The 113,544-nt window shown below is 39.6% G+C and overlaps 2 protein-coding genes across 2 annotated transcripts in view; both read right to left on the reverse strand.

The window, feature by feature from the left end:
• Positions 1-7,466: 7,466 nt before the first annotated feature.
• Positions 7,467-63,131, reverse strand: septin5a (septin 5a). The gene is made up of 12 exons (XM_062025600.1): positions 62,990-63,131; positions 62,837-62,850; positions 24,828-24,918; positions 24,575-24,661; positions 16,923-17,046; positions 16,594-16,728; positions 14,455-14,572; positions 14,263-14,364; positions 11,821-11,917; positions 11,616-11,751; positions 11,400-11,502; positions 7,467-8,396 (listed from the first exon to the last, which is right to left on the reverse strand). Exons 1-12 carry the CDS (start codon positions 63,033-63,035, stop codon positions 8,337-8,339), a joined length of 1,113 nt encoding a protein of 370 aa, XP_061881584.1. The 5' UTR covers positions 63,036-63,131; the 3' UTR covers positions 7,467-8,336.
• A 4,741-nt stretch (positions 63,132-67,872) lies between these two features.
• zgc:63587 (uncharacterized protein LOC393431 homolog) overlaps positions 67,873-113,544 on the reverse strand; it is a 54,899-nt gene continuing 9,227 nt past the window's right edge. Inside the window, exons 2-12 of the mRNA XM_062025601.1 lie at positions 103,440-103,484; positions 103,253-103,352; positions 103,022-103,108; positions 102,552-102,675; positions 96,929-97,063; positions 96,263-96,380; positions 74,632-74,733; positions 74,405-74,550; positions 74,171-74,254; positions 74,029-74,086; positions 67,873-68,739 (exon numbers count right to left, since the gene is read on the reverse strand). Coding sequence (XP_061881585.1) covers positions 68,674-68,739; positions 74,029-74,086; positions 74,171-74,254; positions 74,405-74,550; positions 74,632-74,733; positions 96,263-96,380; positions 96,929-97,063; positions 102,552-102,675; positions 103,022-103,108; positions 103,253-103,352; positions 103,440-103,466 — 1,047 coding nt within the window. The 5' untranslated portion in view covers positions 103,467-103,484 and the 3' untranslated portion in view covers positions 67,873-68,673. The remainder of the gene's footprint in view (positions 68,740-74,028; positions 74,087-74,170; positions 74,255-74,404; positions 74,551-74,631; positions 74,734-96,262; positions 96,381-96,928; positions 97,064-102,551; positions 102,676-103,021; positions 103,109-103,252; positions 103,353-103,439; positions 103,485-113,544) is intronic.

The following is a 113,544-nucleotide window of genomic DNA, read 5'->3' on the forward strand; positions in this document are numbered from 1 at the left end:
CCTTCCATCCACCTTGTTAAAAAAAGCCACAAAACAGTTCAGGCTTGATAACTCACATTGTGAGCACCAAAGAATGACATTTGCATCTCCTCCTCCCAGAATTCTGAGCGTTCTGATAACCAGTATATCCATCAATCCATCCATTTTCTACTGCTTGTCCCACACCGGGTCGCGGGAGTGACCTTTTCCATGGACAAATTCAAGCAGTTTTTAAGGACTTTCAAGATAATTTTCCAGTTTTTCTAGTCCCCTTCAAAAGGCGAAAACCAGTGTGAATCCCTCCATAGCCTTGTTGTTTGAGGTCCCCTAATGCTATCCCAGCTGCATTTGGGCAGAAGGCGGGGTACACCCTGGACAAGTCGCCACCTCATCGCAGGACCAACACAGATACACAGACAACATTCACACTCACATTCATTCACTAGGGCCAATTTAGTGTTGCCAATCAACCTATCCCCAGGTGCATGTCTTTGGAGGTGGGAGGAAGCCGGAGTACCCGGAGGGAACCCACGCAGTCACAAGCAAACTCCACACAAAAAGACCCCGAGCCCGGGGATCGAACCCAGGACACGCACTAACCTCTGTTACACCGTGCTGCCTAGTCAGTATATATCAGGGGTGGGCAATTAATTTTTACCGGGGGCCGCATGAGCTACCCGAGCACTGCTGGAGGGCCACATCGACAATATTTCAATTAAATTTTGCTCAATATTATTTTTGATATATACCGTAAGATAAATAATAATAATAATAATAATAATAATTAATAATAATAGTAATACTTCAACATAGTGTGTGTAACAGCATTCCATGACTAATATAAATAAATGAACATTAATAATAAATGACAGTAAAATAAGCACACGTATGACTGAGGAGTCATAGCGTAACTTTGTGTGGTGTTTGAGTTGTCCGACTTTTTGTGTGGCCATAAACGCACCAGTGGTTTAGTGCTATGCGTGTTGGTGACAGATGACAAGTTGGTTTTGGCCTGGTTTGTACGGCAGAAAATGACTAGTTTTTCGAGATAGAATTGTTTTACTCATGTTTTTGGTGTGGTTATGTCCGAATATAAACAGTTTTGCTCAATAAAGTGATCGATATAATTCCTGTCCTCGAAGCATCTCGGTAGACGTTACAATAATTGAACGGTGTTCAATTGAACGGTGTTGTAAACGGTGTTGACGAACACCATTAGGGCCGTTTGTTGTCACTGTCACTCAAAGTTGCATTGCAAAACTCCATAGAATAAATATGTTTATTTTGTTTAGAATTCAGATGGGATTTGATTTGGTGCGCGGCATATACTTGCTGCGCGCAGCGGACGCTTGAGCAGTGCGCAATTGCGCAGGCACGCACCTTAGGTGAGGGGACGTTGCTTTGCAGTTCATGTCTTGTTGAAAACACGGCATTCCTCATCAACTTTTCTCTTTTTAGCGTCTCGGGTGTAAACCGTGCATCACCTGTCGCTGCATGTGCACCTTCACTCGCAGGTTACACACGGACACACGCCCTTAAATAATACTTTTCAAAATAAAAGCAGCACAGTTGTATTGCGCGCAGGACATAGATGTTTTTTCAACTTTATTTTGTAATTGCAGCTGTTCACATTCACTCACAATCACGCACACGCATACGTCCACACGGAAGTAATACAAATAACGATTTTCAAAACAAAAGCAGCACCGTTGTATTGCACACTCGACATAGATACTTTTTTAAATTTATTTTGTAATTTATAATTGGCCTCACGCGGGCCGGACAGGGACGCACAAAGGGCCGGATGCGGCCCGCGGGCCGCAGAATACCCAGGTCTGGTATATATTCTTGTTTTTTTAAACATTTGTTTATTGCATTTTTGACATATACAGTCCAGAAATACAAGTAAACACGTCAAATGTTCTTTTTTTTCTCTCCCCCAAACAAGTAACCCCTCCACTTAGTTTTTTTATTCATCCCACAATGGGGAAAATACGTGATAACAATGAGTCTTCTGGCTAACAAAGTAGTGAATGCTTCCAAATTCTTTTTGGATTTGCTACCCCAAATAGTCCTCTTAGAGGATTCGGTTCAATCGTTTCGCCAAGACAAAGTATTAAAAATGTAAGTCCCATAACTGCACAAGGATGGGCAAAGCCAAAACATATGTCTTAAGTTAGCTGGAAACTTGTGACACCGATCACATAATACCGATATTTCGTCATACATCTTAGCCATTTGGACCTTGGTATCATAGGTATGAAATATTGGCTTGCATTGAATAAGGCTGTATTTAGCACAAATAGAAGACGTATAAACTCTACTTAAAATCTCTATCCAGCTCTCCTAAGTCACGCTTCCGAAGTGACTTAATTAAATTCAGAGATTCTGGGCGTAAATGAAAAATTTGATTGTAAATACGTGTAATTGATCTTTTTAAAGTCGGAAGTGGTGTCAAAAAAGCATCTAAAACAGTGTCAGTCGATAAGCTTTGAAAACTGGGAAAAGTTTTACGCACAAAACTGCGGATCTGTAGCTATCCAAAAAAGTGTTGATTAGGGAGTGAATATTTATCGCAAAGTTGCTGTAAAGGCAACTTATAACTTATAAAGTGCAATTTTAAATTTCCCGGGAAACTTCCGGCTGAAAACGTCTCGGTATGATGACGTTTGCGCGTGACGTCACGGGTTGAAGCAGACATTTTGGAATAGCACGGTGGCCAGCTTAAGTCGTCTGTTTTCACCACATAATTCCACAGTATTCTGGACATCTGTGTTGGTGAGTCTTTAGCAATTTGTTCAATTAACAATGGAGACTGCAAAGAAGAAAGCTGTAGGTGGGATCGGTGTATTAGCGGCTGGCTACAGAAACACAACCAGGAGGACTTTGAGTTGGATAGCAGACGCGCTACCGTGGGTACAGCTTTGGCTTCCAAACCTTTGATCGCTTGCCCGTACGTGTGTGCCGCTATGTGCATGTCACGTACGTAACTTTGGGGATATATATGTTTCTTGCCGACTCTGATGGCGGCCGGTAAAGCTACAACGCCGTCCTCCGCCGCGCCGCTGTCCTCACCTGTCTGGGTTGACTTCCTCCGTCTCCGGGCCGCCGACCGCACTGATCATCGTGGCGAAGTCCTTCGTCGCGCCGTCGATCGCTGGAACGCAGGTGAGCACGGGTGTTGATGAGCAGATGAGGGCTGGCGTAGGTGGAGAGCTAATGTTTATAGCATAGGTCTGTCGAGGTCCCGTAGCTAAGTCCAGGGTTTGGTAGTATTGTTGATCTTCTGTCTATCCTTCCAGTCAGGGGCTTATTTCTTCTGTTTCTATCTGCAGTTAAGCACGATGCTATCACGTTAGCTCCGTAGCTAAAGTGCTTCGCCGATGTATTGTCGTGGAGATAAAAGTCACTGTGAATGTCCATTTCGCGTTCTCGACTCTCATTTTCAAGAGGATATAGTATCCGAGGTGGTTTAAAATACAAATCCGTGATCCACAATAGAAAAAGGAGAGAGTGTGGAATCCAATGAGCCCTTGTACCTAAGTTACGGTCAGAGCGAAAAAAGATTAGTGCTGCACTGCACTCTAATCCTTCACTCTCACTTTCGTCTTCCACGAATCTTTCATCCTGGCTCAAATTAATGGGGTAATCGTCGCTTTCTCGGTCCGAATCGCTCTCGCTGCTGGTGTAAACAATGTGCAAATGTGAGGAGCCCTTCAACCCGTGACGTCACGCTACTTCCGGTACAGGCAAGGCTTTTTTATCAGCGACCAAAAGTTGCGAACTTTATCGTCGATGTTCTCTACAAAATCTATAATATATCCTAACAAAATATGGCAATATCGCGAAATGATCAAGTATGACACATAGAATGGATCTGCTATCCCCGTTTAAATAAGAAAATTTCATTTCAGTAGGTCTTTAATGTTGTCGATCCCCAGATTGACCATCTTAAAAAGGCACTATCGACAAGAAAGGGAGGGAAAGCAAGATTAGCAGTGATGGGTGCAAGACTAGAAATAGTCTGCAAGCCAAATAGCGCTTAAACTAAACCCAAATTCTGAATGAGGTTTTTATCATTGGATTTTCAGTAAAAGCGTAAGTCGAAGAGTGGATGGGAGAGTAACCCAGAGCCCTAAGAGATACTGGTTTGGTTGAGTCAGCCTCCATAACCAGCCATAACAGAGGGGCATCGAATGCTTCATATTGCTGCAAATATTTAAGAATTCTAATGTTAGTGGCCCAGTAGCAAAACCTAAATTTTGGTAGTGCTAACCCTCCCGACAATTTGGATCTTTGTAAATATTGTTTATGTAATCTCTGAGTCTTTTCATTCCAAATGAACTCCAAAAGCTGACCATTTAATTCATGAAAGAATGACAGAGAGAAAAAGTGGTATATACTGGAACAAATGGGAAAATCGCAGAAGTACATTCAATTTAACAGAGTTGACACAAGCCACCCTAGATAAATTAAGTAAGGACCAGCGATTAAAATCTCTCTGGATTCTGGAAAACAGTGGAACAAAGTTGGCCTTATAAAGCTCTACAAGCTTAAGCTTGTAGAGCTTTATAAGGCCAACTTGTGTGACCTAGACACCCAAGTTTGTGAAAATTTGCATGGCAATTTTAAAGGGAAAATTGAGCATAGGATATTTCTTAGCAGCAGAATTTATAGGAAATATTTTACTTTTACCCAAGTTCCATTTGTAGCCAGACACATGTTCAAAAGCTTCGACAGTACTTAAAGGCAGTTGGAACTGACATAAAGAAGTCCTAGACATATAGAAGAACGTCATCTGCATAGAGAGAGACCTTTACCTGCACATTGTGTCTATGATATGCCTGCTATAAGCGGGTTGGTACGACACGCTATTGACAGAGGCTCAATGGCAAGAGCAAAAAGCAATGGGCTCAGGGGGCAGCCTTGCTGTGTGGAACGGTGAAGGTGAAAATATTCGGATTGAATATTGTTTGTTCTGACCGAGGCCTCAGGCGATGAATCAAGGAGCTTAATCCATGAAATAAAATTGTTGCCAAACAAAAAAAGCCAAATCTCTCCAAGACATAAAATTGATAATTTCACTCCACTCGGTCAAATGCATTTTCAGCATCCATAAATGTCACTGCCTCTTCAGTGTTAAGAGCAGGCACATCATACAATATATTGAAAAGTGTATGATGTGCCTATTCCGAATGAACCCGGTTTGATCCGCATTAATAATAGAAGGGAGAATAGTACCGTAACGGTAGCTGTTTGGATAATAATTGTAATAAATGGATGATAATTTAATGTAATCATTAAACAGACTAATGAGACGATACAAAGTGCACAACAAAGGGTCCTTGCCTTTTTTCAAGAGGAGAGAAATTGAAGCTTGGTTAAGCATTGGGGGAGGCGGCCAGATTCAAACGATTCATTGTACATATCCAATACTAGGGGACTAGCTTATGCCAAAATCTTTTGGGAGGCTAGCCATCTGGTCCTGGGTTTTTTTTGTTTTGTAGTGATAACGCTGCAACATTAAATTCCGCAGCAGTAATTGGTCTCTCTAACTCTACCGCAGCAGACTGATCAACCAAGGGGATGTCCAGATTGGCAAAACAAATGATCAATACATTTCAAAGACTATGCACAGAGGAAGGAATGATTTCCTTCAAGAAGGATCTGAGGAAACAAATTTGGGACAATGTATAAAATGAAGATGAGGGGCCAAATTACTTGTCCATGTGGGGTCCTGCTGAACAAATGAAAACCAAATTTGTAAAAGATTTTAAGCATAAAAAATGCCAATGAAATGTTTTTTTTTTTTTTCAACCATATTTGGTAATACTCAAATGAAAGTTTCTATATATATATATATATATATATATATATATATATATATATATATATATATATATATATATATATATATATATATATATATATGTGTGTGTGTGTGTGTGTGTGGGAAAAAATCACAAGACTATTTCATCTCTACAGGCCTGTTTCATGAGGGTTTCCTCAATCATCAGGAGATTTTATATATATATATATATATATATATATATATATATATATATATATATATATATATATATATATATATATATATATATATATATATATATATATATATATATACATATATATATATATATATATATATATACATATATATATATATATATATATATACAAAATCTCCTGATGATTGATGATATATGTATATATATATATATATAAAATCTCCTGATGATTGAGGAAACCCTCATGAAACAGGCCTGTAGAGATGAAATAGTCTTGTGATTTTTTCCCACACACACACACACACACACACATACATATATATATATATATATATATATATATATATATATATATATATATATATATATATATATATATATATATATATATATATATATATATATATATATATATACAAACTTGTTACAGTAAATATATATATATATATATATATATATATATATATATATATATATATATATATATATATATATATATTTACTGTAACAAGTTTAATCCTATGGGAAATTCCATTTTAAGACACAAACCACACATGGATGCTGAAGGGCACCTCGACATCAGTTGGACTAGTATGGATTAGATTATATCAGGGGTCCCAAACTCCGGCCTGCCAGCGTCCAAAATCTGGCCCGCGGGAAGTCCCAAATTAAAAAAATTACAAATAATAAAATTCATATTTTTATTTTTTAAATATGTCCTATCTAATCCATTTTCTACCACTTGTTACTCTCGGTGTCTCCTAGCCGCTCAGGCAAATCATATTGTCTGAAAATGCATTTTCCCATCAATAACGTGACATCATTGCGCTCGGAATATATATATATATATATATATATATATATATATATATATATATATATATATATATATATATATATATATATATATATATATATATATATATATATATATATATATATATATATATATATATATATATAACAGTTTAAGAAAAACCTTTCTCAACCAGCTATTGCAAGGAATTTAGGGATTTGACCATCTACAGTCCGTAATATCATCAAAGGGTTCAGAGAATCTGGAGAAATCACTGCAAGTTAATTATTATTTGCAAAAAAAGAATAAAGTTTATGAGTTTGAACATCAAATATCTTGTCTTTGTAGTGCATTCAATTGAATATGGGTTGAAAAGGATTTGCAAATCATTGTATTCCCTTTATATTTACATCTAACACAATTTCCCAACTCATATGGAAACAGGGTTTGTACTTCGCCCGATTACCTTTTTCCAAGAAAATACTGTACGTCTATATATGTCTTCCTATGTCTGCTTATTTTTCATACAGGACAGTGTAATTACAGGATGGTGTTGCACTGCAGAGGAAGAATGGCTGCTGGAGATAAATGACTGAGAACATAGTTTAGCAGCAGCAACTCTTAGATGAATGGAAATAATGAACAAACTCTTCCAATCTTCACAATACCAATGCACAGAATGACGAAAAACACGTTTATTTGTCAAATTGGACAGAAGATGCACTTAATTTCACTCACTCGCATATTGTTCTTCTTCATGGGCAGAATTCAGTAACAATGTTTTTTTTTTTTTTTAAAAACAGAAGCATCAACACCATAAAGCAAAAATAAAAATCCTAAATGGTAGCTGTGAAATAAAGAGTATCAAGCACAGGAGCACGGCAGCATGCTTACAAAAGCAACCTCTCATCATTATTAGTGGTGTATGTTCACAGTTAACATCTTTGACCTCTGACAATAAGTGCATTATTAGCTCAGCTCGGGAAAAAAAGCTGAGTTTCTTGACATTATATAAATAAACAATTCTGATTATCAGATGTGCAAAGACCAAAAAAAAAGTTATGGACCTGTAGACATTAATGACTCCCACACACACACACACACACACACACACACACACACACACACACACACACACACACACACACACACACACACACACACACACACACACACACACACACACACACACACACACACACACACACACACACACACACACACACACACGCACTTTCACAGAATAAAAAAATTCAAATGTCACCAAGAAAACATCTTGCAAATACCCTGACAAAATATTCGTAAAAGTTAGCATTGTTTTTTTCAATATATATAAATTAGATACGCTTATTAGTGATTTAAATTAAGCATTCATCATGTATGTTATGTTGGGGGGACAAAAGCAAAGAAAAAGGCAGACGACCTGGACTTGTACAAAAACACCAAACACAATGAAGATAAATGTGCAGCCACTCATTCAAAAGAAAAAAAAATGCTGTGTGATGTTCAATGTCTCAAGTTGTTGTTCGAGAGAACACCAGGTGGCGCTGCTAGTCTTTCTCGTGCATCTGCTGCTGCATCTTAGTCAGCATCTCCTGCATCCTCTTCAGCTAAACACACAAAAAGTATGAACAGTTTAGGACAGACCTGGGCATTCTGCGGCCCGCGGGCCGCATCCGGCCCTTTGTGCGTCCCTGTCCGGCCCGCGTGAGGCCAATTATAAATTACAAAATACATTTTAAAAAGTATCTATGTCGAGTGTGCAATACAACGGTGCTGCTTTTGTTTTGAAAATCGTTATTTGTATTACTTCCGTGTGGACGTATGCGTGTGCGTGGTTGTGAGTGAATGTGAACAACTGCAATTACAAAATAAAGTTGAAAAAACATCTATGTCCTGCGCGCAATACAACTGTGCTGCTTTTATTTTGAAAAGTATTATTTAAGGGTGTGTGTCCGTGTGTAACCTGCGAGTGAAGGTGCACATGCAGCGACAAGTGATGCACGGTTTACACCCGAGACGCTAAAAAGAGAAAAGTTGATGAGGAATGGCGTGTTTTCAACAAGACATGAACTGCAAAGCAACGTTCCCTCTAAGGTGCGTGCCTGCGCAATTGCGCACTGCTCAAGCGTCCGCTGCGCGCAGCAAGTATATGCCGCGCACCAAATCAAATCCCATCTGAATTCTAAACAAAATAAACATATTTATTTTATGGAATTTTGCAATGCAACTTTGAGTGACAGTGACAACAAACGGCCCTAATGGTGTTCGTCAACACCGTTTACAACACCGTTCAATTGAACACCGTTCAATTATTGAAACGTCTATCGAGATGCTTCGAGGACAGGAATTATATCGATCACTTTATTGAGCAAAACTGTTTATATTCGGACACAACCACACCAAAAACATGAGTAAAACAATTCTATCTCGAAAAACTAGTCATTTTCTGCCGTACAAACTAGGCCAAAACCAACTTGTCATCTGTCACCAACACGCATACCACTAAACCACTGGTGCGTTTATGGCCACACAAAAAGTCGGACAACTCAAACACCACACAAAGTTACGCTATGACTCCTCAGTCATACGTGTGCTTATTTTACTGTCATTTATTATTAATGTTAATTTATTTATATTAGTCATGGAATGCTGTTACACACACTATGTTGAAGTATTACTATTATTATTAATTATTATTATTATTATTATTATTTATCTTACGGTATATATCAAAAATAATATTGAGCAAAATTTAATTGAAATATTGTCGATGTGGCCCTCCAGCAGTGCTCGGGTAGCTCATGCGGCCCCCGGTAAAAATTAATTGCCCACCCCTGGTTTAGGAGATGCAAGAATATCAAAAGCTATTGCAGGTATACATGGTTTTTGTGGTGGATTGTTTTTTTTAATGAATTTGTTGTAGTAAATTTGATTTGTGTTCCTTATAATTAGTGAATCTACAATGTTATAATTCATTACATATTTCAGTACAGTAAGTCTCAGGGACCAAAGTTCTAGTTTGGATCTTCAGTCACAACTTCCATATAGACAGAACCTCAGGGCATTCAATCGATCGCAAAAAATGCCCTGAGATTGCCATGAGATGGATGAATGGGAACATTCATAGACATATAGACAGAACATCTGCGGTCCCCTCCAAGGTTTCTCATTGTATCCCATTGGGTTGAGTTTTTCCTTGCCCTGATGTGGGATCTGATGTCGTTGTGGCTTGTGCAGCCCTTTGAGACACTTGTGATTAAGGGCTATATAAATAAACTTTGATTGATAAACTTTGAATTGAACATTATTTCTATAAGTGACTTTTTACATTGCCAACTTAGGATGCAGTGTTAATTGAATTGAATTGATTTGAACTTAATCATCTACAATATAAACAACGGCAATAATACAAACACATAGAAAATAAGCTGTATATGTTTTCTTTTCAAGTTACTGGTTAGATAGTTGCTGCACTAGATGCAGCTATTTGAAATGTCACATTTCCAATAACATTTTAACATACATTAATAAAGTCTGAAAAAAGTAAACAATTAAATAAATAAAAAAATCCAACATTTTATGTAATGCAATTGACATCAAAGTTTAGAAATAATGTGAAATTCATATATACAGAAGATTTTTTTTATTAGTGACTTTTAATACGGCTAACTTAGAATGCAGTGTTAATTTAACTTAATTGAAATCGTCTTAACATCTTTACTTTTAGTTAACAAAAATAAAAATATGGCAATTATACAATTATAAAAAATATACTATATATATATATATATATATTGGTATAACTGATTTATATCTATCTATCTATATACATATATATATACATATATACGTTATGTCAGGAAAAAACACAGAGCCTATATCATCCCTACAAGCCTGTTTCCCAGGTTTCCCTGCTCGTCAGGGTCAGGGAAAATCCCCCGACGAGCAGGGGAAACCTGCACAACAGGCTTGTAGGGATGATATAGCCTCTGAGTATTTTCCTGCCCTATATTCCGCTCTACTCTGGCATTGAGCACTGTATAACGGATAAACCACAGAAACCGCGACTATATATATATATATATATATATATATATATATATATATATATATATATATATATATATATATATATATATATATATATATATATATATATATACAGTATGTACAGTATATATATATACATATATGTATATATATATACATACATATATATGCACATATATATACATACATATATATAGACATACATATATATGCACATATACTGTATATACATACATATATATATACATACATATATATGCACATATATATACATACATATATATGCAAATATGTATACATATATATATATACAGTATATATACATACATATATATATACATACATATATATGCACACACATATATATATATATATATATATATATATATATATATATATATATATATATATATATATATATATATATATATATATATATAGAGAGAGAGAGAGAGAGGTTGGTTGGAAAGTTACTGGACCAGATGCAAATATTTTAACCATTACATTTCCCATAAAAAATGTACATAAATGTTGTTACCTGATAGTAATCTGTGTCTTACCTCCTCATCTTTCATTTTAATCAATTTTTCAGTGTCCAAATCCGGGGTGGACAAGGGCAGGATGGGGATGGGAGACTCCATGCGGTTGTCCTGAGACAGTTTACTGTGTGAGCAACAGGAGGGAGAGAAGTGAAGCAGGAAAACTGCATGCATCAGCAGTTATATGACACGACTCTCAGATTGTGGAGTTTTAATGTGTCAGCACACACAGAGTACCTGGTCATCTCCTGTATGCACTGTGCTCTGTAGTTTTCATAGTGGACGTCGCAGGTCACGTCTTTGAGGTCGTGCATGTGCGAGCGGATCAGCATGTTCCTCAGCTTGACAAAGTCACAGTGGGACTGGTTCTCCACTGCCGATGCAAACACATTTGTATACATCCTTCAAATTATAACGGCTGCTGTCAGACTTAAAGGTTTACCTTCAACGATGCCCCATGGGTAAAGCCGCCCTCGCACTCGCTGCCCTCGAGCCTCCACCACTGTGTTACTGCCAATCACGGCAAAGGGGGTGCACTCCTGCAGACACACACACACACACACACACACACACACACACACACACACACACACACACACACACACACACACACACACACACACACACACACACACACACACACACACACACACACACACACACACACACACACACACACACACACACACACATACACAGACGTGACTCAAATATTAGCTCATTTGGAATTTGATGCCTGCAACAAGTTTCAAAAAAGCTGGCACAAGTGGCAAAAAAGACTGAGAAAGTTGAGGAATGCTCACTTATTTGGAACATCCCACCGGTGAACAGGCTAATGGGGAACAGGTGGGTGCCATGATTGGGTATAAAAGCAGCTTCAATGAAATTAGTTCAAGAACAACATTTCTCAACGAGCTATTGGAAGGAATTTAGGGATTTCACCATCTACGGTCTGTAATATCATCAAAAGGTTCAGAGAATCTGGAGAAATCACTGCACGTAAGCAGCTAAGCCCGCGACCTTCGATCCCTCAGGCTGTACTGCATCAAAAGCGACATCAGTATGGAAAGGATATCACCACATGGGCTCAGGAACACTTCAGAAAACCACTGTCAGTAACTACAGTTTGTCGCTACATCTGTAAATGCAAGTTAAAACTCTACTATGCAAAGCAAAAGCTATTTATCAACAACACCCAGAAACGCTGCCGGCTTTGCTGGGCCCGAGCTCATCTAAGATGGACTGATGCAAAGTGGAAAAGTGTTCTGTGGTCTGATGAGTCCACATTTCAAATAGTTTTTGGGAACTGTGGACCATGTGTCCTCTGGACCAAAGGGGAAATGAACCATCTGGACTGTTCTATGCGCAAAGTTCAATAGCCAGCATCTGTGATGGTATGGGGGTGTATTAGTGCCCAAGGCATGGGTAACTTACACATCTGTGAAGGCACCTTTAATGCTGAAAGGTACATACAGGTTTTGGAGCAACATATGTTGCCATCCAAGCAACGTTTTTTTCATGGACGCCCCTGCTTATTTCAGCAAGACAATGCCAAGCCACATTCTGCACGTGTTACATCAACGTGGCTTCGTAGTAAAAGAGTGCGGGTACTAGACTGGCCTGCCTGTAGTCCAGACCTGTCTCCCATTGAAAATGTGTGGCACATTATGAAGCGTAAAATACCACAACGGAGACCCCGGACTGTTGAACAACTTAAGCTGTACATCAAGCAAGAATGGGAAATAATTCCATCTGAAAAGCTTCAAAAATTGGTCTCCTCAGTTCCCAAACGGAGTGTTGTTAAAAGGAAAGGCCATGTAACACCACTGTGTTACATGGCCTGTGTTACTGCCATTAAATTCTAAGTTAATGATTATTTGCAAAAAAAAATTTGTTTCTCAGTTCGAACATTAAATATCTTGTCTTTGCAGTCTATTCAATTGAATATAAGTTGAAAAAGATTTGCAAATCATTTTATTCTGTTTTTATTTACGAATTACACAACGTGCCAACTTCACTGGTTTTGGGTTTTGTATTTTTCGTATGGGATCTCAGTAGATGTGCAGGTGTACCGAATGTTGAGGTCAGTGTGTGGTATGCTCTGCACATATGCTTTTAACTCAAAACACTTGTATCTCAAATCAACGTCTCTCATTGAAAGAAACTGAAATAAGTTTAATTGGTGCTTGCCCCCCCAAACAGTGCAATCTGAACATGTAACATGCCTTTAAAAAAACAAAAGCTTTTAGATAAGAACTATTATACAAAAATAACACAATAAAATGTATTGCAGGCAACTACATTTGTTTTGTTAAGTAATGTAATAATTAATGAAGTACAATATTTACTTTGGAGAGTGGACATCTACGGTATTCCCTGTCAAACACACATTCAGCAGCTTCTCCATAATTTTATGTATAAATGTTCACTAACATTTTTGACAGACTCATTCTGCTTCAGTATGGTGCAGACTAGCAGTGTTTCGTCAAGTTGGCGACACGCTCAGTCATGTTTTTGACAATTTATTTTTTTAATTCAATGAATATCGTCCACTTCTTCTCACTGCTGTCCTTCACACTCACTTTCTTCCTTTCCATGCTTGCAAAACAGAGTTATGTCAATCTCTAGCTATAAGCTAATGCTAGTGAGTCAAATTAAATGTTTTAGGCGGTTCTTTCTGGGTTCACTGTGACATTTGCTATGCCGATTAATGATTTAAAAAAAGCCTACTAATTAGTCGAGGCAGCTCTTATCTCCAAACTCCTTGGTGTATGTTTATTTTCATCATTCCATCACTATTATGGTATCAGCTTAGCACACTTGGAACCCTTTCCGGTATACAAACTTACTTTTGCGATAAAATAGTGAGACATTCCGTGCTCACCTTTAGCTCTTTGTCCAGTTGTTTGAACTCTTCATCCTCATCCGAGTCACATTCAGGAAATTGGTAGACTTTGATGCCAAACTTGTCTATTTCCTCTCGTATCTATAGACACACACACACACACACACACATACCATCCAGTGAGAAGCGGCGTTAAAGTCAGACATGCAAGATTTTAGCGTTTCCACTCACTCGGTCCTTTAGCTTCTTGATTTCGTTAGGCGTGAGGCAGTCGGCTTTGGCAATGAGAGGGATGATGTTCACTTTTTCGTGCAGAGCTTTCATGAACTCAACATCGACTGGACGCAGCCTGGGGAAAGATATGTATATTCAGCATAGGCGTGTGTGTGTGTGTGTGTGTGTGTGTGTGTGTGTGTGTGTTTCTACCCTTCTTGAGACATCAACAAGGAAAAGTATCTTCCATATGAGGACCGGTGAACAAGTTAGGACCGAAATCATGGTCCCAACAAGGAAAACCACTGCATCTAATAGAGAGCCAAATACTAGATACCTACTCAGTGGCCTAGTGGTTAGAGTGTCCGCCCTGAGATCGGTAGGTTGTGAGTTCAAACCCCAGCCGAGTCATACCAAAGACTAAAAAAATGGGACCCATTACCTTCCTGCTTGGCACTCAGCTTTAAGGGTTGGAATTGGGGGTTAAATCACCAAAAATGATTCCCGGGCGTGGCCACCGATGCTGCTCACTGCTCCCCTCACCTCCCAGGGGGTGATCAAGGGTGATGGGTCAAATGCAGAGAATAATTTCGCCACACCTAGTGTGTGTGACTATCATTGGTACTTTTTAACTTTAGAGTGTGTGAACATTGCTCCAAAGTCAGGATTTTTTGTTAATATAATGTGCATACAAAATTAAACAATGAGAGGTGCAAAGACAGCAATATATGATAAAACAAGACGGCAGCTAAAGAAGAACTTCCCTCTTCATCCCCGAAAAAACTCGCCAGATGAACAGCTGATTTTACAACTTCCGGTGCTGACGTAAGACAACCCGCGTCCCATATGTGATCATAGGATGAACAAATACACTACGGTACTAAGACTATAGTGGCCATTAACAGTTAGCTTCTATAGCTGGGTTGCCCAAAGTGCGGCACAGGGGCCATCTGTGTTCCGTGACTCTTTTGTCATCGGCCTTAAGCACATTACAAAAAAACAGAAAATAGAGATCTCATTTGCACCCCTGGTGGTGAAATCTATCAAAATGAGGGTGGTCCCAAAGAGGAGGGATTTTTCAAATTGACTGTGTGTCAGTTTTAAAAGTGCTCCCCCTCTGGCCAACATATGTAATAACACGTGTGTGTAAGAGATTGAAATGCGCCTCCTTTGGCCAAAATTTATTTAAAAAAATAAAATAAATATACATATAGAGACATACTGTAATAACTTGAAGTAAATAATGAAGATTAAAAACCAATTACAAACAAAAAATTCCAAAAATAAAATGATTAACTAAAAAGCTTACCTTTTTTTTATATTTGCATAGTATGTATATACTACTAATGTTGTAAATACAAATCTTTATATATCTAGAAAGGGTGGTCCTTAAGTGGTAGGCATTTTTCGGAGGTCTCCAGAAGATGTGTGTGTGTGTGTGTGTGTGTGTGTGTGTGTGTGTGTGTGTGTGTGTGTGTGTGTGTGTGTGTGTGTGTGTGTGTGTGTGTGTGTGTGTGTGTGTGTGTGCTTGTATTTCTACCCTTCTTGAGACATCAACAAGGAAAAGTACCTTCCATATGAGGACCAGTGAACAAGTTAGGACATAAATCATGGTCCCAATACGGAAAACAATTGTATCTAATAGAGAATGTCTCATTTGCACCCCTGGTGGTGAAATCTATCAAAATTAGGGTGGTCCAAAAAAGGAGGGATTTTTCAAATTGACTGTGTGTCGGTTTTAAAAGTGCTCCCGTTCTGGTCAAAATATGAAATAACAAGTGTGTGTAAAAATTTGAAGTGCTCCCCCTCTGGCCAACATATGAAATAACAAGTGTGTGTAAGAAATTTAAATGCGCACCCTTTGGCTAAAAAAAAAAAAAAATATGTATATAGAAACATACTGTAATAACTTGAAGTAAATAATGAAGGTTAAAAAACAATTACAATCAAAACAAAAAAAAAATACTAAAAGCTTACCTATTTTTATATTTGCACAGTTGTATATATTATTAATGTTGTAAATACAAAAATATTTATATATCTAGAAAGGACGGTCCTAAAGAGCTAGGCCTTTTTCGGAGGTCTCAAGAAGGTAAGAAATACAGGAATGTGTGCGTGTGTGTGTGTGTGTGTGTGTGAGTGTGTGTGTGTTATTACCCGTGACCAAATGGCGGGATGAAATACAGGCAGCAGTGGACACGATTGTCCTGGATGTTCTTCCTGTTGAGGCCGCTCTCATCGCGGAAGTACTGCTCAAACTGCTGATCAATGTAGTCTGTAATGGGCCTCCAGCTTTAGGAGGACACACACACACACACACACACACACACACACACACACACACACACACACACACACACACACACACACACACACACACACACACACACACACACACACACACACACACACACACACACACACACACATGATGACATCAGCACATTTAAAGCTCCTCGAGGCACAAACGGACAAAACGGACTTACCACTCGTTGTTGTTGACGGCGTCTCCAAAGCCTGGCGTGTCCACAATGGTCAGCTTGAGCTTGACTCCTTTCTCCTCGATGTCCACCGTGTGTTTAATGATCTCCACCGTCTGGTTGATGCGCTCTGATCACCATGACAACGAGAAGGAAAGAATGTGAGTGATGACACATAAGTGATGGATGAATGATGTAAATACTGTAGGAGGTTGTTTTACTTTTTCAAAAAAAATATAGCATAATAGTTAAAAATAAGTATTCCTTCTTTATTTTAGGGGCGGCTTGGCGTAGTGGGTAGAGCGGCCTTGCCAGAAACCTGAGGGTTGCAGGTTCGCTCCCCGCCTCTTACCATCCAAAAATCGCTGCCGTTGTGTCCTTGGGCAGGACACTTCACCCTTGCCCCCGGTGCCGCTCACACCGGAGAATGAATGATGAATGAATGAGTTGTAAAAATGAATGATGGGTTCTCACTTCTCTGTGAAGCGCTTTGAGTGTCTAGAAAAGCGCTATATAAATCTAATCCATTAATCCATTTATATATATTTTTAATATACAAATATAAAAAATAGTACATAATTTAAAAACTAAATATTATAGTGATATTCTACAACTAATGACAATTGTTTATTTTAAGAATATTCAAAGAAAAAAAGGAATATTCAAAAGATGTTTAGAATATAATTGAATGTCATGAACATTAATTTTCTGGTATTCAAATTATTATTTTTTTGTATATTTTATATACAAATAACAAATGAATATAATACTTATAACACATGAAATAGATAAATACAAAACAATTATACATAAAATACAATACATGCATAGCATGCATTATCTGACATCACATGGACAAAAATAAGACCTTCTGGAGGAAAGTTCTGTGGTCAGATGATAAAAAATTGAGCTGTTTGGCCACAATACCCAGCAATATGTTTGGAGGAGAAAAGATGAGGCCTTTAATCCCAGGAACACCATTCCAACCGTCAAGCATGGTGGTGGTAATATTATGCTCTGGGCCTGTTTTGCTGCCAATGGAACTGGTGCTTTAAATGGGACAATGAAAAAGGAGGTTGACCTCCAAATTCTTCAGGACAACCTAAAATCATCAGCCCGGAGGTTGGGTCTTGGGCGCAGTTGGGTGTTCCAACAGGACAGTGACCCCAAACACACGTCAAAAGTGGTAAAGGAATGGCTAAATCAGGCTAGATATAAGGTTTTAGAATGGCCTTCCTAAAGTCCTGACTTAAATGTGTGGACAATGCTGAAGAAACAAGTCCATGTCAGAAAACCAACAAATTAGCTGAACTGCACCAATTTTGTCAAGAAAAGTGGTCAAAAATTCAACCAGAAGCTTGTGGATGGCTACCAAAACCATCTTATTGTAGTGAACCTTGCAAAGGGACATGTAACCAAATATTAACATTGCTGTATGTATACTTTTGACCCAGCAGATTTGGTCACATTTTCAGTAGACCCATAATAAATTCATAAAAGAACCAAACTTCATGAATGTTTTTTGTGACCAACAAGTATGGGCTCCAATCACTTTATCACAAAAAAATAAGAGTTGTAGAAATGATTGGAAACTCAAGACAGCCGTGACATTATGTTCTTTACAAGTGTATGTAAACTTTTGATTGCGACTGTATGTCATTATATTTAATATAATCGGTCATACTTTATGAACTTGTACATTTACATGAGTTCAACATACAGCATAACCACTTGTGCTTATTATAATTTGAATGCTCTAAAACGGCAAATCAATCAATCAATCAATCAATCAATCAATCAATCAACAACAGCGTTTTGTTCAGGAGAGAACACACAGGAGATAATACAAATAATAACAGAAGAAATTAACAAATTAAAAAGATGGTTTGACAAAAACAGACTATCGTTGAATCTCAGTAAAACTAAAATAATGCTATTTGGTAACAGTAGAAGAGAAAGTCAAATACAAATACAAATAGACGGAATAGAAATTGAAAGAGTAAACGAAACCAAATTTCTAGGTATAATAATTGATGATAAATTGAACTGGAAATCTCACGTAAAAAATATAGAACATAAAGTTGCAAGAAATACGTCAATAATGAATAAAGCAAAACATGTTCTAGACCAAAAATCCCTTCATATTCTCTACTGCTCACTAGTGTTACCATATCTGAGCTACTGTGTAGAAATATGGGGAAAAAATTACAAAAGTACACTTCATTCATTAACGGTGTTACAAAAAAGATCAGTTAGAATAATACATAATGTTGGATATAGAGAACATACAAACCATTTATTTATTGAATCAAAAATACTGAAATTCCACGACATAGTGAATTTGCAAACAGCTAAAATTATGCACAAAGCAAACTATCACCTGCTACCCAAGAATATACAACAATTCTTCTCAAAAAAAGAGGAGAAAGATAATCTTAGAGAAAAACGTAATTTAAAACATTTGTTTGCACGTACAACACTTAAGACCTTCAGTATATCAATATGTGGATTTAAATTATGGAATGGATTAAGCAAAGCAATCAAACAATGTACTAATATGATGCACTTCAAGAAACTCTTCAAACTTAAAGTGTTTACAAAGTACAAAGAAGAAGAACCATGATAAACATTCTCAATTTATTTCATCCATCCATTCATTCATTCTTAAAGTAATCTTACTTATCTCATCATATGAAATATGACTTACTTCACCAATTATTATTATTAAATCCTTACTATTATTTATTTATTTATTTATTTTTATTGTGATTACTTATGGAGTTTATTGTGAAAAAAATTGTGAACAGGAAGTGAACAAAAAGTTTTGCAACTGTTATGTAAAGAAAAGGGGTTGGATTAAATAAGCTCTGCTTCTTCCTACTCCTTTTCGAACATGTTGAAAAGAGAAACAGGAAATTGTGATGTATCATGTTGTAAGCTTGCATGTTCGAAATAAACTCAAACTCAAACTCAATCAAAGTTTACTTATATAGCCCTAAATCACGAGTGTCTCAAAGGGCTGCACAAGCCACAACGACATCCTCGGCTCAAAGGAGAGGTTCAGGCTGATTAGTGTGTGCGGTTTTCAGGAGACAAAAGAAGATACCGTGAATGTGCTGTTTGCAAAATCAATAGAATGTTTCACTACCATAACATTGATATAGTGCCGTTAAAAGGAACTGCAATTTTTTTTCAAAAAGTTTCCCATCATTCACAAGCTTAATGTACATCCTGGATGAAAACCAACTCTTCCCATCCAACCTGATGGAGCTTGAGATGTGCTGCAAAGAGGAATGAGCAAAACTTCCCAAAAATAGGTGTGCCAAGCTTGTGGCATCGTATTCTAAAAGACTTGAGGCTGTAATTGTAAAAAGGTGCATCAACAGAGTATTAAGCAAAGGCTGTGAATACCAATGTACTGTACATGGGATTTTTTAGTTTTTCATTTTTAATAAATTTGCACATTTTTTAAAATAAAAAAACTTTTCACTTTGTCATTATGGAGTTTTATCTGTAGAATTTTGAGGACAAAAATGAATTTGTTCCATTTTGGAATAAGACTAACATAAGCACTGTATTGCCTATGTAGTGTCCCCAAATCCAGTTCAGTTCAGTTTCAGTTTATTTCGAACATGCATACGATACAATGTAATGCATCACATATTTCCAGTTGTTTCATTACAGCACGTCCGAAACGGAGTAGGAAGAAGCTGAGCTTATTTAATCCTACCCCTTTTCATAACATAGCAATTTTGTCCCATTTCCTTGTTCTCTGTAAAAGAACAAATAAATAATGAATAAATAATACACCATAGTAAGTAAACAAATATTAAATACATAAATAAGCTTTATCTCAAAAGAAAAAAAAGGGTTCAAGATGTTCATCATAATTCTTGTTTTGTGTACTTTGTGAACACTTGTAGTTTGAACAGTCTCTTGAAGTGAATCATATTGCTGCTTTCATTGATTTCTTTGCTTAATCCATTCCATGATTTAATTCCACATACTGATATACTAAAGGTTTTAAGTGTTGTATGTGCGTACAAATGTTTTAAATTATATTTTCCTCTAAGGTTATACTTCTCCTCTTTTGTTGAGAATAATTGTTGTACATTGTTGTGTAGCAGGTTATAGTTTGTTTGTACATAATTTTAGCTGTTTGCAAATGCACCAAATCGTTGAATCTCAATATTTGTGATTGAATAAATAAAGGGTTTGTATGTTCTCTATATCCAACATTATGTATTATTCTAATAGATCTTTTTTTATAACACAGTTAGTTAATAAAGTGCACATTTGTAGTTTTTTCCCCATATTTCCACACAATAACTCAGATATGGTAACACTAGTCAACAAATAGCCTACAATAAAAAGATACATGCACTTGCTGTTTCATAATACTTAGTGAATCATTTTTCATTGCCAGTAGTTTTCTTAAATAAACAAATGACAGACTGAATGACAGAGCACAGGACAGTGTGCCGCTGCACTTGGACATTATGTACTTGACTAGGCGGAAGAAAAAGTACACTGTGTACCAGTTAATGATATGGTAAATGGGTTATACTCGTATAGCGCTTTTCTACCTTCAAGGTACTCAAAGCGCTTTGACACTATTTCCACATTCACCCATTCACACACACATTCACACACTGATGGCGGGAGCTGCCATGCAAGGCCCTAACCACGACCCATCAGGAGCAAGTGTGAAGTGTCTTGCTCAAGGACACAACGGTCGTGACAAGGTTAGTAGAAGATGGGGATTGAACCAGGAACCCTCAGGTTGCTAGCAAGGCCACTCTCCCAACCGCGCCACGCCGTACCGATATAAATGATTTCAAATAACTAAAGTATTGATATTTTATTTAAAAAAACTAAATTAGAGCATAAAGATCTGGTATTGATACTTACATTTGGCTTTTTTACCCTACAATTAATAAAATGGCGGTTAAAATACACAAAAAGGGATGGAGACATTTCCCTGACTTGGTCCCATAAGACATTGAATACCTCCCTTTTGAACATTTCAGACATCTCAGACAATTGAAGTTCTTAAATAACGAAAGTTGTATGTAAGACTTTTGAATGACCCAAGTGACACAATGACCCTGCTTGGTTGATATACAGGTCATGTTATTATACAAGTCAATCCAATTTTGGGGCATAGTAATATACGATAGAATAAACTGGAAATCTCATAATAAAAAATACGCAACATAAGGTGGCAAGAAATACTTCAATAATGAATACAGCAAATATGTAATGGACCAAAAATCACTCCATATTCTCTATTGATCCCTAGTGTTACCATATCTGAGTTATTGTGTAGAAATATGGGGAAATAACTACAAAAGTATGCTTCAGTCACTAACCGTGTTACAAAAGGGGTCAGTTAGAATAATACATAATGTTGGATATAGAGAACATTTATTGAATCATGAATATTGAAATTCAATGATTTTGTGCATTTGCAAACAACTACAATTATGTACAAATTAAATTATGGAATAGATTAAGCAAACAAGTCAATGCACCAACATGATCCAGTTTAAGAAACTGTTCAAACTCAAAGTGTTTACAAAGTACAAAGAAGAACAATCCTGATAAGCTTCTTAAACCTTATTTTAAAAATGAGGTAATATTATTCTTGTCATTAGTTGAAGAATAACATTCTTTAACTATGTACTTCTAAGAACCTTATTTATTATTAACTTTTTTATTTAAAAAAAGTTAGTGTTACAAATTTAGTACAAACAAAAGTGTGAGAAATGGCTATGAAACAGGAAGGGTTAGGAGTAAATAAGGTCTGTTTCTTCCTACTCCTTTTCGGACATGCTGTAATGAGGAAATGGAAATATGTGATGTACTCTATTGTAACTGTATGCATGTTCCAAATATACCAATACCATTATTAACACCATAACCATAGTTTGAGTTTGAGTTTGAGTTTATTTCGAACATGCATGCATGCAACATGTTACTTCACAATTTCCAGTTTCTCTATTCACCATGTTCGAAAAGGAGTAGGAAGAAGCAGAGCTTATTTAATCCTACCCCTTTTCCTTTACATAGCAGTTGCTAAAACTTTTGTTCACTTCCTGTTCTCAATTTATTCACAAAATACTCCATAAGTAATACCAATACAAACAAATAAATAATAATTGGTGAAGTAAGTTATATTTCATATGGTGAGATGAGTAAGATTATATAGAAAATGAGTGGATGGATGAGATAAATTCAGAATGTTTATCATGGTTCTTCTTCTTTGTAAACACTTTAGGTTTGAAGAGTTTCTTGAAATGGATCATATTAGTACATTGTTTGATTCCTTTGCTTAATCCATTCCATAGTTTAATTCCACATACTGATATACTGAAGTAATCCTGGTAAGAGTCTGTGTTGTCCCAGTTCTCTACAGGCGTCTGTGTATCGAAGTCAAAAGTCCTCCTGGTTAGAGTCTCTGTTATCCGAGTTCTTCCATCTTGACTGCATCTTTCGGGAATGTAAACAAAGAAGCGCCGGCTGTGTACTGTTGTTGCTGACTACGTTCGAAAAATACGTCCATTTCGCACCGACAACTTTCTTCTTTGCTTGCTCAGCTTCCTTCTCCATAATGCAATGAACATGATTGGAACAGATTCACGAACACAGATGTCCAGAATACTGTGGAATTATGAAATGAAAACAGAGCTTTTTCGTATTGGCTTCAATGTGGAAGGCATACCCGTGTTCGCCGGGCTACGTCACGCGCATACGTCATCCTCAGAGGCGTTTCGAACCGGAAGTTTAGCGGCAAATTTAAAATGTCACTTTATAAGTTAACCCGGCCGTATTGGCATGTGTTATAATGTTAAGATTTCATCATTGATATATAAACTATCAGACTGCGTGGTCGGTAGTAGTGGGTTTCAGTAGGCCTTTAAGTGTTGTACGTGCGTACAAACGTTTTAAATAAAATTTTTCTGTAAGATTATATTTCTCCTCTTTTGTTGAGAATAATTGTTGTATATTCTCGGGTAGCAGGTTATAGTTTGCTTTGTGTATAATTGTAGCTGTTTGCAAATTCAATATATCGTGGAATTTCAGTATTTTTGATTCAATAAATAATTTGTATGTTCTCTATATCCAACATTATGTATTATTCTAACTGATCTTTTTGGTAACACCGTTAATGAATGAAGTGTACTTTTGTAGTTATTTCCCCATATTTCTACGCAATAACTCAGATATGGTAACACTAGTAACACTAGTGTGGGATGTTTTTTTTAAGAGCACTTTACAGGCGGAATAGATGACTCCACATTACCTGCATTGTTTAGCCGCCTCTTGTTAGCAAATTCTCACTATTTAGAACGCATAGAAAAGAGAAACCCATGAATGTTCTTGTCTCACATAAAAATTGTGAATGTTAGGCATATTTCCCCCAAAAAAGCGCTGTTCCCCTTTGAAATGATGAATTATTGGACAGGTTTCTACTTCATGTGCCTCAGAGTATAGTCGACAATACGAGCTGCTGACCACAAGGAGAGTAATTTCCTGCGGCTGTGTGACGAGACCAAGTGCAGTTTAGTCACTTATATAAATAGCGGAGCGCTGAGCACATTCCGTCAACCATTTAGAGCTGAGCAAAAGACATAGCCGATGATTATGAGACTTACCCTCAGCATTCAGCAGCTTCCTGTCCTTGTAGAGGTCTGTGAGGAACAAGCTGTTGACCAATGTGGATTTGCCCATGCCGGACTCGCCTGCACAGTGATAACACACACACAAACACACACACACACACACATTATTCATGCGATAATAAAGCGTAGTTACTGACCACAAAATTAGGTAGATAATAATGACATTTGCAGTACATCACATTATATTGTGCACATGCTTCACTTATGGGAGAGAATTCGAACTGACCCGCCACCATGAGAGTGAAGTCGAAACCTTTCTTCACCGACTTCCTGTGGACTTGGTTAGGCAGAGTGGCGAAGCCCACATACTGCTTCTCCTGGGAAAACAACAGCAAATACAGACATTCTTATGTTGTGCTTAGGTTGGCAATATAATTAAAATGGTACAGTTAGAAGAGGGTGCGTAGGTCAATGTATGTTGGTGAGAATCTGGAGAAAGGCGGCAATACAGGGATGTTATCGCCGTGAGTATGGCATGAACAAGACTGCAACATTGTCCATAATGAAAAAGGGAAGCATTCGTGCAACTATAAAGTTTTATACTCATCCCCTATGAACCTTTATAACAACGCATTTGGGCCAAAAACACTTATTTGGAACATCCCACAGGTGAACAGGCTAATTGGGAACAGGTGGGTGCCATGATTGGGGATAAAAGCCGTGAAATGCTCAGTCATTCACAAACGAGGATGGGGCGAGGGTCACCACTTTGTGAATAAATGCGTGAGCAAATTTTTTAAGAACAACATTTCTCAACCAGCTATTTCAAGGAATTTAGGGATTGCACCATCTACGGTCCGTAATATCATCAAAAGGTTCAGAGAACCTGGAGAAATTACTGCACGTAAGCAGCAAGGCTGAAAGCCAACATTGAATGCCCGTGGCCTTCGATCCCTCAGGCGGTACTGCATCAAAAAGCGACATCAGTGTGTAAAAGATATCACCACATGGGCTCAGGAACACTTCAGAAAACCACTGTCACTAAATACAGTTTGTCGCTACATCTTTAAGTGCAAGTTAAAACTCTACTATGCAAAGCGAAAGCCATTTATCAACAACACCCAGAAACGCCGCCAGCTTCGCTGGGCCCGAGCTCATTTAAGATGGACTGATGCAAAGTGAGGGCAGCATGGTGGAAGAGGGGTTGGTGCGTCTGCCTCACAATACGAAGGTCCTGGGTTCAATCCTGCGCTCGGGATCTTTCTGTGTGGAGTTTGCATGTTCTCGCCGTGACTGTGTGGGTTCCCTCCGGGTACTCCGGCTTCCTCCCACCTCCAAAGACATGCACCTGGGGATAGGTTGATTGGCAACACTAAATTGGCCCTAGTGTGTGAATCTGAGTGTGAATGTTGTCTGTCTATCTGTTTTCGCCTTGCGATGAGATGGCGACTTGTCCAGGGTGTACCCCGCCTTCCGCCTGATTGTAGCGGAGATAGGCTCCAGCACCCCCCGCAACCCTAAAAGGGATAAGTGGTAGAAAATGGATGGATGGATGATGCAAAGTGGAAAAGTGCGGTCCACATTTCAAATTGTTTTTGGAAACTGAGGATGTCGTGTCCTCTGGACCAAAGAGGAAAAGAACCATCCGGATTGTTATAGGCGCAAAGTTCAAAAGCCAGCATCTGTGATGGTATGGGGGTGTATTAGTGCCCAAGGCATGGGTAACTTACACATCTGTGAAGGCACCATTAATGCTGAAAGGTACATACAGGTTTTGGAGCAACATATGTTGCCATCCAAGCAACGTTATCATGGACGCCCCTGCTTATTTCAGCAAGAAAATGCCAAAGCACGTGTTACAACAGCGTGGCTTCATAGTAAAAGAGTGTGGGTACTAGACTGGCCTGCCTGTAGTCCAGACGTGTCTACCATTGAAAATGTAAGCTGCAGTATGAAGCCTAAAATACCACAATGGAGTGTTGAACACCTTAGGCTGTACATCAAGCAAGAATTCAAAAATTGGTCTCCTCAGTTCCCAAACGTTTACTGAGTGTTATTAAAAGGAAAGGCCATGTAACACAGTGGTAAAAAAGCCCCTGTGTCAACTTTTTTGCAATGTATTGCTGCCTATAAATTCTAAGTTACTTTTTAGAGGTGGTATAGTACCGAATATGATTAATTAGTATCGCAGTACTATACTAGTACCAGTATACCGTACAACCCTAATTTCTATTAGTGCTTTTTGAGCATTCCTAAAATAAAAATGAAGAGAGTTATACGAATAGTGTTTGTGGTTTTAAATTGTCAATCTATTCTAAACTAACCTTGTCACACTTTTACTCTTTAAAGTACAACCATTTTTAAAGATTTAAGTCTATCCGTTATCGTTGAAATGACCTCTTGGTCAGGTCCCCCTTGTGAAAGACACCTTGGTTTTCATCTGATTAAATAAAGATTAATGGAAATGAATAATACGACCATTTTGACCCACCAAACAAAAATGTAGCACTTGGTGAAAATCTGGATAAAGGTGCCGATTAGAGCTGCAACGATTAATCGAATAAATCGAATAGAAAAAAACTTTGATTCATATTCTGTTGCTTAGATGAACTGTTTCAGTGTAACTAATATTTATTTTTTTAATTCGAACCGCCTATAGTGCGGGACTTGAAATATGTGGACATAGTTTTCGCACAACCTCTGCAACAGAGGTGCTGTGATCTGTGTGGCGATGAACAGCAGAGTTTAAAAACATCAATGCCACACAAGTGCAATTTCAATTATTATTACTGTATATGCATTAATTGGAAAAAAAATATGAATGTTACGGCAAGCAAAAATATATTTTTTTATTTAAAGAGGACCTATTATGCTAAACTAACTTTTCTTACCCATTGGTACAAGTTTTTGTGTATTTGGAATCTGCATAAGTCCGGAAAATTTAGAATCAAACTATGGGTGCATGGCTTAGATATTTATAACAATCTTGCCTTGGTTCATACTTCCTCCAAACATGCTGTTTTGACATTTTCCCCATTGTGACGTCAGCGGATATCTCCATATGTTAGAATAATTGTATGTAAGTTATCACAAAATGTTGTGTTGCCAAGAGTTCCCGGCAAGAAGACAAACGCTGTCTTTGAACCTACCAAGAAGAAGGCTTGTAAAACTCCACTGTGTAGGATGGGAAGCAAGATAAAGGTGTTCTGTTTCTTTCATGTATTGTAATCAACAGAAAGATATTGTCGTGACCCAAGAACTACAAAGCGGAGAGGAAGCAGGGCCTGACTCCCCTCAAGGCGACCTCTGTTTTACAACCTTTTCTTTTGAACTGTTTTGTAATCAAAGGCAATGGCTGTTTACGACCCACGTCCCTTAGAAACAGCTGTTGCCATGTAATCAGGGAAAGTCCAAATAAAAGAGGTGGCGTACAATCTTTCGCCAGAGCGTAATGACACTGTACAAGGGTACAGATGTACACGTTTCTCCTCACTGAGCCAAATTTAATTCTGTCTCTGTTTAATTCCTTGCTTCTTGTCTCGTTTAATAGATGCCATCAGTGTTTGAACCTGACACCATACATGGTAGAAATTTACGCCAGTCCGCCATTGTAGTCTGCGTCATAGTGAATAAGGTCCTATCTGTTTCTCTATCCTCTTGTTGTGAGGCAGACTGGCTCGTACATGCACTTGCATCCTCCGCCATTTCTAATACAAAGTAGCGTGTAGTTCTAACTTAAATCTGTCAGTAGACTCGAAATGTAAGCGCTAAAAAACTACAACATGGCTGGCGGGGAGAAGACACAGTCAAAGTGGAGGCACGTAAATAAGACCGCCTACAAAATGGCACATCCTGAGGACATGGTCAGAAACAGCTTGAAGATAGTCTGTAAAACATAAGCTATGCAACATTTTGACCAAATAACTCCCATTACATGTTATGCAGACCACAAAAAAGTGTTTTAAATGGAGAACGAAAACTCACAATATGACCACCTTTAACAATTTTTCCTAAAATACGCATTAAGGTTATAAAGTGTGTTTTATCCACTTAGGGCCTGATTTACTAAGATCTACACAACACGTGCTGAACAGCGTGTGCAATCTATAAGATAGCTTGTTAGTGGGCGTGTTTGTGCAAGTGCTTGTGCAAGTGAAAAGTGGTGCAGGCTGTTACGAATGGGTGGTCGCATGTTAATGCGCGGATCGTTTCCCCAAGATGCAGGCGGAACTCTGGAGGCAATGTGCAGGTAGGAAAATGATTAATTTTCCACAAATCAGGCAAAAATGCAGGAAAGCGTGCCGATAGCACGGGTAGCTATGGCAAAGCTACAAAAAGGCTTAGCATCGAAAACAAGCACATGAATGCAAAAATCACCAAACGTAACTGTTGCATGAAGCAAACAAATGGCGAAGCTTAGCTCAGAAACAGGAATCAAAAAGGTATACCAATGAAACTTGTTGCATGGAGTAAACAAAACAGCCAGACCGAGTGTGGCGAAAGGCAGGAATAAATAGCTCTCTGATTAGTGCCCGGGAGCAGGTGAGCATCCCGAACACTAATCAGATGCAGGTGAAAATAATCAGCACCCATGGCAACCAAGAGACACAAACCCAGGGGTGCTGAAACCGAACCAAGGGAGTCTTAAACTAAACAAAACATGATCCGGGCAACGGATAATCACACAGACCGCCTTATTTAAATGAGGATTTTTGCGTGTACTACACACACATCACGACAGAGACATGATCATTTACTGCACATTCATCTTCTACCTTTGGTGTTTTGCTATGTTTTCAAACAAGCAGGAGACATGTACCACTTTTTACGGGCATTTTAGCAGCAGCAGTGCAGTGCATCTATATTGACACTAGGGCTGTGTATCTTTGGGCACCACATGATTCGATATGATTTGATTCTTGGGGGTAACGATTCGATTCGGAATCGATTCTCGATGCAAAATCTACCCTTTTTTTGTATGATTAACTACATAGATAAACAGCTCTGATCAATTTCTATATTACTTAAAAGAAATCTGGTTTTGTCTGTCCTTCGTGCGTCTTTGCAGCACAAGCGCTCCTCTCTCGCAGCCATGTGCGTAACTGTGTCAGTTTGCACGTCTTTTTCAAACGTGCTAAAAAAAAAAAGCGAAATAGTGCACCTAAAACGGTGACGAGTGTTGTGGCGTGGTGACAAACTTTATCCAGATTCTCACCAATATCCATTGTTCCATGTACAAAACTCAAAACCAGTGATGTTAGCACCTTGTGTAAATGGTAAATAAAGACAGAATACAATAATTTGCAAATCCTTTTCAACTTATATTCAATTGAATAGACTGCAAAGACAAGATATTTAACGTTCGAACTAAGAAACGTATTTATTTTTTTTGTGCAAATAATCATTAACTTAGAATTTTGTGGCAGCAAAACGTTGCAAACAAGTTGTCACAGGGGCATTTTTACCACTGTGTTACATGGCCTTTCCTTTTAACAACACTCAGTAAACGTTTGGGAACTGAGGAGACCAATTTTTGAAGCTTTTCAGGTGCAATTATTTCCCATTCTTGCTTGATGTACAGCTTAAGTTGTTCAACAGTCCGGCGTCTCCGTTGTCGTATTTTAGGCTTCGTAATGCACCACACATTTTCAATGGGAGACAGGTCTGCACTACAGGCAGGCCAGTCTAGTACCCGCACTCTTTTACTACGAAGCCACGCTGTTGTAACACTTGGCTTGGCATTGTCTTGCTGAAATAAGCAGGGGCGTCCATGAAAAAAACATTGCTTAGATGGCAACATATGTTGCTCCAAAACCTGTATGTACCTTTCAGCATTAATGGTGCCTTCACAGATGTGTAAGTTACCCATGCCTTGGGCACTAATACACCCCCATACCATCACAGATGCTGGCTTTTCAACTTTGCGTTTAGAACGATCCGGATGGTTCTTTTCCTTTTTGGTCCAGAGGACACGACGTCCACAGTTTCCAAAAACAATTTGAAATATGGACTCGTCAGACCACAGAACACTTTTCCACTTTGCATCAGTCCATCTTAAATGAGCTCGGGCCCAGCGAAGCGTTTCTGGGTGTTGTTGATAAATGGCTTTGTCTTTGCATAGCAGAGTTTTAACTTGCACTTACAGATGTAGCGACCGACTGTAGTTACTGACAGCGTCTTTCTGAAGTGCTCCTGAGCCCATGTGGTGATATCCTTTACACACTGATGTGGCTTTTTGATGCAGTACCGCCTGAGGGATCGAAAGTCACGGGCATTCACTGTTGGTTTTCGGCCTTGCCGCTTACGTGCAGGGATTTCTCCAGATTCTCTGAACCTTTTGATGATATTACAGACCCTAAATGGTGAAATCCCTAAATTCCTTGCAATAGCTCGTCGAGAAATGTTGTTCTTAAACTGTTCGACAATTTGCTCATGCATTTGTTCACAAAGTGGTGACCCTCGCCCCATCCTTGACTGAGCATTTCATGGAAGCTGCTTTTATACCCAATCATGGCACCCACCTGTTCCCAATTAGCCTGTTCACCTGTGGGATGTTCCAAATAAGTGTTTGATGAGCGTTCCTCCACTTTCTCAGTCTTTTTTGCCACTTGTGCCAGCTTTTTTAAAACATGTTGCAGGCATCAAATTCCAAATGAGCTAATATTTGCAAAAAATAACTAAGTTTACCAGTTTGAATGTTAAGTATCTTGTCTTTGCAGTCTATTCAATTGAATATAGGTTGAAAAGGATTTGTAAATCATTGTATTCTGTTTTTATTTACCATTTACACAACGTGCCAACTTCACTGGTTTTGGGTTTTGTATATATGCATTTTCACCTCCCAGTAGTGTGGGCGTTTTGATGATCCGTATATACTGTATTCTGCATATTAATAAAGACATAGGTGCGAAATGGATTGCACTCCTTATTCTGCTTACTTAACAGACGCAATCCACTTTGCACACGTTTAGTGGATCAGCTTTGCGTGTGCTATCAGGTTTGCACGTGTTTTAGTACATGCAAACCTTTAGTAAATCAGGCCTTTAGTCGATCAATCGAACAAACTAATTGATAGATTACTCAATTTCTAAAATAATCAATAGCAGCCGCTCTAATGTGGATACAACAATTTATAATCACCATCTATCATCACTGGGACTGTACATAACATTCAAAAATTAAAAAAAATGCATTGTAATGTCTTGCAGAAGTGGCCTATGAGTAGTGTGTTGAACATTTAGTGAAGATCTGGATAAGGGTGAAGATACCGGAACTTAATTTCATGATTGGAGTTAGCGTTGGTCGATACAGCCCATCTTAGGATCAGTCTGATACCAAGTAAATACAGGGCCAGTTATATCCAATACCTCTTATTTAGACCACAAGGAAGTGTGTTCAAATTAGATGACAATCATCATAAGTCCCCTTAAAGCTGAATATTGCACCTAGAATGTTAGCGCCCACCATTAAGAATGTTAAAATAGAAGCTGATATTATCACTGGGAGTGGAGAATAACCATCACTATCATAACAAAAGGCAGGCTTAAAACGACACTCTTTATATGAAGAGAGCCAACATGAGCAAGCACTAACAAAACAAGCCTTCAGCAGAAACCTAACTCAGCCATTTTTTTTTTCTACACCGGATAGATCATCATGTAAAGAACCACGGGGTCTATGGGTTCTCTCTGGCAAAACATCATCATTATCGTCCGCCCCACAGCAGTGTGTGTGGATATAAATACACAACAGAGGACATTCACATGCACACACAGACACCACATTGACCAGAAATCTAAAAAAAAAAGTCTTTCTCACTCTATAAACGCTCAGCTAGCATCCGTATAGAACTTGTCAATGTGGCGTCTCACAACACATAAAGACCACCAGCAGGCTGCCACCACTGCATGGAACACGCACAATTGCCAAAGAAAATAAATAACACAAATGATTTCAAACCTGGCAAAGGGTCAGCTTCCTGTTTATGAATACATAGATGGATGGAGTTTTAGACTTGTTTTGCAAAAATTGGCCGGCTCGCTCTTTTCTTTCACAGCTGAGTGGGCCACTGGTCCAAAGTAACAGCATGATGAGAGTGAATCGCTAATACAGTAAATTCTGCCTGGCAACAAGCAAGCATTAAGTTGCACGAGGACAAATACTACAGTATTTCTTAGGTTATGTATAGCGGGCTGAAATGTTGGTAACACTTTAGTATGGGGAACACATATTCACCATTAATTAGTTGCTTATTAACATGTAAACTAGTAAAATATTGGCTCTTAATTAGTCATTATTAAGTACTTATTAATGCCTTCTTCTGCATGACCTTATTATACAACCAGTAAGCCATTAAATAAGTCTTCCCTCAATAACCTCATAATTATTGCTTATTAGTAACCCTAACCCTGACCCTAACCCTTATATGTTCCCCTCGTGTCCAAATAATTCTAAATTAAGTCTTTGTTACTTTAATAAGCAACTAATTCATGGTAAATATATTCCCCATACTAAAGTGTTACCGAAATGTTATCTAAATATTAAAATAAACACACCTTTTTTTAATGTGATTTAGTGCTTTGCCTTTTAAGAAAAATTTAAAGGTTCAAAAAGACCTCTTTCACACAAACATGCTGAAATATAATTCGCATTTGACACAGATCCAAGCAAAGCAACTCAGAAATAAGAAATAATTAGACGTGAACAGACAGAATAAATACCTTTTTGATGTTTTCATCGTTTTATACCACACTAACCTAAAAGTAGATACCAGATGGGAGTAAAAGCATATTAATTATGTTTTAATTCACATTTTAATTATAGTAGTCATTAATTATAATTACAGAAGGAAACACCATCAAAGACTTCTGTATTGTCCAATGTCATCCACGGGTTGCAGAATTCTCTGTGTTTTGTACACTAGAAATGTGTTTTTCCATCCTAAAAACATTCATTTATGTTCTAACTAGGGCTGTCAAACGATTAAAATATTAAGTAGTGATTAATCACACTTTGTTCATAGTTAACTCATAATTATTGGGATTAATCGCAGATCACTATAATTATTCGTCATGAATAAGTGTACCCTCGACAGATAATTTTAAAATGTTTACTACCATTGACTGGACAATTAGCTTGCTTTAATTAAATGTTTTTCAAAAATTATGCTTTTTCAAACAGCTCAACACAAAAAGGACATAAGCTCACTTTTAATAAAAAATAAAAAATAAAATACCTGCAGATTTTGTATTTTGTTAGAGTACAGAATTTGTATTCCTGCTGTAGGAGCACTTGCATTCAGCAGGGAGAGAAGCTACACTCCCATATTTAGATATCAGTCTCACATTATTAACATAAAATGTGGATTGTTATCATCATGTTTTGATTGTCAAAGATGCTTGGTAGTGTAATCTGTGATATTTCTACCGGAATAAATGTGTCTGATATTCTGTACATTACACTTTGTACAAGTTTATGGTATGTATATCTTTGCATGACAATGTTTTAACCTTCTCTATTTATTATTAAAATGTAATATTTAGTCTGCTAAACATTCTGTAATTGCGGACTATCAATCTGCACGTTATATAAGAATGTACACTTTATTTCAATCTGCCACAAAATATTTATTTAGGTAGAAATATCAGATTGCATTACAAAAAACATATTTGACAAAGTACGATAGTAATGGAAGATAATTTTTCATTTTGTTATGATAGTAAGACCGGATGCGACGCGTTGCGCTATTATTGTGACGCCGGAAATATGTGATTGGTATGAGATAAGATGTCTTGACGAAAGTCTCCGATTAAAAAGTGACTCTTGACTTTATCGCTCCCGTCTTTTTTACCGATGAGCTTTTATTCCATCTTACTAAAGCAGTTAGTGCAAGAATCTACATTTTATGTTATCAATGTAAACACGGACGTGAAGCTCCTCCTCTCTACAAGATAAAATAGTCTTGTCTTGTCGGGAGAACTATACTTGCCATGGCTTTGGATGGGAGATTTTCATAATGTACCCTTTTCTTTTTGCACTTCTGCTCGCTATTTTTGAGCTTGTGCCTCAACAGTAACAGAATGACATAATGTTTGCCCACGCCTACGGAATGGACCAAGGGTCAAAAAGGAGTCAGGATGATCGTTAATCATGCGTTAAAAAAAATAGCGCCGTTAAGGGAACTTATAGTTAACACGCTACTATCGCGTGAACTTTGTCAGCCATAATTCCAACACATTCACACCCGCACTTTAAGAGCATTTGTGAACTGTTAAGAGCATTTACCAGCAATAATCTTGCTGGTAAATGCGAGACAATAAGAGATTACTGAAATAATAGATAATGAGACATAGGGTTGTACGGTATACCGGTGTTAGTATAGTACCGCGATACTAATGAATCATATTCAGTACTATACAGCCTCTGAAAGACACCGGTCCCCCACCCCCCCGCGCCCCTGTCGTCGTCATGTTGTGTCATTGCTGGTTTACGAGCAGAGGAGCGTGTTCGGCAGCGCACAATCACGGAGTACTTACAAACAGACACAGTGTGTAGACAGAAAAGGGAGAACGGACACATTTTGGCTTAAAAACTAACGATAAAGGTGAAGTTATAACACTGAAACGGCCTCAGGAAGAGATGCTTTAAGACATGGCTAGCTAGCTAGAGACTAAAGTCCAGCCGCAGTCGGCAGTGTTTTAGCTACTTCTAAATCACTAATCCTCGTCTCCATGGCGACTAATAAAGTAAGTTTCTTACAAGTATCATCCCTGCAGGACGAGGAATAGCTAAACATGCTTCACTACACACCGTAGCTCACCAGTGTCAAAATATAAACAAACGCCATTGGTGGATCTACACCTGACATCCACTGTAATGATACCAAGTACAGGAGCGTATCTAGTCGAGTTTATAAACTAAGGAAATACGTCTCTGGACACATGAGGACTTTGAATATGACCAATGTATGATCCTGTAACGACTTGGTATCGGATTGATACCCAAATTTGTGGTATCATCTAAAACTAATGTAAAGTAATAAACAACAGAAGAATAAGTGATTATTACATTTTAACAGAAGTGTAGACAGAACATGTTAAAAAAGAGAAAGTAAGCAGATATTAACAGTAAATGAACAAGTAGATTAATAATCCATTTTCTACCACTTGTCCTTAATCATTTTGACAAACTAATAGAATGGATAATGACAAAATATGTTACTGCATACGTCAGAAGACTAATTAGGAGTCTTTGTTTGTTTACTTACTAATAAAAGACAAGTTGTCTTGTATGTTCACTATTTCATTTAAGGACAAACTTGCAATAAGAAACATATGTTTAATGTACCCTAAGATTTTTTGTTAAAATAAAGCCAATAATGCTAATTTTTGTGGTACCCTTTATTTAGAAAAGTACCGAAAAGTACCAAAATATTGGTATCGGGACAACAGTATAGTATAGTATAATATTTAATATTCAAACAACACATTCAGAACATTCGTTCTCAGGACTGGACTGTGCACCATACTTCCTTTTGCACTATTTTTCTTTTCTTTCCTTCCTATGCTTTGCATATTTGTAGACTGTCGCACTGATACTGGAGTTGCTTTTAATATCATTGTACCTGTGTATAGTGACAATAAAAGGCATTCTATTCTATTCTATTCTATTCTATTCTAACACTAATGTATACTGATGAATGCAGGAGTGGGCAGGAGGACAGCTATCTGATTAAGTTAATAATCCATTTTCTACCACTTGTCCTTAATAATTTTGACAAAATAATAGAATGATAAATGACACAATATGTTACTGCATACGTCAGCAAACTAAATTAGGAGTCTTTGTTTGCTTACTTACTACTAAAAGACAAGTTGTCTTGTATGTTCACTATTTTAATTTAAGGAAAAACTTGCAATGAGAAACATATGTTTAATGTACCGTAAGATTTTTTTGTTAAAATAAAGACAAAAATGCAATTTTTTGTGGTACCCTTTATTTAGAAAAGTACCGAGAAGTATTGAAATATAATTTTGGTACCGGTACCAAAATATTGGTATCGGGACAACACTAATGAGACATGTGATGAAGTCAGTGCCAATGTCTTGTGGCATAAAACAAATGTATCGACATAAATATATGATTTCCCAAGAAAAAAGTTGGCTTATATCCTAGAAATATTGTTACAAATGTTTTTTGTTTTATCTTGAAAATAATTTTTCCAGAAGCGTGTTTTTAAAAGGAGAGGTCGTCAATACAGATATAGTCAAATAGTCACAATTTGCGTTCAACACAACAGATCGGTATTAGTAAGTGACCCTGTGGAACACCCTTACACACAGGTGGTCACGATTTCAAAGGCGGAAAATTACTTGTACAACTTCATCCCCTCTTTTCTGCATTGGTGCTGATTAGACAAAACAGCGACACATAGGCCAGTGTTTTTCAACCTTTTCTGAGCCAAGGCACATTTTTTTCATTGAAAAAATCCCGAGGCACACCACCAATAGAAAACATAAAAAAATTATACTCAGTAGCCGATATTGACAATAAAAAGTCGTTTTCGCAATTGTTGGATATGAATTTAAACCATAACCAACCAGGCATCACTATAGCTCTTGTCACAAGGTAGGTGTACTGTCACCACCTGTCACATCACGCCGTAACTTATTTTGAGTTTTTTGGTGTTTTCCTGTGTGTAGTGTTTTAGTTCTTGTCTTGTGCTCCTATTTTAGTGGCTTTTCCTGTTTTGTTGGTATTTTCCCGTAGCAGTTTCATGTCTTCCTTGAACGCTATTCCCCCGCACCTGCTTTGCAATCAAGACTATTTAAGTTGTGCGGATGCCATCCTTCTTTGCAGGGACATTGTTGATTGTCGTGGCATGTTCGGATGTACTTTGTGGACGCCGTCTGCTCCACACGCTGTAAGGCTTTGCTGTCGTCCAGCATTCTGTTTTTGTTTACTTTGCAGCCAGTTCAGTTTTAGTTTTGTTTTGCATAGCCTTCCCTAAGCTTTAATGCTTAGCACTAGCCTTTTGTTTATTTTTGGTTTAAGCGTTAGATACCTTTTTACCTGCACGCTGCCTCCCACTGTCGCCTGCATATTGTGATCATGACAAACCATGTTCCCGACATCTACAAAGCAATTAGCTACCGGCTGCCACCTACTGACATGGAAGAGTATTACACGGTTACTCTGCCGAGCTCTAGACAGCACAGACACTCAACAATGACACATTATTTGCAGACTATAATTACTGGTTTGCAAAAAATATTTTTAACCCAATTAGGTGAAATTACATAATCTCCCACGGCACACCAGACTGTATTTCACAGCACAGTGGTTGAAAAACACTGACATAAGCAACCTACTGTAAGTTTTCCATGATAATTTTTTTTTATTACCTTCTGTCTAGCCGTTCTCACTCGCGGGCACAGGAGACGTTCAACCAGTTTCTCCTGCAGCATGATGGCATCCATCCTAAAACTACACCAAAGCAGCAAGGCCAACGTGTCGACAACTCTCCCAAACTTCAAGAATATTCCAGCGACAGGGCAAGCGCAACAACAAAAACACAATATCCTCCTGTTTGAGTCCTTTTGCTGTGCCCTAAAGGGCTGCGTCCGTCCTTGTCGAGACAGGTACGCAGGAATCCACATGCGGGGAAAACAGAAAGCGAGGCAAGCGCGGCCAGAGGTGCCAATTTGTGGGAGGAAACAAGGGAGGGATGAAGTGGGGAGAAAGGTCCTAAAAGAACTTCATTCATTTCACATCTGCCTTCCTGCCCCCACCCCGTGTCACCAGCAGCCAGCTGAGAAATCCAAACCTTCCCCCGGCTGAGCTGCTGTGCTGAAAAGTGATAGAACCTGTCTGAGCAGAGAGAGAGCGGCCCTTTTGGACGTCAACAAACATCTCCCCATGCAGCAAGTAGGGACGTGCTGAAAGAACATCACAATCCACCACAAAGTCGTCTTAAATACAAGACAGCAACTGAACAGTAGGATTTCAGTTAAGATAAAAAATACCAAACCTATAAAAAAAAAGACCACAGTCACAGTCACAGTCCCTCCAGGAATTTGCAGGGTTTTTTTTGTGATTGTTGCTGCCTAAAATGTCTGAATTCAAGGCTTAGTTTCCTTCAATAACATTGAATCAAATTGTATCAATGTTTCTTAAAGGCCTACTGAAATGAATTTTTTTTATTTAAACGGGGATAGCAGATCCATTCTATGTGTAATACTTGATCATTTCGCGATATTGCCATATTTTTTAGTAGAGAACAACGACGATAAAGTTCGCAACTTTTGGTCGCTGATAAAAAAAAGCCTTGCCTGTACCGGAAGTAGCGTGACGTCAGAGGAGGAAGGGCTGCTCACATTTCCCCGTTGTTTACAATGCAGCGAGAGAGATTCGGACCGAGAAAGCGACGATTACCCCATTAATTTGAGCGAGGATGAAAGATTTGTGGATGAGGAACGTTAGAGTGAAGGACTAGAGTGCGGTGCATGACGTATCTTTTTTCGCTCTGACCGTAACTTAGGTCATACTTGCCAACCTTGAGACCTCCGATACCGGGAGTTGGGGGGTGGGGGGGCGCGGTCGGGGTGGGGCGGGGGCGTGGTTGGGGGCGTGGTTGATAGGGGAGTATATTTACAGCTAGAATTCACCAACTCAAGTATTTCATATATATATATATATATATATATATATATATATATATATATATATATATATATATACCGGTATGTATGAAATACTTGACTTTCAGTGAATTCTAGCTATATATATATGTATACATATTTATTTTATTATACATATAAATAAAATAAATACTTGAATTTCAGTGTTCCGGGGGCTATCCAGTAGTTGGCAGTATTGTCCTGTTTAACTTCCGTTCATGACTCGGCCACCGTGTTCAATGGAGAAGTCTGTTTTACAAAATGTACAGGCAACATAATTACATACCCCTTCCCCTTCGAACTGTCCTGGATGAACTGAAATTCTTGTTTCCATTCGTTTTGGAACTTGCAAGCGTATTTCTTCATCTTGCTCGTCGACGGCGTCGCCATGTCTGTAACTTCCTTGTTCTTCTGCTTCGTCTCCTTGTTGTGTGCGCAGTTGTGCACTCTACTCTCTAAAAGCCGTAGATGTTATGACGTCATTGGGCAGGCAAGCTGTTTATATTGTGGGAAAGTGGATGTGAGAACAGGCTGTCCCCACTCAGGTCCGCATTGAGCTGGAGGGGGCGTGGCCTCCAGCTCCGGCTGAATACCGGGAGTTTGTCGGGAGAAAATTTCTGCCGGGAGGTTATCGGGAGAGGCGCTGAATACCGGGAGTCTCCCGCTAAAAACGGGAGGGTTGGCAAGTATGACTTAGGCACAAGCTGGCTCATTGGATTCCACACTCACTCCTTTTTCTATTGTGGATCACAGATTTGTATTTTAAACCACCTCGGATACTATATCCTCTTGAAAATGAGAATCGAGAACGCGAAATGGACATTCACAGTGACTTTTATCTCCACGACAATACATCGGTGAAGCACTTTAGCTACTGAGCTAACGTGATAGCATCGTGCTTAACTGCATATAGAAACAAAACAAAAAAGCCCCTGACTGGAAGGATAGACAGAAAATCAACAATACTACCAAACTCTGGACATGTAACTACATGGTTAATGCTTTCCAGCTTGGCGAAGCTTAGCAATGCTGTTGCTAACGACGCCATTGAAGCTAACTGAGCTACGGAACCTCGACAGAGCTATGCTAAAAACATTAGCTCTGCACCTACGGCAGCTCTCATCTGCTCATCACGACCCGTGCTCACCTGCGTTCCAGCGATCGACGGTACGACGAAGGACTTCACCCGATCACCGATGCGGTCGGCGGCCCGGAGACGGAGGAAGTCAAGGTGAGGTCGGCGGCTAGCGCGTCTGCTATCCTTCTCAAAGTCCTCCTGGTTGTGTTGCTGTAGGCCGCCGCTAATACACCGATCCCACCTACAACTTTCTTTTTTGCCGTCTCCATTGTTCATTAAACAAATTGCAAAAGATTCACCAACACAGATGTCCAGAATACTGAGGAATTTTGAGATGAAAACAGAGCTTTTTGTATTGGATTCAATGGGCTCCGAATACTTCCGGTTCAACCGTTGACGTCACGCACATACGTCATCATATCGAAACATTTTCAGCCGGAAGTTTGTCGGGAAATTTAAAATTGCACTTTATAAGTTAACCCGGCCGTATTGGCATGTGTTGCAATGTTAAGATTTCATCATTGATATATAAACTATCAGACTGCGTGGTCGGTAGTAGTGGGTTTCAGTAGGCCTTTAATTTTGGATTAAAAAAAACACGGTATTGATGTTTTACACATTTTATACAGCAGACTTAAAAGTACACATAATTAGTGGAATATGGCCAATTTGTTTATAAAGTCTTTAATTTGTTTACTGGGATGCGAGAGGTGTCACTCTTTATTTTTGTTGGCCAAACTGTTGCACTGGACCACAAGGAGGCTTTGTTGGAGAACAAAGATTGTTTATTAGACTTTATCTTCATTAGCCAAACTGCTTTGAGTTTTATATTGATATCAAAAAGTAAATTCCATGTTTTTTTTTCACATTATTTGTTTTTTTCATGTCACAAATGTATTACTTAAAAAACCATTCACGTGACACGGGATTTTGTTAATGTGTTAGTGTATATTAATTCCTATATGACATATTTCTACTCAAACTCTTAATAGATTGTCCTGATACAGCATCTACATGTACATAACTTAAATTTAAAAAAAAAAATGCCTACCTTTATCAAAATGTAAAAATAGAGATAAACACATCATGTAATGACAAAAAGCTGTTGAAGTTGATATTATTAATGAATAAAAAAACAAAACAGTTTGTATAAATATATTATATATATATGCAGCCCCTGCCTCAAAAGAAAATAATGTTTGCCTTGGTGCCCTTCCATCTTGCCTTGGTGCCCTAAAATATGAGCCCTACTTTAAGGCAAATTTCGAGGCCTGCAATACCAACATCAATATTCCTTATCGGTGCCGGTATTCATTGTGACTCTCATTGGCACAATGTGAGCGCTTTGAATCACTAGAGAAAAGCGCTATATAAATATAATTCACTTAATAATTCACTAAACAACAGAAGCCATGTTTGCTACTAACGACGTGTGCGACTGTGCAGGTCGTTCTGTGTACAAAAAAAAACGCAGAAAGACTATATACAGTCATGGTCAAAAGTTGACATACACTTGTAAAGAACATAATGTCATGGCTGTCTTGAGTTTCCAATCATTTCTAAAACTCTTATTTTTTGTGATGGAGTGATTGGAGCACATACTTGTTGGTCACAAAAAACATTCATGAAGTTTGGTTCTTTTATGAATTTATTATGGGTCTACTGAAAATGTGACCAAATCTACTGGGTCAAAAGTATACATACAGCAATGTTAATATTTGGTTACATGTCCTTTGGCAAGTTTCACTGCAATAAAGCACTTTTGGTAGCCATCCACAAGCTTCTGGCAAGCTTCTGGTTGAATTTTTGACCACTCCTCTTGACAAAATTGGTGCAGTTCAGCTAAATTGGTTGGTTTTCTGACATGGACTTGTTTCTTCAGCATTGTCCACACGTTTAAGTCAGGACTTTGGGAAGGCCATTCTAAAACCTTAATTATAGCCTGATTTAGCCATTCCTTTACCACTTTTGACATGTGTTTGGGGTCATTGTCCTGTTGGAACACCCAACTGCGCCCAAGACCCAACCTCCGGGCTGATGATTTTAGATTGTCCTGAAGAATTTGGAGGTAATCCTCCTTTTTCATTGTCCCATTTAAAGCACCAGTTCCATTGGCAGCAAAACAGGCCCAGAGCATAATACTGCCACCACCATGCTTGACGGTAGCCATGGGGTTCCTGGGATTAAAGGCCTCACCTTTTCTCCTCCAAACATATTGCTGGGTATTGTGGCCAAACAGCTCAATTTGTGTTTCATCTGACATCACATTGACAAAGATAAGACCTTCTGGAGGAAAGTTCTGTGGTCAGATGAAACAAAAATGTAACTGTTTGGCCACAATACCCAGCAATATGTTTGGAGGAGAAAAGGTGAGGCCTTTAATCCCAGTAACACCATCCCTACCGTCAAGCATGGTGGTGGTATTATTATGCTCTGGGCCTGTTTTGCTGCTAATGGAACTTGTGCTTAAAATGGGACAATGAAAAAGGAGGATTACCTCCAAATTCTTCAGGACAACCTGAAATCATCAGCCCGGAGGTTGGGTCTTGGGCTCAGTTGGGTGTTCCAACAGGACAATGACCCCCAAACACACATCAAAAGTGGTAAAGGAATGGCTAAATCAGGGTAGAATTTAGGTTTTAGAATGGCCTTCCCAAAGTCCTGACTTAAACATGTGGACAATGCTGAAGAAACAAGTCCATGTCAGAAAACCAACACCTTTAGCTGAACTGCACCAATTTTGTCAAGAGGAGTTGTCAAAAATTCAACCAGAAGCTTGCCAGAAGCTTGTGGATGGCTACCAAAAGCGCTTTATTGCAGTGAAACTTGCCAAAGGACATGTACCCAAATATTAACACTGCTGTATGTATACTTTTGACCCAGCAGATTTGGTCACATTTTCAGTAGACCCATAATAAATTCATAAAAGAAACAAACTTCATGAATGTTTTTTGTGAGCAACAAGTATGTGCTCCAATCACTCTATCACAAAAAAATAAAAGTTGTAGAAATTATTGGAAACTCAAGACAGTCATGTACTATATATATATATATATATACTAATTTTTTATATATTTTTGTACTTGATTTTTGCCATGTATGTTTGTAGTCATGAATATCAATAAAACATCAACAACAACAACAAAACATTATGTCAACTGTTTACAGGGCAGACAACTCTTCAACTAAAAGAGATGTCGAATGAGGACGTGCTTTGTGTACGCATAGTTCCAACTGTGGCCACCTCAAAGTTGGAAGAGAACATGGCGCCCTTTTGACTAAGAGATGGTCTGAAACCGAGTTGGCCATGCTCTTTTTATACACAACTTTGATACTTAGAGTTTATTGTCAAATTACTGTACTTTTTTAATAATTGTAACTAATTACAGTAATAATTAATAATAATTACAGAAAGAAACACCACTAAAGGCTTCCTTATTATCCGCTGTCTGCTCTGTCGTCCACAAGTTGCAGACATTCTCCGTGTATGTTTTACACTTGTAAAGTGTTTGTCTATCTGAAGCAGTGGTTCTTAACCTTGTTGGAGGTACCGAACCCCACTAGTTTCATATGCATATTCACCGAACCCTTCTTTAGTGAAAAATAAAATGTTTTATTTGTATTTTTTTCAAATTCAAGACAAAGTTATATGTTTTTTTACTAGTGCACAAAATGAACCATGCATGAACTTCACCTTGTTCAAAGAACAAAACCAACACAGTGCATGAACTCACAACAAATTACACACTTGCAAATCAGATGGAAAATTAGAGGGAACATTGTTTGGGGGTATCCATAATACTCAGACTTAGACTTCTTTTTTATTGTCATTCAAATTTTAACTTTACAGTACAGATAAGCCGATAGGGAGAAGTTTTTATTTACACCAGTGGTCCCCAACCACCGCGCCGCGGCCCGGTACCGATTGGTAGCGGGCCGCACAAGAAATTAAAAAAATTAAATAAATAAAAAATAAAATTTTTATTTTTTATTAAATTAACATAAAAAACACAATATATACATTATATATCAATGTAGATCAATACAGTCTGCAGGGATACAGTCCGTAAGCACACATGATTGTATTTCTTTATGACAAAAAACAAAAACAAAAAAAACAAAAAAATACCATAACCCAAAACCCCCCTCACCCCCCCGCCCCCCTATTCTTAATATACAACTGCAATATCGACCCAAATTTAAGAGTTTTCCTGAGCCAACAAATGTAAAAACAAATGGAGATTTACCCAGTCAGAGCTTGTCTTCCTGTCAGTCACATGCCATGGTTACTTGTACAAATGCATAGAGACCTGCTGGAAGGTTGTTTGCAAGTTAAAAAAAAAGAGCTCTGATGCTAATTTGGAGATAATGCTGATCAGCAGCCATTGAACAAGTGTACGGCGGAAAATAAATATGATTTGCTTTTTTAAACTTTGTGGTCATATGCTATAGAATACTGCTACTTCAGTTTAGCCAGTAATTAAAACCATGTGAAGGAAGCCATGTTGACTCTGCCCTTTTCTTTAGGAGCGTAAAGGGAGGCGATTGGCGATTGAGCTTGCAGGCAATTGCTTCCAGATGTGTGTGTGTGTGCTTGTGTGTGTGCATAAGATGTGGGCAGTGCAGCTCTTTTAAGAAAAAAAGCAAGCTCTAGCAGCAGGCACACCCTATTACGATGCCACGTTCCAGCATGGAGCATGTAGTACCACTCCACACCACAGGAGGAAGTCATTTCACTCACAACTTGATTGTTGTTGTTTTTTTACTGCAGATACTGTGATCATTCAATGTTAAGTGTGTCATTTTAGACTTCAGCTGTCGTGTGTTTCAGTATAATCCGGGGTTGTCCAAACGTTTACAGCTGAGGGCCTAGTACTGATAAATGATCATTATAGGCCGGCTGCTATGCAAGCACTCTTTCATTTTTATTTACTGTACAGTATATAGACATATTCTCTTTACAGTGTGCTTTTGTTTGTTTTGGTTTAATTTTATTTTTCTGCAATGTGCTGTGGGCCAATTAAAAAAAAAGGGAACCGCGAGCCACAAATAGTCCATGTGGGCCGCACTTTGGACAACCTTGGTTTGAGGGATTGTGGAGAGAGTGCAACATGTGTATGAATAAGCGAGTGTGTGTACTGTATGTGTGTGTACTGTATGTGTGTGTGTTTGTCTTTATCATTGAAAGGAGCTTTTATATGCACCACAACAGCGCTGTAGACTATACCCCACTTCCATTTTATCTTTACACACACACACACACACACACACACACACACACACACACACACACACACACACACACACACACACACACACACACACACACACACACACACACACACACACACACACACACACACACACACAATGTTCTTGTATTTGTTACCTTCTTGACTCCTCCGAAAAATGCCTACCTCTTTAGGACCACCCTCTCTAGATATATAAAGATTTGTATTTACAACATTAATAATATATACATACTATGCAAATATAAAAAAGCTTGTTGTGAAAAATGAGTTGAAATTTTACAAGAAAAAGGTCACAATTTCACAAGAAAAACTTAGAATTTTGGCAGTATTATAATAAAAGTCGTCATTTTACTCAACGCAAGTCAAAATTTTAAAAGAAAACTGAACATTTGTGCAATATTATGATAAAAGTTGGAATTTCACTCAGTAGCAGTTGCAATTTTACAAGAAAAGCTTAACATTTTGACAATTTTAGGAAATGAGTCGTGATTTTACTCGACAAAGTCACACTTTTAGAAGAAAACTTAAAAATGTTGGCAATGTTATAACAATAATCGGAATCTTACTTGGCAAAATTATGACAAAAGTCATAATTTTACTCAAAAAATGTCTCTATTTTGCAAGAACAACAAAAAAATTAGCAATATTGTGATAAGTCAGAATTTTATATGACAAATGTCACTATTTTGCATTGAAGTCGACACATTGTGAGAAAAAGACTGCTTTTATTTTTTATTTTTTTTATTTTTTTGTTTGTAATTGGTTTTTAATCTTCATTATTTACTTCAAGTTATTACAGTATGTCTCTTTTTACATATTTATTTATTTTTTAAAATAAATTTTGGCCAAAGGGGGCGCATTTCAATTTCTTACACACATATGGCCAGAGAGGGTGCACTTTTAAAACCGACACACAGTCAATTTGAAAAATCCCTCCTTTTTGGGACCACCCTAGTTTTGATAGATTTCACCACCAGGGGTGCAAATGACAAATTCTCTATTAGATGCAATGGTTTTCTGTATTGGGACCATGATTTCGGTCCTAACTTGTACTTTTCCTCGTCGATGTCTCCAGAAGGGTAGAAATACAAGAACACACACACACACACACACACACACACACACACACACACACACACACACACACACACACACACACACACACACACACACACACACACACACACGCACACACACACACACACACACACACACACACAGTTGACATTTCAGAGGCACACACAAGCCAATATTTGCTTCATTGGTCTTATATGATTAGGGGATTTCAAATTATTTAACTAGTCTCTTCAGTCTGCAGCTTACTTCCACTTAGTTGTTCTTGTTTCAGCACAATTAAATGCAGAGCAAAGATGCCCGCAGAAGGTCTCCAAAATAAACAATGTGACGTTATAATGTGCCATAATTGAAGAGCGAGACACGGGCGGTGACCCAGAGTACCTTGAAGGTAGAAAAGCGCTATACAAGTATAACCCATTTATCATTTATCATTTAACAGGCAGCAATCAAGTTGTTTGTCAACACTCATTTACTCAGCATGGCTTTGGAGGAAATAAGGCTCAAAAAGGCACAGCAGTCAATATTGACTCTAATTCCAAATGGGATCAATCTCATGAAGATGCTGAGTTATGTCAGTTCTTACAACGAAAATCTCGAGTTAACTTTTGTCAGAATGACTTTTTAATGTACTGCCTCATCAATAACACATCTCCACATTAGTGAGACTTTAACGTGAGCGATAACAAACAAACAAACATCAATAAGGCAGCTTCGAAACCATAGGTGAAGTAAAACAACAATCCAATTAAAACAACAGGGGCAACATCATAAAAAGGATACAAAGTGGATTCAAAATGATAGTTAAAAGGTGCATTAACTAAAAGCTTTACTAAAAAGAGAAGTTTTCAAATGTTTCTTAAAAGTTTCAGCAAATTGTTCCAGAGTCTGGGAGCTATAGTCTGGAATGCCAGGTCTCCACAGGTTTTAAAACAAGTTTTTGGGATCTTTAGAAGACCCTGGCCTGAAGACCAGAGGCTGCTAACACAGAATGCTAACGGTGTAGCTACAACTGTCAAGTTTTTGCAGAACAACACACGTCTGTGGTTTCAGCACTAAAACCCCAGCTCTGGCTTAGAGGAATTACCCGGGATGTGATAAAGTATTTCCACATTTTGGCCATCATGTAGTGGCAATAACACTTGGAATATCCTCCGGGCTACTGGTGAGTACTTCAGTCTAAGAATTTGCATGCAGTTGCAATTCCAATAATCTAGATGGCAGTAGTGTTTAGGCTATGTTGAGTATTTGAATAATAATAATACCTGGGATTTATATAGCGCTTTTCTAAGTCCCCAAAGTCGCTTTACATGTTTTTCTGAACCCATCATTCATTCACACCTGGTGGTGGTAAGCTACTTTCGTAGCCACAGCTGCCCTGGGGTAGACTGACGGAAGCGTGGCTGCAATTTGCGCCTACGGCCCCTCCGACCACCACCTATCATTCATCATTCATTTCACCAGTGTGAGCGGCACCGGGGGCAAAGGGTGAAGTGTCCCGCCCAAGGACACAACGGCAGAGATTTTTTTTTAGATGGTAAGAGGCGGGGAGCGAACCTGCAACCCTCAGGTTTCTGGCACGGTTGCTCTACCCACTGTGCCGAATTCTGTCCTTCTCCCGGGTGTCATGGTTTGGTAGTTTGTCCTTGAGAAACAAGTCTGCACTAAACCAAATTGTAAAGTGGGCTAGTAAGCTTATAGGTGAGCCGCAACTCAACCTATCTGACATCTATGGCACACAGCTGCAGAGCAAGGCGAGCTCGAATATTCACTGCTGCACCCATCATCCTTTACGCAGTGACTTCCAGCTCCTTCACTCTGGTCGGCAGTTCATTATTCCTCTTTGTAGGACGAAACGATATAAGAATACTTTTGTACCTGCTGCCATCACAAGAAGGATATCATATGGTGATTTTATTTATTTATTATGGTATTGCACTTTAATCACAAAGATTTGATTTGTTTATTAGGTATTATATTTTATTTGTTCTACAGTGTGCCTGTAAACTGGCGATCGTTTGTGGATTTTTAAAATGTTTTTATGTTTTATATGATTTGTGTTTGCTTGCTTCATTCTGTCTTGACGCTGAACTACACATGTCTGCACAACTACAGTCGGGATCAAAAGTTGACATACACTTGTAAAGAACATAATGTCATGGCTGTCTGGAGTTTCCAATAATTTCTACAACTCTTATTTTTTGTGATGGAGTGATTGGAGCACATACTTGTTGGTCACAAAAAACATTCATGAAGTTTGGTTCTTTTATGAATTGATTATGGGTCTACTGAAAATGTGAGCAAATCTGCTGGGTCAAAAGTATACATACAGCAATGTTGATATTTGGTTACATGTCCCTTGGCAAGTTTCACTGCAATAAGGCGCTTTTGGTAGCCATCCACAAGCTTCTGGTTGAATTTTTGACCACTCCTCTTGACAAATTTGGTGCAGTTCAGCTAAATTTGTTGGTTTTCTGACATGGACTTGTTTCTTCAGCATTGTCCACACGTTTAAGTCAGGACTTTGGGAAGGCCATTCTAAAACCTTAATTATATCCTGATTTAGCCATTCCTTTACCACTTTTGACGTGTTTTTTTTTTTACCTCCGGTACCATTAAAGAAAGCTTGACCTTGACATTGTGTTGCCTAGCTAGGAAGTAGTCTTTGCCATGAATCCGACCATAGTCTTTTGTTAAGCCCTACAAAGTGTTTATACTGTAATTATTGCAATTATTATACACGTGCTGTTTGATTGTAACATGCATCCTACTTCTTGTTTTTATTACCAATTTTGACAGTGTTGAAATCGCCGTATAAAATCGCTAATGCTAATCAGTAGCATGTTTATGGCAAATCCAATCAAGCATCAAGCTTGCGCATTCTGGAAAAGTAAAGCCTTACTTTATGTTTGAGCGTCTCCTATCAGTATACTTGCTTTGTTGGCCTGGAAAATTGCAACATTACCTAGAGGCAGTTTGGATGAGTCCGCTCTGACGTGACGTGATGTGACGGGCAACAAAGGTATCACAATATAGCACCGTTTCATTTTACGTGAATTGACACCTGGTATTAGTGACGGAATTCGGTCGGAGCCTAAAAGTACTGAATCTGTCAGGTTGTGTTGGTGACGAACCCCAAGATGCAGAGATGGCGCCAGGTATTGAGCAGGAAAACATTATTTAATGTCCAAAAATATAAAGAAAAAACACAAACCAGGAACTAGGAACAGGAAACAGGATGCCAGGGAAACAGGAACTGGAAGACGAGGAACAAAAAGACAGCAAGCTAAAAAACAGCTACAGAATATAGTTTACCGCTACCGCATCCAGCTACACTGACATTGACAAGTAGAAATGACAATAATCCAGCACTGACTGGAGGGGAAGGCAGGTTTAAATAGCAGCTGGCTGATTGACACTAGGTGTGCCCAGGTGCCAATCAGCTGCAGCTGAGGGGAAGCAGCACTCAGGGAGACAATCAGGAAATAATCAAAATAAGAGCGCTGACAAGAAATGACAGAGGCAAAACCAAAACATAACTAAACTGTCAGGGACAAGCCTGACAGAATTAGTTGCAAGGCATATACAATAGGGAAGACTGCTGTTATAGATAACAATGACAGAGTAGTAGAAGTCACTGTAATATGCATGCCAGGCGATATCACTTGTTCTATACAAAGTAAGTCATGTATTTCCACTTGACACAGGCCCAATGTACACTTTGCTGTGGTCCTCCATTGACGGCCTGTTTCAAAACATTTCTGTCTCCCAAACATTCTCGTGGTTTGTTCATCACTCTGACTAGTTCCTCACAGATGGTGGGCCCATAAAGAGTGGCGATGGAGATAAATAGAGGGGGAGGATGTGCCATATCCATGGATGCTGAGCAACGTGAGCAGCCACCTCCCCCTTGGCCTCTTTTTCACGTCTTCCCTTGGCCATGAACAGGCCGTCTGCATGTGCTGGCCTCTTTGATAATGCTATTCTGACAGCATGTAATTAGAGGACCACTTATAGCCCCGCCTCCTTGGGCACAATGGACTCTCGTTGACTATAGAATAACTCTTTGATGAACAAAACACCTTGAATTACAACTATTTCCAAAATAACACTTGACTGGTTTTGTGTGGCACTGACCGCGATTGTTACTCTTAAATGTTCTCTCGTTCTTGTTATTTGTGGTTGAAAAGAGAATGTTAAGCTCTTAAAACAATGCAGCTCAGGTGGACACAGTGCAGCCAGGGGTCCATTTTTGCCTTTTTTTATAGGCCCTCTGCATATTGGACAACTAAAACTACCGTATTTTTCAGAGTATAAGTCGCTCCGGAGTATAAGTCGCTCCGGAGTATAAGTCGCACCGGCCGAAAATGCATAATAAAGAAGGAAAAAAACATATATAAGTCGCACTGGAGTATAAGTCGCATTTTGGGGGGAAATTTATTTGATAAAACCCAACACTAAGAATAGACATTTGAAAGGCAATTTAAAATAAATAAAGAATAGTGAACAGGCTGAATAAGTGTACGTTATATGACGCATAAATAACCAACTGAGAACGTGCCTGGTATGTTAACGTAACATATTATGGTAAGAGTCATTCAAATAACTATAACATATAGAACATGCTATACGTTTACCAAACAATCTGTCACTCCTAATCGCTAAATCCCATGAAATCTTATACGTCTAGTCTCTTACGTGAATGAGCTAAATAATATTATTTGATATTTTACGGTAATGTGTTAATAATTTCACACATAAGTCGCTCCTGAGTATAAGTCGCACTATGAAAAAAACTGCGACTTATAGTCCGAAAAATACGGTACTACATTATTAGTAAGATATATTATGAGATATTACACCAAGGTGCTTTGTCACTTTTAACAAAAAGCTAAGATGTGGATGTTGGACCTATAATGGATAGTGTTTAACATCTTTAATATACAAAACCCAAAACCAGTGAAGTTGACACGTTGTGTAAATCGTAAATAAAAACAGAATACAATGACTTGCAAATCATTTTCAGTCTATATTGAATTGAATAGACTGCAAAGACAAGATGTTTAACATTCAAACTGGTAAACTTTGTTATTTTTTGCAAATGTTAGCTCATTTGGAATTTGATGCCTGCAAGATGTTTCAAAAAAGCTGGCACAAGTGGCAAAAAAGACTGATAAAGTGGAGGAATGCTCATCAAACACTTATTTGGAACATCCCACAGGTGAACAGGCTAATTGGGAACAGGTGGGTGCCATGGTTGGGTATAAAAGCAGCTTCCATTAAATGCTAGGTCATTCACAAACAAGGATGGGGTGAGGGTCACCACTTTGTGAACAAATGCGTGAGCAAATGGTCGAACAGTTTAAGAACAACATTTCTCAACCAGCTATTGCAAGGAATTTAGGGATTTCACCATCTACGGTCCGTAATATAATCAGAAAGTTCAGAGAATCTGGAGAAATCACTGCATGTAAGCGGCAAGGCCCAAAACCAACATTGAATGCCTGTGACCTTCCGATCCCTCAGGCGATACTGCATCAAAAAACGACATCAGTGTGTAAAGGATATCACCACATGGGCTCAGGAACACTGCAGAAAACCACTGTCAGTAACTATAGTTGGTCGCTACATTTGTAAGTGCAAGTTAAAACTCTACTATGCAAAGCCAAAGCCATTTATCAACAACACCCAGAAACGCCACCAGCTTCGCTGGGCCTGAGCTCATCTAAGATGGACTGATACAAAGTGGAAAAAGTGTTCTGTGATCTGACATGTCCACATTTCAAATTGTTTTTGGAAACTGTGGACGTCGTGTCTTCCGGACCAAAAAGGAAAAGAACCATCCGGATTGCTATAGGCGTAAAGTTTGAAAGGCAGCATCTGTGATGGTATGGGGGTGTATTATTGCCCAAGGCATGGGTAATTTACACATCTGTGAAGGCACCATTAATGTTGAAATGTACATACAGGTTTTGGAGCAACTTATGTTGCCATCCAAGCAACATCTTTTTCATGGACGCCCCTGCTTATTTCAGCCAAGCCACATTCTGCACGTGTTACAACAACATAGCTTCGTAGTAAAAGAGTGCGGGTACTAGATTAGCCTGCCTGTAGTCCAGACGTGTCTCCCATTGAAAATGTGTAGCACAATATGAAGCCTAAAAAAGGACAACGGAGACCCCGGACTGTTGAACAACTTAAGCTGTACATGAAGCAAGAATGGGAAATAATTCCACCTGAAAATCTTCAAAAATTGGTCTCCTCAGTTCCCAAACGTTTATTGAGTGTTGTTAAAAGGAAAGGCCATGTAACACAGTGGTAAAAAAAAACGCCCCTGTGCCAACTTTTTTGCAATGTGCTGCCAATTCTAAGGTAATGATTATTTGAAAAAAAAAAAATATTTTTACAGTTCAAACATTAAATATCTTGTCTTTGCAGTCTATTCAATTGAATTTAGGTTGAAAAGGATTTGCAAATCATTGTATTCTGTTTTTATTTGCGATTTAAACAAAGTGCCAGCTTCACTGGTTTTGAGTTTTGTACAAAATGTATCACAGTGGTCCTTCAATTTTGCACCCTACAACACAGCAGCTATCCTAGAAAAAAAACCTCCCATGCTTAAATAGGAGTTGTGTGCCAAATATCTGAATAACGTCAAATATTACATAACAATCTTCATGTGTTTTGTTGGATTACAGCTCAGACATCTTATCCCTATTTGCCAGAGCAGAGCCGTAATCCAGAATTTATCAAAGCAGACTGAATAACGTTGGTCACTTTGGGGGTTTTTGGTAGGCAATCTGGGTCAGCCTGCTGACATCTAATGGAAGCTTTCAGGGACAGTCGTGACAGAAAGAAAAACTGGCTTCAGGTAGCAAAGCAAACACACCCTAAGACACAGGTGTCCAACTCAAGGCCCGGGGGCCAGATTTGGCCCGTTACGTCATCTTATGTGGCCCGCAAAAGCCTGGAAAAATGTGTTTGTTTTTTTTTTTTACTAAATGCATTCGTTCTTTAAATTTTGATATAAAAAAAGGTAATATCTTTTAAACTTTAATGTTATCTGATCATGTCAAATATTGTATTATTATCTAAAATATTGTATTATTATCGAAATAATGTAATCTATAGAAAAAAAAAGTGTAAAACTGTATGTCTAATTTAAATGAATAGTTGATGGCCCTCTGTAGGCAGCCATTACTGCAATGTGGCCCTCAATGAATAGGTGACAAAGGGCAGCCCTGGCGGAGTCTAACCCTCAATGGAAACGGGTCCGATTTACTGCCGGCAATGCGGACCAAGCTCTGACACTGACCATACAGGGAGCGGACCGCCACAATCAGACAGTCCGATACCCCATACTCTCTGAGCACTCCCAACAGGACTTCCTGGGGTGCACGGTCGAATGCCTTCTCCGAGTCCACAAAGCACACGTAGACTGGTTGGGCAAACTCCCATGCACCCTCTAGGACCCTGCCGAGAGTATAGAGCTGGTCTACCGTTCCACGACCAGGACGAAAACCACCGATTTGTCACCGATTCTGTTCATAACTTTTATGGACAGAATTTCTAGGCGCAGTCAGGGCGTTGAGGGGTTTGGTGGCTGCAGGATTAGGTCTCTGCTTTTTGCAGATGATGTGGTCCTGATGGCTTCAACTGGCCAGGATCTTCAGCTCTCGCTGGATCGGTTCGCAGCCGAGTGTGAAGCGACTGGGATGAGAATCAGCACCTCCAAGTCCGAGTCCATGGTTCTCGCCCGGGAAAGGGTGGAGTGCCGTCTCCAAGTTGGGGAGGAGATCTTGCCCCAAGTGGAGGAGTTCAAGTACCTCGGAGTCTTGTTCACGAGTGAGGGAAGAGTGGATCGTGAGATCGACAGGCGGATCGATGCGGCGTCTTCAGTAATGCGGACGCTGTATCGATCCGTTGTGGTGAAGAAGGAGCTGAGCCGGAAGGCAAAGCTCTCAATTTACCTGTCGATCTATGTTCCCATCCTCACCTATGGTCATGAGCTTTGGGTTATGACCGAAAGGACAAGATCACGGGTACAAGCGGCCGAAATGAGTTTCCTCCGCCGGGTGGCGGAGCTCTCCCTTAGAGATAGGGTGAGAAGCTCTGTCATCCGGGAGGAACTCAGAGTAAAGCCGCTGCTCCTCCACATTGAGAGGAGCCAGATGAGGTGGTTAGGGCATCTGCTCAGGATGCCACCCGAACGCCTCCCTAGAGAGGTGTTCAGGGCACTTCCGACCGACAGGAGGCCACGGGGAAGACCCAGGACACGTTGGGAAGACTATGTCTCCCGGTTGGCCTGGGAACGCCTCGGGATCCCCCGGGGAGGAGCTGGACGAAGTGGCTGGGGAGAGGGAAGTCTGGGCTTCTCTGCTTAGGCTGCTGCCCCCGCGACCCGACCTCGGATGAGCGGAGGAAAATGGATGGATGGATGGATGGGCCCTCAATGAGAACTGTCCTAAGATACCATTTTTGTATTCCAAAATATGGTCTCAAAGTGAGGTGGGGATACATTGTTGCAGTTGTACACCACAGAAAACTACAAGCACAATCTAACAATGTGAACAAACCTATATTATAATTTATCCATCCATTTTCTACTGCTTGTCCCTTTCGGGGGAATTTATGATTGGTATTATTAGTCAAATCCACTGTATGTTGGCAGAAGGCAAACTATGTGTTTTCCTTATGAATGAAATCAAGTCTGCTCGCCTTATTAAAGCGGCATCAAAGTGGGTGGATGTCCACTAGCTACTTCCACTTCCACCCCCCAACGCCCTTCTCCAGCCAAGATGCGGTGCAGCTGCTCCCCACTTTAAGAGCTGAATCAGCAATGAGTGAGTGTATCCCACTCAACATCTGTTCACTACTCAAAGGAGACAAACAATGTGATGGAAACAATAGAATCAATTAATTATTCATAATAGTAATACTTACTCTGCCCCTTCTCTGGCAAAATCAATAAACAAATCACAATTATTGTTCCACATAACTACCAATGGTTTACTGCTAGTGCACTACAAATTATCAGCATTTTTATGTATTTATTATAGCGCACTACAATACATGTTCTGTATGTTGCAAGAAAATACAGTGCATTTTAATAGTTACATAAAAAGGACAACAAAATATACAAATTTAAAAAAAGTTTTGTTGTAAGAGTCATTTATTTTCTAGTTTGCTAGCATTTTTTGGGGACACTACTACTACTACTGGATCTTGCTGATTTAATGTTAACCATGAACAAAAACCACTTAACTTTATGAATAGTCCATCCATCCATTTTCTACCGCTTGTCCCTTTTGAGGTTGCGGGGGGTAGTATCAAATAAAATTGAAAAAAATAATACAATTGAATAATGCTGAATGTGATACAATAGATAATTGATGTAAATGCAACATAATATTTCCCAAAAAGTGACTATTTCAGATATAAAATTAAAATACTTTTTTTTTTTAATATTGCCAGTAAAATTAAATAAAACACAGCAAAAGTGTAATAAATCCTGAGTGTGACAAAAGAGGCAAATCTTTAAAAAAAAGAAAAAAATCTAATAAAACAACTTGCCTGAATGTGACGATAGAGACCAACATGTATGTTTAAAAGAGTAAAAGACAAGTTGACTTATTGAGTAATATAGATTATTTTAAATAATTAAAATTTAAATAGAATAGGAGAAATAAAATAAATTACATTTGTAAGTTGGTCTTAGTCAGAAAATCAGTAATATAAATGATCTTGTAAAATGGACCACTAATAAAACAAAATCAAACATTTCAAAAATCTTACCTCACCAAAAATGTGTTTTAGTCAGTGATCAGTGTGAGTATTCACCCACACGGAGCACACAGGCTTGTGCACGGGTCACAATCACGGCATCAATTTCATCACGTCGTTTAAAAAAAGGAGGCAGTGTTGCCTGGCAACATTGTATCGCAGCACAGGAAGTGATGAAATAAGCCTCCAGGAAATATGAGCGCCATGAGGTTGCACTCTCTACAGTTGTCATCTTTTCCCACATTGCCAGATGGCGATGAAGATGTGTGTGGAAGTGACAAGAAGTAAACACTACAGTAGTCCAAAATGTTGCCTGGATTGGATTATGGAGTTTTTTTTTGATTCATCTGCTCTGCAACCATCATACTAATCCGGGTTTTCTAGCAATATTCACAAGCTTGTGTGTGTGTGTGTGTGAGTGTGTGTGTGTGTGAGTGTGTGTGTGTGTGTGTGTGTGTAAACATTATGTGACCAAAACCATTACTGAATGAAGTGTATTTAGTCCAACTGTCTGGCAAGTTCATCTTCCAGAGGGAGAACTGTAGGGCAGGGGTCAAAGGTTAATCAAGAGACTAAACCCCACCACCTGACAAAAAAACAGTAAAATAGAAACACACACCTGTGCAGATAGTATTGGATGAAGTACACAAGAAGGCTGTTCTTCCAATTATAACTACTACACACACATTGCCCACAGTGACAGTGCACATAAAAAACAAAATATATCCCTCATTTCCCAGAATTCCACATTTTCCGTAGAGCGTATTAGTTTAGCTTCTGCATTTACATGCACGTTTTACAGAAATGGTCTTCTCTGGTTAAAAGTGCTGTCCCTCCAGTGGAGTGACTCACACATGAGACTGCACATGAATATGCTGAATATGACCTACATTTTTGTACTTGATAGTTCTACGGGGTAAATGTTCGGTAATTTAAGTGAAACTGCACGCCTCACTGTCAGGCAGCACAAACTGACCAACACAATATATTAACCATGTATATATCCTATGGTCCCATTCAGTTAAAAAAACAACAACTGTTCATTAGAATAGAATAATTAGTAAAGCTACACCAATAACAATATATTGTTTTTTAATGACCAAAAATGGTTTATTGGAAATATTTATCTTAACAGCAACTAATGCAATCCCTTATGTTAAGATTTCCATTTGGTCCACTGGCTCTCAATTTTTTATTGTTGTATTTTTCCACTAGATGGAGATACTTTCCCCCCATTCCAAGCATGAAGCAAAATTATTTCTACCGTTTTCTGCAAGGAACTGAAATATGTAAAGAAAATAATTATTGAAATGCATTTCACATAAATTACTTTAGTTGTTTTTATTTACCGTATTTTCCGAACTATAGATATATATATATATGCCGCACCCAATACATTTTTGGAAAACATTTTTTTTCCATATAATAGCTGCATCGGACTATAGGCCGCAGGTACAGTATATACATTGTGAAATTAGCTATTTATAAATAAATATTTTTCAAATGTTTAGCTACATTCCTTAATTGTTTCCAAACAGTGCCTGTGACACAGCAGTGAAACGGCTGATCAAACAAATCAGCTCTCCAATCAGCTAAATAGACTCAATAACTCCACGGTGATGTAAAACAATACAAAAAGAATGCCAATGTAAGTTAATAATACAAAACCCAAATCCAGTGAAGTTGGCACGTTGGGCTCAGGAACACTTCAAAAAACCACTGTCAGTAACTACAGTTTGTCGCTACATCTGTAAGTGCAAGTTAAAACTCTACTATGCAAAGCGAAAGCCATTTATCAACAACACCCAGAAACGCTGCCGGCTTCGCTGAGCCCGAGCTCATCTAAGATGGACTGATGCAAAGTGGAAAAGTGTTCTGCGGTTTGACGAGTCCACATTTCAAAATGTTTTTGGAAACTGTGGACGTCGTGTCTTCCGGACCAAAGAGGAAAAGAACCATCCGGATTGTTATAGGCGCAAAGTTCAAAAGACAGCATCTGTGATGGTATGGGGGTGTATTAGTGCCCAAGGCATGGGTAACTTACACATCTGTGAAGGCACCATTAATGCTGAAAGGTACATACAGGTTTTGGAGCAACATATGTTGCCATCCAAGCAACGTTATCATGGACGCCCCTGCTTATTTCAGCAAGACAATGCCAAGCCACATTCTGCACGTGTTACAACAACGTGGCTTCGTAGTAAAAGAGTGTGGGTACTAGACTGGCCTGCCTGTAGTCCATACCTGTCTCCCATTGAAAATGTGTGGCGCAATATGAAGCCTAAAATACCACAACGGAGACCCTAAACTGTTGAACAACTTAAGCTGTACATCAAGCAAGAATGGGAAAGAATTCCACCTGAAAAGCTTCAAAAATTGGTCTCCTCAGTTTCCAAATGTTCACTGAGTGTTGTTAAAAGGAAAGGCCATGTAACACAGTGGTAAAAATGCACCTGTGCCAATTTTTTTGCAATGTGTTGCTGCCATTAAATTCTAAGTTAATGATTATTTGCAAAAATAAATTATGTTTCTCAGTTCGAACATTAAATATTTTGTTTTTGCAGTCTATTCAATTGAATATAAGTTGAAGAGGATTTGCAAATCATTGTATTCTGTTTTTATTTACGATTTACAATTGGCCCTAGTGTGTGAATGTGAGTGTGAATGTTGTCTGTCTATCTGTGTTGGCCCTGCGATGAGGTGGAGACTTGTCCAGGGTGTACCCCGCCTTCCGCCCGAATGCAGCTGAGATAGGCTCCAGGGACCCCTTCACTGGTTTTGGGTTTTGTGCCAACACAGACACTCTTAAACGTGTTAGCATATTAGCTAATGCTAACGATGCTCCCTTGAATATATTACGATACCACGTACAAATATGCATGAAAACACTTTTACAGATATCACACATAGGACATTTTAGTTAGTGTAAATAGTTTTAGTTATATAGTAAACCTTAAAAATGTTGCTTGGAGTGATTAATGAAGAATCTAAACCAGTAGTACCGTTATGGACGGCTAGAAGACGGAAGTGCACTTCTACTTCCGGTTGAATGCTCTAAGAAGAAGGGCACTGCAGCACCTGCAGTAAACAAACTCATCTATTAGATGGCGCCATAGCACAAGCATTAACACACCTTTTCTGTGTGTTTGCTCGTTTGTTTGTTTTTTAAACTAATTACATTAAGTCTTTCAGCGGTAGAAAAATACAAAAAATTAGCCGCACCGTCTTATAAGCTGCAGGATTCTAAGCGGTTTATAGTCCATAATTTACGGTATTTCTTTTTTTAATTAAAAAAACTGGAGAAACATATAACTTTTAAAGGGTTAAAATGCTTCCAAAAATATTATTAATACATATTATATGACTTTCAGGCTCGAGTATAGTTTTAAAAGACTGACTTAAAAATAATTAATAATATATAAACAGTGAGTAATTTTGGGGATCCTGTCATTTGTTTTTTGAACTGGAAAAATTCCCGGTTTTCCCGAACTTCCGTAATACCATTTCTCAATTCAACATGTTACTACTTCAACATTTCTCTACCGATTTGAAAAATTCCAACATCAACCATTTTAACTCACTCATTCAGACCATTCAAGTTTTTTTTTTTACCATTTTCAAAAAAATTACTGCTTTTCCCAAAATTCCCATTGTTTTCTGAAATTCCTGTTGAAATCAATGGGACATTTTTCAAAGTTCCACAACTTCCACATTTTTCTTCTGATTCAAACCGTTCCAACTTCAAAATATTCAGCCTGTTCAGGAATTGTGTGCTCTACTTCAACAATTAAAAAAAAAAAATTCCTGGATATCCCATAAGTCCTTTTTTTTCTTCCATTTCCCCCATTCAAAATGAATTGCCCATTTTTCAAACTTCCCCAATTCCCAAATTCTTCAACTCATTCAAATCATTCCTCCTTCAACACATTCCACCATTCTGGAAATTCAAATTACCATTTTTGTTGAACTTCAGCATTGGAGCATTGACACGCAATTCCTTCAGGAATTGCCTCTTCTAGATATGTGTGCTATCACAGTGTTTTTTAACTTTTTTAAGCCAAGGCACATTTTTTGTGTTGAAAAAATCCAGAGGCACACCACCAGCAGAAATCATTAAAAAACGAACTTCAGTTGACAGTAAAAAGTCGTTGTCGCAATTGTTGGATATGACTTTAAACCATAACCAACCATGCATCAATATAGCTCTTGTCTCAAAGTAGGTGTACTGTCACGACCTGTCACATCACGCCGTCACTTGTTTTGAGTTTTTTGCTGTTTTCCTGTGTGTAGTCTTTTAGTTCTTGTCTTGCGCTCCTATTTTGGTGGCTTTTTCTTTTTTTTTGGTAATTTGCTGTTGCAGTTTCATGTCTTCCTTTGAGCGCTCTTTCCCGCACCTGTTTTGTTTTAACAATCAAGAATATTTCAGTTCTTTTTATCTTTCTTTGTGGGGACATTGTTGATTGCCATGTCATGTTCGGATGTACATTGTGGACGCCGTCTTTGCTCCACAGTAAGTCTTTGCTGTCGTCCAGCATTCTGTTTTTGTTTACTTTGTAGCCAGTTCAGTTTTACTTTCGTTCTGGATAGCCTTTCATAAGCTTCAATGCCTTTTCTGAGGGGCACTCACCTTTTGTTTATTTTTGGTTTAAGCATTACCTGCACGCTGCCTCCTGCTGTTCACGACATCTTACAAAGCAATTAGCTACCGACTGCCACCTACTGATATGGAAGAGTATTACACGGTTACTCTGCTGAGCTCGAGACAGCACCGACACTCAACAACAACACATAATTTGTAGACTATAACTACTGGTTTGACAAGCGGTAGAAAATGGATGGATGGGAATTACTACGGTCCTGACTAGTCCTGAGTTCAATCCCGGGCTCGGGATCTTTCTGTGTGGAGTTTGCATGTTCTCCCCATGACTGCGTGGGTTCCCTCCGGGTACTCCGGCTTCCTCCCACCTCCAAAGACATGCACCTGGGGATAGGTTGATTGGCAACACTAAATTGGCCCTAGTGCAGTGGTTCTTAACCTTGTTTGAGGTACCGAACCCCACCAGTTTCATATGTGCATTCACCGAACCCTTCTTTAGTGAAAAATAATTTTTATTTATTTTTCAAATTCAAGACAAAGTTATATGTTTTTGGTAACACTTTAGTATGGGGAACATATTCTAAGTAACAGACTTAATATAGAGTTATTTGGACACTAGGGGAACATATTCTAAGTAACAAAGACTTAAATTAGAGTTATTTGGTTAGGGTTAGGGTCAGGGTTAGAGGGTTAGGGTTAGGGTTAGAGGGTTAGGGTTATAATAAGGCCATGCCGAATAAGGCATTAATGAGTACTTAATAATAACTAGTTAAGAGCCAATATGTTACTAATTTGCATGTTAATAAGCAAATAATTAATGGTGAATATGTTCCCCATACTAAAGTGTTACCATGTTTTTTTACTGGTGCACAAGATGAACCGTGCATGAACATCACCTTGTTCAAACAACAAAACCAACACGGTGCATAAACTCACAACAAATTACACACCTGCAAACCAGTCTGACTTCTGCTGTTGCCGTATCTGTAATACGCCGATAGGGAGAAGTTTTTATTTACACGATGAGTCGGGTGTGTTTTGACCTCCGCCGAACCCCTGAGGCCGACTCACCGAACCCAGGTTAAGAACCCCTGCCCTAGTGTGTGAATGTGAGTGTGAATGTTGTCTGTCTATCTGTGTTGGCCCTGCGATGAGGTGGCGACTTGTCCAGGGTGTACCCCGCCTTCCGCCCCAAAGCAGCTGAGATAGGCTCCAGCACCCCCCGCGACCCCAAAAGGGACAAGCGGTAGAAAATGGATGGATGGATGGGAATTACTGGTTTGCAAACTTTTTTTTTTAACCCAAATAGGTGAAATTAAATAATCTCCCACGGCACACCAAACTGTATCTCACGACACACTAGTGTGCCGCGGCACAGTGGTTGAAAAACACTGTGCTATCATATTAAAGGACATTGTCTTGGATGATATGCACTGATTGTAATTGTAGCAATGAAGTAGTGGGGGCAGGGAGTTGTCAAATGCACATGCATGCATGGTCAACCATTGCAAACAGGGGCCAAGAAAGAGGGGTAACATGGAGGTCAATATAGAACCCTGGTTTATATTCTAAAGGGCACTAAGAGAAGCAAATAGCGGAAATGGCTAATAATGTAGAGGGAGGAGGAGAGGATTGATGCTGCTCCACATAAGCATCTAAAAATGAAAGAAGCCCACACAGCCCCTCCTCCTCCTCCTCTTCCTCCAAACAGCATCATCATCCAGAATGCTTCACGATCGGGGCTCCACGTTGCTCTATTTAAACAATTCATCGACAAAAACAGCCCCAATTCAAAAAGACAGTCAAACAAAGACAATAAATCCGATATCTTACCTCGGCGCTGTCCTCTGTGAGCCACGATGGACGAGAGGAGAGGAGAGGAGAGGAGCAGGTGCCAGGATGCCCAGCGACGCCCAGTAAAGACAAGGAGCGGTCATCAAACGCATCATTGAGTGGTATTTGAACGCAACTGGGAAGGAGACTCACCCGTTTTGACCGGAATACGACTCTTGTATCTGATGCTGGCCGTCATGTCGACTGCTGTCCAGCCCGCGACTCGCCGCCACAAGATGATCCACGCTCGCCTGGCGAGCCCGCAGCAGGATGGGAGAGGGCCGAGCTGACGGATGTAAGCCACGCCTCCTGGACGCCACTCAGCCAATTAGATGGCAAAGCAGTACACAAGCAGGAAGTGGGGTTTCTGTATGCTCACATTTATTTATAAGATTCTAAATCCTGACAAAATATATTCTCTCCTTAAAAAAACTAAACAAATGTGATAAGGCAATGGCATTACCCCAAACAGGGCTGTTCAACAGTACAAATACAATAATAAAGATACTGTACTATGTTTATGGCCTCACAAATGGCTCTACCTGCCAGTGACGTGCAGTCAGGGGAGGCAGGTGAGGCGGTGCCTCACGTGCCATCATGGAAAGAAAAAAAAATTTCAAAAGAAAAAAAAAAATTAAATTGTTATATGTATCCAGTGATTATACTATAGAGTTATTTTCCATTTAACTTCACCAGTTTTAGATTATTTTTATTCAAAATCGCTGAATTTTCACATTTGCCGTTCAAATACTGAGAAGAGACTTGCGGTGAGTCAGCAGCCAGTTGAGCCTCACCATGGATTGCGCAATGACTCGGCTAACTGCTGGCCTGCTGTGCAGTGAGACTGTATTGCTATATGAATTATATTATACATTTCCATAGTTTAGTTAGCTGAGGTATATAATGTACAGTGCATTTTGTCAACAACTGTATGTGTGTAACGTATTTCTTGTGCTGAGCAATCATAAAACGGCTGCGAAGACGCACTGGGTGAGGCTCGCACTTCTCCCGCCTCATGGTGATAGAGGGCGCTAGTGATCCCAGGGATCATTCTTGCGACTACTCGGCTGCAGAATAAGTGACAACAAGCAGCAATAGTTAGCAAGTCAAATGCAGCGGCAGCGATTGTTTGTTTTTTCCTCTCGCCTGGACTTTTAACATGGAGGATTACATATCTAAAATAAAATAGTTTTCTAAACTGGACTTTCAATTGAAGCAGGAGGTAATAATTAAAGGAAGCTCTCCATCGAGACAGAGAGACTTTTAAAACTGAAGAAAGATAAGGAAGACTTCTATAAACAAGTTATTGATGCTTTTATTCAGAAGGAGCGGCGCATGGACTTTATTTATAAGTAAAGGTAAGACCATAATAACGTTGTTTTTTTTATTAAATGTGCTTTTTTGTGTGCTACATTTTGTATGTGTAAAGAATTCTGGTATGAGCTTTTAAACATAACCCGTTAACTGCTGCCAATCAAATAGGGAATAAGATACTCTTTAGGGTTCATGTTTGTAAATCTGACTGTGATGAAGTCAGTGCCTCACCAGCCATGAACCTCACCGCACGTCACTGTATATTTGCAGGTAGTACCTGCAAATATACAGAGTCTGTTTTCACTCAGAGATGGTCCACATGAACTCAGGGGTGTCCTGAAATTCAAACATAACACAGTAAATTGCACATTCAAGGCTCAACCGTTATCTATAGCGGGGGTGAAACTGTGGGACAATGTGAGCGGAGAAATTAAACTGTCTTCTAGCCTAAGAGTGTTCAACCTTGCGGTAAAAAATGTGTTGTTGGGAAACTATCAAAAACATGACTAGTTGTTTGGACTATCTCAACTGTGGGACACAGGTGCAAAATAACTCACTGTGGAATAAGGCAGTGGTCCCCAACCCGGTACTGGTCCGTGGCTCGATAGGTACCGGGCCGCACAAGAATTAAAAAAAAAAAATATATATATATATATATATATATATTATTTTTTATTAAATCAACATAAAAAACACAGGATACACTTAAAATGAGTGCACCAACCCAAAAAACCTCCCTCCCCCATTTACACTCATTCACACTCATTCGCACAAAAGGGTTGTTTCTTTCTGTTATTAATATTTCTGGTTCCTACATTATATATCAATATAGATCAATACAGTCTGCAGAGATACAGTCCGTAAGCACGCATAATTGTATTTTTTTATGACTAAAAAAAAATAAAATAAAAAAATTTAAAAAATACAATAAAAATTCCATCCCCCCCGGTCCGTGGGACAAATTTTCAAGCGTTGACCGGTCCGCAGTTACAAAAAGGTTGGGGACCACTGGAATAAGGGACATAACACACCAGACAAGGCCTCAGAAGACGAAAGATACCCAGGCAAGATGGAGCTAATCTCATGGTCACTCAATGCTATTATATCCATATTGGTGTATGCAGGGCCGGCCCGTGGCATAGGCCGTATAGGCAAATGCTAAGGGCGCCGTCCATTAGGGGGCGCCACGCCAGTGCCACAAATGTTGGAGAAAAAAAAGAAAAGAAAAAAGAAAAAAGTTGGTAATATTATTTCTAAATACAAAAAATCCCACGTTAATTAAAATGCAAAGTAAAGCCTATTTAATAGAAATATTATTTCTATCCCCCCCCCCCCCCCCCCGCACGGTGCGACCCCTCCCTTCCCGTATCATGACTCTTTTTGGACGTCACCACATCAAAAAATCAATACAAGATGTCAAAACGGCCAAAATTGTCAGGTGCCCAGGGAAGAAAAAAGAGAAAATAAGAGGAGAAACGAGAAAAAGACAGAGATAACAGGCAGGTAACGTTAGCCTACATGAAATTATTTGTCTGTTACAGAATGTGATAGTAACCTGGCTTTTTAGCATTAAGCTAATGTTACATGATTCGGCAATTGCTAATCAATAAATAGCTAGTTCTGTTTTAACGTCGGGTTAATATTGTGGAGGGGGCTAAATTGTTATGGAAAATAATAATGTAACGTTAGGTAATTACAGTACTCCCACCTTACATTCCTCAGGGACATTTGTATTAGATCTTTTAAGCAGGTGTTTTCTGTTTACATTGTTATTGCCTTCTGGTTAGCTAATGTTTGCCCTGCAGGTAATAGTCACTTTTCCACCCCTTTATACATTAGGTATAGTTGTAAGCCTAGTTGTTAAAGTGCACATCATTAATGTTAATTAAGCAATATCACATGAGAGGGAATGCTGTTTTTTAATTTGAGCACTGCTGTGATTCGGTTAAAGATAATCATAACATAACATTCTCATATAATATGTTAATTTGCTTTCTTTAAGTAAAAAAAAAGGTCAAAGACAAAGCTATTCGGTTTCTTGTGAGTATATACACTTCACTGCCGATGTGGGGGGGCGCCACCTAAAATCTTGCCTAGGGCGCCAGATTGGTTAGGGCCAGGCCTGGGTGTATGTATACTGACTTGTCATTATCATATGTTATACTTGTTCTGAAATTGTCATGTATCCATCAAATCTGCTGTTGAAACTTGGACTATATAACCAACATATATAACCAACATATAAGTTGATTGTAAATTAGGGGCGGGACATGGATAAGCATTCTTGCTTTTTTTCCGTATCCCTTTTCGGTGGGTGCCGTTGCATGTCTGTCAAATTACAAAGAGTGATGAAGTATTGCTATATATGTCTGTCTGCCGGAATAAATAAATACATTCAAAATTCAATACTAATCAGTGGCGGGCCGTGCATTTCCCACCTAGGCCTTCAGTGATGTGTTAGTCCGACTTCAAAAAATACCTCTCAAAATACAATCATTTATGTCGCCACATGACCACGGCTTGAAAAATACGATACAGAAACACACTTGCGCATTGCTGGGCATTGAATCGCCTCAATTTGTCACTAGCGTACAAAAACGGGCTATTTTTTGGCACATTTTAAAAATCAATAAATCCGCATCGGACTGTCAAAACAAAAATAATTGTACAAAACATTTTGAGTGCGAAAAAATATATTTGAATTCACAATTTTTAACGGCCATTTGATGCCGTATAAGCCATTGATACCGCTCGTAGTTGGTTGATTCGGATGGAAGTGGCGAGCAAACAATTTCCCCGCCAGGACAGCTTCACTAGTTTCCAGGGTCGGCTGACCTCGTTTCACAAGATCTAGTTTCTCTTTAAATATCCTTCTTGAAAATGCCCTTGCAAATATATATCTGCCACCTAATCAACGTTTTTCTTTGTTAGTTAAAAAAGTGAGTACCGCTGATTTCTCCGCTGGCCGGGTATGGCTCCGGGGCCACTTTCTACTTTCGTAAATCACAACTTGTGATTGGATACTTGAGAGTGACAAGTGAGTATCCAATCAGTCACGTTCAACGTAAGGCTACCGAGATGGGCTACTGTCAACAACTTGTGATCTGATCGGCTATCGCAACTGTCAGTTAACTGAATGTCCTCCGTTCGCTAAACTGCACAGCCGCCGCTAATGTTGGTTCAGAAGGCCTCCGGCAGAATTCACACAGTGCTGGCAACAAGCGAGCTGAATTCTGATTGGATAAAAGCTCCAACTTAAAAACAGCAACACTGGAGCCTAATATGACATGAAGAGAATATGATGAATACTTTTATATATGTATGGAAAGTCAATTAAAAATAAAATTAACTTCTATTAATTTATGATCGTGATTTGTCAATGTGAGTGTGAATGTTGTCTATCTGTGCTGGCCCTGTGATTAGGTGGCGACTTGTCCAGGGTGTACACCGCCTTCCGCCCGAATGCAGCTGAGATAGGCTCCAGCACCCCCCGCGACCCCGAAAGGGACAAGCCGTAGAAAATGGATGGATGGATTTATGTTAGACCAGTAGAGGCACACCACTGGTACTAATATAGACCATTTTTATATGTGAAGGAACTTAAGATGTACCTAATGTTATGACCAACGGTTGCAACCATTGGACGATCAGATAAATAGACAATTATATTATTTAGCACATCAAATATTAGTCATGTGAAGAACACTGAGAAATAATAAGATAGTAAACATTTATTTCCTCTAAACAAAAATATTTCAGTGGAAGTACAAAAACAGATGTTGGCACCTAAACAGTTCACAAGTGTTGTGTTTTTTCAAATCATGAAATAATTTTGTTTGGCACATCAGCTACAAATCAGCTTCTATATTTTGGACAATGTACCGTGTGAACTAGAAACTGATCATTGGGCTCAATATATACTAATGTTTGACAAACTACTACACTTTTGTGTTTCATTCTGTAGTAAGTACAACATAAAATACAACAATATGGAGTAAGTGACATGGCACTGAGTGTATTATTATTTTAGCAGCCTTATAGCCACTTTAGTGGATGGATAAAGTGACAGAAAGACAAACATGGAACTTGTAGTAAATTGTCAATAATAGTGAAAGTAACAGAATACACTTTTCAAATTGCAGATTCAAAATGCTTAAAAAGTCCTCCAATGGCAGTTAAGACTGGAAAGACTTTTTTTTGGTAAACACTTAAAAGTATTGTTATTGGCATCTTGACAGACCATAATAGAAGAATAAGGATAAAAGATCAGGATAAAATAACATAGTGGATACTGTATCAGCCAATGCTGACTCACTGGCTCCTAATTCTCCAAAGACATGTAAACCTAAATAGTCATACATTGGCTGCAAGTCTGGTTGTTGGGATTAAAAAAGAAAAAGAAAAAAAAAAGCAGTTTCGGAATCAGAGAAAAGGCAAGGAAACATAGAATCCTGAAAACTCCTGCAAGATGTGGTTGGGTCACAACAGGTGTGTTTTGGTGTGTGTTCCAAGTTCCAACACCTTCACTCTTCTGATTGCATTTTCATTTGCGCCTGCATCCGAACAATCATCTCTTGCATGCGTCGCAGCTGCGGGAAAGGAAAACAAAGACAACATCACAATGCATGAAGATGACGGGTAACATGGGCATATTGTAAGTATATCCATCCAACGATCCATTTTCTACCGCTTGTCTCCCACGGGGCCAACACAGATAGACAGTTTCTAAAATACCAATCAGCATAGCTGCGCAGTTTTAGTTCCATAGCATCTGTCGCCCCCATTTGGATAAAGGAACTAACTGCACAATGTGCAGATGAGAAATGTGCTATTTTATTTTCCTATAATTGAGGGTATGGAAATTAAGCTAGTCATTTATTTTATTTTTCAATTTACTGAATTAATACATTTTATTTGACATACTGTATATGCATAGCTACATATTCAAGTAAAGTTAAAGTACCAATGATTGTCACACACACACTAGGCTTGGCGAAATGTGTCCTCTGCATTTGACCCATCCCCTTATTCAACCCCTGGGAGGCGAGAGGAGCAGTGGGCAGCAGCGGTGGCCGCGCCCGATATATTAAATATATGATATATTAAATGTCACAACTTTTAATGATAATTACTATTTTATCATTTAATTCAGCTATCCTTCATTTATCTGCCGAGAGGGGTTTGTCAGGCTGTTTGTTAGTGAGTCGACGCCGTAGCTCAGAAAGTTATTGGTGGATTTTGATGAAACTTTCAAGAAATGTCAGAAGTTGGATAAGGATCAAGTGAGTCGGCTTTGGGGGTGATGTAGTATGTTACCTTGTGTTTATAATAAATGGGTATAGCGCTTTTCTACCTTCAAGGTACTCAAAGCGCTTTGACACTATTTCCATTCACACAGTGTGGTGAAGTGTCTTGCTCAAGCACACAACAGACGTGACGAGGTTGGTAGAAGGTGGGGATCGAACCAGGAACCCTCAGGTTGCTGGCACGGGCACTCTCCCAACTGCACCACGCCGTCCCCTATACAATACAAGCCTGAACTTCTGTGCGTGTATGCTAGTGGCCCTTCCTCCACCCACAAAAAGTGCATGACTGACGAGAGGCTTCACTCCATTTATATCACTTTGCTATAGAACAAAAGAGCACAGCTGCCGACACTAATGCAAAGAGTGAACTCTTGCAGCATGTCTTGAAGCGACCAAGAAAGTAAAAACATGCACAGACATGGTAACTTTCTCTATCCTTCCTTTAATTAACTCTGCCAGGAGGTTATGTATTCACTGGGGTTTGTTGGTCTGTTAGTTAGCAGCATAATTCAAAAATGTATGGCTGTATGTTGATGAAACTTTCAGGAAAAGGGGTAAGGAACAAGTGATTAGATTTTAAGGGGTGATTCGGATCACCGTTTGGATTCAGGATTTTATTTTATTTTTTTAAGATTTTTTACTATTGGAAGATGGCAGGGGTGTGCACTCTGCAAGTTCATTTCTAATTTATTTAGTGCAGGGCTATTCAACTGGTTGCCTGGGGGCCAAATATGTAGAAAACTTGGGAGACAATAATTTTTGCAGCAAACTCCTACATTAATAACACTACAGTGCTCCTGTTCTATAGAAAAACTTGGACTACTGTAAAAACACATTGGAAGATCCTTGCATTGACATTTTAAGCTTCTAAAGGCCAGCATCCACTTGTATTTTGCATAACAGGGATATTTTCTTTAGAAATTACCAGTGGCGGGCCGTGCGTTTCCCACCTAGGCCTTTAGTGATGTCTGTGTCCAATGATTACCTCTCAAAATACCATCATTTATGTCACCACATGACCATTGCTGGAGAAATACTATACAGAAACACATTCACGCCCTAATGGGCATTGAGTAACCATCAACAGTGTACAAAACGGGTTATTTTCTGGCGCATTTAAAAATCAATAAACCCGCATTGGCAATTAAACATATCTTATGTGGTACTGTCAAAATTAAAATTGCAAAACACATATTAAATGTAAAAAAATTAAGAAATAAAATATCTGAATTCACAATTTGAAAAACCAATACGAGCTTCCAGTGTTGGCCGATGCGGTCTCACAAGATGTAGTTTCTCTTTAAATATCCTTCTTGAAAATATGTGTTGTCTTGTCTAATCATAAAAGATGCAGACGAGGCGTGTTGGCTGAGTTCTTAAAGTTTACTCCACTGCGTGCTCATCAAAAACATCCCGTTGCCATGGCTACATTCAACAATCTAAAAGGGGCTACTGCACATGCGCGTCACTGCTGTGGCATGCTGGGTAATGGAGTTCTTATGTTACCTAGCTCATAACATCACAATATATATCTGCCTTAGGCCAGCGAGAAGGCCTTACTGACAACAACTCGTGATCTGATTGGCTATCGCAACTGTCTGTCAAATGTTTGTGTCCGATCACTTACAGTGCACGGACGCCACATTGTTGATTCTGAAGGCCTTGGGCAGATTTCGTACAGCATGGCAACATAAGCTTGCTGTATTCTGATTGGATAAAAACTATAGCCTAAAAACAACAGTGCTGGAAGGAGCATAATATGACATGAAGAGAATATGAATACTTTTAGATATTTAGGGAAAGAAAATTAAAAATTACTTGTATCTTTAATTATGATAATGATTTCTGGTTATGTTATGCCAGCAGAGAAGGCCTTGCTGGCCCTGATGGGCCACCACTGGAAATTACTAACTGAAAAGGAAATCAACAAATATCCACTGCAGGAGAGGCTGGTTCTCAAAATAAGATTAATATTGAAGGGAGACATCCAGGGTCCTTAGCTTCCTGGAAATGTGATCCCTACAACAATATCTATCTATTTATCTATTTAGTTGAATAACCCTGAATTGGTGGATTACCTCTGTGATATCTGTCGCCACCATGTGGGTAGAAGGAAGAACTGCATAATGTACATGTGGGTAGAAGGAAGAACTGCATAATGTGCATATACTGCAAGTGATTTCAGCAGTTACCGGTACTCTCTGTGATGTGCTACATCTGTTGCCACAGATGCACTGGGGTAAACTGACAGAAACATGGCTGCCAATGGCCTAACCATCATCCATCCATCCCTTTTCTACCGCTTATTCCCTTCGGGATCGCGGGGGGCGCTGGAGCCTATCTCAGCTACAATCGGGCGGAAGGCGGGGTACACCCTGGACAAGTCGCCACCTCATCGCAGATGGCCTAACCAACCACCACCAAACATTCATTCACATTTGTTCACCAATATGAATTTCACGGGAAGCAAGGTGGGTGAAGTGCTATGCCCAAAGACAAACCAGCATCGACTAGGATGATGAACCTGGAATCCTTCAGTTACTGGACGACTTGCTCTACCTCCTGAGCAACTGCTACCAAACAGTGATATAACATAATGAGTATCAATGATATTTTATTTATCGCATTTATAAATTTTTGATTGTAATTAATTGAATACATACTGTATGCGTTTATTATTTATTAAACATAATTTTTAAACTATAATAACATTTTATATTTGATCCTTTTAGTATTTTTTAAAAAATGTACTGTAATTTTTTTAAAGTGACTCATACATTTGGAGAAACATCCTCCAAAGTACTTTTTTTGTGGTTTACTTTAAACAGAATACATTTTGAACATGTAGACTGTGTCTTGTGACTTCCTTGTTAGAGGGATTGTGACTCTGAAACGTTATTTGATAGACAGAGAAAAAACAACATTGGACCATACAATGAGACATTGTATTACAAAAAAAACTTTCTCTGTGGTTGATACTATGGAGGTCATTCCCACCATAAAAACTGGGCCAGGACTTCCGGACAGGAGGTGGTATAACATCCTCTACAACATGTATAACATTGTTTACAAACAGCTCTGATAGAACTCGCCTGTTCACGAAGGCGTGCTGCCCTCGTAACACAAACAGGATTATCAAGAGCAATTAGGAAGCGGGGTACTGCCAAATGATAGGCCAAAGTGTAAATAATGCTAACGAAAGATAAGAAGATTGCAAACACATTTAAAGGCCTACTGAAACCCACTACTACCGACCACGCAGTCTGATAGTTTATATATCAATGATGAAATCTTAACATTGCAACACATGCCAATACGGCGGGGTTACTTATAAAGTGCAATTTTAAATTTCCCGCTAAACTTCCGGTTGAAAACGTCTATGTATGATGACGTATGCGCGTGACGTCAATCATTGAAACGGAAGTATTCGAACACATTGTATCCAATACAAAAAGCTCGGTTTTCATCGCAAAATTCCACAGTATTCTGGACATCTGTGTTGGTGAATCTTTTGCAATTTGTTTAATGAACAATGAAGACTGCAAAGAAGAAAGTTGTAGGTGGGATCGGTGTATTAGCGGCTGGCTGCAGCAACACAACCAGGAGGACTTTGACTTGGATAGCAGACGCGCTATCCGACGCTAGCCGCCGACCGCACGGATGATCGGGTGAAGTCCTTCGTCGCTCCGTCGATCGCTGGTGAGCACGGGTGTTGATGAGCAGATGAGGGCTGGCTGGCGTAGGTGGATAGCTAATGTTTTTAGCATAGCTCTGTGAGGTCCCGTTGGCGTCGTTAGCAACAGCATTGTTAAGCTTCGCCAGGGTGGAAAGCATTAACCGTGTAGTTACAGGTCCATGGTTTAATAGTATTGTTGATTTTCTGTCTATCCTTCCAGTCAGGGGTTTATTTATTTTGTTTCTATCTGCAGTTAAGCCCGATGCTATCACGTTAGCTCCGTAGCTAAAGTGCTTCGCTGATGTATTGTCGTGGAGATAAAAGTCACTGTGAATGTCCATTTCGCGTTCTCGACTCTCATTTTCAAGAGGATATAGTATCCGAGGTGGTTTAAAATACAAATCCGTGATCCACAATAGAAAAAAAGAGAGAGTGTGGAATCCAATGAGCCAGCTTGTACCTAAGTTACGGTCAGAGCGAAAATAGATGCGTCCTGCACTGCACTCTAGTCCTTCACTCTCACGTTCCTCATCCACGAATCTTTCATCCTGGCTCAAATTAATGGGGTAATCGTCGCTTTCTCTGTCTGAATCGCTCTCGCTGCTGGTGTAAACAATGGGGAAATGTGAGGAGCCTTTCAACCTGTGACGTCACGCTACTTCCGGTACAGGCAAGGCTTTTTTTTATCAGCGACCAAAAGTTGCAAACTTCATCGTTGATGTTCTCTACTAAATCTTTTCAGCAAAAATATGGCAATATCGCGAAATAATCAAGTATGACACATAGAATGGATCTGCTATCCCCGTTTAAATAAAACAATTTCATTTCAGTAGGCCTTTAAGGCCCAGCACAAATTGCTGCAGTGTGTGTGTGTGTGTGTGTGTGTCTGTGTCTACCTCGGCCTCTTTCTGTAGCAATATCTGGTCTTTATCCATCACATCCTCATCCACAGCTCTGCAGGAAACATTCCACAATAAAACTTGGAGAACTGCTAAAATCAGATTTTAAAAAATTTTTTTTTACATAAAAGTGTCTCACCGTCCCGCTTTCTTCAGCCTCTCTGAGCGGAAATTCTCATAATGCAGGTCCTGAGTAACCTCCTGGAGGTCTTGCATGTGCGTCCTACAACAAAGTATGTTTCTATGTAATTATGTCTTCAGACTCTAGAGGGCTGTGGCGCTTTGCTGCAAGTTTTAAAAGCCATTTTGTCAAGGGTCACTTGGCTTTCCCTCCCTGTATTTTTAATGCACTCTTATTGATGGGGTGACTCACACAAGCATGGTGCGGAGTTTGAGGAAGTCATTGTGCTCTGGATTCTCCACCTCCACAACTCCCCACGGGTACAGACGTCCACGGATCTTCTTTCCTTTCACCTCGATCAGCTGGTTGGAGCCAATGACAGCAAAAGGGACGCTCGCCTGGGGGGAAGAAATGCAAGCAGATAAATGTGGGTGCAAGAGAAGATCAACAATGTTTCATAACACCCTATATCCGCTCACCTTGAGGACTCTCGATTGCTCTTTGAACTCCTCGTCCTCGTCAGAGTCCGCATCGGGTAGCTGATAGATTTTAATTCCGTGTTCTGCAATCTCATCCAGGATCTGATAAGTGGAAACAAAGGAAAGGGGTGAGGCAGACAGGGTCATGACCTCTCGGGCGCTCCCTTCTTGACGCCTGCAGGTGTCTGCTCTCCAACTCAGAGCCAAAAATGTTTAATAATAAAACTAATCCTCCAAGGAGCATCTTAAGCTGCTGACAATATAGTGCTCTTTGTTTGAAGCATGCTGGCTCTCATGAAGAAAATACAGCTGCGGTTCTGAGCCATAAACAGAGAATAAGGAGGCCGTGCAGAGTAATAAGTGGGTGGGAGCACGTATGTATGTTGTTGCAGCAACACATCTCATTAAAACCCCAATGTAGGATACGAGTGGGCTGAAAGAAAGGGGGCAGCAGGGAAAAAATAGGCCTTGTGGAGTGTCTTTAAAACCGAAAGAGTCTTTAAGTTCTCACAGTGTTCCATTCAAAGGCCAGTTAAAACAAAGGAGCTTTCTTTATCCCTGCCTAGGGACACACGTCACTATTTATTATTCTTAACATCAAGGCAACATTTGTCTTTTGTTTTCTCAAGCGCATACAGTTATTGTAATGCAACGGAGCCAAGAAACTGCGAGCGTTGTTTTCCTGACTTTTTGAGCCACTTTCATGTAGTGAAGAGTATGAAAGGACAGGGTGAGTCAGCCCTGATCCCGGGAAGTGAGAGCAGGTTTTCCTACGGAGTGGAGCTCCTGTTTGCGCACTTGTTATGGCTGCAGATTGTTTTTTCAGTGAGCTATATATGCGTGGTCTACGTGTGTGTGTGTGTGTGTCTGTGTGTGTGTGTGTGTATTGGGAGGGTTGAGTATTGTTGTGGTTGCTGATGTAAAAACAAACAAGCATCAGAGAGTGTGACTCCAGACCAATGGGTTCTTCTGCAATGTAGAGGGGGGACAAACATCAGTTTGGTGAAACAGTAGTTACTGGAAAATCTATACTTTTTGAGAAAACAAACAAGAGTCAAACAATAGCCGGAAAGAAAGAAACTAAAACAAAACAAAAAAGCAGTCCCACAGGGTAGCCATTTGGGGAACATTTGTTAATTTCTTGATGGCACAAGGGAATTATATTCTAATGAAAAACAAGTCAAAAGCGAAACATCAAAGTGTTACAATACCTACAATATATCTTTACTTGAATATGGTCCAGCACAAAAGCTCTCTTCCTGTCTCGCAATTGATTGTTATTTTGTCAATTACATTATCAATAAACACCAGTGAGTGCCTTCCATTGGCAGCCATACTTGCCCAAACTACAACACTGCCTCCACCATGATGTGGTAATCTTTGGATAATGAGCAGTCCCCAAGTTTACAAGTTGTGGTTTTTTTTAAACATTATATCAGGTTAGATCAGTGGTGTGAAACGTACGGCCCACGAGCCGGATCAGGCCCGAAAACAGGTTTTATCCGGAACCATGATAAACATTCTGAATTTATGTGATCCATCCATTATTTTGTCGATAATCTTATTTATCTCACCATCTGAAATATACCTTACGTCACTAATTATTATTTATTTATTTTTAATGTTATTAGTTATGGAGTATATTGTGAATACATTGAGAACAGGAAGTGAACAAAAGTTCTAGCAACTGCTATGTAAAGGAAAGAGGGTAGAATTAAATAAGCTCTGCTTCTTCCGAACTTGTTGAATAGAGAAACTGGAAATTGTGATAGGTAGATAGAGTTCCCTCAAAAAAAAATTTAATTCCAGCAGCAGTGTACAGAATTGAGATCGAATTTAAAAAGTAAAAAGTAAATAATGGGGGTATAAATGGAAATAAAATAGAAAATATTACAATAAGAATAAAAAATAAAAAGCAACAATAAGAATAAAAAGATAACAGTAAAAATAAGAATATAACAAGAGAAACTAGGCAGTAGTGACCATGTTATGAAAATGTATTGCAATGTATATTGTGGTGTATCATGTTGTATGCATGCATGTTCGAAATAAACACAAACTCAACTCAACAGTCAAATCGTGCTTAAGCAAAAACTGAAAGGTGGTTTTCTAAAAGTTAATGACAGTATTCAGCTACATGTGCAAAGCAAGACTTATAATCATGATTAGGTGCTAGAATCACTGCCTGCCTGTCTCGAAATCCTCATCTCCCGCAGAACTACTTAATCCCCCTTGTCCACCACACTTTCCTCCTTGTAATTGTGTATTTTTGTTGGCGCAGAAAATTTGGCAGCGGGAGCCATCCTGATTTTATGACCGTCCTGTACAGCGAAAAGACAACCCCTTCCACCACTGCTCTCTGAGCTGTTATGCTTGGCTACATATTTCCACTTAGGTGTAAGTCAGGGCAGTGAACAATGCCCTACAAGAGTCCACCTCAGTATTCATTTGAAAAGGAAGCCTGGGCTTCCGGTTAACATTGCTGAACATGAAGCATTGTTTATAGAACGGCATTATGACAAATGTGAGGGTGGAGGCTCATATTTTGCAGCTGGATTTAGTAGAATAGTTTAATTCCAGCAAAATGATTCCCAAAAATACTTCACCTGCACAACTATACATAGATATAATAGATAGATATAAAACAGGGTGGTGGTGCTGCACAAGAGGTCAATAGCAAAACCAGTGATCATTCTGGAAACCTATCATTACAGCGACTTGCGGAAAGATTCATATTTTCATGATTTCTTCCACAAGTGAACCCACGAAAAACCCAAGATCAAAAGAAAGCTGTAGAAACAACGCAGTAAAGAAATACAAAAAAGGGGGCATGGCTGTGGTCAAATGTGACCCCACGCACTAGAACACAAAGTTGAAATCACACTTCTGTGGCCAATTGTTGAAGACAGAGCCGAGCCTCTTCTGGGCCGGCCAACCACAGGGAACAATACTTGGAAGTAGAATCAAGCTCCGGAGTGTTCTTAGGAAATCAACAAAGCAAAGAGCGAGAAGAAAAAATCTTGATAGAAGACTTGAAGTGGCAGACCGCCACTGAGGTTCACTAATTACATTCTGCAAATGTACGTTAAAGGTCTCCATCTGATCCCTCAAAATGTACTTCTTCCTCAGGAATGTGCACCACAAAAGAAGCAAAGCAAGACATAAATGACTGAAAAGAGCGACAACAACTATAAGCACCTTAAGTAGTATTTACGTAACATCACAGCTGCCTGAGAGCTTCTGCAGAGGCACCATTGGGATTACAGCCGTATGCACCTGGAGAGCAACTTTCTGATCATGTTTCAATATGATAAAAACACCTTGAGGGAGGTTATCCAAGTGCAATCACATCCACTGCTACTCAAGCGCCAAGTAGAGAGTAATATATCAATGCGGAGATTCCTGTAGATCCTAGAAACTAACATTATCTGAAATATTATGAGAAAGAATGTTTTCTTTTTATTATGAATCTCATTTGACTGCCATTTCAGGCACATTTACATGCTGTGCTGCCCATGAAAACATACTTTATACTGTAAAAAGTACCGTGCAGAAGTCTTACGCCAGCATTAACTTTTTTTCATTTTGACGGATACAAAATGGATTTCAACAAAACGTTGTAGACGCCTTACGGGTTATCACGAGATAAATGTACTGATTAAAGAATATATTTTCAGTGATTCACACTTTGATTTTGCGATTGCACGTGACCGGGCAAGCAGTTTTCGATGCTTCTGATTACTGTATTTTGCCGTGTTTTAACAGTGGGATCACATTGATGACAATGTGTGCCGAAGTTGGATTAGCCGCTAAACTACTGCTTAAAGACAACGCCATTTTGACATTACTACTCGGTTGTATTCAAGAACCACAATAGTAAACTGTAAATTACAATTCATCCTAACTGATTATTTTGTATGAACGCGGCTGTCTGTGTAACAATGATTTACAAACCTGCTCAGTGGCCTTGTGGTTAGAGTGTCTGCACTGAGATCGGTAGGTCGTGAGTTCAAACCCAGGCCGAATCATACCAAAGACTATAAAAATGGGACCCATTACCTCCCAGCTTGGCACTCAGCATCAAGGGTTGGAATTGGGGGTTAAATTACCAAAATGATTCCCAAGCGTGGCCACCGCTACTGCTCACTGCTCCCCTCACCTCCCAAGGTGGAACAAGGGGATGGGTCAAATGCAGAGAGTAATTTCACCCCACCTAGTGTGTGTGTGACTATCAGTGGTACATTAACTTTAACATACAGGGATGATATTCAATTCAAGATTGCTCCTCCACTATCCCAATTTTTTAGATGTTTTACAATATACAGTATGTCCAATCACAACTAAAAATGTTCATTAAAGCTCTGATCCTTGAATTGGTGTAACCAAAAAGTGGGCAGCCTAAGACAACTCTCTTGGTTGCTTTTTTGGGTCCGTTCCTGTCTCTGGCCGTGCGGCCCACCAACCCAACAACAACACTGTTTTTTTTGTTTTGTTGTTTGTCTATGCATTGTGCAATCATATGTGCACAATATGTATTATTTATTGCACATTTTTAGGTTTTTGTTGTGTTTTACTTTGTAGCTGTAGTAATGGCACCACTGAAGTGGCAGCTGGTTGCATCAGCTCTGTGTACTTGTATTATATTTTGTGTTCTTTGATGTTTCCCTCTTGATTGCATGTGTTTAAAAATTGTTTTTTGTGGACTTTTTGTATCTGCACTGCAACCACATAATTTTCATATTGTGGGATGAATAAAGTCTATATTATCCTATCGTTATAACCACATTATATATTTTTAAAATAATGTGAAACAAGCTATATCAGCAGTTTTCCTGTTTTTAAATCAAAACAAAAACAATGTAAACATGCGGATGGTATATTGTGGCTCAAGTGCTTTTACCATGTTGAAATCCCGCACAATCCACAAGACTATAAGGCTGCAAAGTAGGAGCCTGGAGGTGCTTCTCTCTCCACTTATCGCCATCTTTGCCAACAAGTCTTGAATTATTTCACCAGAATTTTTGCCCTGTCCGAGTTTTTTACCTGTAAGCTGTCTAAAAGCACAGTAAATGTTATACTTGTATAGGGCAGTATTTCCAGATTCACACAAAGATGGCGGGAGCTGCCATGCAAGGCCCTAACCACGAGTAAGGGTGAAGTGTCTTGCTCAAGGACACAACAAACGTGACTAGGATGGCGGAAGCCGGGGATCGAAACAGAAACCCTCAGGCACGGCCGCTCTATTATTTTTTTGTTTGTTTGTTTTTTGTTTGCTCCATGCTTTTTTAACCTGTAAAGCACTTTGGTGCAATCTAAAAAGTTGTTGAAAATGTGCTATATAAATAAAGTTTACTTGACTTGACTTGACTCTATCAACCGAGCTTTGTCGTCCCCACTAGGGTGATGTCTTTGCTGATGACGTGATCATGTTATCATGACGTGTTAATGTTAGTTAGTTAGTTTCAGTTTATTTCGAACATGCATACAATGCAATTACAATGTAATGCATAACATATTTCCAGTTGTTTCATTACAGCACGTCCGAAAAGGAGGGCATAACAGTCAAGCACTCAGTCCACGGCCTAAAAGACAGTAACATCTTGGCAGGCTTCCAGGGTCAGGAAGACCCTGCACCGCCTTCTTATCGAGTTTTTCCAAGCGATACAGAGCCGGTCGAGGTGAACCGCCTCAGATGAAACACATAGTGCTTGAACAGTCACAGTTTTATCTATCAATTTATTTCGGCAGTCGTCGTAGTCAACACTAAACCTCTTTTCTACCCCTTAAAAATGCTTTATATTCAGCAATGTTAAAGGCCTACTGAAAGCCACTACTACCGACCACGCAGTCTGATAGTTTATATATCAATGATGAAATTAACATTGCAACACATGCCAATACGGCCGGGTTAACTTATAAAGTGACATTTTAAAATTCCCGGGAAATATCCGGCTGAAACATCGCGGTATGATGACGTATGCGCGTGACGAAGTCCGAGTAACGGAAGTTATGGTACCCCGTAGAATCCTATACAAAAAGCTCTGTTTTCATTTCATAATTCCACAGTATTCTGGACATCTTTTGCAATTTTTTTAATGAACAATGAAGGCTGCAAAGAAGACAGTTGTAGGTTGGATCAGTGTATTAGCAGCGGACTACAGCAACACAACCAGGAGGACTTTGTTGGAGCGCTAGCCGCGCTAGCCGCGCTAGCCGCCGACTTCACCTTGACTTCCTACGTCTCCGGGCCGCCAAACGCATCGGGTGAAGTCCTTCGTCCTTCTGCCGATCGCTGGAACGCAGGTGAGCACGGGTGTTGATGAGCAAATGAGGGCTGGCTGGCGTAGGTGGAGAGCTAATGTTTTTAGCATAGCTCTGTGCAGTCGGGTTGCTAAGTTAGCTTCAATGGCGTCGTTAGCACAGCATTGTTAACCTTCGCCAGCCTGGAAAGCATTAACCGTGTATTTACATGTCCACGGTTTAATAGTATTGTTGATTTTCTATCTATACTTCCAGTCAGGGGTTTATTTCTTTTGTTTCTATATGCAGTTAAAGCAAGATGCTATCACGTTAGCTCGTAGCTAAAGCATTTCGCCGATGTATTGTCGTGGAGATAAAAGGCACTGAATGTCCATTTCGCGTTCTCGACTCTCATTTTTAAGAGGATATAGTATCCGAGGTGGTTTAAAATACAAATCTGTGATCTACAATAGAAAAAGGAGAGTGTGGAATCCAATGAGCCAGCTTGTACCTAAGTTACGGTCAGAGCGAAAAAAGATACGTCCATCGCTGCCTCTCAAGTCATTCACTGTAACGTTCCTCATCTACGAATCTTTCATCCTCGCTCAAATTAATGGGGTAATCATCACTTTCTCGGTCCGAATCTCTCTCGCTCCATTGTAAACAATGGGGAATTGTGAGGAATACTAGCTCCTGTGACGTCACGCTACTTCCGGTACAGGCAAGGCTTTTTTTTATCAGCGAGCAAAAGTTGCGAACTTTATCGTCGATTTTCTCTACTAAATCCTTTCAGCAAAAATATGGCAATATCGCGAAATGATCAAGTATGACACATAGAATGGATCTGCTATTCCCGTTTAAATAAAAAAAAATCATTTCAGTAGGCCTTTAACCTCTTGTCTAGGTACAATGCTCCTGTTTCTCCTTCACCTCATGATGCCCACACACATGATCATAACTATACTTGTATGCTCCAAACTGATTAGTAACACACAAAAATAAGACAAAACATATAATCCCAACTACACATGCACAGGTCAACCTAAAGGTTCAGATTTTTTTCATAAAAGGTTGGTAGCGGCATGATCTGTGGCTGCATAATTGCTGCGATTCACTGAGGGGATACATGAATTCCAACATGTGCCACAACTTTGTGAAAAAGCCCAGAATGATCTTCTCCTTGGGAAACTGGACAGCAAACTGGCCTCAATACACCTCTGAGATGACAAAGTGCCTTGCTGAGGCAGCTGAAGGTGATGAAGTGGCCAACTATGTCTCGGCCAACTATGTCTCTGCCAACTAAGCACCTCAAGCAGACGCTTGAGCACAAGGTGTCTTACATCCACCATCAGAAGTGTTATCAAGCTTACTGTCATCACAAGTAACATGGCTCATTGTTCCGCCATTGTTGTCTGGAATACAAGATACTGGCGCATACGCTCTATTAAAAAACAAAACAAAAAAAAACCTGTACTTTTGGCAATATTTAGACAGGAAAAATAGTGATTAACTTGTAAAATTGTCACTTTAATACCTGTTTTCTAAAGTTTTCTTCGTTAATGATTATTAAATGTGTAAAAAATGTGAACTGACAAAAGTCTGCGAGGATGGGGGAGGCTCAACAATACCTAAGCGGAGGAGGGTACAAACACACACAGTCACAACTAACTGGCAGCTCGCCCACAATCTGAACTGGTATAATCTTGTGTCAAATCCATGGGAAAAAAAGAGTTAAGGGGAGGAGCAGCGCCACAAGTGATTTTCGCATCTTCCGCACATCTGAGCTGCACACAGACTCCCATAAAGCAGTGCTGTAAGAAACAGTACCTTTGTGTGAACAGGATTAAAGACATTCATGCACATTCCAGATAGATCCCAGCAGGTTTGAGGCAGACTGGACTAGAACAGCTGGATTTGTTCTAAAGGAAAGTAAAGGGGAAGTCAGCTGGTAAAGTGAATGTGTCACATGACTTAACAGTAATCAACGTGCTCACACACTTCACTCCCTCCTATTGTCTTGGTTTAAGTCTTAGCACTGTTGAGACCACCCACTTCTCCTTGTGATCAAAGAGCATAGAGAGGAACAATCGAGCTATTCAAGTAATCTTGTATTTAAAGCAGATTTAGAATGGGACAGTGTGTGGCAGGCATTATTCTTGCACACATCACCCTGTTGTTGGCTATACAAGTCAGAAGTCTCAGGAAATAGCGGTCATTCTACATGAAGGAGGAAACCTGTAGTTTTTCACGCCGTATTTCACCACAGAGCGGATTATTGTGCGCAAAAATGTACCTTGCTTGATATTTGTTTGTTTTAAAATCTGCAGAGACTCAGACCATGATTTGGCGCAATGACTGCGGGAAGTCAGAAAAATAAATACATTTGTGTGTTTAAAATGGTGGCAATAAAATGAGTAGGAATGGGCTGACCATGGCCTCCACCACTAACACACAATACTAAAAAAATCAACTTGGATACATTTTAGAGTAGTCAGTGTGCATCTTATCTCCTGAAATGACTCAACACACAGCTATTATTGTCAAAATAGTTGACAATACATGATTACCTACAGTCAGGCATGAATTGTGATAGCATCATGGTCTGGGGCTGCATGAGTGCTGCCTTTCATTGGAGGAATAAATCATTATCAAGTACTGCAATAATGTGAAGCAAATAATGATCCCCCGCCTTTGCAAACAGTTTTCCAATATGATAAGGAGCCTAAAAAACACCTACAAGTGACAAGTGCCTTGCAGAGGAAGGTCAGTGGCCGAGTACAGGTACAGTATGTCGTCTTCAGACCTAAACCTAGCACCTGTGGCTGTCGGGCATCCTCCTGTGGAGGGTGGAGGAGCACGAGGTATCTAACATACACCAGCTCTACCAGTAATGTCGCCATGGAGGACTGGAAGAGTATTCCAGTAACAAACTGTCCACGCCCAAGAAGATTAAGGCAATTCTAGATAACGATGATGCTCACACCAAAAATAAACTTTGGACACATTTTGGACATGTTCACTTGCGTTACCAGCTATTTAGACAATAATGGATGTGTGTAGAGTAATTTTAAGTGGAAACTTAGCTAAGCTGACACAGACTAAGTAATAACCAAATATATATTTATATATATATTTGTTATTGTACCTGGAGAAGATATAATAAAATGGTTGCTAATATCCATCCATTTTCTACCGCTTGTCCCGTTCGGGGTTGCGGGGGGTGCTGGAGCCTATCTCAGCTGCATTATTAATATGTGAGAGGTAAACTCACTTTTGTAAGATGCTGGATATTTTCTTCTTGCACTTTCTGTTTTTACTAAAAAAGTTTGCTGCAATTTGCAAAATGTTGATGCAGCCTGCAGGTTCCAGCGAATTGCAAAAAGGTGTTTATTCTGACCAAGCAAACAAGTGTTTTCGTCAGATGCAACAAATTTGCATTCACAGACCACCAAATGTTCTAAAAAGGTTGCTGGAAGAATTTAATTCACCCCTCCCCAAGACAGACACGTTATTTGCAGTGCCAGTCTCTCCACAGGTGCAGCATGCATGCACACACGGTTTTGCCTGCTACAAAAAAACATGGTAGAAAAAACTTTGTTAACGGTCCTCATCATTTGTTTTGCTTTTAATTGCATTTCTAAAGCGTCATGGTCATAATCACCTGTTATGTAATGACATCATTACATACCATTCCCACTGGAAACCACGACCGTGTCAAAGTCCTGTGGGAAACACTTGACCAAAATTTGCCTAAAAACAGTAAACATCATCTTTTAATTCCATAATGAAAATCTCAAATTAGAAAATGCATGATTAAACTGTGTAAAGACTGCACAGTTGAAAAATAGTTGTATTGGTAGCCCATGGGGACTTTTTTGTAGCTATTATACAACAAAGATATAAATTGTTGTAATCTGACACAGCAAAAAATATAACAATACGTCATAATACGTTTTATTACAAATCTTATGTATATTTAGGCCAGATCTTTGCACCAGTACATCAGCCCTTTAACATTTACTGTATTAGGAATATGGCTCATGCTATGCAATTTTTTCAAAACAAAATAACTGACATAATTGGAGGATATGGCCATTCAAAGGGTTTAAATAAAACTGAACATGACATGTTAGCTATTTTTTTAGTCAGAACTGAAGTTAATTTAGAAATTTGAGCAAAACTCGTACAAAAAACTATGAATCCAAAATGTTTTTACATGCTTAACTCTGAGGACCTTTTTGTCCTAAATCCACTCTATGGCTATACAATTATTACCCAATGTATCGTTGATATAGGAAAGTATTTCAAATGAAAATATTCAAATTAAACATGAAAAAAAACCTAAGGGAAAATTATTTTATTTGGAGTAACAACCAGTTATGGCCAAAAATAGAACAAAGATTTACCTCAAAGGACAAAAAAGTCCCCAATATACCCTTAGGGTTAGTTAAAGCTTAAAAGTTCTACTATTGTAGTTGAAGAAAACTTGGTGACAAAACAGGCTGGTATGATCTACTCAGGATAAAAATGTGTTCCTGCAGGGCCACAGGATTTTTTCACACAGCAGCGCATGCTCGAGTGCATTGTGGAGACGACATCGAGTCAGACAATGAGGGGAAAACTGTGACTGCGCCCCCGGCCGGGGGTGAAATACGGCAGCTGAGCGGCCAAACGTGAGAGAGGGAGGATAGGTCAGGGCCCAGCGTGGGGGAGACAGTGAAGCGGGGCAACGTTGATGGGGAGGAGGGACAAAAAGGTGGCTGAGAGAATAAATGAGGGGGGATGAGGACATGGAAGGGGATAGAGGAAACAGAAGGCAGCAGAGAGGAAAAAGAGCTATTACTATTGTCAATTGCCTTAAAGGGAAACTTCGGTTTTTTTCAACCTGGGCCCTGTTTTCATAATTTTTTCTGTATATTTGAGTGCTGGATAAAACATTTTTTGAGGTCGCGCCAGTATTGAGCAGGGCAGGCAGCCTCCAGCCCAGCTAACGCTCGTACACAGGGCAACTGGCTCTCGTCAAAATTCGGCCTATAAACATGCATTTTTTTCACACTGACAGGCTCAGATAGTTACAATGAGTGTCCGACAACATACTAGAAAGGAGAAATTAACGTATGTCTCTACCTTTAGCTGGAGATCGCTGTGTGTTGTGAGCTGTGTCCAAATCTCACCACGCTACAAATCTCGTTCCGAAATCTCGCGATAACTCGCGACAAAACACCGGTGGAAAAACAGTTACCTGACTGAGGTGAAGAGAGATGACTGAAGTGATTTTCTGTTGGATTACCGAAGACTGTTATTTTAGTTTTATAGTGGAGGCAGAAAATCACTTCAGTCATCTCTCTTCACCTCAGTCAGGTAACTGTTTTTCCACCGGTGTTTTGTCGCGAGTTATCGCGAGATTTCGGAACGAGATTTGTAGCGTGGTGAGATTTGGACACAGCTCACAACACACAGCGATCTCCAGCTAAAGGTAGAGACATACGTTAATTTCTCCTTTCTAGTATGTTGTCGGACACTCATTGTAACTATCTGAGCCTGTCAGTGTGAAAAAAATGCATGTTTATAGGCCGAATTTTGACGAGAGCCAGTTGCCCTGTGTACGAGCGTTAGCTGGGCTGGAGGCTGCCTGCCCTGCTCAATACTGGCGCGACCTCAAAAAATGTTTTATCCAGCACTCACATATACAGAAAAAATTATGAAAACAGGGCCCAGGTTGAAAAAAACCGAAGTTTCCCTTTAACGCTTGTGCAGGAAAATAGGAGGAATTGGGTTCTCTAACCCTTGTGACCTCTGGTTTTGAGCAGTAACACAAAGAAGAAAATAGTTTTAGGTGGAACCAGTGGCTTTAATCCAACAGGTTAGATTAATTCACTGAAACTTCACTTTGGGCCATCATTTCAATATATTCTTCAGATCTACGTAAAGGAAGGTACAGCCTTGCATCATCTCCACTCCAGGAAAACTTTTTTGTTAAAAGCTTGTAAAATGTGCTCGTTTATTTAAAAAAAACAACACCACCACATTACAAACATTCATTGCAGCATAGAATTCTACAAACCCCGTTTCCATGAGTTGGGAAATTGTGTTAGATCCCACCTCCAAAGACATGCACCTGGGGATAAGTTGATTGGCAACACTAAATTGGCCCTAGTGTGTGAATGTTGTCTGTCTATCTGTGTTGGCCCTGCGATGAGGTGGCGACTTGTCCAGGGTGTACCCCGCCTTCCGCCCGATTGTAGCTGAGATAGGCTCCAGCGCCCCCCGCGACCCCGAAGGGAATAAGCGGTAGAAAATGGATGGATGGATGGTAAATATAAACGGAATACAATGATTTGCAAATCCTTTTCAACCGATATTCAATTGAATGCACTACAAAGACAAGATATTTGATGTTCAAACTCATAAACTTTTTTTTTTTTTTTGCAAATAATAATTAACTTAGAATTTCATGGCTGCAACACGTGCCAAAGTAGTTGGGAAAGGGCATGTTCACCACTGTGTTACATGGCCTTTCCTTTTAACAACACTCAGTAAACGTTTGGGAACTGAGGAGACACATGTTTTAAGCTTCTCAGGTGGAATTCTTTCCCATTCTTGCTTGATGTACAGCTTAAGTTGTTCAACAGTCCGGGGGTCTCCGTTGTGGTATTTTAGGCTTCATAATGCGCCACACATTTTCAATGAGAGACAGGTCTGGACTACAGGCAGGCCAGTCTAGTACCCGCACTCTTTTGCTATGAAGCCACGTTGATGTAACACGTGTCTTGCTGAAATAAGCAGGGGTGTCCATGGTAACGTTGCTTGGATGGCAACATATGTTGCTCCAAAACCTGTATGTACCTTTCAGCATTAATGGCGCCTTCACAGATGTGTAAGTTACCCATGTCTTGGGCACTAATACACCCCCATACCATCACAGATGCTGGCTTTTCAACTTTGCGCCTATAACAATCCGGATGGTTCTTTTCCTCTTTGGTCCGGAGGACACGACGTCCACAGTTTCCAAAAACAATTTGAAATGTGGACTCGTCAGACCACAGAACACTTTTCCACTTTGTATCATTCCATCTTAGATGAGCTCAGGCCCAGCGAAGCCGACGGCGTTTCTGGGTGTTGTTGATAAACGGTTTTCGCCTTGCATAGGAGAGTTTTAACTTGCACTTACAGATGTAGCGACCAACTGTAGTTACTGACAGTGGGTTTCTGAAGTGTTCCTGAGCCCATGTGGTGATATCCTTTACACACTGATGTCGCTTTTTGATGCAGTACAGCCTGAGGGATCCGAGGTCACGGGCTTAGCTGCCTACGTGCAGTGATTTCTCCAGATTCTCTGAACCCTTTGATGATATTACGGACCGTATATGGTGAAATCCCTAAATTCCTTGCAATAGCTGGTTGAGAAAGGTTTTTCTTAAACTGTTCAACAATTTGCTCATGCATTTGTTGACAAAGTGGTGACCCTTGCCCCATCCTTGTTTGTGAATGACTGAGCATTTCATGGAATCTACTTTTATACCCAATCATGGCACCCACCTGTTCCCAATTTGCCTGTTCACCAGTGGGATATTCCAAATAAGTGTTTGATGAGCATTCCTCAACTTTATCAGTATTTATTTCCACCTTTTCCAACTTCTTTGTCACGTGTTGCTGGCATCAAATTCTAAAGTTAATGATTATTTGCAAAAAAAAAAGTTTATCAGTTTGAACATCAAATATGTTGTCTTTGTAGCATAATCAACTGAATATGGGTTGAAAATGATTTGCAAATCATTGTATTCCGTTTATATTTACATCCAACACAATTTCCCAACTCATATGGAAACGGGGTTTGTAGTGAAAAGGTATACCAGAGTTACCCATTTAAACCAGATGTGCATCATTCTCTACCTGACATAAATAACAGCAAAGCTGATGGAAAGTCCTACACAGGATATGACTGCAAGGTTCTAGACTGAGAGGATCAGCCACTTAATATACTGTTCCCTCCTCCCCACAAGTTATGAGCAAGAGACGACCCCAACCCTGCTGATGGATTTTAGAGTAAATTAAAAAAAAATAAAAAGCCAGATGTAGCTGGAGGTTGGGGGAGGAGGGGTCACTGCCAGGAGAGGAAATAAGAGGACTGTGTGAGAAACAATCAAAAATTAGAAAAAAAACCCACTTTTTTCCCAACTTTGTCTATGAGCGTAAGCTGCTTGAGGCAACAGGTTGTCTCCAGACATGGGCTATGACACATGGCAGGAAACCTATATTGTTCTGTACAATCTGTTTCCCCCCGTTATAAGAGAAAGTGCATGCTGAGGTGGGGACACGAGGGTGTCACATTTACCTTAAAGACAAATGTCCGGCAAAAAAACAAATGTGGGAGAAATTCTGCAGGTTATGAATCACCCTGTAGCGTTCTAGCAGATTTATGACTGTGGGCATCAATACCTCCAAAAAAGGCTTATTGCTTGCTTTAATAGACTTCATGACAGGATGTATACGTGCACCCATAAGAACCACTTAAAATAATCTGATCCAAACAACAAATGCCACTTGCTCAACTAAGAAAAGCTTACAAATATGAATTTAACTTTAATTGGAGATATTGTTTTGCCGTGGTTGTTTGTTGATTGATTGTTGATCAATCAACTCCTTGTCATCTTTTTAACATCCAGGCAAAAGCTACAATATTTAAATGCCTCCCTGGGAAGCATTATCACCATCAGCCGCGGAACAAATTACAGCTGGGCTCTGATAAACTCTGTGCTTTCAAGCGAAAAAGCCTGAGCTTTTAGTTTGGTAGTAAGCACGCTCGCCTTTCATGCCGGCGACCAGGCTTTGCGTCCCGCTGAGAGTAGTAGGAAAAACAACGCAGCTCAAACCTTTTGGCCACCTTAGCTTTTGAAATTTGACAGACGGGCCTGGCGAGCACATGATGCATTTCAAAGCATATCATATCTATTGGAACTATTAGTACACTTCCCAAACATGGACTATTTAATTATAATACATCTATTTTGAACATTATCATATCAGAACCTCAAAGAAACATACAAATGGTAAAACAGGGTTAACATTCTCTTTCAGTGGGAGCAGTGTTGTTGATCCCCCTTTATTGCCAGTGCGTCGAAGTCTAGTTTTGTTGTGGCAATTTTCAAAACAGATATTTGCTCAATTCTGTTCTACTATTTGGTGGGCAAAATTAAAAAGAACAATAGGCCTGATGTGGCCGGCCGGCCGTATTTTGCCTATCCCTGCGATATAGACTACAAACTGCTACACTAGGTCTCCTTTTTAATTTTCTTTGCACTTTGCTGCTTTACTTTTATGTTAATATGAACCGCCACTCATGATAACTTTGTCACCAAGCTTCTACTCTTTTGACAAGTGACTGAAGACGTCGGTGGACGGTTTATGACGATTTTACCCAGAATACATTTGGGAGACAATACAGTCGATACACTTGTAAATTTGCACGTCGCAAAGTGAAATGTGAGAGTGAAAACAAAGCCAGTCATACAGCACAACATTTTATTCATTTTTTTACACCTATAAATCATTAAAGTCAGTCAAGTTTTTAACAACCATGACTCACCCTGACTGGGGTAGTAACCTATAGGTCCACATACGTCCAACTGATTTATTGGCTTAGATAGTGATAAAGCTGCCTGATCCTAACTCCTTCTGACCCAAGCCATGAGAGAGCGCCACCTTCCTCAGCCAAGAGCCAGATCAGGGGCCCGGCACCACCATGTCCCCACCCCGCGCCCCGGGCCTCACCTCCCAAGACTCCCCCGCTCCCAATAGCTCCACTCCCGACCACCATCTTGCTTGACCAGGGGTAGAGAACCTATGGCTCGGGAACCAGATGTGGCTCTTTTGATGACTATCTCTGGCTTGCAGATAAATCTTAACGTCTTAAAACTAAGGTTGTGAGGGATAACCTATGCGACCAGATATTAGGTTTGACAAGCAAGCAGCTCGCTGCGTCAGTAGCAGCCACCACAATCGATAAAAATCAGCTCTGTATTTTTAGGTAATTGACTGTGGAAACATGAACCCGGTATTGCGCAACACTAGCAATCGTTTGACACCTTGTCTTTAAACACGAGAGCCGGGAATGCACATGCTCCCTTAGCTTACCTTACTGAAGACGATAATATACAGCAGCAGCGCTGCTTTTAAGTCAGCAATCTTTCTCTCCATGGTAGCAAAAGCTATGTTTATTACAAGTATCACTGAAGGATGAGAACAGATAAACATGCTACACAACACATCATAGGAGGATACAATAAGTCATGCTCAACGGCATTAAAGGGGAACAGCACTTTTTGGGGAATTTTGCATATCATTTATAACCCTTATATTTTTATGCATTCTAACTCGAAAAATAAACGCTAGCAAAAGTCAGCTAGCAATAGAGCTAATGGGAGTCATTGTCTAGTCTGCGTATAAAGCGCTCTAAAAAACATCCAAACACCTCCATCAACGTTTTATATACACGTTAGAATATATGTAACATAATATTTACGTATTTTGTCATTTTAAGCATACAGCTGAGGCGGCATATTACCGTATTTTTCGGACTATAAGTCGCAGTTTTTTTCATAGTTTGGCCGGGGGTGCGGTTTATACTCAGGAGCGACTTATGTGTGAAATTATTAACACATTACCGTAAAATATCAAATAATATTATTTAGCTCATTCACGTAAGAGACTAGACGTATAAGATTTCATCTGATTTAGCGATTAGGAGTGACAGATTGTTAGGTAAACGTACAGCATGTTCTACATGTTATAGTTATTTGAATGACTTTTACCATAATATGTTACGTTAACATACCAGGCACGTTCTCAGTTGGTTATTTATGCGTCATATAACGTACACTTATTTAGCCTGTTGTTCACTATTCTTTATTTATTTTAAATTGCCTTTCAAATGTCTATTCTTGGTGTTGGGTTTTATCAAATAAATGTCCCCAAAAAATGCGACTTATACACCAGTGCGACCTATATATGTTTTTTTCCTTCTTTATTATGCATTTTCGGCCGGTGCGACTTATACTCCGGAGCGATTTATACTCCGAAAAATACGGTAATTCCACAGACGCATCATGACGTTCGCTTTTTCCTTTAAGAATAACAACAACGACTAATCATGACAGACTTCATGAGAGCCAACGATGACTACTTTGGGACAAATGATAATCCAGAACCTTATATTTTTGAGACAGAATATAAGGAAGATGAGCTACAAGTTTTAGAAGTTGAGTGATAAGCAGATCAAGCAAGTAGCATTATTGCTAAGTGCGAAACAAGGAATACAAATTACGAACATAATAAAACAATCACTAACCTGAACTGTGCAATGTCTGCTCTCATTGGGATGTCAACAGGTGGGATGTTCATATCTTTCCGTTTCGATGAAGATTTAATCATAATAACTGAGTGAGTGAATTATATTTATATAGCGCTTTTCTCTAGTGACTCAAAGTGCTTTACATAGTGAAACCCAATATCTAAGTTACATTTAAACCAGTGTGGGTGACACTGGGAGCAGGTGGGTAAAGTGTTTTGCACAAGGACACAACGGCAGTGACTAGGACAGCGGAAGCGGGAATCGAACCTGGAACCCTGAAGTTGCTGGCACGGCCACTCTACCAACCGAGCTATGCCGCCCCAATAATCCTCACACAAGTTAAAAAAGAAAAGGAGAAAAAAAAGCGTTTTTTTTCATGTCTTTCTTGCCATCTTCGGGTCTTAGTTGACCAACTTATCCGTTTATGGCCACAACCTTCTATGATACAAGTGAAATACATGATTTATAACCTAGAATTATCTTTCACCAAGTTAGACGCAATGTATCAGCTCACCGGCTCAGTATGTAAATAGCTGCGTAAGCTAGTTACCTCTCTGTGATCAATGCACTGCTAAAAGTAGTTCCTCTGCATTAGCCCTTGTAATAACAATATTGTTAGCGGGCGCAAAGGTTTACTCCCATGCAATGTTAGCCAACTCGTACCTGCCGTATCTTACGAATCTGGACACACCAGTTCCTGTTAGCCAATAAGGCTCCTATATATGCCAGCCCCGCCCATTGTATAGGGCTCTATCATTGTTCTCGGTTGAGTGTTCATGGTCAGTGCTGCTCTACTGAGTAGTGTGTATTTATGTTCTTAGAGGTTTCGTGTCTTGTACACTTCCCAGCTGCTATTGCCTTCTTCTGTTATGAAAAATATTTTACCTGCATTTTGGGGTCACGCCTAACACAAAGCTTCTCATTCCTGACAATTCTAATGCATTTTAATCCATTCCCTACTGTTCAGGTCAGGGTTTGGCTCCAGCTACCTGCAAGGCTTGAGCCACCCACAGTTACACGTGAGGTCAAGAAGTAAACGTTCCGCCTTTTGTATCAAATATTTAATTTCATAGTTTATGTGGATATAACCCTTTTAAAAAAAGATGGCGAAAAGAAAAAAAGTTGACAAGTACGGTACATTTTAGAACAGAAGAATTTGCCTTTGTGGAGAGAGCAGGTTCTGCAGTGTGTCTAATACGCAATGATAACATTTCCTCAATGAAACGGTCAAATGTGAAGAAGTACCTTGACGCACATCGCAAGTATCCAATTAACTATTGGTTCGTGTCAGTATAACAACTTTATTATGAAGAATACATTTACACTTAAAGGGGTGATTTTTTTCGCTCAAAGTTTTGCATTGATTATGCTTTACAGACCATCTTCAAGCCACTTTCCGACCGTCTCTTCAGGATGCGCTCGTTTTGTGGGTGGTCTTATTTACGTAACTCTACTTCGACTGCGTTTTCTCCCCGTCAGCCATGTTGTAGTTTTTAGAGCGTCCATATGGAGTCTACTGACAGATATAAGTTCAAACTATACACTACTTTGTAATAAAAATGGCAACAATGGAGGATGCATGTGCATGTACGAGCCAGTCTGCCCCACAACAAGAGGATGGATACAAAGAAGGATCTTTTTGACTACAGCATCGGACTACAACGGTGGACTGGCGCAAAACGCTTCGGGTAAATTTCCAACATATATGGAGATATCCGCAGATGTCACCGGTCAGACGACATCACAGGACAGTGCAAATTCCAACGGCTCGGTATGAAGGAAAGCAAGATTATATTATATGTATCTTCGCTATGCCTCTAAAGTAAGATTTTACATTTTCGGGAATTTTCGGGGATCCCAAATACACAAATACACCATCAGGTAGAAGAGTTGGTTTTGCATAATAAGTCTCCTTAATATACTCTAAAAATGTTTGTGTTAAAAATGCCTACATTTAGTGTTAAAAATATCACATGGCTCTCACATAAATACATTTAAAATATTTGGGTTTCATGTCTCTCAGTCAAAAAGGTGCTTATTTGTAGTCAAGACACAGTTATTTTGGATACTCAGTTTATCTATACAGCTATACACCATAAATCGACACACTGTAACAGCCATGCTAAGCGGCATGCTTACTGTATGTGGTGGCCATCTTCGGAGGGGCCACTTTCCTATTTGAGGCAATGCTATACAATGTTTTGTATATTGAAAATAAATCACAACTTGCTCCGATTGTTTACTTTACTGTCAACATTAAAAATGGGCTAATACACAAACATTAATTTTTTTTTATAAAAAAAAAAATTCTTACCTAAGAAACATTGTGTCCTTGTTTCAACAATGCGGCGTATTTTACAACCATAAGTGCCAGTATTCTTCATTTTTATGACATCTACATCAATGGAATACCCTGGCACTTTGCCCCTAATAGCTCAGCTCGCCATAGGTACGCAACAGAAAGGAGCGTCACATATCTAGTTATATTTATGCTGTACACAGGCTTCCTTAAAATGCATCTAAGTAAATTTTTTATAGTACTGTATTGTCTCTTGAGTATATATACTGTAATAAACTTGGTTGCTGAAATTTGAGGGACGTATTCACTTTTCTAAGATACTGGGTGGTGACTAAATGCATGTACAGTAAATGAAGAGAGTTCTGGTAAATTAAGAGGGATACAAGTTGAACCCAAGGAGCCAAAGAGGGGGCGAATTGAGTAAGAAGCCCCCCTAGGGGATACATGATGCCAGATAACTTAACTAACTGTCTGTATTTCCTGACAATAATGCTTTTTTTGGGGAACAAAGTGAAAAATAATTGTTGCTAAACAAATGAGAATACCAATAAATAAACATATAATTTACTTGTCCGCAAAGATGTGGCAAAACACTAAATCAAGACAACTAACGTTCTTCTCTGCCAGAGGAATCAAAAAGTCAAATTTGTAGGGCCTGAGTGGGTAGGAGCGAGGGGACCAGTAGTAACAGGAAACAAAGGTTGTGTTTGATACGAAGTGCAACAGGAACACTGGTTAGTGGAGGTCACACAACAAAGCAACACAACATAATACGCTCTGGCTGATCGCTCCCTTTAGAATAAATCTAACAAATGTAGGAATTTCACAATGAATGTGAGAACGTCTCACACCTCCATTGACACTATTACTGCCCTCCAGACAGCCATAACATAGAGGAAACGATGTTTCAGTCCAAATGTAGTAAAGAAAAACACATTATAAAAAAATTGATCGATGATTTAACATTTAACTTCATTGACTTTATTTATCACCAAGAATGTGTGCTACTTTTGTTCTGTCGCCTAAATGCATTTGCTAAAAGAACATGTGTGCAAAATTATATTAAACTGTCGGATGAAAGTAAATTTCAGTGTTACGTGACCTTAAAGTACCACCTTGCAATTCCACAATATGCCTGCCTCTGTGATTTTTTTTTGCAGTTTTGCTGTGCCCTCCAGACAGCCATAACATAGCAGCCAACCAAATTTCCTGTGCAAGCCCCTTTTGACTAGCTGCCCCGGTGCCGACCAGACCACCGGCTCCGGTGCTTGAATGAGGCACAGAGGGGATGGAGCTTTAAAGGGGTAGACTGGGGAGACATCCAATTAAAAAGCCTACAGGTTGAAAGTTGAGTTTGAAAAAGTAATTTGTGTGAGAGAGTAATAACAACAGAGACAGGAAAGCCCCGTGAAGTCAGGCTTTGCGGGGGAGGCGATCAGCTGTGACGTGTGTATTGCACTATCGCGTCCTTCCACCTCTCCACAGCAGGAAGCTGAGGAGTGTGCATGCGGCCTGACACTTGGCTGTGCTCCAAAGGAAAGTATGAGGGACGAGTTGAGACGGAATGAAATTACTTATCTACATTAAAAGTATCCCTGTACATTGGCATTCTCTAAAAAAAACCAGATAAACCATTGAAATAAAACAGGGAAGAACACAGTTTATGCTGTTTTAAATAAAGGACAGCCAGTGAATAAGATGAAACGATAAAATGTGTGAATGTGCATGTGTATCACATTTACCCGTCTCTTCAAGCGCTCCCGCTCCCTCAGCGTCAGTGTATCGGCCTTCGCGATCACAGGAACAATATTAACTTTGCTGTGGATGGCCTTCATAAACTCCACATCCAAAGGCTTTAGACTAGAAAAAAAGATGATCTGATATGAAGGTAAAACATCTGAACTCTGGTGAATACACTGAATAATATAACATTAAAAAAATAACTCAGGTCATCTATAGCAGTGGTCCCCAACCACCGGGCCGCGGCCCGGTACCGGTCCGTGGACCGATTGGTACCGGGCCGCGGCCGCACAAGTAGTTAAAAAAAAAAAAAAAAAAAAAAGGTTTTTTTTTTTTTAATTAAATCAACATAAAAAACACAATATATACTATATATATCAATATAAATCAATACAGTCTGCAGGGATACAGTCCGTAAGCACACATAATTGTATTTCTTTATGACAAAAAAAAAAAAACAAAAACAAAAAAACATTTTTTTTACTACCCCCCCTGGTCCGTGGGACAAATTTTCAAGCATTGACCGGTCCGCAAGTACAAAAAGGTTGGGGACCACTGATCTATAGGTTGCTACTTCCAGGCTACATTAATTAGTGAAATGCAACTCAAGTGTAAACAGATGAAAAACATATTTTCACAGTGACATACAACATAAAATATTAATTTACCCATGTCCAAATGGCGATATGAAGTAGAAGCAGCAGTGCACCCTGTTGTCTACTATATGCCGTCGGTTCAGGCCGCTTTCGTCATGGAGGTACCGCTCAAACTGATTGTCGATATAATGAATGATGGTCTTGAAGCTTCATGAAAAAGAGAATGATGTAATCAGGCAAGACCATATTTAAGTACAGCGGAACCCCTACATTTAAATTCACCTAAGGTTGTACAATAAACTATGCCTCTGAAGTCTCACAAAAAATCCAATCCTGTGACTTGAAAAAGTCAATCCATAAGTGTGTTTGGCTCTGCTTTTGTTTTTGCTTTTTGTGATGCCACCACAGAAGGATAACAAAAAAAGTGTGATAATGACCTTAGATCTAAACCTGATTGCAATTATGGTAGTGTAGCACCAAAAGCAGAACACATGTCTCTGCCAACAATCTTTTATTTTCATCAAATAAAATACTGGTATTTGTTCCGATCTGGCAGCCCTGCTGCCGCCTGTCTGCTTTTTGTTGCAGTGCCTGGTTTTTGGGTCATGTGGCGGAGCCACCTTCGTGCACAACTGTTAGCCATTTCCTCCTGACTACTTAAGCTCTCCAGTCCATTCACGTAGATTTCTGATGTTTCACCCTTCCAGTCGTGTTTATCTCCTCTGCTTTGGCTCTTTATGCAGCATTTTTGCAGGGGATTGTAACATGGCATCAAGAACAAACTTGCTACCCGTGACAAAACTGCCACCCTTGACACACTCGTTAACTTAGCCATTTGTCTAGACGACAGAGTCTAGTGCAATATAGAAGACGATATAGAAGACACTGAAGAGGATAGCCGATACGTTACCTCCTCTTCGCCTAATGAAGCGATATCAACAGCGACAGGAGTCAACCCTGTAATCGTTCCTGCCACTCTTTAGCCTAATGACGCTACAGAGGTGCCAATGCAGCTCGGAGGAGCCGCTGCAGAGTGAGCTTGAAGGCGAAGATTATGCCTCTGCCGTTACTGTGGAAGTCCGGACCACCACATCTCCTCCAACTGCTCCAGTCGTTCTCCCAAAACAATCAGCCTTCTAATAATGGACTGTCTGAGTACCCGCAGGCTCAGAGACCTGGAAATAAACTTAAACTTTCAGGGCCTTTGTAAGGGGGGAGCAGTGTCAAGATTGTTGCATTTATTGACTCGGGGGCAGACGATGATTCATGGACACGAACTTTGTGGAATTGGGTAAGATTGCTGAAATTAGACTTTGCTTTCCTAAGGAGGTCAGGTATTTAGATGGCCGTTTATTGGTGAGGGTGATGCACCAAACTGAAACTTTAGCTTTACAGCTATCGGGTAATCACCATGAGGCGATACGCTTCTTTATTCTTCAATGTCAGTCGACACCCATTGTATTAGATCTGTCTGAAACTGCATAATCCCAGTATTGATTGGGGTAAGACTACCGTATTGGAGCATATTTTTCCACACTAATTGTTTGCATTCAGCTGTTCCCTTGAAGGCCATGCTTAGCCATGTTAATAAGACCATTATTCTGTCGAGGGTACCTGCTGAATATCATGACCTCAAACAGGTATTGAGTTAAGACTGGAATCAGCCCCTTCCCCCACATCGTCCTTACGACTGTTATATTAAACTCTTCACAGGGGCATCGTTACCTGTGGCAAGACTTGATAATGTGTCAGGTCCGGAAGAGTCTGCATTAATATTTCCTCGTCTCTCGCAGCGGGTCTCATTCGCCCTTTTTCCTCGCCGTTGGGGGCCAGTTTTTTTTTCGTTGAGAAAAAAGGAAAATCTTTGCGGCCATGTAACATGGTCCAAGCGACATAATTGATATAAAAAGTTATCCAATGCCACTTATGGAATCGGCATTTACTTCTTTATCTTCTGCAACTTTTTTCACTTAATTTGACTTAAAGGCCTACTGAAACCCACTACTACCGACCACGCAGTCTGATAGTTTATATATCAATGATGAAATCTTAACATTGCAGCACATGCCAATACGGCCGGATTAACTTATAAAGTGCAATTTTAAATTTCCCGCTAAACTTCTGGTTGAAAACGTCTATGTATGATGATGTATGCGCGTGACGTCGAAACGGAAGTATTCGGACACCATTGAATCCAATACAAAAAGCTCTGTTTTCATCTCATAATTCCACAGTATTCTGGACATCTGTGTTGGTGAATCTTTTGCAATTTGTTTAATGAACAATGAAGACTGCAAAGAAGAAAGTTGTAGGTGGGATCAGTGTATTAGCGACTGGCTGCAGCAACACAACCAGGAGGACTTTGACTTGGATAGCAGACGCGCTATCCGAGGCTAGCCGCCGACCGCACGGATGATCGGGTGAAGTCCTTCGTCGCTCCGTCGATCGCTGGAATGCAGGTGAGCACGGGTGTTGATGAGCAGATGAGGGCTGGCTGGCGTAGGTGGATAGCTAATGTTTTTAGCATAGCTCTGTGAGGTCCCGTTGCTAAGTTAGCTTCAATGGCGTCGTTAGCAACAGCATTGTTAAGCTTCGCCAGGCTGGAAAGCATTAACCGTGTAGTTACAGGTCCATGGTTTAATAGTACTGTTGATTTTCTGTCTATCCTTCCAGTCAGGGGTTTATTTCTTTTGTTTCTATCTGCAGTTAAGCCCGATGCTATCACGTTAGCTCCGTAGCTAAAGTGCTTCGCCGATGTATTGTCGTGGGGATAAAAGTCACTGTGAATGTCCATTTCGCGTTCTCGACTCTCATTTTCAAGAGGATATAGTATCCGAGGTGGTTTAAAATACAAATCCGTGATCCACAATAGAAGGAGAGAGTGTGGAATCCAATGAGCCAGCTTGTACCTAAGTTACGGTCAGAGCGAAAAAAGATGCGTCCTGCACTGCACTCTAGTCCTTCACTCTCACGTTCCTCATCCACGAATCTTTCATCCTGGCTCAAATTAATGGGGTAATCGTCGCTTTCTCGGTCTGAATCGCTCTCGCTGCTGGTGTAAACAATGGGGAAATGTGAGGAGCCTTTCAACCTGTGACGTCACGCTACTTCCGGTACAGGCAAAGCTTTTTTTATCAGCGACCAAAAGTTGCGAACTTTAACGTCGATGTTCTCTAATAAATCCTTTCAGCAAAAATATGGCAATATCGCGAAATGATCAAGTATGACACATAGAATGGATCTGCTATCCCCGTTTAAATAAAAACATTTCATTTCAGTAGGCCTTTAAGCAATGTTTACCACATGGCGAGAATTAAAGAGGGGGATGAGTGGAAGACGGCTTTTAACGCCCCTATGGGGCATTTTGAATATTTCTTATGCTTTTTGGACTCACTTATGTGCCTGCGTGTTCCCAAAATCTAATTAACCATATCCTCAGGGACATAATCAATCAATTCTGTTTTGTGTACCTTGATGATGTTCTTATCTTTTCCAGAAATCTCTAAGAAATGTCCGCCACATCCGTCTTGTAATACAGCGTTATTGGAGAATTAGTCAAAACTAAGAAGTGCAAATTTCAATCGCCATCTATGTCGTTTCAAGGGATCATTGTAGAGAAGGACCATCTCAAACCTGATCCTGCCAAAGTTGACGCTGTGGTCGAGTGGCCATATCCTACATCAATGAAGCACTTGCAAAGGTTCTTGGGTTTCGCTAACTTCTATAGGTCATTTATCTGCAACTTTAGCAGCAAAGCTATACCCTTGACAAGGCTCACATCCACTAAGGTAACTTTCCCGTGGACCCCAGAAACAGAGGCTGCCTTTTCTTCGCTAAAACAAACGTTTCCTAAAGCACAAATTCTTAAGCACGTTGATCTTGCTTTCCAATTTTGTGTCGAGGTTGATGCATCGGATACAGGAGTTGGAGCAATTCTATCCCAGCATACTGGAGCAATTCTATCCCAGCATACCCCGGTCGACCAGAGGCTTCACCCTTGTGCCTTCTTCTCACGTCGCCTTACAGAAGCAGAAAAAAAATTATCATGTGGGGAATACAGAGCTGCTGGCCATTGTTCTCGTACTACAGGAGTGGAGGTACTGCCATTACTGGTGGTCACAATTCATAAAAACCTGCCATACATAAAGACTGCCCAAAGACTTAAATCCCGCCAAGGACGTTGGTCACTGTCTCTCACATGCTTCAACTTTTCTATGGCCTACAAACTTGGCTCCTGCAACACCAAGCAAGATTTTATGGTCCTGCCACTGAGGAAACCACTCTGGAGACCATCATATAGGTTGCTCGAGTGATAGGAGCACTCTAATGGGAGGTGGAGAGAAGGGTGTCTGTTGCCGCCTCCAAGACCAAGGTCCCTGACAACGTTCCTGCAGGCAAGCTATTTGTACCTGATGAACTGAAATCGGAACTCATGCAGTGGGGACAAGGGTCCAAGGTATCTTGTCATCCTGCCGTGAGGCGCACTCTGTTTTTAGTCTCACAGAGATTCTGGTGGCCGGCGATGGGAAGAGAAGTCAAGGACTTTGTCAACGCCTGCTCCGCCTGTGCCAGAGGCAAGGCCTCTTATCGCCCTCCACCCCGTCTCCTCCATCCTCTGCCTATTCAGTCTCGACCAAAGTCCCACATCCCTTTGGATTTCCCTTGGGTATAACAATCTACAAGGTTAATACAGTTCGCTTTTTTTTCTTCTCCTCCATTTATCTGCTTTCTTTTGTAATTCAAGTTATCATTACATATGTGTATTGTTGCATTTGAAACGATTTTATTGTTGATGATATAGGTAATTATTATTATTCATTATCAATAGTGCTATTTCTATTGGTATTTTTTATTGCTCCATTTGTAGAGCAATAATGTTTGGTGTCATTTCTGTGTTAATAAAAGGTAATATTTACCCTCTGTCTTCCTTTTTTTCTTTTTTCTATCCACTCCTGCTCTGGTCTGGCTGCGCCAAACATTAATATAAATCCATTTAATAAAGTCAAATATGAATAAGGCAACAAGAGAAGTATCCCACACTTCTCTTTTGTAAAGTAAATCTGCAAATATGGGCATCTACGTCAACAATATGATTTGCCTGAGTGGCTGGACTGGACAAAAAAAAAAGTCAACTTGCTTTTCCACTCTACTGGTACTTTAAAGAGCCAATTTGTCAATGCATCAGAAAAGGGTGAGGACACAATATATAATTTTAACAACCCTTTACTTATGCGTGCAATTTTTGACAGTTAAGCATATTTAACTTTTTTTTTTTTTTAAATTGCTTGTCAAGTTACAAAAAGTTTTATGATGGCTACTGTTTGACTGTGGAACATGTAAGTTCCATTTCCATTATTCCCTATGTCTATATGTATTTCAAATGCTAAATATTAAAGAAAACATATCAATCAATGTCCTGGTTTGGATTGTGATCGACCTTGGATCCTTTACAGTTTATGGTCATTAGGATGTAATAAATACAACACATATTAACCTTTAATTAACTGATAACTCCTACATAATTGCTCATAAACAGCTTATCTATTTTTGGACACACTGACTATGTTTGTCAGTCAGAGGGAGGCAAGGAAAGAAATAGGGAGTTGGAGGATTAAACTTGTAAAAAGGGAGTTAAGGATAAAGGGTAAAACAAGAAAAAACAAAGGAGCAAAATGTTCAAGGTTAACAAATGTACCAGTCTTGACTGTTGATGGCGTCGCCGTAACCCGGGGTATCAACCACAGTGAGGCGGAGCTTGACGCCCCTCTCTTCGATCTCCACGGTGGATGCCTCGATCTGCACCGTCCTCTCAATCTTCTCTGTGGAGTGGTGGGTGTCAAAGCAGAGACAGGAACCCCGGTGGTCATACAATATTTATCATTTCCACAATGTGTTGCTTCACTGGATTGTATAACACTGTCACAACCTACGGCTCCATGCAAGTTGTGTGAAAGTATGTGTTTTGTCGTATTAAAAAAGCTATGCTACTATACAGAATTAACCTAGGGGGCCAGGGTCATTGTTTTAAAGCCAAAGTCAAGTCATATAAGACATTCCCAGAATTCTTGTTGAAATAATGCTCAGCTGGAGGCAGTGCAAAGCAGACATTTCTCTACTATTACAGTGTGTGCGTGCATGTAAATACTTGTGTCTGTGGGAGTTTACCTGAAGCGCCAGGAATGTAGCGTTCAGGGTAGAGATCAGTAAGAAACAGGCTGTTTATGAGCGTCGATTTTCCCAAACCAGACTCTCCTAAGAGCAAAGAGAGAATACAAAAGTGCAACTGGAGTGTCAGAAGACTTCATCCAGAGTAAACATCCATCCATCCATAGTGATAGTTAAAATTAATGTGTTGTTATAGTTAAAATGAATTTGTCTTCAAAAGACATCACTCACCGACAACCATGAGAGTGAATTCAAAACCTTTTTTCACAGACTTTCGGTGAACTTGGTTTGGAAGGTTGGCAAACCCAACGTAACCAGTTGCATCTGGAAACTGATGAGAAAAATGTTCAGTTACAAAATTAGCCTGCTAAATAAAGCCTAACATCAATTTATGTGCATGGAGGTAAATTTGACTCACCTTCCCTTTTTCTCCAGATTGAGACATAGTTGATGTCTGTGAAACCTGCCAGTAGAAAAAAAGAGATTGTGTTTTACTGTTTGTTTTTTTGTTTGTTCTTTACTTTAAAACACTTTAAGGTATATCTATATAGATTTTTCAGAACATTTGTACAACTCATGGGATGTCATAATACTTTTTTCACATGACTAAGTGTTTGTGTTTTACTTTTTAAACGCAAACAATGCGCTTTACAAAGCAGAATCCCTGCAAAATGTGGTACACATCTAAAAGAGACTGACACGCACATTTCTGTAAGATTCAAGATGCAATATTGGCTGAAATACACGGCCGCAATCAAGTAAAATCACTTTACAGGGGGACTAAGCAGCTAATTATTTCAACAACACTTGATTAATGAACTTTACTTGTTTTTTTTCTGTACATTTAATGAAAGTAAAATTTTAGTGTACGCTGTTTGACCAAAAAACCTTTCAGCACTTTTAACCATATAGATGATTACACTCCTGATATGAGAGTATATCTGTGATAAAGAGCACCCCGGGCACCAGGTTTTATTCCAATTTCTCCATTAAATTGTTATCCTAGTGGCCTCGCCTGCCTCTATGACCCTGAACGGAAGACAGAGCAACAAGTCGAAGTGATAAATTAGCCACATAATGACCGAGCAGGAAGAACAGGCTCCATTTTATCATCAACACACTGGCTTCTGACTTGTGGAGTGTGATAAGCATTCGAAGGAGGCAGACTGCTGGATGATGCCAGATGGAGATGCACTCACAGGGAAAAGGAGTAGAGGGAGGGAATGGTGGCATGGGAACCTGAACTGACCTTTCTCCACTGGCATGTGACACATTGGTGGGCAGCTTGTGGACCAATTTCACACCATTAAACTGTGTGGACTGTGTGGTGGCAGCCTGCACATCATCATGATAGTGAGTGGATATCTATCAAACTGACAGTGTCGTTTTAAGGAACCTTCTGGGAGAACAATGGTTGTTTATCCCCGGGCTTCCAGGTACCATGGTGGGAATGCTGCTTTTCCACTGCATAGTACCAGCTCTGCCTGGCTTTATTCGGTTTATTCAGTTTTCCACTTGAAATAATATCATATGAAACACATCTGTCTAAACAAAATGATGCAAACAAGGATATGAACTTGGGCCGTGTTAAAAAGACACATGTTATTAGAGAGGGGACAGCAGGAAAACGGGCAGCTGCAGCTAAGGACATGATGGCTTATATTATTGCATTGTATAGAGTTAAGGGACAGCAAGAGTGGATTAGGTACAATGCAGTGGAAAAGTCAATATCTCAGTTAGCAAAAGGTTTGGGTATTCATGTGCAACCCTCACTTGCACATACATGCAAGTTCTTAACAAGCTTTGTGGGAACCAGCATCAATAATTAAAACATGTCATTATCACAGTGGCAACATCACAGAACAGACAAGCGGGAGGCACACTTCATTAATACTTTCTTAACAATGACTGTGTAATGGCCTTGGTTGCTGAGCTGCTTGCTCTCTCACAGTTATTAACAAGCCAGACGGGAGGGAGATTAAACTGCTTGGTCCAAAGAGAAAATGCCACTTTAGAAAAGCCAAAGTTGCTGCCATGTAATGCATTTGCAGTTGATTAATGGGGCTGGAGGGAAGCCACACAGGGGTAGCAAGAACTATTCGCCTTCCTGACTAGGCAGTGCATAATGGGCCTACGGCTCTGATTGAAAACACCAGAATAATACTGTAACACTATGGAAAGCTGGAGGAATAATGACATCAATGTTCTGGCAACACATACCAATCAAATGAAAAAGTGATGCTTGGAAGTAGGGCTGGGCGATACGGCCTTTTTTTAATATCTCGATATTTTTAGGCCATGTCACAATACACGATATATATCTCGATATTTTGCCTTAGCTTTGAATGAACAGTTGATGCTAAGGGTGTAACGGTACACAAAAATGTCGGTTCGGTACGTACCTCGGTTTAGAGGTCACGGTTCGGTTCATTTTCGGTACAGTAAGAAAAAAACAATATATAAATGTTCTGGTTATTTATTTACTAAAATTTGTAAACAATGGCTTTATCCTTTTAACATAACAATAACATACATATATACACACAGGGTCGATTGCCAGGGTTAATGCAGTCAACACATATAAAATAAAAACTAAATAAGATAAGGCTCAGAATTGGTTTCTTAACAAAACCTTTCTACATATAAAGTGCAACATTTCCACATATAAAGTGCAACATTAAACTGCTTCAAGTTGTTGCTCGGATTAAATAAAATGACAAAACTTTTCTTCTACATACAAAAAGTGCAACATTAAACAGTTTCAAGTCAACTCAGCCTCAGATTAACTTTTCTTTTCCCCCCCAGCCTTTAACCCTGGTGACTTTCACTCAATTGTCATGTTTTTTGCCAGAAAAATTAGTTTATCCACATTGTCTGCAGAAAGAGCAGACCTGCTTGCAGTAAAAATGTCTCCAGCTGTGGAAAATACCCTTTGGCTGGGCACGGAGGTAGAAGGTATGGCGAGGTAGTGCCTGGCTAACTTGGCAGAAAGAGGATATATGGGCTCATTGTTCTTCCACCATAGAAGTGGGTCAAAATCTAGTTTTTAATGCAATATGGTCTTAAATCTTCTGCTATAAAAACACCCAACGGCATTTGGCTTTAGCCCTGCCTGACTCGCCGAGGAGAGGCTGCTTGAATGCGGTGGGAGCTGTGTTTGTTCGTCTTTCTCTTCGTTGAAGCGATGTTATCCATTGTTGTATCGCACCGCGAAACCGAAATGTTCCCAAACGGGAGATCTTAACGAGGCAGGAGGGTCTTCCAGCTCTGGCTTTTGCATGTTGTAGTAGCCCGGTCGCTGCTAGCATGCCGTGTGTTGTGCCTCAGTGTGTATTGTTTACACAACGTGCGGTACGCTACTTAATATGTTCGTGTGGAAACTCGTTCGGTACACCTCCGAACCGAACCGAATCCCCCGTACCGAAACGGTTCAATACAAATACACGTACCGTTACACCCTTACTTGATGCATATAATCACACCAGTATGATGATTCTATGTGTCTACATTAAAACGTTCTTGTTCATACTGCATTAATATATGCTCATTTTTAACTTTCATGCAGAGAGGGAAATCACAACTAAGTCAATTTACCAAAACTGTATTTATTAAACAGCTATTAAGCAGTGGCACAAACATTCATGTCATTTCAAAACAGAAAGTGCAAGATTGTCAGAGACATTTTAAAACAAGCTATAAGTGCACTTTTGTGAATGATGTCAACAAGATGACATATCAAAAAAACACTAAATTAGTACACTAAAAGTGTACTTTTTGTACAGAATGCCACTACAATAGTTAAAAACAACTAAAGTGCACTTTTGTGCATGATGTCACACAAGATATTTCAATTACTGTCAAATAAAAATGAGCTGCATAATAGGTTCCTGCGGACGTTATCTCCTTCTGATGTTGACTTCTTTTTTTTTCATACGATGTTGATCTGGAAATAGTTGCTTCGGCATTTTGTTGGTGTGGCACCGGCCGGAGATGTTGACATGCAGAGTTTCAAGCACTCTTCATTCTCTAGCGGGTGACTTTTCAAATTATGCTACATTAGCAGTGCTGCTACTTTTTGTAGTAATGTTTTGCTGCATAAATGTTGAACATATTCCCGCTTGAAGCCAAACCACCGCCGGACGATGGACCCCCTGCTGTTTTTCTTGGGAATTAATTCTTCCTCAATTTGTTACCAGATTCACACCTTCTCTCTCGTATTACCACCCGCACCTCAACGTTAGCATCACAGCTAACGTTATCACGCAGCGTATGTAAGAAGGTGCGCTTGGTTTACGTCTCTGTGAGAAGGAGAGACAAGAAAGAGTGGGAAACGCATGTAGTGTAATGCCCGCAGCTAAAAGCAACTGCGTGAGAACGTATACTCGAATATCACGATATAGTCATTTTCTATATCGCACAGAGACAAACCCGCGATATATCGAGTATATCGATATATCGCTCAGCCCTACTTGGAAGGAACGATAACATTTGTTGACAAGGAGTGGATTTTTAATAATTACTTTCTGGGGGGGAAGGGCAAATGTAGCAGTGGTGGGCAAGAGTAATAAAGAGCTGGTATTGGTCTTTAAGCCAATGGTCTTAGAAACAATTGAAAATATTAGCCCTGAGGGCAGGAAAAGGTCCACAATAGAAAGGATGAGAAACGCTTTCAACCATGAGGAAGCCAGTGGGCCTCTTCAAAAGACAAACACAAGAGTTTAAAGCTCAGGATGGACCGTTTATGGATATGGGGACAAGATCGGAAATGACTCAAACATGTAGGAGTCAAATAGCAACAAACACACTGCGGCTATTCAACTGGCGGCCTGCAAGCCAAATCCTTGGAAGAGTCCAACATTTTTGCTTTCCGGAAACAAGACCCCCAAAACAATTGAGTTGAATAGCCCTGCCTTAAACTAATACACTCTCATTCAAACAACGGCTGTACACCACATTGAGGGAGAAAACTGATAATTACCTGCAAAATTAAAACTTTGGCTACAGATGGACATACACATACTTGATTAATGGCTGTTTGAGACATGACAACTGTGAGTCTCTATAATAGTGCTGCTTAACTGGCGGCCTGGAGGCCCAATCCGGCCCGAGTATGACACCATACGGGCCCCAAAGTTCGGTTCAAAACTTGGGAGTTTAACATTTTTGCAGCAATTTCCTAAAACATTGGAGTGCTCTTGTTGTATAGATGAATTTGGACCACTTGACACTGGGGTACAAACATTTGATTTTGAGTTCCTCAAGGCACCCCTTTAAGTCCTCTCCTTTTTGGCAGTTACATACTGTTTTGTCATGTGATTTATGTAACTAATGTGTTGCTTGTTTACTTCTGATGCGGTCAGTAGTCATATGTTTAACATCTTCAGTTATACTTTTGGTGTTCCTCAAGGTTCTGTTTTTGGACCTCTCTTTTACATAATTTTAGCTATTCAACTCGTGGCCCGCAAGTTCAGTTAAAAAAACTTGTGAGACTTACTTTTTTGCAGCATATTCTTAAAAACACTAGAGTGCTGTCATACAGATGATCGTTTGCCTAGCTTAACAGCGGTGCGGTCCTGTAACTCTGACAAAATAGGCCTTGAGTCAAATGTCCACTGTAAAGGATGCTGATTCTACAGAATATACAAAATAACATTAATAGTGAAGGGGGAAGTCCAGCCCCCCTGGTCCTTAGCATTCTGGAAATGTGGCCCTCAAAGCAATTTAGTTGAATATCCCTGCTCTATTCTCTATGAAAAGTTAAATATACTTTAAACATAGTATATAAAAGCATTCCTATGGTTTCCAAATTATTCAATATAGACTGTTTAATGATGTTAAGACGATACAAATCTACAATCTCACTCACTTGTTGTACTCCACTTTTGATAGAAGGGGCCCTCAAACAGTCACTTTTGAAGATGATTATCAGACCTTTAAATTTGCTCAATTGAAGATTGTTATTTACTAGGGGTGTATCGATTCATCTTTTACATCGATCTATTGGTTTAAATTCCCAGGATTCAACTATATTAATCTGTGGTCGATAAATTGGCCTCCAAGAAGATACATTTCAATCTAACATTGTTTTAAAAGGACATCAATCGATTTTATCGATACTAGAAAAAAGAAAACTTTTTTATTTATAAATGGTTGATTTATATAGGCTAGTAAGGTAAAGTTTTGTACCTGACAAGTTTCGGCTATCTTGCTTCTGCAGCCTTCCTCAGAGGTGTCACGTGATGTTAGTGTGATGTCATCTGTGATGTGTTATATGGATTGTTCCATCCCACCTGAGGTGGTGGGATGGCGGTGTCCCCTGGTGTGCGTCGGGGGTACAAAACTTTACCTTACTAGCCTATATAAATCAACCATTTATAAATACACATTAGTAGGCTAAATGAACCTCTTTAACAAAAAAAGAAAACTTTTGATTTAAGAACGGCAGTCATCAAAACATAGAATGGCGAATACCTGTGTTAGCCGAGAAAGGTCAAAACAAATTCAGATGTGACAAGATAATATCATAAAGCCACAACACAACAACTTTCAGCTAGAGCACGATTGCAAAAGCCACAACAAATACAAACGCCACAATACAATAACATAAAGCCAAAATACAACTTTGAACAAGAAAAAAAGTGACGGACATAAAGAAAGTGATAGTGGACCCAATTTCACCGACGGACAGAAGGTTGAAAGTATGTACTGAACATAGCATATTAGTATTAATGAAACATTAAAAAAAAGTTATTTATGACTGAAAAAGTGGTCATACTTTAGTGACTTCACTTACTTTTCCAACTTGGTTCATTACACCGTTTTCAACTTTGCACCTCAGCCACTTGTCCACTGTCACTTCTGTTGCGTCTTTATGTTGCTGTGTTTTGGACTAAAGTTGTTGTGTTGTGGCTTTATGTTATTGTGTTAAGACATTTGTATTTGTTATGGGCTTTTGCAATCGTGCTATAGCTGAAAGTTGTTGTGCTGTGGCTTTATGTTGTTCTGTTGTGGCATTTGTTGTGACTTTTCTTGGCCACCGAAGCTGTTTAATAAAATGAAAGTAGTAACAGGTCAAACCACTGCTCATTTGAACTGTAAAGATTTGTTTGCACTTAATTTATCCAGGGAACCTACTAATATTGCAACCTGAAGAGATGATGGTTGCACTTTATTTTTTGTAGTGGCTGAGATGCAAACTGTTTTGGTCAGTTCATGAGTTTATTAAAGTGCAGTTATCAATTACAGTTTTTCGATAATTTTAATTTAAAACGGTAATACTGTCAGGAGTTTTAATTAATACCTATTATTATTACATTTCACAATTGAAGGTGGGGCTAATTATTCCTTGCTTAAGTTTCCGCAATTTACATATTGTAGAAGAACTGGCTAAATAGCGCTAGTTATCTGGTAAAGTTACATCTATTCAAGTTTGCATTTACTGTGCACGACTGCAAGACATGATAATTGTGTGTATATTTCATGTGTTGTATGTTTCATCAGTGAAATCGTTTCTTTTCAACACAGTTCTCATAGATTGGTTTGGCAATAGAGTAAATTCACATTTTTCGGATGCAGAATGGAAAGAAAACAAACACACAATAATGTCAGAGCTAACCGGACAGACTGCATTCAGCAGAGGCCACAATCTACTGTAAATAAATATGTTAGATGAAAAAAAAGACTGCTTAAGGGGAAAATTTTGAACAAAAGAGTTCAACAGTACAAGTGCATTCACTTAGTTCTGTCAACATGAATCAAGTTGTGTTTGCCCATTCACACACCACACCGCAAAGCAAGAGGAAACATCTTGTAATGCATATGGCTTACTCTGTGCTCCTGTGTTGGTCAGTGTATATACTGTAAGATTAAAGTCGCAGGAAGAAGAAAGAGAGTCCTTTGCTGTGGGCTGATGACGCATTGTCCTCACAATGGCAAATTAATCTGCGCTCAACTACGTACAGAGCTAAATTGTTTCTAAACTAAGGCCCCGTTTACACTGCACACCAAATCAAATTTTTTTGCCCTCAAGTGACACAGATCTGATTTTTTTGCCAGCCTAAATTCTCCAAAGTGCTTTAAATCTGATCTTGCCTGGCGAAGTTGGTAGAGTGGCTGTGCCAGCAATCGGAGTGTTGCTGGTTACTGGGGTTCAATCCCCACCTTCTACCTTCCTAGCCACGTCCGTTGTGTCCTTGGGCAAGACACTTCACCCTTGCTCCTGATGGCTGCTGGTTAGCGCCTTGCATGGCAGCTCCCGCCATCAGTGTGTGAATGTGTGTGTGAATGGGTAAATGTGGAAATACTGTCAAAGCGCTTTGAGTACCTTGAAGGTAGAAAAGCGCTATACAAGTATAACCCATTTATCATTATCATTTATATCATTTTCACATCAGATTCAGGCCACATCAGGAGGTAGTCCTGGTATCTGATCTTTTGAAATGTGCCCGCAGTCTAAATGCAATGCGACCTGAATGCGCACTACATCACTTGTGTGCGCCGGAAAAGACGCAGTCGCCAGCGGAAGTGGATATTCATCACAAAATCCAGTTTCGGTGAGAAAAGTCTATTCAAGATGACCATATTTTCAGTGCATCACTTGTCAATAGTGTACAAATAATAGGCTATATGTAATATATGAATACATATTTTGATTCAGAAGAAATAGCAATTGTTGAAAGACTGCAATTGACATTGTGGCGCATTTTCTTACATGTGAATAGTGAACTAATATTTATATAGCGCTTTTCTCTAGAGACTCAAAGCGCTTTACATAGTGAAACCCATTATCTAAGTTACATTTAAACCAGTGTGGGTGGCACTGGAAGCAGGTGGTGAGTTGAAAAATAAAGCTTCCGTAGATCCACGCTGATGTCCATGTCTCCTCTACTTAACAACCATTAAAATATTAGAACCTTCCCAAATATATTACACTATATACATCCCTTCATACATTATATTACTTTTATTTATTTTCACAAAAAAACGCTCATTTTTAAAAGTGTGACCACTTTAATTCTATATTGTAGCCGTAGCAACTTCCTCCCGGTCAACTTCTTTTGTTTTCACTTTATCACACTGCACAAACAAGTGACGCCGAGGCCACATTGGGGACACGCGCATTTACACTGGAGTCTGATAAAAATACAATTTTACTTGCAGTGTACACAGTCAGATGGAAAAAATCTGATTTGAAAAAAGTCAGATTTGGGCCACTTTGGCCTGCAGTGGAAACATAGTCTGTGAGGGCAGTTGCAGCCTCAGACTCACATAGCATGTACTCCCAACACAACAAAAGAGGAAACTAAAATTTGGCATTTGCGCTTAACTCAGAACACTAGCATGATAATTCCTTTATAGTGGCCCTTTGCCACATTTTGAACGCGTGCATAAAGAAAATACATTATTGTTTTCCCCTTGCTATTGTGGAAGAAGACATTTATGTTACAATCAAAGGTCAAAGATTAATCAGATGTTTGAAAGCCATATAAGAACGAAGGAATGTTACACAAGAGGGATTTGTGGATATTGTGTGAAAGTCAATGCTTTGAATGGCCTGTCGATGTTGCTTGTATTTGGTTCTGATTTAGGTGCATGTGGGCCCTATAAAGTGAAGTTTCCCCGCTGGTGTGTATAAAACAGGACAATGGGATAATAAATGAGCCTGTTTTCAAATGAGGTATTGGGTTAACAGCGCCTGTAATAATAGCAGGTTACAGTGAGGGCAGTTTGAAAACTAATGTGTAATTCATGTACAGTATTGTCTTTCTTTGGTTACATATGTGTGTAGTGCACTGTTTAGCTGTTATTAGTTATTAGGGTTTGTTCAGGGGTGGAAATGACATAAACATCTGATCCCTGACTTATACAAAATGCGGAACGCCAGTAAGGCTGAAACGACGCGTCGACGTCATCGGTTACGTAAATACGTCAACGCCGTTTTCTGTGCGTCGACGCGTCGCATATTTACGTCACACTACCGTCATGGCGAAGCGCAAAGCAGACGATCAAAGCAGACGATGCGAGCGAGGGGGAAAAATCACGCCAAAAGTCGTCAAAAGTGTGGAAGTATTTCAATACACAGCCTAATAATGTTGTTGTATGCACACTGTGTCGAGCGGAAATGGCCTATCATAGCAGCACAACGGCTATGAACGAACATTTGAAAAGAAAACCATCAACCATCAACTAGTCAATCGTCCGCGTGAGCATACGTTGTCATCATTACACAAATACATGAATGTGTCATTTGTATCTGCTAGGGGTGTAACGGTACGTGTTTTGTATTGAACCGTTTCGGTACGGGGCTTTCGGTTCGGTACGGGGGTGTACCGAACGAGTTTCTAAGCTAAAGCTAACTTTAGCTGCTAAAGTCTTAACAAGCTACTTCGCTCCTTCTGCCTTTGTCTCAGCATGCAGCATTGTCCCACCCACACAACCATCTGATTGGTACACACGAAGCATTATCAGCCAATCAGCAGTGCGTCTTCAGAGCGTTACCAGCCAATCAGCAGTGCGTATTCAGA

Source organism: Entelurus aequoreus, linkage group LG17 (assembly GCF_033978785.1).
Source record: "Entelurus aequoreus isolate RoL-2023_Sb linkage group LG17, RoL_Eaeq_v1.1, whole genome shotgun sequence".
Lineage (NCBI taxonomy): Eukaryota > Metazoa > Chordata > Actinopteri > Syngnathiformes > Syngnathidae > Entelurus > Entelurus aequoreus.

Coding starts and splice junctions, on each gene's coding strand:
- septin5a (XM_062025600.1), bottom strand. CDS start 63,035: ATGACGGCCAGCATCAGATACAAGAGTCGTATTCCGGTCAAAACGG. Junction 16,729..16,922: donor GCCGTCAACAACAACGAGTG/GTAAGTCCGTTT, acceptor GTCCTCCTAAAG/CTGGAGGCCCATTACAGACT. Junction 11,752..11,820: donor CCCATGGGGCATCGTTGAAG/GTAAACCTTTAA, acceptor TTGCATCGGCAG/TGGAGAACCAGTCCCACTGT.